We start from the raw sequence: 144,179 nt of genomic DNA, 5'->3' as shown, positions 1-144,179 counted from the left end.
CGGAGAATTGGTAATTTCATCAGACATAGACAGTTAACGTCGTCTTTTCTCGGAATAATTATAATGATCCGCGATGCGCACAGCTCCATAAGTTCCATGACCTGCCTAGATTGTTTTCGGTAACCATAATTTTAAGATAGAGGAGTTGGACAAAATAATGTGAACACTTTAGAAGCAAGGGATATGTCTTCATTAATAAGGCGTGAGACCACCATTTTCCTTTAATACAGCTGGCAAATGTCTTGGAATGTTGGCAAATATCTGCCAACTACTTGAGAGTTATTAGAGGAGAGAATCTGCATCTCGCTCTGCTCTCCAAAATTGCCCACAATGGTTTGATGATCTTCAAGTCACTTGAATGAGCTGGCTAAGGCGGATATTGAAGTTCTTTTCAGCTCTCCCCAAACCAAGACTGAGCTGTTCTGGCTGTGTGTGTGTATATGGAAGCATTATCATCTTCAGAAATGATATTGTTGTTGGTATTTACTGATACCAAGATATGGTTGCCGAAATCATCACAGATACACCCTGATGTTTGAAAAATGGAAACCGAACAGTCTGAATTGTATAGTTATTGGGGGGGGGGGGGTCTCCATACATAAACCCGACCTGCTATGAATAAAGTAAATACTGACTCATCGGACCATGTCGCTCGTTTCCAGTAATCTGCTATCCATGTTTTATCCGTGTTTTATGTTCCAGACATGATCGTGTTTGCAATTTTGCGTTACATTCTGTGATTCAAGGTTTAGCAATCGTATATCGTCATGGATGTTAGCTTTGTAAAGTTCTCTATTTTTGTGGAAATAGGTTCTTCAAGGTGGATATTGAGTTCAGTTGTCACTTTTTGCTGCAGCAGTTCTGTGTTGTTTGGAGATACAATCCTTGTTAGTTTTCTACAGTCCTTATTATTAAATTTCGGTTTTCGGCCACTATTCGTCTTAGCAGGTGAAGTCTTGCCATGTTTTGTGTACATATTAATAATCATGCAAAATGTTGTTCTTCACACAGCGACCATTTGGGCTGTTTTAGTTACAGGCACTTCTACTAAACGGGCTCCCGCAATTTGTCCTCTTTGAAAGTCTGACAAGTGACACATATCACCAACAGCTGATGAATACTACTTGTACTACACTAGCATACAACCTACAAAACACAAACAAAGAAAAAAACAGAAACGATTTTCTTATTGTTCATTTTTGTACAATGTATATTTCTGTGTATAAATTTCATGTATTCTCCTGAAAGGATAAAAACACTGAAACCTCCATATGGATAACTCACTTTTAGTTGAAAATCGCTGACAGAGATAAAGATTCTTCGCATTCTAGACGCGATTCGAATCTCGGTCTTTGAAGATAAAGGGTTTCTATTCTAAATATCAAAATCAGTCCATCTTATCACGTACTATGATGTCTTCTCTCTCTCTCGCAGCAAGCTCAATAAAAGATTTCCAATTTGTGCATCCAAGACTTTGTTGGTTACTATTATTTTTCATGAAGTCTGACATCTTAGTTCTGTTTGCTTAATATGAAAGGTGGCCGTCATGCAGAGAGAGCAATTGTCCACTCTGCAGGATATACATTCATCTGCAACCTGCACATTTCTCCCGATGCATTATGGACAAAAGCTGTTTCCATTTAGAACATCAGCGAGCTAAAGCAAGTACTTTTCTATATTTGTCCTACGCAAGTTTCATCCTGTTTGTCCAGAAAATATATTTCGAAGTCGTCTAAATAACGATATTATTCTCTGTGTGTCTTCATAAATTATACATAGGAAACCTTTTTAAAATGATTTTATAATTTAAATGTCGTTGACAGATATCTAATTCAGTTCGTCATTAAGAAATTGCCAAAGTACATAAATCTGGCTGTGATATAATATCTGACTCCTTTTGCATTCATTCATTTTAAAAGGCTTTTAATTTAAAATTAAAAATGTTTTTTTTTTAGTTAAGATAAAAAAATAAAACATTTTCTAAGGTTTTCACTTTCTGATTCCTGAAGTTTCTTTGATAAATTATATTTTTTATTTAAATTATTAATTTTTATTTATTTTTTATAATTTTTTGAACTTTAACAGTATTAATAAACAGTAAAGCCAGTTATGGTAAATCAATAGTATGTTACATTCAAAAGGATTTTTCAGGTGCTTAAATTTACATAGCAGACCACTTACAGATAAAGCTTAAGCCGTATGGGTAGTTAACGAGGAAAATAACTAATCGATATTTATCCAACCATGGAATTTATACAGCGAATTCGATCAAAAAACTAGATTCTGTCCAATTGAAAACAAGTGGTCACGTGTAGCACATTTTCGACGTATTTCTATTAAGGGAGTCTATACTGCGATGCAATCAAACTTTGTTTAGTGTTAAAGTAACAAAAATGATAATCGGTATCACCCCTTCCCCATACTTTTGCCATAAATAAAATCCCCCCCCCCTCTTTCCTGATTAACTTATAATTTAATTAAACTATTTAAGGTACTGACAAAGGTAAAAATTAAAATAATTTAAAGTAGTTAAGTTTATAATGTACTTAAAATATGAATTAGAGGTGTTGATAAAAGTAAGAAAGAAATTATACTAGATTTAAAATGTATAATATCAACTCTTCATTGCAGCATAACCAGAAAATTATTATTAGAATTTTCTCCACCCACTCAGTTCTCACTTATCCTTAGACTGATTACATTAGCCAGGGGCTATCAACCCTCGGGGGGGGGGGGGACTTTTGCCCTCAAGCACCACATGTCGCCACTGAGCACGGTCCTCTGAGAATGTCCGCCACGTTCTGGTCTCCAGCCCGACAGCCTGAAGGTCTTCCTTCTCCTGATCCGCCCATCTCCTTCTCGGTCTCCCTGGCGGTCTCCCTGATCGCGGTCGGGCCTCCTACACTTGTCTCAAGTCCTTTCGGGGGCCCATACGGTACAGGTGCCCCATCCACTGAAGACGACGGGCTCGCAGCTCCATCAAGACGTCTGCGGAGTTGTATAAAGAGTGTATGGCAGCATTGGACAGCCTCCTCCAGACTCCGTCTGCCATGACCCCTCCATAGATACGTCGTAGCATCTTGTTCTCGCATACTCTCAGGTGATCGGCTTGTCTTGCCATGAGAGTCCACGCTTCAGCACCGTAGAGGAGAACAGGCCTGATCAAAGTCTTGTATAGTTCCACCTTTGTAGTCCAAAACAGCAAGCGCGAGGCGAAAAGGTGACGCACCTGATAATAGGCCACATTCGCAGCATTAACCCGACTCTGGACATCAGCCTCAACTCTGTTGTCTTCAGTCACGAAAGAACCCAAGTACCTAAATACCTCCACCTTCTCAAACTGTGCATCTCCCTCTGGATCTTGAACAGCATGGCGACTCATAAAAAGGAATTTTGTCTTCTCGGCGTTTATCTTCAGGCCAACTTCTGCAGCTTCCTCAATAGCGGTAACCAATGCCACTGCGTCGTCCCATTGATACGCCGTGACGTTCAGGTCGTCCGCGTAGCCAAGAATCCTAACTTGCACCCCCATGTCAACTCCACCTGCCACTTGCTGTGTGTTTCTAATTACTTTTTCAACACTAGATTGAAGAGAATCGGAGAAAGACCATCACCCTGCTTCACACCGGTCTGTACTTGAAACGGATCCGACAGGTCACCTTCTGCTTTCACTCTTGCTCTAGAACCAGCTATGCTCACCTGCATCATTTTTCGGAGTTTTCGAGGAATTTCCAGCTCGTCTAACACCTGCCATTTTTTTGGGCGTATTATTGAGTCCTAGGATTTAGAAAAGTCTTTTTCAAAAACTTGGCGCAACGTGAAGAGTTGGACTATTGTAGAACGGTTCCTCCTGAACCCCGTCTGGTAGTCACCAAGGCACTCTTCTGCATATGGTGTGAGGCGCATTAGCATGATGTTAGACAGCACCTTGTAGCCAGTCGACAGCAGTGAGAAGCCCTTAGACTGATGGCGTCCCCAAATGTTAAGCAAATTACTTCAGCCAGCTTGACATTCCTCTGCTCTGTCTCCCTAAGAGCGAGTATTTTATGTCTGTAGATATCTGTGTTCATGGGGCCGGTGGGCATGTTTTGAGGGATGAAAAGCCAGAGTTTCTGAAAGAAAAAGCTTCCACTTCTTATGAGACTGGTTAATTCTCCTTTAAATGAAAACCCTTATTAAAGTTCTCTCGCATAACAGAGAAGATTCGAGCCCAGATCGTTCCAACCAAAAGGATTCCTCGAAACGGACTGATTGAGAATTTCCAAGGCAGTACATTTAGTGTCATCGACAACTAGAAGTATTGAGAGCTAATATGTCGCGAAAGTAACTTAAATATGCTTAATTCAAAATAATAATTTCATTAAAAAAGCTATTACAAATTTAAAAATATGTTTGATTTCCCAACATTGTCGAAATACATTTTAATTTTATATTGAAATAATTCTAACCAGCGTATTATTTAACACTTTCATTGCCAAGCTGAAAATTGGAATTTCGTGTGGTGGCAACTTTTTTTTATTTTTTTATTTAGTTAACGACGTCAACGCGATAACGCGTGATCGGTCGTTTGGTGAGAACTCGCATCGCGCGATATCGCGTGATTGGCAATGAACGTGTGAAAATTTGGATATTGCGTATCGTTCCATAATTACATCAATGAAAAGAAATGCATCAATATTTGAAATATATCAAAAAAAGAAACATATATATCAAAGAAAAATAAAAATAAAATAAACTTAGTGGTTGATCAGTATATGCTGATTTTTCAATTCGTTGTTGTTATTATGTTCCATCGAGTTGTTTTCGACTCCTGGTGATTCTATGAACATACATTCTCCATTCAGATCTGTCCCTGACCATATCTTTCAGAATTTCCAAGAGCATTCCAGTTGCTTCTTTAACTCCATCCACCCATCTAATTCTTAGTCTTCTTCTTCTCCTGCTTCTATCAACTTTAGCAAGCATCAAGATTTCGATTCATGGAAATATTTGAAATCAGCAGTTCGATTCTTAGAAAGAATCGAAATATTGATTTCTAGAAGTCCCTGCAAAGACTCTGTAGCTCAACAGGTATAAATGAAGCCCTTTGGTTGAAATAACTGGGTTCGAATCCCCCCTTGAACGCGAATAATCTTTATGATGACTTTTCAAGAGAAGGTTGAAATTGCCAAAAACTCCTAATAATGGGATCTATCCCGTTTTGAACCGATGAGCATTGGAGATATTCTGTGTAATTTTCTAAACAAATTAAAAATTGTGGATGCTGATACGTGTATTTTAACAAATTTAGATATTTATTTTTTATGTTTTACTCATTGATTTTAATGTTTTAGGCAATTGTATTTCTAAGTTCTCATACGAAAACATCTAACTTCTGTTAAGTAAATAGATTTAGTTAACAAGTCAATCTTAATTTACTTAACAAGTTAATTCAATCTTAATCTAACACTCTTTTTCTCTCTTTTCTACATTGTCTAGTGAATGTAGAAGGGTAGCAATGCTATCATTTAAAGCATACTATTTTTAGTATTCCAAACCAACAAATACATTCGACATTAGATTTAGATTGATTTGCACTTAACAGAAATGGATGGTTTTAACTTTTTTTTTCAAGTTACATTTATTTTGTGCATATTTATTTCAAGATCATAAAAGAATGAAGAAAATGTATCTTTACGTTTAGTAAATTAATCCTTTAGTAAATTAAATGAAAAATAGTAAATATAAGGTAAAGTAGCACAGGAAATTAAATTTCTTCACTTAACCTGTTTTCTAAAGCAGGTATGGAAAGATAAGTGAAATAGAGTGGCATTAATATAAGCTAGAAATATCATCTGCTGTCAAGTTTCATATTTCGTACCATTGTAAAACGTAGTCATACCTTTAGGAGTGCCATCCACTGAATGCAATGGCATGTGACAATGTGATCCAAACGTTATTCATCGAATTCTTTCTTTAGTCAGAGGCTTACGTAAAAGGATATGCTATTACTGTCAGGAATGTGCTAAACCGAGACTTACCTAAGGCCGTTATCCATTTTCACATTTAGGCAGACCATTCTCCGTACGCTTTAGCTATTAGGGATGGTAGTTTTTCAGCTTCTTTATATAAATCGGAGAGAAAAAAAGAGAGAGAGAGAGAGAGAGAGAGAGAGATTGTATATTCTAGAGCAAATCTACAGGTAACAGACCAGCAGAATGTTAGAATCTATTTAAGATCGGCAGCAAAAGTGATGAATCTTTGCAAAAGAGACTGTAATAATTGTACCGACGGAACATTTTAGAAGAATATTGCCGACACAGTCCTGTTAATATGAAAATAAACAAAACATTTTAATACGATAACATATACTAACAAACATTATTTTTATGACTAACATAGTCTACTTTCCTTTAAGAGTGCTCCTTTTTTTACAATGTCATTGGCTCTTTACTCAAAACTTAGGGCGTTACTGATGTGTTATAAAACTAATATATGAAGAATAATATAGGAGGAAAATTCGGACATACTTTTTTTGAATGTTGTTGGCTGTCTCCTTATCCAGGCGATATGCATTCATCTGCTGTTAAGCAGTTAAAGGAAGGGGTTTTTGGAAAAGTGGGGGTAAAGTAATGTAAATAATTATTTGAAAAAAAGCGGTTTTTTTATATGCATAATAATAATATTATTAAGGGGTAGAGAGCGTTTAGGGGGGGTGAGAGAGGAATCTGAAAATAGAAACTATTTTGGGGGAAGAGGAGGGATTGATGGGAAAAGGTCAAGGGTTGGAGTAACGGAGTGTGAGCCGTTTCGCCAGTACGTCGTCTTCAGAACTCGTGTGGGAAGTGGAGGTTATATCTGTATATACCCACTCTTAATAATAATAATATTATACATATAAAAAAACAGGTTTTTGTTTAATAATTTCCCCACATTGCTTTTTCCCCCAAACCCCCTTTCTTTAACAGCTTAACAGTAGATGAATGCATATCGCCTGGATAAGGTGACAGAAAACAACATCCAAAAAGAAGGTGTGTCCGAATTTTCCTCCTATATTATTCTTCATATATTAATTTGATAACACATCAGTAATGCCGTAAGATTTGAGTAAAAAGCCAACGACATTGTAAAAAAGGAGCACTCCTAAACGAAATAGGCTACATTAGCAATTAAAATAATAGTTTATTTTTGAGGAGTAACATAGGAATTTTCCCAGAAATAATGCCTAACAAACATGTTTTTGGAAAATAATGAACTTTATGCATATTAATTCTGAAAGCATCTAATTGATTACCTGGTGCAACTTGGATACAATAATGAGTTGTTTCTTTTTATCTTTTTTTTTTTTTTTGGTTTTCTTTATAGCTATAAAAGTCAAAGTACTTCCAACTTTATTTTCTCTTAAGATTTGAACACTGGAATATTTCCTCCCCCCCCCCCTCTCTCTCTCTCTCTCTCTCTCTCTCCATTTTGAATAAATGAAGAAACCGTGTAAGAATGGATCATATTTTCAGAAAAATATCGGAAACGAAATTATTCAAACTCTAAGGATGATTTCAAGTGAAAGGAAATAAAGGAAAAATTCTACCGTCTAAAACTATAACATAACTCTTTACAGAGATTTAGATATCATGTGGAATCACTGCCCCGAATATATGTAAAACAATAAGAGATAAACAATATAAACCAATAAATATTCTGATATTTTACTATCCGAATTGACTCATCCCTAATAAGCGATATTTCTACTCTAGGCTTGTTTTAACCTTAGTCACAATTGAGCATTGCAATTGAAAGCTATAGGAATGTCTAAAGAAAGCTAAATATAAAGCGAACGAGAAACTGCAATCTGGAATTTATCTAGGAACCCACCTAGGAGTTTCAGCAAAAGAAATTTCGTTCCTAGAATTATGAACAAAGTTCGGGTTCCAGTGTAAATTTCATCTTTCTTTAATTATATATTTCTTCCGATGTTCTCTAGGCGATATTGACTAGGATTTTCAATAAATTATTCTTATGATGATAGTGCTCTCTCTCTCTCTCCCCTCTCGCTCTGTGTGTGTGTGTGTGTGTGTGTGTGTGTGTGTGTGTGTGTGTGTGTGTGTGTGTGTGTGTGTGTGTGTGTGTGTGTGTGTGTGTGTGTGTGTGTGTGTGTGTGTGTGTGTGTGTGTGTGTATCTTGCAAAAAAAAAATTAAATAATGCATGCACTAGTTCATCCATCCTTTCTTTCCTCCCTTCCTACTCTCATCAAGTTCCGCATGTGAGTGAATATATTTTCCCTCAACCTGCTTAAGCTGCTGAGGAAACGGATAGCGTGTCGAACATATGCGGTTAGCCAAGAACGATGAATGTTTGTATTTCCTCTTACTTGAGGGACTTATGGGTCTCCCTTGAGATTGGTGTCTATACAGATAAGTAAGTCAGATGGAAAGCAGTTCCCTGACAAGGTCTGAAATAGTCTTAGATTCCTTGTGGGATTGTAGGAAGAGGGGGAGGGCGAGGATAGGAAAGGGAAGTGGGGGTGATAGATTAGGTAACGAGTTTAGGAGCCTGCTTTCACGTGTCGCTGATATTCATCTTATTAGGTGTGAAGGAAGTGGAAAATTTCTCCCGGAACTGCTTGAGATGATCCTAACGGAGTGTATTACAGGGATAGTTTGGTGTATCGATTAATTCTGTTAATGCGTTTTCATGTAGATATCTCGAGCAAGCAGACCAATTTCCGTAGATTTAATAGAACGAAATCTGGTCTCGTGTTATGACAGTATGAGTCAGATTGGATACTTGCTATCATCAAGCTCAAGTATTTGTTCGGTGCTTACTGAAAGCTAGATTTAATTTCCCAAGAGCAAAACAACTCTGCCAATTTTCTCAAAAGCTCTTTGCTTTTAAATGGGAAAAATACTTCACAGTTTTAATGGTATTTTAATATTTTTCTTTGAATCTTGCACTTTAAAATAAATTCTCAGAAACCTGGAAGCGCAAATAGTTCATTAAATAAACTGTGCTGTTCTTTTTAATATAGGAATGGTTCATTTCGTGAGAAATTAAATTACTCAGTCAACTGAGATTGCAACCGCTACGTAAGTATCATCACGAGATGCAAATACAGAAAGAGAACGCAATCATCCTTATTAGATCTGTCAAGTGCATAAAGTGTACTTCTTTTTTCTTTTCACATATCAAAGATATTTACTGCGCGATACCTACAATCTTGGTAAGAATAATAAGTATGGAAATGATCTGAGGCACTTATCAAAACCGTGTTTGATAATAGCATTCTTGTACAATGTACAAGAATGTCTAAGAATTCTTGTACAACAATCTTATACGACACGTATTGAACCTAAACCTATTGCTAGCTTACCCTTTATAAAGGTTAGTTATTGAATTTTCATAATTTTGATTTTCTACATTCAAATTAATAATTCAAAAAATTTGTACACAGATTTGAGCAAATTTTGCTTCAAAATTGTGATTAATATCCCATCCTAGAAAGTGGTCATTTTCAAGTATATGAATGATTACAACAGACTAAACACGCGGATTTTGTAATGACTAAATAATTAATCTCTATTTATTCTGCCGTTGGCAATCTTCACAAAGATTTCCAAGGAACATGCAAAGCATCTAAACGCTTCAAACATCCATTATTTTACAATTGGAAAGAAAGTGAACAATTAGTAAGTGAAATAATCACGCATATTATAAAGCAGATCATGCGCAGTCTGTGTATATTGCTGTTTAAAACTTGTAAATGATTGCTGACGTAACTGAAATCTTAAACGCTAAATACACAAATTAAAGAATTCCAAATGTAATCAAGTATAATTCACATTGCGAAAATGTTTTCATCTAAGGTGAGAGATGGCAAGTCTACAACGTACTCTTTACGGCAAGATCATGGAATCCTGTATATCTCAGGGTGTTTGTGCAATGGTTGTCTCCAGAAGGACATAAGAAGTTATATAAAGTATTAACTGGTCTGAAAACTGTTAACAATTCACCTATTTGTCTAAACATGTTTCCAGTGTATGGTAAGTATGAATGCTGCTTTTGTAATTGATTTCTGTACTTGCACGGAATGATTTGTCAGAATATAATATTTTTTTTAAATAACTATCCTGAGTGGTTGTTTGGGAGGAAAGTATATTTAAGACTCTGTGTTTAAAAATTATAAGGATATGTACTTTTTCTTTGGGTTGGGAAACGGCCTTGTATGCAAGTACCTTCCAGTGTGGGCTGGTTGGTTTTCTATAGACTTCTAACTTTAATTCTCTACTGGGGAGTTTTTGACAGCCACTTTTAACCACCTTACTAGCCATTATAGATCCAATACGCATCCTCATAAACTTCGTATCCATCATATATTTCAATGTAATATCAATGGTATTACAATTTTAATATGCACTTCGCATCCATGATAACCTGGACGTATATATACGTCTTGGCCGGTCTTCCTTTACAGGCGAAGAAAGAAGATTGAGGGCATTGATTTAAAACGAATGGAATGCCGGTGGAAATCTACAAGATCCACTGATTCTTCAACTGAAATGTTTGTAAATAACGAAACCACGTCTATACTAACCAATATATCTGATAGGGTGACTTGTATATCTGTAAGTTTCTCTCCTAAGTGAGATGAATTCTTCAAGAAATTTTGAATTTTCCATTTTGTTATGTATCTCCCACTCAAAAGATTGTAAATCTGTAGCATAATAGATTTACATTTGGCAAGGTACAGAATTTTTTATCGTCTTTGTCACAGTCCAACAATCTTGCTCTATATACCAAACGAACTTTTTACAAGCCACTTCAGGCCTCCAATAAGCGGAGTAGTAATCTCACACAGGACAGTGAAATTCATCTATCACTTAAAGACAATCATAAACATTCAACGACCATTACCGGATTTGAACCTACAGCCTGCTGGTTAGAGATCGAATACGCTGACCACTCGGCCATCCAGGACGCCACATTTTTTTTTAAATTTAAGTTCGTTTTCATTAGAAATATAAGATATTAAGAGTGTTAACAGCAGAAATTGGAAGTGATCATAATTTTTTAATATGTAAACTAGGACTTTACAAGAAATGGGTGAAAATAAAATCTAAAGAAAATCAGCACAATGCCGATATAAAATTTAAAATGGAATTATTAAAAGAAGAAAGCATAAAAACGTTATATTACAATAGATTAAAACAAAAGTTCCAAGATAACCCATTATGCAGCGAAAAACATTGGAAGAATTTTAAAACAAATCTAACTAAAATAACAACAGAAGTATTCGGGATAAAAAAAAAGAATAACAAAATCTAGGAGATGGACTCCATGGTTTAATGAAGAAATAAAAATATTAACTAAAGAAAAGAAAGAAAAATACCAAAAATATCTACAAATGAAAACAACAGATAATTGGAACGAATATAAAAAAATAATAAACAAAGTTAATTAAAATTAAATAGAAAGCAATAGAAAGCAAAAATCAGTTTTGAGAATCATGTACAAAAGAACTCGAAGATGATTTCTATACAGAAACAAATGTGGAGATTTATTAATACACAAAAGAAGGAAGAAGAAGAATATATATCCCAATATTAAAGGTAGTAATAGAAGAATTAGAAAATTACTTTAAAAACCTTTATAACCAAACAGTTGAAATAAAAGTAGAACTACATAAACTAACAAATCAAGAAGAAGAAGAAATAAATACAACAGAAACGAAAATTGAAATAACAGAAATTGAAAATGCAATTACAAAATTGAAAAATAGGAAATCGCCAGCTCTAGATAATATCTATAATTAATTATTAAAAAATGGTAAAGAAATTATAATTCAGAATTTAAATATACTATACACCAAATAATAAATACAAAAAAAGATTCCGGTAGAATGGGAAAAAAGTATAACAATACCAATAAAAAGGAGATAAAAATTATAGAGGGATAAAGGAAATTAATCGGATGAAATGACACGGTTTCGGAGAAGCTAGATCATGTATAGATGCAATATTCATAATAAGACAATTGATAGAGAAAACAATAGAATACAATAAGAAACTATTTGTATGTTTTATAGATCTGTAAAAAGCATTTGACAGAATATTAATTCAAGATGTAATAGAAATATTAGAGAAGAAAAGTATCAGGAAACATAATACAGATAATTAAAGAAATATATGATAATAATAGCTGTATAATAAAAACATAAGGAAAAATAAGTAAAGAGATACAAATTAGTAATGGCATTAGACAAGGAGACTCTTTAAGCCCAATATTCAATATAATAATGGATGAAATAATACAAAAAGTTAATAAAATACAAAATACAGGAGTGAAAATGAATAATCGAATAATAAGAATCATATGTTATGCAGATGATGTACTACTAATTGCAGAAAATGAAACTCAGCTACAAATTTACTACGTACATTTAATAAAGCAGCAAAATTATATAATATGAAGATATCAAATTAGAAAGATGAACGTAATATTATCGAAGGTAATATTATCAAATTAGAAGGTGATATTATCGAACAAATAACAACTATTTAGGTATACAACTGAACTGGGAAGGAAGGCCACATCTAGAAGTCAGAGAACAAGTTGCAAAAGCTGCATGAATATCAGGATGCTTGAATGAAACAATATGGAAAAATAAACATTTTAGAGTACAGACAAAAACCAGAATGTATAAAGCAGTAATCAGGTCTATTATGACATATAATGCCGAAACAAGACCAGACACTAGAAAAACAAGACAAATATTAAATACAGGTGAAATGAATATATTAAGAAAAATAATAAATAAAAATAGACTAGATAAAATAAAAAAATACAGATCTAAGAAAACAATGTGAAATACAAGCAATAAACAATAAATTAAACGAAGAATAAAATGGATTGAGCATGTAGAGAGAATAAGGGAAGATAGAATAATAAAACAAGTTCACAGTTTGAAACCAAAAAACAAGAGAAGAACAGGAAGACCTAGAAAAAGAATTAAGGATACTATTAAAGAAGATGAAATCTCGGTCGCAACAGATATTAAATCTAATGCGTGAAGAAGAAGGAGAAGAAGTTCGTTTTGATGATAAAAATATATACTACTGCTAAACAATTTGTTAACAACATGTCAGTTATTACATTTTCTAACCCTTCATATGATACTGGGGGAAAAAATTCAAAATTTAAAGGTACCTTTTAGTTTTATTTGGGGAAAATTATTTAATTTTATCCAGTTTGACAAGTAAACTGTAATACACTCTTTCCAAACCTACCAATACAAACTTACTTTATCAAAACTACCTGAAAAATCCCTGCCTTCCTATACATAAAAGTAGTGGGATGACCGTGCGCGCGCGCGCGTGTGTGTCGTAGGGACAAGAGCAGCTTGAACCAGTAGTTTGGAAATTTTAAGTATGTTTCACGATGACTTTGTAGAAGCGTTTCGATGCAGGGAATGTTTACATAACTAGCTTATGTTATGTTAAAATAATCTTGAAATAATTGTATCCGATATTTAATAAATGTATTTATTATAAACCTATACCAGTTGTCATTTCTTGCCTTCAATTCTCTATATAGTGAAAATAAGGCTAAGATTTTTGACGTAATACATGTGTGTGTTTGTGTGTACTCTACTGTATAGCGTTTCAACCTCGATGTCCGAATCATGCATTGTTGTCTTCATAATGCAAATGAACGTTTAGAGATGTTCATTTACATTATGGAATATATTATTGAAGACTAACTGCAAAGTTTTCGATCAGAAACTATGGTTTGCACAGTGAACACTTTCTCTTTCCATTTACAGATTGATTATATGATTCGTCTTGTATATCAAGTAGTGCCGTCTGTTGTTTCACGCCCACTCTATTTACTCTTACCAATCGCTTCTATAATATCAGTCGGTATTCCTAATGGTCTGTTTCCTTTATGTTCGCTATTACCTCTTCTGCTTCTGCTTCGCATTTCATGATAAATGCGAAGCAGAAGCAGAAGAGAATATTCCTATTCAGAAGCAGAATATTCCTATTTCTTTCTCACTCACATATTTTTGGTCGTGAAGACACTTTTCTGTCTTTCCAAAAAGCAATTCATTAATCCAATAGTTTCTTTTTCTGTTTATATTAAAATAATATTGCTTTATTATTCTGGTTTGCTATAAAGCCTGATTTCTTTAATTGACTTTTTAATTTTTAATTGTTATTGTCTTCTTCAAAGTCGCCGCTGACCACTTATTTTACCCTTCTACACATTTTCGATATTTCTTAGTTGTATTTTTCATTGACGTTTGAAAAATAGTTCACACAGAAAAAATAAAAAAAAAACGAAAATGCTATTATTATCTTTCCATTTTCTATTTATAGCTCTGTAATATAATCGATTGGAATTGTATTTATTTTTAGCAGTTATTCCTGGTTTTTTTTTCTATTTTTTTTATTTTTTCCTTTCAAATCTTTAGGTTCGTTACGTAAAATGCGCGAGTGGCTATTGCACTCTTAATAGGTGACATGCTATTCTTAGACTCTTTCCAGATGAATTTTATTAATTGAAATTAAGTACTTAGAATTAATTACAAGCATTTGTTGAGCCATCTCAATTTTTGATGCAGTCAGACCATTAGCAGAGAAACATTATGCAAAATATTTCGAAATTATTAAAAACAGTAATTCCACTCTCGCTGGATTCAATTCTTGGTTTCAGTCAGATCAAATTATCGGCAAAAAGATTCAAAATGATGGTAATACTTCCACTCTAGTTGGATGGAATTTAATTCAGTTTGTTATTAGGCTGTCTATTAAATATTTATCGAGTCTTCTGGTTTTAATTTCGATTGGAACGTTTCATTGCAATATGCATAAGCTGAAAACGACTTCAGGTTCACTTGTCATGATTATAAAAAACGACATTAAACAGGAATGCTATTAGTAAACATACGTCTTTTTATAACACCGCACTATGTTCTTACATATCTTCTTTGATATGTTTTCCTTAAAATAATTTTCTTATTTCAATTTCTTCGTTTTTCTTTGTAGTTGTTATATTCGTTGTATACCTCAATGAATCCCACATAACCTTATTACATTTATCTCATTTTCCGAGTCATCCACATTATATTATTCTCCACTCAGATTGTGTATGTTAGTATCGGTTGAATTGATTCGAACCCAAGTTGGAGAAACCGGTATGGCTCTGAAATTAGCTTATGGACTCCAGTATTTAATTGGATTTAATTCTTCTATCTTAAGACTCGTAAACTAACGATTTTAAAGAATGATAAATTAAAATCTGAAACTTTTATCTGTAAATCTACTGATTTATTCGGAGTTTTTATGTTCAAGCAGTTAAAGCCGCCACTAGGGCAGTGTGATAAGTTATTTGTAAATTCCATGAGTTCTCTGTTTTGGGGAAATAAAATTCATGATTCTGGGTCAAAATATGTTGAAATTTACTGAGAGGATTTTAGATATCTTGCTTCTTTATGTTTAATATGAAAAATATATTTATTTGAAAATACATCAATTCAGGTAGAGTGTCGATTAATGCATTCTCTGAACTGAAGAATACTGAAGTATTAAGTTGTCAATCCTTTAAACATTCTACGAAATGTCTTATTCTTAGATGATTTATCCGTAATCTCTGTCATAAACATATTTTCTGCTGTTGTAATCTCTCTTTTTACAGTATCAGACAGTATTACAGATAAACATTTTACATCTAAATGTAACAAAATAAGAACTTAAAAATAACCTATAAATTGCTATTTATACCTAACTATCTTCCTTATCTCACTACCTTATTTTCAAAATTGGAATGATTTCATTCAAAAATATAGTATTTTCTTGAGAAACAACCGTAAAATAAGAAATAATAGCCCCCTAATAGCATGGTTAGAGAAGTCTCTAACGATGATCCACTCTTTCTCAACGTCTTCCCTAGTATACTGTTCGGCGTATCTATCAAGACAGTTGCAGTGCTTAACAAACAAAAAAGTTGTGCTCAATAGATTTCCTCACGCAAAGGCAGCATAGAAAAAGTTATTAGGAATCCTTTCTATTTCTTGTGCGTGCTCGATCTAGGCAGTTATTTAATAATGGATGCTGTACGACACTTGGTGGAAGTCTAAATCATGTTTTCTCGTGTGTGTGTGTGTGTGTGTGTGTGTGTGTGTGTGTGTGTGTGTGTGTGTGTGTGTGTGTGTGTGTGTGTGTGTGTGTGTGTGTGTGTGTGTGTGTGTGTGTGTGTGTGTGTGTGTGTGTGTGTGTGTGTGTGTGTGTGTGTGTGAAGGAAAAGACAAAAATAGCATCTACTAACTCTCTAGAAAGTAAACGCATAAATTGTGATCATATGCTTATACCATGAACAGAAAGAGAAGGTAAAGTTGTTGTTTTTTTATGATTATTAAACTAGCAAGTTAATACGACTTCTGATTCTTATTCTCAGAGAATTGTTGGATTCTTGGTTAGGAATTTATCTGCATGTTGCTGAATCGTAATCACTAACTTCCTAATAAATTCATATTTGTCGCAATTGACACAACCAAATTTTAATTCCAAAAATGCTCTCTCTCTCTCTCTCTCTCTCTCTCTCTCTTTCAGCTCGTTAAAGGAAATAATTGCTTATAAGAGTTGATTAAAAAAGACCTTTTCTTATGGTAGTGGATTGCATTGCTCATATCATAAATAAATGTAAACTATTGACTAATAAAAGCTCTTTATTTTATTAATATTCAGGCGCAGATAATTTTAATGTTTTAAATATATTTTAAATATATTTAAAATATATTTATCATACCTCTAGGGCAGCGTTTGTTAAACTGTGGGTCGTGATCCATTACGTGATCGTGAAATCTATTTAGTGCTTCGCGACTATCATTTTTTACTAAAATTAAAAAGATAATATCAGAGTCGACTGAAGAAATTTCGTAATCTTAAAACACTTTGATTTTTGATTTTGTGCAGATATTGAGTTTGTAAATCAATTAAATAAAAAGTAAATTAAATTTCAAATGTCTCATTAAATAAAATATTTCCTAATTGCTATTTCTGTAGTTTATTTGGTAATTTATATGTTATATTTAAATATTAATATCATATTCGATATTAACTTTGTTACAGTTTTGTTTTTACTTTAATACTTAGTAAAGGGCATGTATTATTGTTTAGTGAAGCTTTTGTTTCAGTTTAGGGGTGTGTGTGTGTGTGCGGATCATGTGCGAAATATATTTCTTATTATGGGTCACCGTAAAAAAGTTTGAAAACGCTGCTTCAGGTCAATGTAAAGTCAACCTAAAGAACGAATGCTGACTCTGCCTATATAACTCAAGAAATGAATTTAATATGTTGTCTTAAGAGATTTTTTGAAAAAAATTCTATTTTGATCTCTTTTGATCTTAAACCGGTTTAGACGTTGCCGGCTTCTTTAATCAAATAACAAAAAAGATAAGTTAGATTACCCATTAGGATTTTTTCTATTCTTCGAATTTCGATCTGCTGAGTAGTGAGTTTACACAGAACAGTTGAATCGACATTAATTCTTCTTAAATCGTAGAAACATCTTCATATTCCGTTTATGTCGGTATTATAGTCTATGTGTATTAGAGGGCCGGTTTTGTTCTACTTTTGTTGAAAAAAGCACACCCAATTTCTGTGAAGGAAACCCCCCCCCCATCGATCCATTCTGTTTAAGACCAGGTAACATTCCTTATCCGGTACCAATCGAAGAAGACGACATTAGCTTAATAAAATGAAGAAAATATCTAAAAGTGTGAATGAGTAGAGATGCACACTCAAAAAGTGGAATGCAAAGGCATTAATTTTTCACCTATGAATAATTAACGATGTTTTGTATAATTTGTTTAGGTAACAACAAAATATCTAATTCACAAATATAATGAATAAATGGCAGCTTATCTTCCTTACAGTATCCTATAATATACATAAATGAATAAATAATCACCAATGATATTCATAATTAAGAGTTATTAAGTTAATTAGCTGAATTAAATCTTATGATACAAAAAAATAAATAAATTAAGATTTTAAAGAAAACAAAAAGCGAGGGGAGAGTCTTGGCACATCGACTGTGATTGATGCTATGTATACGGTATTTGAATATGCTTAATTGAGGCACCACGGCTGTTCAAGTAAGTGACGAGTGCAAAAAATTTTAAATATCTTTTCAGTAATTTGATCGTTCAGAAATGGACTGCGATAGGATTGGATGTAATAAGACCTGAATTTAAATAAAGTGTGATTGTTATTTCCCGATGATAATATATTGATTTCTATTTTCAATGGCGAAAACAGACTGTAGAGATAAATTAGTTAGTGGCTCTGAAGGATGAACAATAATGAAGAGAATGTCTACATAAAGTTTAGCGAGAACAGACATTAATCAAATGATGCGTAATCACAGCATTAAATCACAATCGAAAAAGGAGTGAAAACGAGCCGAACTGTGCAGAGTTCTGTGAGGATATTAATTACCTGTTAAATTATAAATACGTTCGAAGAGAATTCCACAAAAAAATTTAGGCTGTTTGAAATTAGTATCGAAGCAAGTAAGCCCACAAAAGGTACTAATGTACGAGGAGTTTATAAATTTTCGTAGATGGGATTCAGAAAAAAAAAAAAAAAAACTGAAGCCACTACTAAAGGCTAATGCGTTATATTTTTAAACTGTGTGTGTGTGTGTGTGTGTGTGTGTGTGTGTGTGTGTGTGTGTGTGTGTGTGTGTGTGTGTGTGTGTGTGTGTGTGTGTGTGTGTGTGTGTGTGTGTGTGTGTGTGTGTGTGTGTGTGTGTGTGTGTGTGTGTGTGTGTTCCATGGCCAGTCTATTTCGAAGTAGATAAACGAGAACAACAACAACAACAAAAATCCACCTCAACCTAAAAATAATTAATTCAATATAGGATGAAAAGCAACTGAATACAGCTTCGTGCATCCTTTAAATTCTCCATTAGTCTTTTCAAACAAGGGACATGTTTCAAAGGATGTGTCACGTATGCTGAGAGAAGGAGAAAATCATAGGATTTCTTTAGAGAAAATATTCATGTCTTTTCTCATCATATTTCTTTGCCTAGTACTCATAAATAATAGATTGTATAATAAAGAAATATCGTATGTTCTACACACATATCCGAATACATTATGATTTCATAAATGAATAAATAGTATGCAGCTATTGTCCAATGTGTATCACATCCCGATTGATTTTCCAGATAACGAAATGAATCTAGAGGTTGATCGTATAAATACTCTGAGTTCACACTTTATTATGAACATCTTCCTATTTAGGAAAATGAGGAGGTGTCCATAATACACTCAGCGTGTATCCTTATAGCCTATTTCGGAGGATTTATGAGAACATTCTGGAGAGCTTCCTACAACAGCCATTTTAACCTAAATGAAACTGATAAAAATAATGATGGAATATGAAATTAAACGGTGCTTTCTTAGACGAACTATTTCCGTTTCCTTTTATTATTTCTTTGCCATGTCCACCTTTTCAGTACTTGTAAATTAAACCGTTCTGAATTATTTTATTTTATACTTTACATTGTACGTCTATATGCAAAATATAGCATGAATAATCCTACATAATTTGGATAATATCACTGAATAAAGCATCATTTCTATTCAGCATTTTATTTTAGTTTCTGTTCTCTTTCATGTTTCATGTAAAAAAAAAAACGTTACTCATTCCCATTAACATTTGCTTCAAGTGTCTTACTTTGTTAAACTTTCTTTTAAAATTCGAGTCTGTTTATTATTTCTTTTGTCTCTTTCTTCATTTTTCTTAATTCTATCTTTATCAGTCTTGCGAATGTTTCCGATCAGTTTGTCAGTCACCAACTTAATTAACTGCGCGATCGATTCGTGTCTGTATCTTCGAAAAGGAACTTAACTGGCACATGATTCTCAGATACTCTTCAAAGAGAGCCATCCTCTAATCACCAATGAAAATCTTCCCTTAGTTAGGTTTAACGATGTCTTCGACTCTCCCAAATGGAAGTAAAATCATTACATTTCTATAAGATTTTGGATTCCATGCTAACGTTAACTACCAGATTTAGTGACGCATGCTAAAAGAGCAACATGCAAGATACAGTTAGTTGAGTACATTTATTAATGATCTTAGAAACGTAACTGAAGCATAGAAAGTATATGTGTGCATCGAAGGAAGTTTATTAGATATATTTAACAGAATGCTATAATTAAAAGTGGAATGTATTGGATGCAGGATATCACATGGAATTTTAAATGAATGAATTACGCGTGAACTAATAAGTAGTTCATTCAAATAAACTATCTAAAACATTTAGCAGAAAAAATTTTTGGAATTTTGGAATTTTGCTGAGAGAAAATATTAATTTAATTGTTGAATAAAACATTTTGGTTTCAATAAAAGCGAGAAAACTCGTCTCATTTTAACACTGCGAAGCTTTATTTGTATGATGATTATTTGATGGCTATTGAGGTTAATTTGGTGTTTAGTATCATAAGTAAACAAGTGCCTATTGCAGGAAATTTCTACATGATTTTCCACAAACTCCGTATTCACAGGTAAGCCTGTGTCCCAATACATAACTCAAACTAAAAGGAAAATACGCTCACAGTAAATACCGCAGAGTTCGTAGAAAACTCATGTAGAAATAGGCGAAGCATAAACTAAAAATAGTGAGAACATAACTCAATGGAGTAACTTTCTTTATTACACTAGACGTCTAGTTAGTATTCAAGAAGCTTATTCAAGATAAATAGTCCTACACAAATTCAAGCACACCTTTAGAATTTTGCAGCCAAATAGCTCAACACTTCTTGACCGTCTGATAGTTAATTACATCCACACAAGGCTATTGAGATGTTGCTGAGATGAACTGAAATGCTGACCTAACTCTTTGAATTGTTTCGAGTTAGTTTCAGACCGATTTCTACAACATATGTAGTTTCATTTAATAGATTTTAAGATTCTGAGCATGCAGTAGCTTCGAGATTTTCAAGATAATAAAATAATTCTCCATTATGTCATGCGAAGCGAATCCAACATCTTAATAGACGACGGTTCATCCATTGTGTCCTTTTCATCCAATGAAATACTAGTGCTTTCTGTTTCACTAATATAAGACTACCCTTGGAAATAATTATATTCAATAAGGAAGAGATAGCGAGTTCTGTGTCCATTTTAAGTGAGGTTAGACTTTCTAAAATTATTTTCGCTGACTTGCAGATAGTTTTAATTCCATGTTCTATTAGGACTTTAGTTAAATTTTCTTCTGTGCACTTAAATAAGATCAGTTAAAGAGAGTCCCGTTCTGTGGACGGATGTGAATGGATCGTTCGGGGTTTAACTAAGAGCAATTGTAAAAATGCTCTTAATCCTATTTTAACTTCAATATAAATTTAATGTTTTCATGGTATATTTATAAATATAAATATTTATGGTATAAATATCTTGGACTTCCATTTTTTTTTAAAGCAAAGAACGCATTTCATGTCTGATTAAACTTTTATATCAACGTTGCTCATTGTGCTGTGCAAATTTTGTGGGTTAGATTAAAAGTCAGTTATCTCGGTTATAAATGGATTTCTACCAAGTGTTTTAAAAATTGGAAAGGTGGTTCTTTATTCAAATTAAATGTATAGTAATTTCCCTGTCTCGCCTATTATTAAAGATTATTCCCCTCAATAAAACGTCATCACTCAAAAAAGTTGACATTAAACCGTATTCAGAAATTAACTGTTTCTGAATGTTGTAAATCCTAATTGTTGCAGTAATTAAACGCAACAATGGGGAAAAAAGTGAAGTAAATCCTTTTTCGTTTCAGATGGATTTTTTTTTCAAAATTGGAAAGTGAGTCATATTATTAGATTCCAGTTGCTGATTCCAAATTTTTAGTTTTTTTTTATTTTTCAAAGGCTTTTATTTTCTCAAACATTTTCTTTTAAATGTAGCCTAATTTATTGCCAGATTGCTTACTATACTGTCTTCATCATATATACGATTCGTAACATGAGTTCGGAGCTTGGAACGATTACAGCGATATTACTTTGCATTACACATTGTGTCAACCTTATTAGGACATTTACAAAGGAGGCAAGTCGAAATCCTTTCACTTTCTTATACTTATAAGAAAAGGATCTTCGTATTAAAATATCCCTGAAGTTTCTATAACATCTGCAACTTAATCTCTACTTCAGGAGACTATTTGCTAATTCTTTTGAAACGTATCGGTTTTTTTCTAACGGATAACTCGAAAACTTTTTCTGTAATTTCTCCTTAACAGCAAACGTTAAAGAAAATAAAAGGTAGCTTTCAAAGAACTAGAAGTGATTATTCATATTACGGTAACTTTATATCTTGCCATACGTGATGCGTTAGCATCGTCTTGCTATCGATTATCTCTCCTCCGAGCTACCAGAAATAGCAACACATATTTTTCCTCTTTTTTTTCTCTTTCTAACCATCAAAGGCTGAACTGTCTGTAAAGTCAGAGAACTGGAGACAAGACTGATGCTGATTTTCCTTACCATCCAAGCGTGCAAACTCCTTCTGTTCTTCTTTACTACCGAACTGATGACTTCTGTCTCGGTGAATAAAGAAAAACGCACCAAATCTTCGAGGTGGCCAGATGACCACGAATGTTTTATTGACTTTCTTCTTTATGTCTTCAGTAAACAACAGCATGGGTGCGCTGATATTGCAGTTTGTTTCAACAGCGATGTTGTATGGAGAATTGGAGAAATTTGGATTCATTCTATCCGTACTTTTTTTTTTTCTTATAATGTGTTTCAAGGTAAGTTTGGGTCTGCGTGACAAGTAATAATGAATATAAGGGAGTTATTTTCCATGTGCGCTTGTAAAGGATGGTGGATAGAAGATAGTATCATATTTATTTGGGATTGAGATCAAAACAGAAGGAAAACTATATCAGTTTTATGCCATACTTAATTTGGGTGAAACCTATGAAGATCTCCCATTTACGTCGTCACGTTTTGTAAATTTTGTTTGTTTATTTTCATTAATTTACCTTCCTTTCATTCATTTGGTAAATTCCTGGCAACATCATCCATTTTAACAGCATTTTTAATTCTTTCCATAAATCAACAATAACTGAAAGAATGTAAACATTAAAGAATAACATGATGAAAATATACACGCAAATTACAAAGAATTACGATAAAACAAAACGACCCATAAGTCGAAGTAAACATCGCAAATTACTCAGGAACTTCGATGCATATTAACTAGCATTACATAAACTGCCCTACCAACGTTATAGCATAACGGCAGTTTTTGTTAAGAAAAATGAACAGTAAATATTGTCCTGCCTTTGGTTGGCCAGTACTATTTGGTAGATTGTCGATAGTACTGATATTCACTCCTTTTAAATCATCAGTAAGTTCTACTAATTACTCTTGGCTATATCTCAATTGTCTGCGTTCCTGTTCATCACTCAGATATTATATCGAGTTTGAGACTATGGTGGCTACTGCTATGAGCTGTTCTATTCTAGTCTATTCCCTCAGCCATACGGCTGGTGGGGATAGCTATATGATACCATACTAGGTAAATTATTATGAGCACGGTGGTTTCCCGTTGCCTTGCCGTACTATATCCTATGACTGTAGCCTGTGTGTTCACGGAGCGGGTTTGCCTGCTTGTGGGATGAAAACCCCCAGATGAACTGGAGAAAAACCCTGCTGTCCACGCTCAAGACCGTCTAACTTGGCTATGACTGCTATGCGATTATGCCTATGTTATTCTCTTTAAACCCGGTTTTTACAACCACTATAAAATGTTTGGCTCTATAAACGCTAATGTATACCTATCATTTTTCCAAGTTACTACAATATTATCTCCTTTATTCTAGACACTAATGATTATTAAAAATATATCTACTCAGAACAGGTTTAAAATACAATTGTCGAAATAAGTATTGGAATAGTACTGTAAGTCAGAGAAACCTAAATTGCACATACCTCAATAGCGTTTGAGTCATCTTCTGTTCCTGATCATACTGTTCTAGACACAATCTCCACCAGTGGAAATTGGTTAGTCATAGTCAATCATTTATCTCGTCTCTACAGATGGAAAACTTTCCTCTCATCCCCAAAGTGTTCCATTTTGCTAACACGCGAAGTTCGGATTGGTAATGTAGAGAGGCAGGTCGAGATTTCCCCACATCATTTCTCAAACAATGTAACTGCATTATGGCATGACTCGCTGGCTGTTGAAAATGATGTTAAAACCGGCATAGTGTAGAGAACATTGCATTAGTGCCAGAATTGTTTCATATCCTTCGGCGTTTATCCTTCCAGGCACAATCAAATGTCCTAGTCTATTCCACAACTATTGCATCTCAGCCGTCAAACTTCAGTTTTGATGAAGCGCTTGCCATAAGGCATTCTCAAGGCAAACGCTACACTTAAACATGCCCATCTGATCAGAAGAAAGTGTATCAGATTCATCATTCCATGTAGCGGACTTCTTTTTTTCTACCGTTGTGAAGAAACCGCAGCTGTGCAACTCTTTCAGTAAGCTTACTTATTCTCAGATAATGTGAACTCCTTATTGATTGGTTCAACATGGACTGCTAAGATTTCCGTACCACTTTTCTTCTACACCAGTGTTATTTTCTTGAGTAGTTTCTTTGATTTCTTAGCAGAGGCTGAATCCTCATATTTTCATCAGCTGATCATATCGCCTGCAGTTTGATTTTGAGTGATGCAACATTTTGCCAATTGTTACGAACAAAAATCCACTGATAGGACATCTCTTCTTTCTAAATCTGCAAGATCTTTTCCATTTGTAATATAATGTGATTGACAATGTGAAAAGAAAAGAGTAGAACAAAACTATCGCTTTAAAATACGTACTAATTTCAAAGAGATAGTTTGTTCTCCTTTTTCATTCGTGTTTAGACACTCCTTTTAAATTCTGCGTGTGTCTGAATACTCCTTCTCCATTAGAACATAAACAATCCTTCTAATGGAAACTTTCGTTATAAAAAAGGGCACGTCGACAAACTTTTTTTCACAAAATACAACGAAACGCTTGTTACGCTAAGAAAAAGCAGGTGTCCTCTTCGCTTACCTAAGCACTAATCACATCACTGTTTTCTTGCACACACACACACACACACACCTTCTCTTCTACCTACTGGGAGGGAGAGAGATGTCTTCAATTACTGGAGCCTTTTATTTACTGTCTCTATATTTCGTTGGGGCTGTGTTTTGTTGTTCTTGTCTGTGATGATCAACGCTCTCAGAACTTAAACAACGTTGTCTTTGGCAATATTACGTCCTCATCCAGTACCTTTCTTCTGTTCATTACTGATAATTTTATTCCTTTCTCTTTATCCATTCCTTTGTTTTGTAATTCGTTTTCTCGTTAGCAATTGTAAGATAAAAAAGGGGGGATGTTTACAAACGATGGGTGATTAGCGAATCCGCTACATGCCTGAAATTAATCATCCTGGTTGATATTCAATATCAAACTGTTTGAGTCATTTTAATATAAGAAGCTTTTATTTGTGTAAGTAGGGTGGAGGCATCATTAACTAAACGATGATATCATAAATGCTGGTTATTTCTTATTATGCCAAGACAGCAGTTTATTTTTCTTCTCGTTAATAGCAGAACTATCTAGAAGGAAATAATCTGTCTTATTAACGATTCCATGGTTTCATCAGTCTTCGTTAGAAAGAAAAGAAAAAGAAAATGCCTTGTTTCGGATGAAAGGTACGAGGGATTTTCAGGATCCTTTTTAGGCTAGGCTAAGAGAATTACTATTAGATAGATAGGAGGAAGATTTTTTCCAGACATCGTGAAGATTTCTTCCATTAAAACAGATAAGTTGGTCAGTATAAGATTAGGTTTAATCATTTACTTCACCCTAATAGGCTACTAGACTTAATAAGGAAAGGAGAATTGCTCTATTATGATGATAGGTAAACTATTTTGTGTTTTCTCATTTCTTATGAAAATCAACCGCTTAAAACCATAGGAAAATAAATTAAATTCAAATACTGTTACCCTAATATTTTATGTGACTATGAGACTGTTGCAAAAATCAGCTCTTTTAATCCATGTTTGAATAGTGTAGAGAGGGTTTGTTTGCCTTGGTTTTCTCATATGACCACGAGATGGCATTGCATGAACGTTGTATAGTTCGCCATTCGTTTATGTATATCAGGCGAAAAAAAACAACAACAATGCATAGAGATGTATAAATTGATCTAATTTACCAAATTTAGGATTCTGCACTTATATATTCATTGCCAGTAGCAGTGTACAGACTGAGCACCATGTCACAGAAACAGTTTTTGTCTTTTCTATCATAAAGACATGTCCAAGGCAGGCAAAGCTTTAAGAAATGATTATTGTGCTCCATTTGGGAACTTCTAGAAGATTTTCTACAATCCTGATCTTGCACCCATCCTCATCCTGTATTCAGGTATTTCCATTCCGTTGAGTCACCGAAAAGATCACCGGATGGCAATTATTTGCAGTCAACGCCGACGTACACTAAGCTGTCGTTTCCTGGTTATATACATTTGACACCAATTTCTTCTATGCCATCACAATGTGACATATGCATAGACAGCTTTGGCAATAAGCTGCTAAACATGATAACTACGAAAGTCGATTAATCATGCATGCATATATGATTAATGCAGTTTTCATAATTCAGAATAGCCCTTTGCATAATGATATTTTTATCTTAAATTTTTGAAATACATTATCCAAATTTCCAGTCTCCAATGACTAGCTATTGCAAATTTTTATTGTTATTAGCGTATTTAATACTAGAGGTAGATTAAGGGTTAAATAATCTCAAACTGCTCTTGAAAGCATGAAAGATTTTAAGCTGCTTCATGTCTATAGTTATCATGAGAGGATTATAAAGAGAAGCCAGTGAAAGCTTTGAATTATTACAGTTCAAACTAATTTTTCCCTTTTCTTTTAAATAAGTGGGAAATCATTTTATTGAGATTAGGACAACAGAGCAACAACTTTCTTTGAATAAGCATTCATAACTGAAGCTGCAATAAATCCAACCTACCCTAATTTTTGTTCTACTGAACAAACATTTTATTATTAGAACAACAATTGGGGTGGGTTGCATGTATGGTCGAAGCCAGTAATGTTAGTATATTATGTTAATTAATTCAGTTCTTCTTGAAAGTCTTTCTATTTTGTGGGAATCAGTAGCCGTGTTTCTGTGATGTAAAATCCTCTCACACCGTATGACACTAACTCACCTCCCATAGAGTTTTATTAAAGGTTTCTGCCTAGTGTCGATATGATCCGAATTACAATTAAATATAATCAGTAAACAGTGATGAAGAGATCAGCTGAGGATTCTTTCAAAGGTATCTTACAAATAAGTGATTGAAATTCCATTAAAATTAGCTCATAGTATCGCTGATGCTATCATTAGTATTATGTTAATAATCATTAACATAATATCATGTTAATGATTTATATCAAGAATAGGGTGTTAATAGTAGTTGTGTGTAGTAGGAGAATTAAATAATAGGAAAGACAGTTAGATGTATATGACAGAGTAGAGTAGATTGCCTTCCCACAATAAGTACAATGATTCGTTGCTGGAGGGCATAATACTAATCTCCTCACGGTTAGCCTAGCGGCTATGCGCTTCGCACCTATTGGCTGGAGGAAGAAGTGTCCTGGGTTCGATCTTCATTCGATCTTCCAGTCGACGACGTGAAGATCTTAAGGATTTTCCTCAGCCATAGCCAAGTTAGCCGGTCTTGGGAGTGGACAGCTGGGTTTTTTTTCCCTAGTTTATCTGGGGTTTTTCATTCCACAAGCAGGCAAACCGGTCCCGTAAACACACACGGATTACAGTCATGAATCTCGCCCTTAGGGGATGCAGCAGAGGAGTGGCGAACCGGCTGCATTAATATTCCAGTAACCCCCCTCATTAGGAGGAGGACTCAACCCGTCTAGGACGGAGATAAGAAGGATAGGATATGATAGGATATAATAATAATAATAATAATAATAATAATAATAATAAAGCAAAAATGATCGATTATGCTAGAGAATTTTGGGTTAACTGTCAGTTTTCAAATGGTTAAAACTATTGCTGCTTTCAGAATGTCCTTTACCTTAAATGCAATATTGTTATCATTGCATTTAAGAAGAAAATAAACAATAGTAATAATAATTACCTAACGCCTTTCATTCCCTTAAGGAAGTAAGTGAGGCATTTCAACCCTATCTAGCTTTTGGAGACTGAGTGGGCATTTCAATCTTCACCGGTAGCCAATCAGAGATAGCTGACCCATGCTCTCACTAATTATAGACGGCCACCGATGAAAAGACAGGCAAACAAGTGCTGCTTTCTCTTGGTACCTAACCCTAAGAGGATATGTTACTGTCTGAAATAATGTGGGTTCTACGGTCAATTTTCTTGAGTTTACTGGACGAAAAACCTGAGTTTAGGGAAGACGTAATTAGCTTGCCCGTGCCCAGAGATCGACTAACTCGAGAACGGTAGAAGAAAGGCTTAGAAAAAGTTCCTTCAGTCGGCGACTAAACTCGAACTATAAGTCTAACTTCAGGAGGTCTAGTGCAGAAGATGCAAGCACCACTTCCACTGAGCTACACAGGTCTTACCAGTTTAAGTATTTATGCTTAAACGGTGTAATATTTTTATGAAAAGTTGTGATTTTTCTTTGCATCTGTTTAGTTTAATAATTTAACGTTGCTTTCCAATGCATTAAACCATGGGATTATCCTTAAGTAAATTTGGCTTTCATAAATTTAGAAAGTCCTTGCTTGATATAGTGAATAAGCCTACCTCTTAATATATTGTTTTTGTTAACTACGGCGTTCTCAAGCGGTTTATCCATTTTGCAAAGGAAAAGATACAACGATCTCTTGAAGATAATCAGATAATGAAACACTTGTCGAAATATTGAGTATTCAAAAACAAATTTTTTGCATCTCATCGCTGATTGGCTGGATGCAGCTTGTTATATATCGATATTAAAGCAGTATAAAGTTCGTGACTTCATATTTAGAATATCTTAGATGGAATGAACAGAGCAGGCGAGGAAGCCTGATAATATTTGTTGTACATAAAGAACATGGAAATTCAAATAACGACCAAATTCTTCAATAACAAAATTGTGGGGAAAACATGAGATGTGTAGAGGGCTAAAACATGACGTTCTCATTTGATATGCCATGGGAAAGGTAACAATTTTTGTTCAGGTACACAGAATAATTTGATTTACTGAAATAATATTCTCAGTAGCGTCCATTCATATGAGTATTCAATTGCAAATTTCGTCTTCAACGATAACTGAGTTGCGGACTATTGAATTATTGACAATAATGGGATCCTAAATTATATTTGAGACGTTTCACGAACCATATTCGCAGGTAGTATTCGTTGTTCGTTTACACACAGTACGGTACATAATACAAAGCATGGAAGCATTAAATAGCAATTGTTCCTATAGGATACTGTTACAGTTAGTGGCGATAATCCATCAAAATGTTCCGGACAGTTTGCTTTTTCACCATAAAGTATAACAGCTTTATGCACCAAAGAAATGCGAAAAAGTCTGAAAAAAATGGAAGCACAATTTAATAACGTGATGGATATTCTTTTTCACACTGTTATATAAATGCTAAATCTTCATATATTAAAGTATTTCATTATGTCAGTAACAAAAAGAGATGGGGGGGGGGGAGAAATCCAGCAGCTTTAGTAGCATAATAATAATAATAACGATTCAGCAGATGGTCATGGTAGTAATAAAAAAAATAGAAAATATTTTACAGTTATAAATGAAAACATGACGCTTTACGCATTCTTTTGTAACTAGAGCACATTCTTTGGCTATGGATAATGATGTAGCAAGTCACACTAAAGACACGTAACGGACAAAACAAAACAAAACGTCATTTAACAAATGAGAAATACTGCTGTCGTAAAAAAAAATGCTTGGCTGTCAAAAATATGACATCAGAGGCAGAATATATAGTGGACATAAGAGCTGCATTACCAGCGTAATCGGTCTTTTGTGGAACTCGGGGAATGTTTGGTTCTTCCAGAGTATCTGAAATAAGAGACTGCCATTACAAATATGAAGAGAGTAGCAAATGGTCCGAGTAATGGACGGAAAATGTAAGATCAGTCATGTGATCATAATCTTATAATATTTAGCAACACACACACACACACACACACACACACACACACACACACATTGTGCATTTCTTCTCTCAAATTTCCCAGACCATTGTTGAAATATTTTCTTGCAAGAAATACTCAAAAAAGTAAAGAAAAGAGCCTCGAGATGAAGAATGAATACGCGCAAATGAATAAACATTTGTAATCCTTCTTTTGTCAGGCAAACACGCATGCGCAGATATCTTTTGTTCATTCGTGAAATAAATAGAGTCTTCTTTCACTTCTTGTAAACCTATACTAGAAATACCTTCTTTTAAAAACTTGTTTGAAATCTTCTCAACTGTTAAAGGCGTCAAAACGTATCTTAGGAAATTTTTTTTGATGTTTTCGAACGAGACACTTCAGTAACTTGGTTGTCTGTTCTCAGCGAAGATCGAAATAGGTCGTGACATATAAAGTGTAGGCGATAAGTAATGGAACTCACTGGCAATCTCCACCTGTCACAAGTAAGTTATCGCAAGTGGTATCATTGAGTGCTTGCTCTTTCTTGTCTTATACATCTGCTTCTATAATTAACAACCTTACGGAGATAAAAAGAAACACATTAAAATGAAATAATTGATTGCTTGATTAATCATCTGAAGCTTGCACACACAAACAAACATGACGCTTATGTAACATTTCTTGATCATAAAAAAATAAGAAAAACTGTTATGTTTTTTTTCTCTTCGAATTAGATTTTTATTATTAAACATCAAAACGTGTTTTTTATGTGTATTTTACGTGCAGTCGAATGTGTGCTTTTTTTTATTGACTGAAATCTAATATTTGCATTTAAATGATTTCTTTATGGAATACTAATTTACTGCATGTAAAAATGGTCCAAGATTTTAACCCATTTGGATATCGCCAGATGATAACTAACGTCCTTGTGCTCTCCTTTCCAAACAGAAGCCCATAAAAATTAAGCAAACAATCATTTTAATTTGCATAAAACGCATCTTGGCTCTACACCTCTAACAGGTTAAACTGGAAATGTTTAACAATTGCACATATATTTCAGGACAAATTTAATTCACTTGAAGTCGCTTTGTGCATAAGGCAGTTCTCGATTCAGCATCGTTATCTGCGGATGAACTTTTGTTCTCCTCTTGTTACTAACGTTGTCAAACTGCTTCTACGTTCTAATCTTTCGCTCTCGAGTAGCGAATATCAGGGATAACTAGCAACGATTTTAACCCAATTTACTGTCATCCAGGCGTATGCACCATGGCGATGTCGACGTGAGCCCCTAGTGATGTAGTCCTGTAATCCGCAAGCTAAGTAGGATGTTCGTGAGGATTTCAGGAATGCACTATGCGTGCTCTTTGTACATCTTTCTTAGTGTTTAACTACCTATGTTAATTTTAGAGTGAAACGAAAATCTGGTCAACTAAAGCTTGCTTCGGAGGTAGGCGCATTCGAAATAATTCACTACGGATAAGTCTCACGGTTACGTTGTCTAACGAATGGATAATTTGACAGTAAACAGTCAGTAATATGTTATAAAGTTAGTCCTCGGTACATGGAAACCTCTGAGGGAATTTTAACATCTGTTCTTCAAATGAATTATTCTTGGGATTAGCCAAACTATGCTGCACGTGAGTACAGCAACATGCAATATTAAAATCATTGTCAACATGTTAATTCATTGATCTCTCTCTCTCTTTCTCTCTCTTTTCGGATACTTCCAAAAGTAATAATCTGTTCATTAGATAGAGAAAGTCGAAATAAATTAATTCTCTTAAACACTTCTCCTATTAAGAAATAGAGTTACGTGAATTTAGATTTTAATATGCATTTTAACTCATTTTTAATTAATTTCTAACTTAAATTATTCAATTTTAATAACTTTGCTAACTTAATTTAGTTAATTTTAACTTACTTAAATATTAACTAAGTTTTCAATAATTATTTCTTTCTTTCTTTCTTTAATTTTGGTTCCCGGATGACTTAAGTCCAGTTCAAGTTTCAAAATGTTTGGTCTGCTTTGAATTTTTGCAATAGGACTATGACGACATCTTATATATATTTGTTGCATGTGTTCCTTGGCTGGTTTGCCGGGGGAAAAACAACTTCAGTTTCTAGAGACTAACTCTTTCATTTCTGTAGACGCCAGCTAACACCACCGAACTGAAAGAAGTCCTTATAAAGGGCTTCTTTCAGTTTGGTAACCGAACCTAGATCTTTTCGACCAAAGGCCAAATGTCGCGATGTTATCACCGCACGCTAGTAGTGTAAACACATGTGTGATGAAGTCAAATTATATCATGATGCACGCCATGCTATAATTATCCTTGATACGTCATTCTCTCTCTCTCTCTCTCTCTCTCTCTGTATTGACTGTCTTTCGATCTTGACAGCTTCTGTGAATCGGGCACAACAGAATTTTTACAAATTTTTAGCCCAGTTGGTAATGGCAAGTCTCTTTTGTTTAGAAAGACTGAAGATTGATCCTCTCATTAAAACATTCCTAAGGGATTTTTCACTAAAGGTGATTTAAATCACCTCATACATATATGAAACGACTTTTTACCCCTTGGTAATGCTGACTATTACATTCTCATATAACTTGGAAACTGGCAAGAGACATAGGCAGTTTCTAAATGTAACATACTCGTTACCTTCATATATTTATTTTGAATAGTTTAAATACTGAGAAGTGAATATCAGGGCAACTTCACTGTTGCCGAAAACCAAAAGGATTTATATGGAAGTTTAAAAGGTTTTCTCCTGTGAATAATGTTGTTCTTAAATGTTTTACACATATCAAATATTAAGCAAACTGTTAAACTTATTATAATACGAAATTTACTGATGAAATATGTTTTGTATTTCATATTGAAAATAGCCAAAACGGAGTAATTTCTATTAGAAACGAATATTTTTAAAGTAAAAATGAAACTATTCAGTTTTTTTTACTTACATTTACTTAAACCTTGGAATTCTATCATTTTTCTAAAAAAAAAATAATAATCAGTATATTCCTATTCCTAATAAAACATTGTTTTATTATTTAATTATGAAAATGAATCGTATTAATCCCGAGTTTTCATTTAAAATGCTGAAGAATTTTTCATCATCAGTGTTCTTTATTGAGAAATATTTTGAATAATAAATTTTATTTACATTTTTACATACTAGTATAAAGTTTGGGTCCGCTCGGTTAGCCTAGTGGCTTTGCGCTTCGCAACCATATGCCTGGGGAAGGAGTGTCCTAGGTTCGATTCCCGTCGACGACATGAGGAGCTGAAGGATCTTCCTCAGCCATAGCCAAGTTAGCCGGTCTTGGGCGCGGGAAGTAGGGTTTTTTCCGCCAGTTTATCTGGTGTTTTTCATCCCGCAAACCGGCCCCGTGAACACACACAGGATACAGCCAGGAATACTTCGAGACATAGGGGTGACCATTCTATCCTCGTATTTCGGTTACGAAATCCAAGCATGCTTGGAGGGTTGTGGGCCTTAAAGGCCTGTTAAAGCCATTGAGATAGATAGTATAAAGTTTGAGTTACTGAGATTGGAAAAATGTGAAGAACATTCTGTGCAGTAGACAAGGATTTTTCTACACTTAACCGCTACCGTATCGAGGATAAGGTTGTTAGCCCTATGTTTGTAGATGAGTGTGTTCAAAGGGTTGGTTTGCTTGTTATGGAGGACGAAAAATCCGATTTTGCGGATGAAAAAAAAAAACTCTACGTCCGTATGAGACCGGCTAAGTCACCTTTAGGTCGAAAAAGACCAGATACAGGTTCCTCACGTCACTGACGGAATCGAACCAAGGTCTTTCCGATTAAAGGCCTTCATCTATACTAACTGAGATACAGAGTCTCTGATCTAACTCGCTATACATCATAATGTATATAATATACTGTAAATTGTAAAACCATAAGGTGTATTAAACATGCAATAAACTTATATACTGAATTTAAACGCACGGTAAAAATATAATAAATATTAGATGTAATTAGGTCATATGAGCTATTTGAAAGAGTCCGTGTCTCTTAAGTAATGCAATATTAGGAACTCAAACCAAAGGTTTGAACTGTTATCGTTAAGTTCTCCGTCCAGTTTCGAAACATTCTGTATTTTAATTCAAATAAAGTGCAAAAACTGGGACAAGGCTTGATGAATTAAGCTGTGTGTGTGTGTGTGTGTGTGTGTGTGTGTGTGTGTGTGTGTGTGTGTGTGTGTGTGTGTGTGTGTGTGTGTGTGTGTGTGTGTGTGTGTGTGTGTGTGTGTGTGTGTGTGTGTGTGTGTGTGTGTGTGAAAGGGGGTGAATTAAGGGGCATCACGTCGTCAATGTTCTGTTCGTCCCTTGCTATGCTGTAAATACGTATTTGTATCCAACTTATCTAAAATATATTTAGTTTCTTCGCAAAGTTTCCATCCGTGGAACACTAGAAGGTCTCACTCTTAGCAAGCATCGCACTTCATCGATCGTCAGCGTGTCCAATACTAAGCCGTAAGCCAGTGAAACTTTAGCAACCCGCCTCACTTCGCGAGTAACGAAGAAATTTCCGTTGCGTTCATCTCAAAGACACGAAAAAATGCTGCAGGAAAGGTGCATTTTATTCTGTGCAGGGGAATCAGCTAGCGAAGCATAATTTATATCGACGCCACTATCAAAGGTCAAGATGAGATGGGAACATTTTACAGAAGACTCACGTTTTTCCATCCATCTTTGCTGATATCTTGTTGAGGCAAGGAGACGGGTTAAAGAAAACGTGCTGAAGTAGCATAAGCGCTCATCATCTGTTGCTGAAGTTTCTTAGGAAGGACAACGCAGGTATCTTTCCTGAGTGCATCGTAGGAAGCCCATTTATCTGTCAGATTGCTAACGTAGTCTTGATATCAGACATGAAAGAGAGTTTTATTTGTTTTCACAAAGAAAAAAGAAATTTGGATTTCGCAGAATACGTAATGGTGGCAATACAAATTCCCCTGCAAGCCAACTTGCATATGTATTCGTGCTGATAGTGTAGACGTCAGACACAAAAAAAAAAAAAAAATATGAACGACAATTCGGTCTGTTATTCCTGCTCGATATGCATTGGAGAAGATACTTCACAATGGAGATATCTTCCTTTATAACTTATGTTTGAATTCTTCATGAACGTCGGTCTTATTTCCCATAAACTGACTGAATAAATAAGTTGAATAAAATAGGATAAATTAAGCTATTTTTTGATAGTTTGAAGCCTGAATAGTAAGGAGATCCCACAATACTGATTATGTTGTGTTTAACGATCTGTGTTTAACAATCTTTCTTATAACCCGCTCTTAAATAACCACTGAAATTCAAAATATGATAACAAACTCTTTATTTAAATCAGAGCCTTCTTATAAGAGAAAGCAAATAAAATCTATGAATCAATAGTGAAAAATTATAATTGGAATACCAAGTATTGAAGTGTTGTTAATGTGATTCATACGAGACAGTAATATGATGGATATTTTATAGAGACTCGAGAATATAAACTTCGGCATCGGAGTTGCCTTGACTTGAACTATTTAAAAGAGACAAACTCTACTCATCGTATATTCATTCATTATTAGTCCTTAGGTTAATCATGTATTAAATTTCCAAACTTTTATTTGAATAGAGCATATTCAAATACACTACCTTTTTTTTACTTCCCTTCCTACTATTTTAGAGTTATTCGAGTTAACGCTGTCGTAGTTTAGAACAATGAAGTGAGGGTATCATCTACTTCTACAAAAAGAAATAAGTTAAATCCTTATATTTGTGAAAAACTGTCTGCATATTATGCAATAAATACGAAACAATTCTCTTTAAATTCAAAGTTTCTTAAGTATTCTTTTTTTTTTTAATAGTAGTGAATCGAAGTCAAGCTTTTTCAATCAAGAGATGTCGTTCCTATCAACTACTCTGGAAAGACAATGTTGGTTTGAGAAAAAAGAAGAAGAATTCTAAACGTCAAATCATTAGTCTGTCTGTAAAATCATTATTATCTAAAATTTTACCTAAACATAAAAATGATTTAAATGAATATCATTTTCGTAGAATTAAATAATAGTAGCTACATATAATTATTTTGATTGTGTGTGTGTGTGTGTGTGTGTGTGTGTGTGTGTGTGTGTGTGTGTGTGTGTGTGTGTGTGTGTGTGTGTGTGTGTGTGTGTGTGTGTGTGTGTGTGTGTGTGTGTGTGTGTGTGTGTGTGTGTGTGTGTGTGTGTGTGTGTGTGTGTGTGTGTGTGTGTGTGTGTGTGTGTGTGTGTGAAAAACAATCCTTCAAAAATATATATTTATCATTAAACCAGTAGCGTTTGAATCACGAATTGTAATTAAGATAATTCTGCGCATGTGTGCTTCGAATACTGGAGTAATTTTATATCTTTGTTTCGGAAAAAGTTGCGTGAAATAACAAAAGTATTTAAAAAAAAACTACTTTCATTAGAGTACATCATGGTTTGCCCTTCATCTTTAATTATTATTTCAAAAAAGTAATCATATAATGGAGTTAATATTCTCCCTGCGTCGTATTGATTTTGTCTTCACTCTTCGTTTATTTAAATTCCGTTTCAGGATTTAAATACAAAATTATTCAAATTCTGTAACGGAAATTTTATTAACTGGAAAAAAAAATTGCTTGACTATATTCTTTCATCCTACTCTCTGCGCAAATGTATACAAAATGAAGGGGAAGATCACTCCTGGCAATGTAACCCCTGGTATTCTAACAAAATTATTAATCTGCACTTGTTTGCACGGAGAAAATCTTACGCCGAAACAAAATTAGCTTTGCGTCTCTGTTACGCAGAGACCGGCCCAATGCCGAAGATGTTAGCGGCTTTAGGAGGAAGGGGAAATCAAGAGATAATTAATTGCCATAGTTACTGCGCATGCATCAAGCAAAATGCTACAAGAAGTTAGTAAGTTACAACTTTGATTGAGTTCTCTGTTGGTACAGTATGGAGGAGAAGTGGACATAAATTACGTACGGTAATTTCCAATGGTGGGCGTAGAACAGCGAGCAAGTTATTTTGTCTGTTTACTGACAACTGAATCTCCCTCGCTTTTGAGTGAGTGCAGGAAATTGGCATAATTTGTGATAACTACTCAAGAAGCTGCTCACGTACAAAGAAAAGAAACTCGAAGTAACGTTATCCATGGCAACCTCAAGCTACACAGCGCTTTACACAAAACAGAAAACTCTTTCTATTGTCATACAACGTTAACAATTCAGCTGATACGTAACAATGTCAGTTTATTTCACATGTAGCTTGCTTTGAAGCCTCATAAAGAGATACGGAAACTTTAACAGTGCTTCATATTCTTTCTAAACGTGACTGTTTGTATATCGATTCAGAGAAAAGTAACATAAAAAACCCGAAAGGCTACAGAACTCAGTCAGAAGCAAGAGAAACTCAAAGAATACATATATAACCGACGCAATCATTTCACTCTTCCTTTCAGACTTAAAAACGATTGTTGTTCATTATTCATTTCCTATCCAACTTCGCGCTACTCTATTGGAAACAGTTACAGTAAGGAAAGTACTGCAGCACGTGAATTATAGTAGTGAAAAGAGAGCAATACTAGCATGGTAAAAGTATCTACAGCATCATACATCTCCGGAAACAAATTGTCGCACAAATCGTAAGAAGCTAGAAATAAGTATTTCTAGAAAGTAGAGTAGAAAAATTGTCGCACAAATCGTAAGAAGCTAGAAATAAGTATTTCTAGAAAGTAGAGTAGAAAAAGCTTCAGACAGAAATCTACAAATATGGTTATTTGTACTGAAATGAAATTGATCTGTAGACTTCAAACTAAGCAGGATAATTCTTTTTGTCATTCTAGGTAGTTTATATTAACTATGTGCATTGTACATTGCTCGAATTTCTACCTCAAAAGATAAATTGTTCATTTAAAATTTCATATAAAACAAATTTCTTCATCCAGGATCAGAAGATGAGATGCTTGTAATGTACGCTGTAACTCTAGACGAATTACAATGTAAATTATAGACATTGTAACTGCAGTCTGTTTAACGTAAACCTATTTTGGCTTATATATTGTGGATAATTTATTTTTTATCATTTATAACATATAAATGTGTATCGTTCTCTTAACTGTACCACTAAAAATAGTCCGATTTACCAAACTTGAAATGACTTGAATAACTTTAGCGTTGATTCCAAATACTAATTATGTTACTAATTATGTTAATTCATGTTTACAAATTTAATACTACCTCATATTAATAGAACATGATTGATATTAATGGAAAATGCATTATAAATATTTATTTACATAGGAACATGGATTAAGTTTGGCTGAGTTCAAGAATTGTTCATGATTACGCCTAGAAAACACGAGTTGTCAGTTTTTCTGTTTGTTAACTGACAATATTTTCCGATCAGCCTTTGTTTTATGCAATGAAAACAAACAGGCGAGAACGGATGATTTTTTGGCATTTAATAGACGCATTTTACTTTCGTTAGACGATGTTACAATTTTGTTTAAGCGCTAGAAAAATGTCAAAAACATTTTCCGCAAAAAAAAAAAAAAAAAAAAAAACATGAGAAAGGAGATGGTTATTATACTTTCTCATTTTGATATTTTTGCTATAGCTAGAAAGATAACAAAGTTTTAACTTTGCATTATGAAAATTATTATTTTTTCTCCAGTTAATAAAGTATTTTGAATTGCTATATACACAAATGGGAGAAAAAGATGCTTCAGATATGAAAAATATAATGTACATAAACTTCAGGGAATTGTAATTCTTTTATGTTTTTATATTTATATCACTCTATTTTTCAATATTTTACTCTCTTTGTTTCATGAAAATAGTCTCGAATGAAGTACGTGTAGAAAACTGCACTTTTTTATGCGGTGAAGTTGAAAAAAAACAAAAAAACTTTCACCTTTTACAAAGATGTTCAGAGAAGGTAGCACATCAGATTTGCATACAACATGTTAGAGATTGTACGGAATTACGTTGTTATTCTCGTAATCTTACATTTTTGAAGCGTCTCACATTTTTCAAGATGCAGCAAAAGACTTGCTTCGTGAAAAAGAAACGTTATCTTACACAGATTTTGCGTCCACGTTCCCTGCAGGTGTTTCTTTATTTTTATTTAATGTATACGTTTTTTTTTTTTAATATTTAGATAGACCCAAACTCTTTAGCGTCTTAGGCTTTCCACCATCATTCAGAACGTCATAAATCGAGAACTTGTTACAGATAGCCTAGCGTAGGTTATCGATATCGCACGATCTGTGTTTGTTGTCAAAGTAAGTTTTTTTCTTCCCCTTTTCGCAATTATTCTAGAAGGAAATAAATCAGAAAAGATGGCCTTTAGAGTTGTTTATAAAGCTGAGTTGATTTATTGTAAGAGTCTGTATGCGTGCGGATGTGACTAACGGTGATAGTGTTCAGTCATAACTTAGGAGACCGCTTTGTGAAAACTCCACGTTATGGTTAAAACGGTAAAGATCACATCTTTCGCTAGAGGCTCTTTTCTGAATAGATTCAGTAATATCAGAAACTATATGCAAAAGTGTTTGATTTTTAACATATTAATATTTTTTCTTTAAAAATTAAAAAAAATGTTAATATATTAATTAAAAAATGAATTAATATGTTAAATTTAAAAATTTCACATATTAATATTTTCTTTTCTTTTCCGTTTTTTCTCAATTAAACTCGTGGTTTTTCATCCACCATGGAAAAAAATAATATATATGATGGGTTGGTTATGATGATTACCAAGAAAAATATGTTTGTTATAAATTATTCCTTCTTATAGTTGCTTTTATGATGTGTGGTGCTTTTAAAGAAGCCCTAATAAAATGACCAGAATAATATTGATGTTATTGATGTAACCCTAATATTGATGTTCCGAATATCTATAATGCGATGCTTCTGTGAAAATGATTCTCGTTTAGTATCCACATATAATATAACACACTATATCATAGTGTAAAGTTTGTAGCAATATGCAATAAGGAAATCACAGTGCATAGATTATATACGCACAATGTCCTGTTGTTGTTGTTGTTGTTGTTGTAGTGTGGGATTCCCAGAGTTTTCTTCATTCGTCCCTCAGGACCAATTGAGCCCTCCCAATGAGGGATTTTAAATATGTATTTTTGACTGTAGATCCGTGTGTCTTCACGGGCCGGTTTGCCTGTTCTGAGGGACGACCTTTAGTCAAAAGAGACAGATAAAGATTCCTTACGTCATGGACGGGAATCGAACCCAGGTCAATGTCCTGTAATGAAACTTATATAGCGCCTTTGGGAAGAACTAGAAAGTCATTTGAGGAAAAAGATGGATCAACATATCTGACGTCACTATAGCAAGTGACTGCTATTTTGGGAGAAAAATTAGACGAATATATTGTCTCTTATTGTGTTTGTTTCTAGTCGGATTGCCTGCGTAGTAATTCTGAGTTTTCATAGCATATGAGACTTCCACCTTTCATTGTTATGTAATGACATGCATCATTGGCTATTAGGATATTCCAGGATTGTATTCCTTGAAGGACCGAGGGCGAACTATGTTCTGATCTTGACAAGTGACAGGTGTATCAAATGCCAATTTATTCTGATGTATTTGGAAATTTTCTAATTTTTGTGTATCAAACGATGAAAAAAAAGATGTAAATGGAACGTGTGTTGTCTGCCTTTGAGAAACAATCAATCTCAACCATTAAGAATATTATTAATCCATCTTTATGTGTTACATTTTCCTCTTTATTTTTTTTGTTGAGCAAAACAATATAATTATGTCGTTTTTTTTTCTTGTTGTTGTTCAACGTATTGCTAAGAAGTTTGTCGTGTATGGCTGAATTATTCTATTTCACTGAGCCTTCGCACCAGCGCTAATTGCAAGCTACGAACTTCCACACAAGCATTAAACAGAATTAAGGTGTATTTAAAAGCGAAATATTAATTAATTAATTCAGGCCTTTGCTATAATTAAGATAATAATTTTGTCTAATTAATACAGGGACGTAATTCAAGATGCTTTTCCATAAAGAATCAGACTTTACAACTGAGCAATCTTCTTATTTCATATTTACTCTTTTCTATTCATTATTAATGCAGGATACTTTTCTTTTACAGATTTAAAATGTCAATTCCCATTAATTGCTTAAAATTCTTTCGTAATGATAATAAATAATAAAAAGCAAATACTCCTGGTGAAAAAAGGAAGCTTAAAACATTCATTTCAGCAATTAATGTTTCTTGACTGAAGTGTCGTAATCTCTAGTCTTGCACCAAAGTTTCAGAAAACTTTCCTTGTGGGTTAGAAAGAAAAGGAAAACAAAAACAAAATGTTCACTCACTCCTTTACTTTGATAATTCAGAAGTAATCTTAATGAATCCAACGATCAAAAGCTTTGACGTTACTTCTTGTTTCGTATTTTTTTTCTCTAAGAAACAGTGTTCAGTTTAATTTGTTTTCGCTAAAAATCTGTAGGCTTCATGCAACTGATTACTTGACCTTCAAGACGAAACTGAGAAGTAAAAACATATAAATAAACCAACAAAATAACGTTTCGCAACGGCTGAAGTAAAAATGTTCCATATTCAGTTTCCTTCGTGCTAGAAGTCTGAAATTGTTTTCTGTGTGGCTCAACTCAATATTAATTAGCATGTTCTGATTGGTTCCTTAAGTAAATACAGTATGAGAGAATTACCACTCTGTACAGGGATGAAATTTCTACGTTATAACCTTGAAGAGTTATTAACAAATGTCAGTATTAACTAACCAAAGATGGCAAAGAAACTTTCACAAACTTACGTAAACAGAAGAATGAAAAGATTATCTGTCCTGCTTTCTTTTAGGATATACTGTCTTTTCTTCTCGGAAAATGGATTAAATTCTCCAAAAATTCTAAGAATATCGTTGGATTCATTTGTACACAAAAATTAAGTCACTCAGACGGTGATGGTGACAAGTATTTAAAAATGGAAGTTAATATTATCATTTTTTTCATTGAAAATTATATTATAATGACAGAAATTTATACTTTATATATAAGGCTGGCCTACATGTGATAGATGATTTGCCTTAATTCGATCAGCGTGTACCTTCTTGACAAACTACCCTTTAAAGTTATTTCATTACTTTAGCCACTGGAAAGAGAAGCTGACAACATTGTCAGCACTTTAGCTCAATGGAAGTCTTTTAATCAAGTTTAGGATATTCAGCGCACATTTCTTGGAAGGAATCTTTCATTTCTTAAATTTGATTTTTTAAAGATCATAGATTGATAATTTAACTTTGTTACAGCTGACACTATAAGCTGAATTTTTTTTCAGGGTATCTAAGGAATGTGCTACTCAAATCTTTATAATGTTGTGGAAGAAAAAAAAGAAAAAACTGTTGACTTTTTTGGTTTTTTTTCTTCAGGAAATCAGAACCTTGAGAATGAGGAATCTGTATATATTCTTAACGCGATGTGAACATAAAATATATTCGATGTACAAGTATATATACATCATCAGTATATTAGTATAGGTAAAGTGTGTGTACTCGTACGTCATATAACTGGAAAACTTTTATGATTGACCTTATTTTTATACATCTTCGGTTTCCACTACGAATCTCTGCTTGTTTATTTGCTTTTACAAATCAGGAAATCCAGTTTTCCAGAATGACAACTCTCTTCTTGTAAAGAGATGTGAACATATTTGGTTTACACTTACGAGTGCTGCATTTTAATACAGTCTCGTGGAAGATTGCACTAAGAATTTATATGGATTTTTTGATTTTTATCTTTTGCAAATGCAGGAATTCAATACTGCTGTTCAAAGTTTTGTCTTGTTTGACTTACACTGATTTCTAGATAGAAGTTCTTGAATATACAAAAGGAATTTGATTTTCATGAATCATCAGGTGCATTTTTTATCTTAAAAGTTCGTGTTAACTTATTTGCATTGAGATTAGAATTTTGAAAATATACACTTCTAAACTTTTTGTTGTTGCTATGCTCTTTGCTAATTTGGACACACCATCAAGTCAATTTTTGAAGATCGACTTGTTAATGTTAGGTTAGATATTTCAAACTCCAGTTAGAAGCAAAATAGTTATTAATAATAAAATAATAGAATAGATAAATACTTTCAGTTATCTCAGATGTGAAATATCATATGAAGGAGAAAGAGACATAAAATTAAAAACTTCAAAACTTTTACCGATTATGGGCCTGATAAATAGAACACTCAACCCAAATATAGTACAAAAAGAAACACGCTTGAAAATATGCAACACTTTAGCTGTGCGCACATTATTATATGGCAGTCAAATATGGGCAATAAACAAACAGAATAAACAAAGAATAAAAACAAGTGAAACAGGATTTACTGCAAAATACACATTATTAGATCAAACGAAGACATTTTAAAAGAACTAAGAAACAAAATCAATAGAAGAAAAACTAAACAATTATAAACAAAAATGGATAGAACCGAATGGCCAACACCCGATATCCTAAACAAATACTAAAATATAAGTCAATTGGAAAGAGAAGGCAGAGTAGACCTCAAAAAAGGATATTGGATGGATAATGAGAACGAAACAGACCAATATGGTCTATATCCGTAATTAGCGTTATGATGATGATGATATTTCAATCTTTTCGTCATACCATTTTAAATTCATATTGTTCTTATAGTAAACAACCTCTCTCTCTCTCTCTCTCTCTCTCTCTCTCTCTCTCTTGATCTTTTTGTTCGATTGATCCGCCCATGGAATTCATACGAGCAAATAGTATATCCTTCAGAAAACAAAATGTACTATTTATCTAGAACTTCAAATCATATAAAAACGAATAGGATATGATATAAAAGTCCAATTGTCTTCGCCTGAAACATGTCTCTATCTTTTATTTTCGTCCATTTCAAGTGCATTTATGCAATATAGAGATCAAATATAAAGAGCACCTTATATGTACCGTCATTCATGTTTATCTGTATCTCTGACCTAGCAATGTTTTCTAAATTGCAAGACAGTTTTAGCGGAATTTCGTAATACAAATTACAATAAAAGTAAATGAAGGTTATTTTTTTACTTTATCTGCGCTTTCAAGATTTAAACCAGTCAAAGGATTTTCATGAATTTGGTATTAAAATGTTATCAATCTCTCCATAAATCTCTTACAATTATAATATTTAATGTACTTAATTAATTACTTAAGTTATTAGTTAACTCCGATCAGATTTATTATGAAGGGAATGGTAATCAGCGCTTTTCCGGCATAAGTCTATAACGATATTATTCCATCTATCTTCCTCCCGATCACCTTTAATATTAATTTATTTTTCATCTCATGGATATGTGTGAACAGAATATTTCTTTAAGTAAAAATGACAAAAGTAAGTCTCCGTAGTTTGCATAGATGACTGCCTTGCATTGGAAAAAATATGGGTTCGAATCCTATCTAGAAAGAACACCCTTTACAAATAATTTTCTATTAAGGGCGAGTTAGCCGGTCTCATACAAACGTAAAGTGGCCCTCTAAAATATGGAATTTGTCTACTTATCTTGATCTGCAATTTTAAATGATAGCAATCATTATTATCTTCATATTCAGTTATAGGGCTTTCCTGAATTATTCAAATATGGTAAGATGGGCATTTTCTTAATGATGGTCATCTGTAAAAGTCTCAGAATCGGCCTTAGCGAGTTCGAATCAAAATCAGGGAATTTGATTCGAACGTGCAGTTTTCATTTACATGGAAACACTCCAATTTCCACTGGGAACTCAACAAAATAATTCCTAATGAAGCGATATAAAAATGTCTAGCAGGACGACTTACTAGCCACTCGAGCACTTTGGAGCCATTGAGGAAACTCGTGGTTCTAAATAGCGTCCTTCACTAGATAAACCTTAGTAATGATTACCCACTAGAGCACTCCTTTATGTCATTCCTGAGCTAGAAGTCGAGTAATGTGGTCTCTTCATATTACTCCTAATTCCGACAAGTTAGATATAATTTCTTATCCTCTTGAAAACGCTCATTCAGATACTTACTTGATTTGCTAGCAGCTAAGGTGAACACCTGAAGAGCAGGAATCGATTTTTATGTGCACAATGCATTGTCTTGTGATGATACGGAAGTTCATTTTCTTACTCATCAAAACACAACGCTTGTTCCTTTTACATCCTTATGCGACTAGATTGATCCTCTAAAATTTATCCAACGTTACAGATTACCACCGTTTGTTGATGCCTTAAAATTCGATGACAGAAATCTAAGTACAGAAATCCAAGGATGATTTGATGACTGAGAGGTCATGAAAGCGATCGTAATAATAATGTAGGATGCCTAAATAAGCACAACGTTTGGGTAAGCGCATGAGAAGCATCCAGCAGAACACACGCAACATAATACAGTGGCCTCAGAGTCTTTTGCTCCGGTCGTAATTCAAATCAACCAAATAAGAATGTGCTCGACGACGAACTCGATACTTGTGAATTGGCCTGCCTCATGTGACTTCCTTCTGCGTGATCCTCTCAAAACAAATCTATTAAACAATAGTTATCATGATAATCGTGTTACTTTGATGATCTGGCTATATTCTCTTGAACAAGAATTTTCATTGCAGCTTTTCACTAAAAAGGCTACAACGAGTGTACTCATGTGTAGTCATGGTTAGCCAAGTGATTAACATATCTTCTCTCCAACCAAATGGCTGAGGGTTCAAATTCCTCCGTGGATGTGGATGTTTGTTAACATCTTTCGGTGGGAGGTTTCTCGCATGGTGTGAGACCATGTCTCTGATCAGTGGAGAGTTGAAGCAGCTAGAAAAGTACTATGTTTCGTCCCAAGAGGAGTGTTTCTGAACTATGTTCAAAAATACAAAATAAAATATTTAAAAAAAATTATAAATGCCTCAAGCAGTCCATAGTACAGACGTACCATAAGTTAACAATCTTTCATGAACAGAGATTTTATGTAAAGCAGAAAATAGATACACTTGATGATACTTCATTTATAACTGTAGCACAACATTATAGTGTGTGTGTGTGTGTCTGTGTGTGTGTGTGTGTGTGTATATGTGGGTGACCATCATATAGAATTCTATATTAAAAATTTACCAGAAAAATTTGGCGAATCTTCCTAAGAAAAATTGTTAACTGTATTAACTATAGAAATAAATAAACAAATCCATAAACAAAACAGATTTGGGGAATTTTATGAAAAAAGTTCCATTTTGCAGAATTTTACAAACTTTGCTTCTACAGACAGTTTATGGAACTACAAAATCTAAATTTTCTCAGTGATTTTTTTTTCCTTCAATGACAGTATTCTGCCTTTGGTGCATCGATAAATAGATCCAAGTAACTTTGAAAAAAAAAGGACAAACACTGATTTTATATCAGAGAGCCTGCTTGGTAAATATATTCAAATAGAAAAGAAAAACAAAAGGAGAAAATGTTTGGTTGACTGAAGAATAAAACAATGTCTCGCTTTCATTCTAAACAATTGGAAAATCAAACAACGTACAGATCGAAGACTAAAGTTTTAGTTTGAATTGTTGAAGAATTGATGAATGGAAACACAGCACAATATTTTAACAATGCCGACAGCTAAAGTAATCTGGACAATACAAATAAAATTTTATTTTTCCATCAAATTTTAAGTTGACTTTTGTGAGTATTATAAGAGGAAATGAAGAGCATGAGTAGCTTAGTGAAAGAACGTAATGTGAAGACAATGCGCTGTTTCAGTCTAACAAATTTCTCACAAAACTGAGAACAGAGAAATGCATAAACTCCTTTCTGCACAAAGATAAAAGAACACTTAAGCGAAAAACTCTGTGAAAAAATTTTAAAAAGTTGTTTTCGATAGTCAACAATGCAAGTGTTTGTTGATATTTCATTGTTTTTTGCCATATTTATTTCTGCTCTAAGAATACTCAAAGTAGTGTTCAATCCAGATTTCGTTGTTCATTATAAGCAGATCTTTATTCAAAATATTATTTTCTTTCCTATGCAACTTTCAACTGATACTAATGATTAATTATATTATATAGAAATTATATAAATGTCTCTATAGTCCTGTGGAGATGACGTTTGCATCCATAGCAGTAGAACGCCAAAGAAAGCTGTTGTGAATTCAAGTGTAGTCACTGACTAAATGAATTTTTTCTAAAGTCAGTCTATCTCTAGCACGAACAAGCGAATTTTTTTCTGTGGAAACTCGGGTGTTTCGTCTCGTAAACTCATCAAAATAGACTATAGACTCCACACTGTTTTCAGACAATAATATGCTGCGCTATGGTTACAGACTATGAGATGGTGGCACTTGTCTGCTTCTCTTCACCGGATGCTGTTCATAATTATCGATAGTCTTTGGCCAACTCTTTCTGACTGGCTACCATTAGCGATTAAACTATCCTTCATTCTCTAAAAATTAGATGATGAGGCTAATAGCGGCTTCACCTACTCTCTATCGGGATAAAAGGCGTTAGTGGATTTATATTTATTTTATAGAAATTACATATACTGTTTCATATTTAGGAATGAATTATTTTTTTTTTTAATATTTAGAAGAATATAAAAATTCTAAACCCGAATCATTCCTAAACTTGAAATAAATGTCTTAGTGATATACTGTATATTTGAACGATGCAAATCTCCAGTCTTGGAAAATATAAATAAATAAAGAATAATTTTTATTTTCCAAGATATTAAAGTTCCATTATTAGTATTTCCCCCCCTTTTTAATAAACGTGTAATTTGTACACACAAATTTTATATATAAAAACAGCTTTAAAATCATCGAATCACATATTTTTATTTCCAATTGGAAACTATACACACAAGCACATGACAATGACGACTAAAATAGAACAGGAATACAAACACAATTTGTCATTCTCAAGGCACGATGGTGTCAGGTTGGTTATGTCATTGGCTACATTGAGATCTTGAGTGTTATCAGAAAACAAAAGTAAACTTCCTTTATTCTAAAAATAATGTAGAATTAAATTTTGAAGCAGCAGATACAAAAATCAACAATAATTCTGAATCAGAATCATTGTTGAAGTTTTCGTGTTGACTAATTTGGGAAAATAGTCAACAGGAAATCTGAAATATGCGAACTGTAAAATACTGAGGCTCTTTCAGTTTTAGGCTTAACGCAATGTTACCTTAATGATAAATAGTAGGGGCAAAACATTTCAGCATTATCAACATCCTTATTAAAGTTTACGCATCCAACTATTTAAGGTTATTTTAATGTTTATTGCTTATGTGTATTTAAATATCATAATCTTTTTCAACAAGAGCATTATTCTTCAAGACAGTTGCTAGTAACTATGAGTAAAAATCCATGAAATTGCAAGCCTTGGATAAGAATTTCAGTCATTTTGTAAAATAATGAATTTTTGCACAATATCCACCTAAATGAATGTAAACTATTATTTCACATTTCATTTAAGGTTATAAAATATATACAAAAATGTATATATTTTGTTACAAAATATATAGCAGAATTTTAAATATGAATTTAGAAAAGGACGATCATGCATAGACCAAGCTTTTTGCCTAAAACTAATCATAGAGAAAAGAAGAGAATCCGATTTGGAAACACATATTATATTTATTGACTTTGAAAAGCATTTGACAAAGTTAAAAGAAGCATTTTATTTAACATATTAAAAGAAAGACAAATACCAAATAATATCCTAAAAGCTATCATAAGTATATATGAAAATAATCAAATACAAATAAGATTAAATCATGAGCTATCATATACGAGAGACATAAACCAAGGAGTACGACAGGGATTTCCCCCCCCCACCAGAAACTCTTTTTAATATCTACTTAAATGAAATAATAATAAAATGGAATAAACATTTGCATCAAGGAATTAAACTTTCTCCTACAGTAAACTTAAACACTCTCCTTTTTTGCCGACGACCAAATAATAATTACAAATTCTGAAGATAACTTACAGAAAGCTATTTTAGATCTAAATGAGATAGCCAAAGATTATGGTATGAAAATATCAAAAGAAAAATCAAAAACTATGGTCTTTAAAGGACAAGATCCAGCAAGAACTAAAATAGTAATAGATAACAAGATTTTAGAACAGATGAATTGATTTAACTACCTAATACAAAATATTTAAAAAACACAGGTGTGATTAACTCTATATTTAAACCAAACCTAGTTTAAAAACAAACCAGACGAAAAGTATACAATACTTTTAGTCTGGTTTTTTAGCCCTACCAGTCTTAATGTATGGAAGTGAAATCTGGACAATAAAACAAAAAGACAAACAAAGATTAATAACAGCTGAGATGAAGTTTACGAGAAAAACTGCAAAGTATACCCTATTTTATCACAAAATAAATGAAGAAATTATGAAAGAATTAAACCAGGAATCAGTAATACAAAAAATTAAGAGTTATTGACATAAATGGATGGGACACGTTCAAAGAATGAAAACAGAAAGATTACCAAAACAAGCCTTAAAATACAAGCCATTAGGAAAAGGAAAATCAGGATGTCCTCTTAAAAGATTCAACAATGATTTCTAAGGCCGGAACAGGCCACTCTAGGCCTAAATCCTTGATAGGCATGATGATGATGATGATGATGAAGAGTAATATTATTTTGTAATTTTCAATGGCATGATAAGGATCTGTTCCCTCATTCTCGAGCCTATTCCTTAGTTTTCAAATAATGATACGTCATATGTATTAGAGTATTTCGTAATAGTCTAAAATCCAAATATGGATTGGTAGAAATTTAGATAGTTTCAATCCATCGAGAATCACATGTAAATGTCTTATGATCTTCCTACTTATTACATTATTATTTCAAGCTTCTAATAACGCTCGACCTCAATGCAGTGGCTGAAACAATTTCCCAACAAACCTAATTCAACTGTTGATAAATTTAACAAGTGATTTCTGTGTTCAACAGAAACTTAATCTGTTTAAGTACCACGTGCATGTAGGAAAATTTTAGTGAGTGTAATGAGAAGTGTTATGTAAAGCAGCAAACTACGAGATGGCTTAACTACTGCGATAGCTTTTATGAAATCCTTCGTTAAATGAACTCTTAACATCACAAACTGAAAACATAAATCGCATCTATTTTTTTAAGAACATATCCCTGCTCGTAAACTGAGATTATACTCGCGAATAATTCCCCGCCATGGATTGCCTTAGAGTCTCGCAAATTTTAATGCTAATTGCGAAACATATTTTCGTTGTTTCTCATATAGATTTCTTTCTTTTCTTTTAAATTATTTTAATACATTTCTTTCTTTTCTTTTCTTTTCTTTTTCTTAAAGGCCGAACTAAGTTTTTAAGTCTGAAATGAGATTAATAGATTTACTTAATTTCAAAAAATAAATAATTGCATCTTTTTTTAAGCCGCAGTACCGGCTACATAATTATATATTCTTGAACTTTATATACCAAACAGGCATTAAATCTCCATTTTGCAACGGTGCTCGACGTGTATTTCATTGATGGATTATTTATATACATAACATTTGAGGACATGGTTCTGTGTAAAATGCTACAAAAACTAATTATATATGGCCTTCTGCTGATACTAAAGTAGCACACACGATAAATATGAATAAATATGTATGCAATATATACATGAATGTGACCCATTGTGCGCCTGTTCACAATTAATATATTACATGCAGCTGGGTCAGCAGAGCCTCAGTAAGTAATACCAGATCATTGTATTTTTAGAGTAAGAAATTTAGTGTTCTTGGAATTATGTAGCCACTCCAGGATAGTAGTTAATAGTTATCCTTAAAACGAATTCAGCCCTCCTTTTTTAAAAATACTTGGTATTCTATGATATGAAATATGTTCGTTACATATCGCTCGTACCAACTGCCTTTACATACCCTAATTTACAATAGCCGTTTTCATACATATACCTATCTGTTCCACTATAAGTAACAAATGTACTTTTAACTTCATGTGTGTTTCATAGTTCCTGTCGTTGATATTTACATTTGTTCATTTGCATTTACAGTTATATTTGCTCCGTTGCTATGGAAGTTGATGAATAACTCCATGGAAACTGGAAGCTTTTCTTTCTGTAGGATATTCTTAAGGTTCCATTTGCTTTATAATTACTCTCTCATTCATACTTATAGCCTCCAAGGTGGTTCTGAAAAATAAATAAATAAACAACATTATGGAAAACTATATATATATATATATATATATATATATATTATTATTATTATTATTATTAAGGAGGAATCAAAATTCAGTTGTATATGTGCTAAATTTGGGAGAAAGCTAACTTGTACCTCGTGATCTAATACCTTTGACAGTAAAAGTGACTGACAGAATTAAACCCCACCTTATGTTATAACAAACTGCATTCAGTACTCCTGTGATGCAACAGGGTAAAAGTTTTATTGAGGAGATCACACATTACCTATTGACATCTTCTGCTTCCTACTTCTATTATTTCCTCCTTCATGCCTTATCCTGTCAAGGGAATCTCATGACGTGTGCCTGCCTGCTACATATTCTAGTGCATGGCGGATATGTTTGTATAAGAACAATAAATATCTTTTCTCTATGCAGTGAGCGTGTATTATTAGGTTTTTTTGATAACGTCATCGTGTTTCTGAAGATATAAAAAGATTTAAATTCTTATGACGTTCAGTTAAAGTAATTGTTTTTTGAGTCCCACTGATGGTAATATCATTTTATACTTGACTATGTCATTGAAATAAATACGAGTAGAAAATAAGAGAAGCATATATCTAAGGAAAGCTAACTGATGCATAAAACGATTTTTTGTAATAAAAATGGAGACCGTATTACACATCAACTGAAATGAGCAATTTATCCACACAGTTGGATCGATCTTTTAACTCTAAAAAAAACAAGGTTTTTCCTCAAAGAAATAAGTTCAGTCTTTAACCCTGCAATGACGCAAAATTGGCATCCACTACAAATGATTATTGACTTTAGCACATCGCTTTTTGTCTAATATGCTGCAGAAATTCACTCATCTGCAGCGACTAAGAAAGTGGATAGCTAGTTTCTAGCTATCTGACGATTTTCCAAACATTAATGCCAAAATGACTCATAAAATGTATTTATTTATTTTTAATTTTAGAAAACATAAACTTCATCATGTGTTTGAAGGGAAAAAAATCTAATAATAAGTGCTCACTATACTCGTATACTATATTTGAGTTGCATATACCTATACAATCTCTTTTTTTGTTTTTTTTTTCGAATATGATTCAGTATAAAGGTTTAATAGAATGAAAAGAGTAATGTTGATTGATTAATTAAGCTAATTTTTATTTAATTGAAAAATATATCTTTATCTTGGAAGATTCCAAATGGTGAAATCGGATCAGTTTTATCTTTCTAAAATTCCACCCACTGACCAGAAGGAGAAACAATCGTCTGTGATATTGGCGTATGAGAATGATACTTTCAACTAGTCACTCAATTTAATTCACTGGATAGCAGTCCGGAATGTTCTGTGCAGATTAAAACGACTGACGTACAGTACTCAGTGTTTTTACATCAGAATGATCGAAATAGAAAACAAGATTTCAAAGAAGAAAGAAGGGAGAACACGAATCAAGAATCCAATTATGGTGCAGACTTAACATCTCCCGACCAGAATAACTTGCTTGGATACTCTACTGTTCCACATAAAATAAAATATTGTATATAACATGGGTTACTGGGTCTTCCAATTAGGTTATTTATATAGAAATTACTTCCAACGCTTGTTATAATTGTTTACGATAGGTGGAAGGAAATATATTTTATTCTGTTGCTTGTGCGAATGTGGGACTTGACGTCATGCAACAACAAATATTACCAAGGGAAATAGCTGGAAATAGTTTATTATTTAACTTCTGCACATATAATTATGTGATTATTAATAATTCTCTCGCCTTTTGTGTATTTGCTTCTAGATGTATTTTAAGAACATACCATTCTCTGATAGTTTAGCTCTTTGTCGTGTTCGCGATGTGGCAAATATCTCTTATGTAGTTCTGTCAGCTCTGGTATAATACACGGAAGCGAATAAATATCAATAAAGAAAAAAAGTACGAGATTGTGAAGGAGAACTCTAAGACTTAATATGTCAACATTTGAGAAGTCCCTTGGGTGGAAATAAAAGGGAAAGGAAACACCTACATCAAGGAGAAAGTCCATAAATGCAAGCATTATTAGGCTGCTGCGATAGTTTCTGTTACCAAGTTACTTCCGTTATTATGTAAGTTAACTAAAGGAAGTGTTTTGCTACTTTAACAAATTATCTTGAAAAGTTTCTTTACTTTTCAAGAAATATGATAGCGCAAAAATAAAATTAATAATTTCAGCTTTATCGCAATACACGCACAGGAAAATTTTATCTTCTAAGGCCATAACCGCATCGACTCTACACAGTGTGTAAAAACAGAATATTAATATGATGGCTTCATTTCGTCACTTTATAAATAATGATTTTCAAGAAAGAGACCAATGAAGAAATCCTAATATAAGAATTTTTTTTTCTGAGATCTCTCTAGACTTTTGGATTTTTAACGTATGCAGTTTAAATGCGAACTGTGTTTTAAATATCTAAATTTTTAAAATTTATTTGCAGTATTAACGAACTCACTAGTAAACGGAACTTCTAGAATGAATCTATATTTTAATTATTAACCTCACGACGGACATTCTTGGAGAAAATATGTCATTAGTGGCAATGTAGCAATTACTTTAATGTCTAAATAAATAATGCATGAAACAACAATTCTGTGATTTAGTTGATTTTAATATACTTTAATAGTACCATACTTTGCAATACACTAAATGAAAGCCAATTGAAATGTACTACCTCAATGGAAAGCATGCTATCAGCTAAGTGCATTGTTGTGTTAGTCGACTAAGGCGACCTCATGTGGGAAATTTCCTTGTGTTAAATGAAGTTCGATAAGAGTAATGTAGTAAAATTTTATAGATTAATACATAGTCCTGCATTTAGAATAATTCTGGAGGATTTAGATATTTAGACGCTTGAGAATAATAAAACTTAATGAAATTCATGAGAATGGAATTCCAAACGACGGTCGAATATAAAAGAGAAAAACGCTATTCTCCGAAACATGTAACCTTTCAGATAGTTTATTTATTCTTTTATTGTTTATATTTTAAAAATTAATTTTAAACCGTTGATTACAAAGGAGGAGATATTTGCTATCAGGAGTCTCCATCATCGTAGATTAAATTTTTGATTTAATTTTTATATGTTAAGCAGAAGGATGCATTTTTTTGCATTCTGTGGCTCTATTGTCGAAAATATGACGTCACTCTCCAAGAATACTTTTTCAAAGTTTCGTATCCAGCTAACCACATCATTGTATTTCACTTGATTCGTTTTTATTATGGCTTTATGTTTTAATACCCAGTATTCCAGTACTTGAAGGACTCTGTCTTATATCTAATTTTCAAATATCTGCATCGATATATTTGAGATTTTTTACTGGATTGCCGACTTATCTGATTTTACTTCTAAGAGAAATTTCTTTTTTCGCTTCGGAAAGGAAATTCAATTTTCTGCGATTGCGATGCCCACTAAAGGTATTAGAATCTCTTGAGGAATGCAAAACAGTTAGTTAGTATGCAAGAAAGATACAAAGCAGTTTTTTCTTTCATTCTTTGCAATAATTTAGAATATCTTTCTATGTTCGACCATCGGTTTGGTAGATCATTCATTTCCATTCTCTACCAAATAGAAACTTTTTTTTTCCTTAGGCTGCTTTTCGATTATTTTTTTCCCTCAAACGTTAACATTTGCACATCCGTGAGTGAAATTCGATCCTTGATGTGCTTTGAAAAAAAGGGGAAAAAAGCTGATTTGAGAAAATCCATTTAGTTCGCTCGTCTTCAGTTTTAATTTAAATTTTCGATCTCATCCAGGGACACTCTCCAAAATCTTCCATATTATCATAATTGTTCCAAGGTTTTCAATTTTTTTTCAATAGAATAGTCACATTATTACGAAATGCTGTAAATACATTTGACTGTAAATACATATCAATACTAATAATAATGCAATTATATTGCTTTGTTTAAGACTACTGTGACGATCTAAGGTCCACAATCGTTTTTGCTCATGGATATCACTGGAGCTTCTACAGGAAGCTAAGATCTCAACCAGTGATAATATTATGAATTTAACATAAGCTTTGATACCTTATCGACGTTTTATAATTTCATGTTTTGCTTCCCTTACAAGGATATAAAGGAAGAAAAACAGATCACAGGAAGCAAAAAACTATCTTTAGCCAAACATCAAAAACAACATGTAAAATATTAAAATCATGAGTTATATTAAAGGACGTCAGGTTAATCTCCATCCTTATATACATAAGTTACGTTTAAATATATTTGTCATTCACCAGATGTATATGGGATACAGTCTGAATAGATGAAGGGTATATATTCCTATACCCGAAAACCTTGTGAGTCACTAACTTAGACTCACACTATTTTTTAAAACTGTTTGATACGTGCATATTTAAATGAATGCTCTGAATGTGCATTGATATATGTGGATTTTCTGTTGGTAGCAGGTATTACAGAGTAAATTTTACGGGGAGGCAGAAAGAATGAAGGAAATGGTCTTAATCTACTGGTGTATATGAGAATGTAGCTGGAAAAAAAATAAAAAAATAAAAAGATATGCATTAACGTAAAGTAAATTTGTAAAAGATCTGGTACAGCCGTTCATGTTTCTTAAATAGCATCTTCGTAACACATCTAGAACAAATGCCAGTGATTTTAGTTGCAAGCACCCAAATTTGAACCTGAAAGACATTTAAAATGCCTTTCAACCAAAGAAAAATTAGCCTGATTTAGCAGGTAACGGGAGCTTCCTCTCCTGAATCTCTCTTATTTTCTCCATTTTTCCCCTCCTGCTAGTTCGAAAGAATGGCGGAAAGCATACACAATTTACAAACATAATGTTTTGGTTTTCATGATCTCAGCTGCTTTAATGTAATACTATCAAAACAACCAGCTCATGATACTGCGGTATTTACTTAATTTCGAATGGCTACTTCAAGCAAAATAATGAACTGTGCAAAATGGTTCAAATCACGCATCATTGACTTCAAGAACTGAGAATAACTTCTCTCATAACTTCATAATTTGTGCAAACACGTAGAAGTAATGAGCTGAATTTTATATCCTTTCAGTTAATCCACGGTAGAGAGATGCTACCTTAATGGACTTCACTTCCTCAAAATGTTTGCTCCTGTAATTCTCTCATTTTGAGGAATAAGCGCCTAAATAAGTGGCAGTATACCAAAGGTCAAAGGTAGTGCTACTGAATTAAGCTGTGTTTCATAAAATACTCAACGAGGATGTATAATAATTGGAAAATAATAATTATTCTTACTATGGGAACAACTCCTAGAACAACTCCTAAAAGGTAATATAATGCTCTGGAGTACCCATTATTTAGTAAACAGCTGTAAAGAAAATAATTAAAGAAAATAGCATCCTGAATAGGTGACATGAAAATAGGAATAGGAAATAGGAAAATGGCATACTGAACAAAAACAGCTGTTGAAGCGACAGTCATGAAAAAATCCACCAAGAGATAAGTTGATCGTCGAAAACTGATCTATAGACTCTAGAAAGTAACTTGATTCATAGATTAATGATTCACTTTCCAGATTGCATGCATTTGATAGATACATTCAATCATGGGATAAGCTCGGGAAACCTAAGCTTATCCCATTCTGACTATAGTGAAATAGCGAAGTTTCATGGGGATGTCCACTGGTAAAGATTTTTTTCGTTTAATGTTAAGCCTATTTGCGTATGCAGAACTATAAGTGAAATTCTAGGCAACTACGATGCAGAATACCAGCCAATATTAGCACATTAATAGTGCTTTGATGTTGTATGATATGTCACATGATCAAGAGCATTAATGTGTTAAAACCTATCTTGAAGAGACTAGACTTTCGAAGACATCTTGAACGCCATAAGATATTTTTGAGATATACTTTGAAGACTGCCAGTTTTCTTCTGATCTAGGACAGTAAGTTCTAGTATTGAATGTCATGTTTTATTTTTTAAATCCCAATCTGTTTCTCTTTTAGATACATTAAATGCAACAAATGATAAGTAATTGCTTATTTGCTGACAAACATTCACAAGCTGACAAAAAAAAATAATTTTTACTGTTCGATTGGTAATTACAATTAACTAGTTTTGTAAAACTAATAGAGGTCTGATATTTTAAGGCTACATTTATTGCTACAAAACCAAACAAATGAAATTCGTTATTATTAAACTGAAGAAACCACGCACTTGAGAAATGTGAAGTGTTTCTCCACGAACGTGACAGTGACAAACAGTGAATTGACTTTGTTCATAAAATGTGTATTGAATAACTAAGGAACATTAAGTAGAAGTGCGAAGATTTTTCATCTTCAGAAAGTATCTGGAGTTTGCATTAAAATGAAATTTCAAATTTATATAACAAAACTGAAATGATCAAATTCAGTGACCGATGATAAAGAACAGAGAACGAATTAAACATTAAATCGGAAGCAAGAAAATATTCTGCAAATAAGTCGATGACTATCTAGAAAAAAAATCGTTTTTTTTTCTTTAAAAAAATCAATAGGGAATCGAAGGATGTGGAATTTGTATCTAACACTGTAAACTGCTTTAGGATTTCAAGATGTGGCTCCGTATATTGTTATTAAACAGTTTCATTCTATTGCATCATAAAAAACAACAAACGGATCATTCTAGCTCGAACTTCTAGGAAACTACAAGTAGGTCGTTTTCTTTAGAGGAAGGCAGCAACAAGTTTAATTTCGTTGAGAGATCGATTACGATCGATTTTTTTTCTTTCTTATTTTTTTTTTTTTTTTGAAAGTCTTTGTCGCTTTGTCCTGGAAACGACTTTGGCGAAGATTCTTGAACAAAAACCAACCAACTCCAACAAAACAAAATGATAAAGCTGGAATGTTTACAATAATATCAACAAAATTAAATTAAAATAAGTTTCAAAAACTATTGCTCATTAAGTGTAACGGGAATATTCTTTATCCATTTTTCCAGATTAATTTTCCAACTGTATTAAATAAATTTAAATAAAGAGAATAAATACATACATATGGCTCAAAAAGAATACGATACTAACTTGAGAAGTATTTCTCGATGTATTTATGATTTAACAAGATTTAATACGTACAGAGAGAGAGAGAGACGAACCAACTATCCTCAGCGTTTGAGGTGCGGTTGAACCAGTTACGCAAGATCATAATGTATCAGAAATTCAACTTCTTTTCATAATTGGACTGACACGAAAAAAAGGAAGAATCATTTAATTCAAGAGTTACTTACTGAAACATATTTTCCTATGAGCCATTTGATCATTTCTCACGCATTCATTACTGCAATAGGCCACTTGTCCACAATCAAGACACTTCATTCTTGCTCCAGAATCACAATCAGGGGCTGCACATATTCCCAAAGGTCCAACTAGAACGACAGTAACAAACAATTATCATTACTTCCCTTAAAAACCTCTAAAAATCCCTCATTTTATGGCTTTTATTTTCTTACTGAGGATATTAATTACGGTAAATATTCCATGTAAAAGATCATTTCATAATTAAAGTGCATTATAGAGTAAGTGCAGAAAATCATCTCGAACTTTTGAATTTCTAATCTTGTGGATAAGTAATACAGACGTGGAAATAGTCGTTCTAAAAGTAACGGCGAGAAAGAAGAAATCAATTCTTTAAATAATAGACATGCCTGGAAATTAAATGTTTATTATTTGTTACTCGAATACGCCACAAGACCATCAAATAATCGGGAAAGTAGAATGTTGTTGTTTAGAAAAGCAAAGAGCTGAATATATTGTGTCTGACAATCACGTGCATTCTCTCTGTTTTTGTGTGGGAAAAATCCAACAGTTTTGGAGTAAAAATCGCATAGCAGATGGTATTTGTCTACAACAGGAAGTGTTGCTCTTCAGTCTGAGGAAAATACTCGTGAACTTAACAACTGAGCGAAAAGTAGAAGGTGGTGGATGAAGCTGCTTTCACAGGAAAGCAAAAACTGCATACGTGCATTGCGTAAAGTTCTCTTTACGAAACTAGCTGAAAGGATGCTTCTACATCTGGATACATACACACAACAAGTTTATTGATAAACCCCACGACTCGCGTCACGAGTACTTCTTATAAGTGTTGTGGTGTAGAGTTGCAATAAAGAAATACGAACACGTCCTAGAAGTGTTTTGCTTCCACTCGACATTTCATCCAATATCTTCAAAGTGTTGCACGAGGTACATCCTCTAATACCAGATGAGTCGGAGATAATTCTCTACTCTTGTTCATCTGTATGTTGTAGTGATAACTGATCTTGGAATCTTGTTGATCGACCCACTTGTCTTGTTTACTATCGGCTACTTTCTATAATTGCTGACACGCTTCATCTTACATCCTCAAATTGCATGAAAACATTCACAAGATATGCTGATGAGAAAACATTAATTGAAAATAGTATTTGGTCATATCCAATATATTATAATGGATAAAAATATTCATCAACAGAGCAGCATTCAATGTGGGAGTATTCTTTTCAATGTCTTCGTTTTCAATGTCTCACTCTTAAAATAAGCAGGATATTTTGACTAAATGCAAAACCTAAATATTATTATATGAATATTTCCGACTATCATGTTGTGAGACTGGAATAGCTATCCCTTGCTGCGCTTTACACTGATGAAACAAGTCAACTTACACTTGCAGTTTCCTCAGCTAATTTACTGGAGTGGATCTTAGGATTACTCTTTCACTAGTTCACGACTAAATGGCCGTCAGTTATTCTCTGAAAGCCTACTCTAAAGCTAACTTTGACGTATGCTTTCAGAGACTGAGAGATTGATTAATTGATAGATCTTAATTGAAACTTCCTAGAGTTTAAGTTCTCAGAACTTAACGTCCAGAAGTTTCGCCGTAGATTTATCAACTAATCAAGCTACTTGGAACCTAGTCTAACCTTTAACCGAAGACAATGCACGGGGATAGGTGATGATTGTGTAGGACGCTTCGCTGCTTTGAACACGTTTCCGTTGTTCCAGATTCCTCCCTTCAGTAATCTCGCCTTTGGCGGACTTAAAATTTCTGCGAATCGCATCACCTTACAGCCAGATATCTTAATAATATAATAATTTTTTCTTCTTGATTTTATTCTAATTAATGAAACAGGAATGAGGAATGCAATGCTCTCTCTCTCTCTCTCTCTCCTATCATCATACGGACATTTTGGAAAACTATTCCTTAGATATGTTTTGCAAGTGCATTTGCTTTGGTTTCTTTTGTCCAGTCCCATTCGATTATTATCTGTAGATCCACATCTGTGTCGCGCGCGCGCGCGCGCGTGTGTGTGTGTGTGTGTGTGTGTGTGTGTGTGTGTGTGTGTGTGTGTGTGTGTGTGTGTGTGTGTGTGTGTGTGTGTGTGTGTGTGTGTGTGTGTGTGTGCGTGTGTTATTTTTAAGACCATGTCTTGTTACTGATTCTACTGTATTTTGTCTGGGTTATTGCTTGACATGTGTATAAATAAGCAAGTCCAGCAAAATTAATTAACTCGATGGCATACAGAACAATACAATATTACAAACGATCTGTTAATGATAGTAGGAAACATCATTTAAATCATTTGAGCATAACATTCGAATTAAACACATAGAGTGCATTGAGAACATATTACGCCAATAGACGGTAAATTTAAATGAAAATATACTGTTGAGAATATACTGGAAGTTTAAACGATAATAAAGGAAAATAGCTGGAATAATAAAAGTTTACCATAAGCCCGTTTCTTTCTTCTCATCACTTTTTCTGGAAAATAAATAAAATAAATAAGCGATAAGCATGTATAAAATATACATTCACTTAACAGCATTTTCAAATAAAGCTAAGTTTGTGATATCGTTTTGTGATATTCAATTTTTTAAAATAGACACGCAGAATAATGTTACTTTTTTATCTTCTTCCTAAGCTATTCAGCTCTTTATTGACGATTTCTACGTTTAAAGAAATTTTTAAACGATTTCTACGTTTAAAAATTTCCCTTTCAGGTAGTCATTGGAAATTACTCCCAACACTCAGTCCTAATAATAGTGAGAAGTAAAATCTTAACCAGTGAACAACACGTTTAAATGTTATCAGATATTTTTCATTAATTTATCCAGAATTACTGTGAGAAGTTGTTGCCACGCTCCTGTCTCCAGACTCATGGTGACATATTAACAAGCTGGTTAATGCCACACTAATAATCTTCAGAGAAAATCCCGTTCAATAATGTGATTTCATAGTTAATTTATAACCACAGTAATTCACTTTAGTTTCTTAACAAAAATTGAAAGATGAACGTCTCTTATAAAAATGTATGAAAATAAGATAATTTTGAATAAGATGAAGTCACTGATTTTCTTTTGTGAGTTATTGTTATGAGCATGTTAAAAAATTAGAAAACCAGTTATACAGTCTGAAGTTTCACAAGCCTTTAATCATTAGCTCTCTCTCTCTCTCTCTCTCTCTCTCTCTCTCTCTCTCTCTCTCTCTCTCTCTAAGGAAAAATGAAAATATTAACTTCTCGTCTTCAGTTTCTCTTGCAAACAAAAGATAAATTGAAATTACAATGTGCTAACAGCGAATCGTAACAGAGAACATCGAGACACACCAGTTGCTTCGAGTTGATGAAGTTAAGCCTAAGACAGTGCTGCTTACCGATTTTAAAAACGCACTTTAAATCAAATATAGTTATTATTTTTCAATAATTATATATCGCTGTTAAATATTTTCTCACTATTAGCTCATTAAATAGGCAAATTCAAATATGGTCAAATAGTAAGTAGAGAATGACTTTCCTAGTTATTTCTAGTTTTTCCTGCATACATTAATACACGCATATTACTGAATATACTTTGTAGATTCCTCAATAAACATAGCGAAAGAGTATCTTTTGATAGTCATGTAAATTAAACCTTTTTACATGTTAACATATTATCTTGGTTTAGACTTTTCTCATAACTTCCCCAATATTGTTGTTGCTTTGAGATAAACTATAGCGTCCACATTTCATGTAAGAAAAGATTCTTTGAGCTTGTTAAACAAATATAAATTTGAAAAATAATCCATTTGAGCAAACATAATTTAGATCATATATAAACACTAACTACTGTTTATTATTTTCTATTAAACGATACTCACCCGGACTTGTTTCGTTTGGATTCGGAGGTGAAGGAGGAGGTGGCGGGGGAGGAGGAGTTGGTGTTTTTTTCTTTTCTGTAATAATTGAAAAATAATTATGTCTGCAAGGATATTCAAATAAATACGTGTCTACAATGATCATTAAATAAACATTTATATGCATTTCTTTAAAACCTCCCTTTCGAGATAGTTATAACGCTTGGTCTTACCTTCGATGATCTGGATGTTGATGCCTCGAGATGGATAGAAGCGATTCACCAATATCGTACTCTCCTGGAAACCGACGTCTCTAAATCTTTCAGATAAGAAGCGGTATCGCTGGTCAAAGGTTACATGGGCGACAGGAGATTCTACGTCATCCAAATACTCTCGCAGCTCTCTTAGAGTGAGATAATTATCATCAGGCAACATTACTTCAGCGATAAGTTCGCGTGAACCCTCATCATCAGTGATCAGATAGACTAGGTATTTCGTGAAAACAGGCTCTGGTTCTTTTTCTTTTTTTCACGAAGGAAAAAAAATAAAAATAATTAGAAAGACAAAAAACTGAGGTTGGTTTCATTTCAGCAGACTATATTTCTAATTATATTATATTTAAAAAAAATATTAATTGCTGAAATGAAAAGGAGAAATAATCATCCTGGGTGTTGTTCTGCCTGTTGCACATTAAGAACTTGAAAAAGTATTTCTTTTGAACTCCGAAACTCCATCTCCAAGAATTAGAGAGAGAAAACGCGAGAGAGAGAGAGAGAGAAGAGATTAGTATGCATGGTTACAGTCTCTTCTTTAACGTTGTATTCTTTATTTCTACTGTTGCTGGAATTTCATCAAAGAAATTTCCTTTATAAATCGTTCTTTGAGGCATTTCTTTAACTATGCAAAAAAACCTAAGAACGTCGTTAAACCTTAACTAGAATATATGCGGGATAAAAACAAAGCGAACGCTAACTCATTGCGATGCCTCACTTCTCGTATCATAACTGCAATGTTTTTAATATCTTTATAATTAAAATCTGTATCCAGGCTTCATTGTTTCTGATGCTTGTAATGTATCGAAGGATCTTCTTTCTTCTATTAGCAGGGCAACTAATATAGTAAATCGATGAAATTAGAAACACAAATGTAATTATTGTTTGCTATAAAGCCATGACTCGCTGCTTTGTAACAGGAGGTTCATAGAATAAAGTCGAGTTAATGTTGCAGTGCTTTCCATTCCCGTAGATGATTGAGTAATCGAAAGCTCAACCCATTTAAGTAAAAGTGCGTTTTCAAGAATTAAGTAACACACTTTTCATTATAATCCTTCTAGGGATATTTGCATGGAAATCATATACAGGTATCTCTTGCTTAACGCGGGATTTGATTAACGCGGCGAAATTAATTGCGGCAATCCCTTGATATACGCGGCAAGAGTTTTGATTAACGCGCCTTTAACCCTGCAGAGCTCGCAGCTGATCTGACAGATACATGCAAAATGTTTAACCTAAATATTCTTACACAATTCAGTGTATAAGTTGAAGGTCATGAGTAGCTGTGCATTCATATGTTACGAGTGATACTCCCCACTGTTTTTTGCTGTCACTTTGGTTTAACACATGTTATGTAAAGGTTTGTGATATTTGACAGTAAATTGTATCTGAGAGATACCGCGACCTCCGATGTCAGTATAGTATGGTTTAGTTGTTCCTTTTTTTATTCTTTGTTCAATAATTTCTAGATTGTAACTGAAAATAAATAAACCATCATGTATTACTGAAATAGAGAGCCAAAGGCTTATTTATCATACGTGTCCTCTAGAAGATGTGCTTTACATTATGGAAAATACTAAGGGAAGTTATCTGGAGCATACTCCACCTTTACTACGAGTTGCCCATAAGGTTGCTTATGCTTGTATCCGCCGAAACTTTTAATTTCTGTATATTCGGAACTAAACTCTTGTAGTTTCTATATTCGGCTATGAAATAATGTTGGATTCAACATCCACTTAATTTGTACCATCATGTATTTATATTTGCAATGTTTTTTCCTTGTTTTATTGCTTGTTTGCCGATGTCTGGAGAGTCATTTTGCTTGTTTTCGTAGAATTTATGCCGATAAGAAAAAAATTTTAAATGTTCAAACGACTCTTGATAACTTCTTTTGATAAAAATATTGCAGTAAATAATGAAGGTACAAGTATTTATTAAACATTTACTTTGCATTCATTTTTTATCTTTCCTAAAGAGTACCATATAAAACGAATTATTAATACAGTAATCGATCATGGATAGATTGTAATTTTTACCAATGATTATTATATTTGATTAACGCTATTTTAATGTACGCGGGTAACATCGAGGGATTAATTAACCGTTAATCGAGGGATACCTGTAGTAGTTGATTGGTGTCATCTAAAGTGCCAACTAGCCATTCATCTGAACACTTCACCAGAGGATATATAATCAGTCAGTCATGAGAAGAATAATTGTGAAAATAAAACTGTAGCACTCAAATATCCGCAATGATAATTGTAAAATATGACTGATGCATTTCATTTCATGGCTATATCGAAACATTAATATTGGGAACCTGTTGCACGGAAGGACAAATGTGATAGACCGAAAACCTGCTCAATAGACCAAACATAGTCAAATTTTCAAAGTATTCTGGTCTCTATTAAGTTAGACAATGATAATGACCTACTACACATTAATGTTCAAGTGGGAATCAGTATCCTACGAGGACATTGATGTGTAAATTTGCTAATTTGCCTTTTCAACCTGGCTTAATTAGCCAGATTTTGATATATAGAAAGCACATTAAAAACAACAGCATTTAGTATTCTCCAAAGTCATATATAAGTATATATATACATACAGTAGAAGCCAATCAAAAAAAAGTCACATTATTCTAAGCAAATGACAACTCATTAATAGGATTTTGTTATATTTGAATATCAGAAAAATTTTTCTTGCACTAATCCTGTTTATTTTTAGAATTAAATATGATATGACATTTGTAATGATTAAGGATTAAAATTAGAGATCAAAAACCTATGAATCTACATAATCTTAGAGTGAAGCACATAAATGTTCCAATCTGGCTCAATTCTGTTTTGCTAAAATTGCATTTCCTGAACGTAAGCTTTTTCGCTCCTGAAAGTGGAAGGATAAATGCATTTATCTCTGCTGACTGCGCCATTTTTCTGCAGCAGATGGTCAGAATCTCACGACTCGCAGTATTTAACATGTCTTAACCGTGAAAGGGCTGCAAGTGTGCCGAAACAAAGATATGGCATTAAAGTACAAAAACACAGCTCCATGGTAAAGCTCTTTCTTTTCACACCTGTTTCCCTTTAATAAATCCTTATCAGTTACTAGTTTAAAAGCTGTCGTTAAGGAAAGTGCTTCTCATAAGACATTAAATCTTCGTGTTTCATGATTCTGTGTCTGTTAACTGTGCAATAAATTTCGCTTAGCAGTTAGTTATTTAGCATGAGCAGCTAATTTATTCGCAGGATTTACTTCAACTTTTTCTTTAACATTGTTACGTTATTTACAAAAGCCTTCCTTGCACAAAGTGAGAAGAGGTCAGATTAAAAAACAAACAAACTGATTTACAGACTCTGAACTGATTTTGAATTCCACAGATTAAGGAAACTTTCTAGGTTTTATTCTAAAACATTGAACCATTCGACCGTGGTTACGAATAAGGGAAGAAAACTTAATTCCTGTTCATTTCCTAAATTAAAAAGCTTTAAAGAATGAACACTTCCTAAGTCTGTGTGAATCTGTAGGGAATCAGTCTTTTTCATTTCATGAAAGCTGCAGATTAAGAAGTGAATTTCTGCATTCGGTAGACGAAAGATGCTCTTGATCTAATCTAGCATTTACCTGTATGTGTTTATGCATTCTACGGTACATTTGACTCGGATGTGGAATTATAAATCCGAGTTTCTTTAGTAGAGGGGAAATTTTTTTCTGCATGAGTCAAAAATAGGTAGACTAACTTGGAAACTAGCTCAAAAAAGGGAAAGGAAAATCTTTCTCTAATCCCTGAGAGAAAAGGAACTTATACTCCTTTTGCAGTTATCCTCATGTCAGTTAACGTGCGGCACTCGAGTATTATAATATAACCATAAATATAAATCAGGAAAAAAATAATTCCGTTCTAATTATAAATTATAAAAATTAGTCATTATAAATATCAAATAATTAATACTTCAGTTTCATATCGTTTCCCATTAAATACACAAGTTGCAAAATCTGTAGCACATCAGTGTCGTATAACTTCTCTTGAATATTACAAGAAGGAACTTATCGATGTTTTTCTTCAACAGCTGGAGAACAAAAGAAGATAACATGAAAACAAAAGAAGGATGTAAATCGGAAGATGAAATTTGTCTGAGGGTTGACTAGCAACTGTTTGCGTTTTACAAGTTTAATTGGTAGCCAGTTCAACAGAATATTACTCTTGAAATTGACTATGGCAATGAAATAAGGCCGAAACAGAATACTTATGACAAATTGAGTGCAGCAAGTTTATTCTGGAGGTTTAATTAGCTAGATTTGCTTCTTCTGAATAGGGTACCACAACGTAGATTGATTTGGAGGATTTCGGATTTATAAAAACATGAACAGTTATAAATATAATAAGTTGTGTCTTGCGTGGAGAAGAATGTCATGTTTTTATGACAATTGAAAAGGGTTGCAGATATATGTGATGCGTTTGAGCCAGTCAATCATAAAATTGAAATTCAGACAAAGAAAACTGCTTTGCTTTATTGTGGATATCTCAGTATCCCCTGTTAAAGATGCATATCGAAAGTTTTCTTTTTGCGTATGGTTTCCCATACATGGGAATCATAATCTTTCACTTGTGTGACTGATATGTAAAGGGAAAATGAAACTAGGGTGCAATCAGAGAGGAAACCGACAATTTTGATAAGAGATTGGAAGTCAGACCGTAAGATTGTAGTTTGTTAAGTAGATGGCTCTGGAAATGTTGAAGAGCAACCTAAAACTTTCTCCAAATTTTCAAGGACTTCAAACTGCGGTATATATATTTATATAAATAAGAGTTTATAAGGCAGAAACGCGGTAATAAGATATTACAGTTATGTTAATTAAAACACGTTTCTTCCTAATTATATAAGATTTCTTCAGGTGTAAACACAAAAACTAGTTGACAAACGATAAAACCTAACAAAAGTGACAAACACTACGTAGTTATACAAGAGTCTGATGATTTTTAAATATTTCTAACTGTGCATTGCATTGCTGATCACGTCGTGCGTGATTACACATTCGCGTACACGCGTTTGGCTAATTATGGCTGGGACATATTCCGACAAGTTGATACTTGGGTTTATATTTAAATATTTTTGGATCCAATGTCATTCTAAGTGAACATTCTCTGTAGCTTTCGAGAGTACTGAGATAGAGACAATGGATGATTTTTGTCTTCATTTTTTGGAATTCTGAATACTTGTTCCAGTGCTATTAGGCAGATGATATGACCTAGGAGTATTATATCCTGTTTAGATAACATAGGAAAAATATCATTTCTGAAGCAAAAATTATGATCACAAATGAGGATAAAATAATTTTTGAAGACTTCCTTTTTATCAAAGCTATTCGTGTTCTGCTGATGACTTTCTGACGAAAGACCAGATGAGAGAAATTATCTGTTTTTTGGTATAAATTTAAGGTAATTGCCTTCGTCACGTATACAAGAGTTGCAGGAAAGAATAATACCAGTAACAGTAATCTGCGGATGTGAAAGGACAAGAAGGCATGACTGCATTTGAATTAGTGTCAAGTTTTTCTGATTTGATACTTTTAAGAATCTGTATTTTTTATTTTATTTTTTTTATTTTATTTATTTATTTTGTAGGTGTTTCGAGTTGCATGTAAACTAAGTGCAAAATTGGATAACGTCAAGAATGTTTTTAAAATATTTTGCATTTGTTAAAAGTTCCTTATTTGTTATATAATGTAATGAAATAAATAAGGAGACCAGCACCTTATACTAAATAGTGTTCTCTATTATAACTGAAAATTTCGAATCTCACTGCCGCCGATGCTTGAAATGTCATTAAATGGAAAATAAGTTCATTTCACCGTATGAAGCTACATTAACCCCTTCTATAGGGACTCAATTGCTTGAAATATTTTCATGTTTAATTTTCTAAAACAAGATTTCGAATCACAAAACTTGTTCTACTCAGGTAACAACTTTTCGTATGATTCACATAAAATGAATAATACTTTTCAAATATCAGTTGATATTAAATATATTTTCCAAGAACGTCCTAAATGATTATTTATTATTATGAAAGTAAGGTGATTAATTGCCAAACGCTAATTGATAGTTTGATAAATCTAAATAAGCCACGGTAAGAATTTCTCTAATTAATTTCTTAAAGGTTTATTTTGTTTATAAATCTTAAACCTTTTCATATATTTTCATTTGTCAGTAACTTACCTACCACACAGTAAAGTTGTTTCTTTATTATGTCGTTTTTCAATAAAATTAATTTTATTCCTTAAAAAATAGGCGAATAATTGAATGAGGTGGTGACTATTAGTTAAGTGTATCCTCAGTTAACACAAGCAGAAACATCTCCAATTTCCATAAATATAAAACAAACCCATTTCCATCACTTTGATTTTCGGCTTTCAGCCAAGGATGCGATGCCTATTCTAGGTGAATAACGACCAGTAATTTGCGATACCGCAGACTTTTAAAAATGGCTTCTAAATCGACAATTTACTTTAAACACGCTGCAATTTATAAAGCTATATATCATCACGTTATTGTGGTAAATCATTTAAAGCTCCGAAAAGCGTTATAGCCGCTTATAAATAATCTTGAGGCCAATATCACCCAATCCATCATGCTCAGATTTTAACTCAAAAAAAAAAAAAAAACATCCAGTAAGCGTGCGCGCGCGCACTTAGAGAGGAGAGAGAGAGAGAAATATTAGAGATTGCTTCTGGAAGCATAACTTGGATGAAATATTTAGATTTAATGAGTACGAATTCATTTTAGTAAAATATGCAATATGCTATCTATTTTTTGATTTTTCGATTCTGTTATCAGATTTTTTAAATTCTTCTGCTAATAACTGTAATGTATTAGAGGATATTCTTACTCGCGTATAATGGTTATGAACTACATCCAGAATAACAGTTATAAAATCCACTATCATTTCTAAAGTCAATAGACTTTCGCCATGCAATTTGAACTACAGTAGCTATCCTTTCTCACCTCATTACGAAAGCTCTAGCAAAATGTATCTATATTCGTCTTCAAATATTCTTTGCATCGTACATTTAGCAAATAAGATGTGACATTAGATAATCCCAGATCAAACAGTATAGAACTCGTTCAAAGATGCTGAACGAAGCTGAACATAAATCAATCTAAAATAAACGACATGTTAATTTTTAATTCCTAAACTATCGCGAGCTTGTTTTATTCCATAATTCCACTCAATAGCGATGTCTATACACCAGAAAATTAATTATTTAAAAAGTGGTAAACACCACTTTCGCACCAGCTCTTCTGGTGCTGATTTTTAATTTTTATACTTTGTTGTATAGAAAACTAGCTCTTGGCTGCACGCGATTTTTATGTTCATGTCATGCTTTTCCATTCTCCTTGAGAAATGTGGGTTAGTCGTTACCTACTGGAAACAAACACGCAAGTTTTAAAATGATTACCGTCTGACAAGTGTTCAAGCTGTGGATAAAACAACTCTTGTGATGATCTGTTATTATCGTTAATTTTCTGAGTCAAATGGATAAAGTCTACTAATACATTCATTTATTAGTAGCTTAAACTTCACACTACCTAATTCAAAATCTGAAGTTGCGTGGCATTGCCTTCTACCTGCGCACAGATTTTCTATCTGTTAGAAAGAGATTTTACTTTTTATTACAGTGCTAACAGATTTCTACCGTCTTGTACCTTTTCTTGTATCTTTTCCCATCTATTTGGGGTCGTCCTTCTAGATGATGTGATTCCAACCGACTGATCGCAGAGCCTGACATTGGGGAAAAGGTATTTTTATGTCTATAGAAGTGTGTTCAGGGACCCAGTTTGCCTGTTCTGAGGGACAAAAAACCCGAGTTTCAGGAGGGGGAAACCCTCCACCACCATATAAGACCAGTAAACTCACCTTTATTCGAAAGAGACCAGATAAAGGTTCCTCACGTCTTGGACGGGAATCGAACCCAGGTCCTTCCGAACAAATGGCTTTATCTGTACCGACTGAGCTATGGAGACTCTTAAGAGATTTGTATATATTTTCGAAAATAAAGATATTGTCTCTCCACAGATAAACGATAACGGTTTTTAGGATGTAGCGAAATAATAGCTCGACAAAGTAGCTAATGAACTTAACCGGAGAAAATCTAAAACCAAAACTTTAAAATATATATAAATAAATCCAAAATATTCCTTATAGGAGTGGAACTTAAAATAATCCTTCTTAAAAAGTGAAGTATTCTTCAAATATAAACTTCGCGATGACTAAAATAAAAATTTTGACTGATCCATGATACATTGATGCCAGTAATTTTACCGCGGTGAGAGTGGAGAATGCATTTTCTTTTCTTTTTAATGGATAATTCATCCACGAGAGATAGATTAATCTACTTTTTTACACTAGTATACCGTGGATGGGCAATAAAGAACTTGTTCATATTTGACTTGAATAACTGTGGATTGTATTTCTTGGTAAACACATATCGTGGGAGACTATTCCAGGATGAACGAAGAGGAAGAGATTTTTGTTCTGTTTATTTGAAATTGAACTATGAGAAGGTATTGATTCGTTTTTGCACGCATTTAGATGGATTTGACAGAATGTGCGGGGAGGCTATTGATAAAAGTACTGATGAACAGCGGGAAGCCGAAGCTGATCGTCTGCGTGAAAGTGAGTGGAATGAATTAATGAAAATGGGTTCTGTATAGAATCTAATAGTTTAGAGAACTCTAAACCATTAGATCTCTTTTACACCACCCCAGATGTAAAAGCAGCATTCAGTGGTTGAGGAGATTTGTGTTTGTATAGGGTTACGTGCTGTTGGTAGTTGAAGTAACGCATCGAGTGAAAGAGAATTTTTTGGATGCACAGGAGGAAATATTTGTGATATGTTTGTGCCAATAAAGATTCGAAGTTAGCCCAAGAAGGTAAAACTCTTCTTGAATGGAGATTTTTGGCATTATCAAGGATAAAATGGGAATAAATCGTTCTGCTGTTTGATAAATAATGTAGAGTTGTGTTCTGCTAGCATTAAAGTTGACCAGGCTTTCCAAACCCCGTTGATGAATATTTTGAAGATTAGAATTTAAGGTGTAGTAGAGATGAAAGTTCTGCATATTGTGGTGATTTGTGCTTTGCAAGGTTTTTTAAACAAAAAGGAGGAGTCCAGTGTTCTGCATTGTCAATCAGTTGGGGTAGATGGTTTACGTATAGAAGGAAGGTGGACGAAAGAAGAACAGAGTCTTGTTGGACTTCAATATTACTTATATAATTAGAAGATTAGGAGCCATCTACCATCAATCGTAAGTTCACGACTCTGCTGTACTCTTTACTTGCTCTATGATAATCTGAACAACTATAAATTACAAATACTTTAAATGATTATCATTTATACTGATAACATAGTGAAGTCTATGTTATCAGTATAATATTTTGTTTTTGCCAACAATTTTTTCATTAAAACGTTTATTTCCATTCATGTCTATTTTTTGTTAGTCTCCATGTCTCTCCTACATAAGTCAAAATGAGCAAAAATTGACTTTTGTTAATCAAATGCTTGCATTTCAATGAGATCTAAGCTATTCCAAATGTGGATATCGGGAATAGTTTACGACTAAAACGTATAAAAGAAATGGTTATGAACTTGCGCTCGAAATAGCTTGAACATCGAATAAAAAATGAGTTGAGAAAGAAAACCAAACATATTTATGAAATAAAATTTGAACGGAAGAGATCAAGAGAAAAACCACGGAAAAGGTGAAGAGGAGATCTATTAAAAAAAAAAGAAAGAAAGAAGACTGAAATGGTACGTATCCATGAGAGAAGAATTTCGGAGGATAAAAACAATTGGAGAGATCTGATGTGCCTGACTTGATAGTTTCTGTTAAAACGATTGTTTCTAAAGAAGAAAAAGGAATATCTTGGAGGGAAGGAAACATTTTTGTATTACTGACCGGTCGTTATCTCTCCCTCAACATGAAATTGTGTGGATTCTTTTCTGGTTTTCATGTGCTAGTTCTCATGCTGATCGTGTGTTCGCTGCTCTTAACGATGCCTTGAGAAACGTTGCACTTTCTTCCTCCCGCTTTGTCAAATGATTCTGTCTGTTTTCCTCTTCCTTATGAAGCTATAACTCTTCCATTTGAGTTTCATCTTAAACGTTTAATCTGAAATTGTATTTATTTCTAGTAACTTAATCATCTTCATTTTTTATTTGAATTTTTCTTTCTTTCTTGTTATCTTTCTTATTATCGTAGAAACCTTGTTTTGTTTTTATTTTTATGCAATTTTGAATGTCTTCCCTTATATCTGCTCATACATATTGTACAGTTTCACCCAAATCCCTAACTTATGTCTGAAAAACAAAATAAGGAAGTGCTATTCTTTTATTTAATTAGTTAATTACAGTCAGTTATTTCATTCTGCTACTTTTATTCTTACGTGCAGTGTTCTTCTAGTTTTTCAATAGGTAAGTATTTTCAGATCACACTTTAACGACATTTTTCCCTAACAAACTAATAACAATTTGAATAATTTCTACTTAATGCAACTCAAATCCCAACAAAAAAAAAGAAAAAAGAAAAAAAAGTAAATCTGAATACAAACGCCAAATTTTGACTTCGTAGAAAATCTTGTGTCTCCATCTCGTGGAGTTTATATCAACTATCCTTGCAGTTTAGTACATCCTTCTTATATATACTCGTATAAGCTTGTTTGTTTGTATGAGAATAATAAAAACTATCGAAAATTTAAAAAGAAATTCATTATCAAAATCATCAACTAAAAACGCATGATGAAATCTTTATTAAGGCCAGATGGCAACTTCATTGGTTATGAGTTGATAATGTGATTTTTGAGAAGGCTGTATTCAAGATACGTCCGAGGAGCTAAAGCTATGAGAGAAGCATATTGTTTTTTTTGTTTTTTTTTCTGCAACTTAGGAGTTTTACTCTATTGCTTGTTGGTGTTTGTTTGACAGAGTTAAGGGAGATAAAAACTGAGTTTCCTGGAGAGAAAAAAAAATCTTTCCACTTCCCTTTGAAAGTAGCTAATTCCCATTCACTTGAAAATGTCCTTATAAGTGTTCCTCACAGCCAAGACGTGACAGGAATCTAAGACATTTCAACCGAAGAACGCGCGTATTTTTTTTCCTGGCTAAGCTATGGTGGCTCTTCAATTATTGAGAAGCCAGTGACTGATGATCAGCAGTTATAATTTCGTGAGCAGCAAGTTCTGGATTTTCTCAAGCTGATCATAGCGATTTAAAAGTACAAAAATTTATAAATTTTACAACTATATTAACGAAACAACTTGCTAAAGATAAGTAACTATCAAGCTAAAAAAAATTTACATATCGTGTATAGATCAGTTGTGTTAGCCCGAAACTACAATATATAATGCATATACAATGCTCCTTACGTGTATATTGCCGTTTCATTTAATATCCCCCCCCCCAGAGAGTGTTATTACTAATTTGTAACCCTCTAACTTGCTTTATAATTTTCAGAATTTAATTCAACTTCACAAATAGAAAATTAAATTCCGGTTTATAAAACTAATTATTTTATATTCCTATAAAGAGTTCATTTCAGGTATGAATATTTTTGACTTATACCGTAATTAAAGGCAAACGGACATTAACGTTAACATGACATTGCAATCCGGCCGTGATGTTATGAATTTCATGATCAGCCTGAATTGGCACGTACTCAAAACTATTGTAAAACATTCAGGAAACAATTTGAAGAATATTGAATGTTAATTATACTTATAATTAGTAAAATATAACAAAAATAAGTTCGAGCATTATATAAAGAAATTATATTTCGAATATGTAATGTCCACTAGAGAATAACAAAGAGATTCCGTATTGTTCTTTTCATATACATTTAAAAAAACGTATAAAAATATTAAAAATCCTTCATTTTCTTCTGCATTCATTTTTATATAAATTGCTCTGTTTTAGCATCATCAAGGACGTCATGAATATGTTCATTTTGACAAAATAGATAATATGGATAATGTAGTGAGTTTGAATACATTACAAGTTCTATTTAAGTAGAAATTGTAAATAACCTGGTGATGGTGGTAGAGGGGCCTCAACAGGAGTTACTGCGCCTGGAAGCAATGTATCCTCGGCGCTGAAATAAAAAAAAAAATCTTCAAAATACATTTAAATGAAAAAATAAAACTAAAACTCAGTGTATAAATTGAATTACTGTATTAAAATAAAGAGAATCAAGTACACAACTATAAAGAGGTTTAAATTACTAGAGAGAAGTTAACTATGAAAACTAATAATTCACACTGCACTGAAAGCAGATGAGCTTTCAGAAATATTAGATTGTACAACATAAGTCAAAACGAAACTAGAAAGTTAACAATTAATATTATCATTGATCTACTCGCATTTGCTATCACGAGAAATTTGCACGCTAACATCATGTTTGGATTCAATAATGAGAATCCAAAATAGATAAGAAATGTGTATGATATTTAATTAGGAACATATTTTACAACTGGACTCTAAACGTATGTTTAGAAGGACCGACATAAAGTAAACAAAATTAAACTGAACGATTAGTTCATAATAAGATGCCCTGACTGATATTTTAAACATGCGACCATATGCTTACGTATGCGATACTTTTTATATAAAAAACGAAAAAGGGATCATGTTTACAGTCAAATTTAAAATTCGAATTATTATCTCAACTTACGGAGCTGTATCTGGTCTCCAATGCTGAAACTCGTCTTCTTCTTCTTCTTCTTTCGGTAATGTTGGGGGAGTGGGTGGTGGGGGTGGAGGCTTGGGTGAAGGTTCTTCAATCCGGAGAGGAGAACTTGGCAGCGGGTCATTTTCTTTATAATGATCTCCCACGGAACAGTAGCATTCTGGTGTTGGGCACGTACATCGAGCACGCGACTCTGTTCTGCTGTACATGTCCACGTCATCGTAATCGCGTTTACGTTTTTCGTCTTCCACGGTGAACACGGACTCTTGCGAACCTATTAAAGCAGCCTTTTCACCCCCAATTCCACCCCTCATGTGGTTGGCTGCTTTCTCAGCGTACATCCGATCAGGTTCTCCATCGAAGCTCTTTTCGATTGTTTCCACGCTCGCTGCTTTTTCTGAAAATTCAACAGTTTTGAATTTAAATCATGTTATTGAACGATTATTAACAGCAATAAAATAACCGAAAGGGAAATTATTATTTACGAGAATTGAAACGGTGATTACTGGAAAGTTTTTGTATTCGGATAGCGAAGCTTACATTCTTTCAATGTAATCACCATCTGAATAATCTTTTCCTACACGCATGGAGATCAGTAAATTTTATCTGCAGACAACATTATAAACTCCGATCTATGGCTTCAGGCATTGGCATGGAATACGCTAGACAGATTTTCCAGCAAACATCACAATATATAAAATAATATAACTGCAGGGTTGCAGTTATATTATTTTAATAAGGCCGCAGGGTTGCCCAAAGAATAAGCAGTAAGAGTGCACATTGAAGAAGAAATCCTTCAGGTTCACTGATAAAACATCAGTATTGCTTTCATTGCTGAATTCTTTAAATAGTGCCATCGGTTTCCGAGTTCTAGGAGCCCGCTCAATGCTTTTAAAGTTTCATTTCGCTTTCTTAGGATCGCGTTTCGTTTAATACAAGTTAAGAGGACACTTCTGTGTCTCCTCGGCGTTGCACATTCAAAATAGTAGACTCAGAATTGCTTATAATTTCTTTCCGTTTGCTTACTCAATGGAAAATAATACAACTGTGAGACACGAAAAATTCAGTCGTAACCGTTTCGAAAGGTTTCCAGTTGTTGTTGTCGTTTGGAGAATCACTGCCAAAGTAACTTAGATAATGAGACCTAAGTATTATTAAGTTTATGTGTTATTTTGACTGTTTTAAGGAATGAGAAACTCGAGTTACTGGGAGGAAACTTCCTCTTAGAAACTCTCCAAATTAGATTGAGTAACTTATCTTTAGCTAAAAGTAATCCGATAACGATTTTTCGCATCTTAGACTGCAAAAGGCTCTTATAACAATTACACATTCTGCCAATTACACATGACTGTTTGAATTACGAGAATTAAAATTTTTTTTATCGCTTTCGCTTTCTTACACATCGTTTTCTAAACACTAGATTTGCGCTTATTTAATATCACAGTGAAATATGACTGATGAAGACCTCAAAACTACTATTTTTTCTTCAATTACGTTTATTTGGATGTATAATTAAATGTTTCGTTTGAAAGCCAAACTACTCAAAAGCGATATGTTCATTCAGCATAGAAACTTCCCAAACGGTATCATGTCAGATCATTTTAACATTGTCTTTATCGATTGATTGAAGAATCACTTTTTCTAATATGGCAATGATTTTAAAATAATGAACGTTAGTTATCGAAGTGGGAAGTGACATAAGTACAGCAGAATATTAGTAACGATATATAAAATAATACAACTAAATGTATTTAGTAGCAATGGTCGAGAAAATTGCAGGTAGACGAAGTTTGGCAAACTTGTTTCATCTTTTAAGGAAGAAATCAGATTGCCAATGATATAATGTCATCCTATAGTACTGTGATAGTCGACAAATACGCCACAAAAAATTAAAATGGAAATTGAAGATGAAGGGTGATCCATTTAATACGATCAGTCGATCATTCCCGCCCCCACCCCTTCGTTTGGAAAGCGATGTTCATATTTTTTCTTACACAATGTGGACATGGACTGTCCAGAATACAATATGTACAGGGATTAAGTCTACTTAAAAGATGCAGCAAATTCTCATTCAGATCAACATAAACTTAGTGATATCTCACCCGAAGTGAGATATCACCGAAGTAACTGACCACATGTAATGATTTCATCACCATCCATTTGTTTGTTTACATCTATAAATAAATAGTAAAAGATGTAAATATTTAAAATCTAAATAACTTGTTTTGACAATGATACCTCATTTGTGAAAAGCATCGTTTCATCTCATTTTGCAAACTCCTCGCGATGTATTGCACGCAATAGAAATGTCCACTGACACTAACTGTGTGATAAATCGGGGCTTCCCAGATTTATGGTCTGAATCGTCGCAACTGCAAGTTGCTGGAAAAGTATATCATCTAAATCAGAGAAGGATTAATATACATTAGTGGAATAATTGAATATTATTCCACTTATGGTGTGCGGCGATAAGCGTGTCATAAATTAAGTCGCACATTAAATATGATGGCAACATCATTTGATCAGGCAGTTTAGTTTATTTAATTAGCTGGAGCATAAGTGAAGTTTGAATAAAGGACTGGAAAGTTGCCGTAGATTAATAAATGAAACCAATAGACTGTCACCTTTGTAAATTGCAGATTGTGTGAATTAATAAAAACTCTCTACCCGTTTTGTCTTTTTTTTTTATTTTATATTTTTTTTACATCTTAGATGCTAGAACACATTACTTCTCTCTCTCTCTCTCTCTCTCTCTCTCTCTCTCTCTCTCTCTCTCTCTCTCTCTCTCTCTCTTTGTACTTACTTTTCTTGCTCCTGCAGTAGCAGTACACAACGAACATAATGAAAAGTACCAGCAGAATCACATTAATCACTATGGCAGCTATCCAAGCCACGGGGAGTGTTCCTGAACCTGCCCCTGCAACATTAACGTCGTCATTCTCTACTTTTTGAGATGGAGTTTCGTCTTTGTTTTGCTGCATCTGAAAAAGAAAAATCAACTTAAAATTGAACAAGTGGACAACATTTATTATGGCGACAACAGATCGCAAATGAGTTTTGCACGTACTTGGTTTTAACATCAAAAGACAATAAGGAAGATTTGGGGGGGGGGGAATGGTACGTTTATAAATAATAGTAATTTTGTAGGGTGATTTTTTCATCACAATGTAAGCTAAATTGTAGAAATTCTTTAACAAGTGGAGTGGATATTGATGAATCAGTGAGGAGATGGCTCAGATCACGAGACCTTTTATTTAATAGATTTGTTTGCTTTGGGGAGGGAGGAAAAAAGGCAAGATTTCTAAGAAAGAGAGAAATGTTACTTCCGACTTCGGCAGCTAATTCAGTTTGATTTGCAGAAACCGTGAGCAGTTTCTTACTTTTAACTGCAACACTAAAGACCTTAAGAACCTACTCTGTTTTTTTTGGGGGGGGGGTCAAGTTGTTTTCATATTTTGAGGGATGGAAAATCTTAATATTTTGTGAATAATAGCGCTGCATGAGAGATAAGATAAGAAGTTTGGTTGACAAATCCTTTTAATTTTAAATGTTCTCGTCTTAGATGAGATTTCGTACAAAGGTTGCTTGAAAACCGAAGAGCGGATGTCGTATTCCAAATGTGCTAAAGATGCCACCTTGTGACAAGAAACTGTACTTCATTTTTAAACAGTATATTTTACTGTTATTTTGGGGCATATTTCATTTATTTTGCATGCTCACAGCCAATAAAATAGCTATACATAAAAATATAACGGAAAAACTCACGTAGAAAAATTATTTAATGGTATAATTTTCGCCCGTGTGTCACAGGCATCTTCAGTACAATTAGGCACAAAAATTAAACATTAACTGACAATTCCAAAAAGCGCCACCTAAGTAGCTGGTGTAAGATAACTAAAAAGGTCAATAACTTTCCTAAAAAAAAAAAAAAAAAAAAAAAAAAAAAAAAAAAAAAAAAAAATTAATACAATAAAAAGTTAGGAAAGATTAGCTGATTTGTAAAGTACTATCTCCCATAGTACTTTACAAATCAGCTAATCTTTCCTAACTTTTTATTGTATTAATTTTTTTTTTTTTTTTTTTTTTTTTTTTTTTTTTTTTTTTAGGAAAGTTATTGACCTTTTTAGTTATCTTACACCAGCTACTTAGGTGGCGCTTTTTGGAATTGTCAGTTAATGTTTAATTTTTGTGCCTAATTGTACTGAAGATGCCTGTGACACACGGGCGAAAATTATACCATTAAATAATTTTTCTACGTGAGTTTTTCCGTTATATTTTTATGTATAGTTATGTCTACTCACGGTTTACCTCTTTTAAAACTTAATAAAATAGCTTACTCAATAAGATATAAAGTGCAAAAGAGATGTCATTGTAAACACGAAAAATATCCCATATTTTATATTAGTTGTAGCCAAATTCAGCAGGATGCATGCGATATTCTTTCTGATACGGAGTATAAAAATCACAACTGATTTTATACCTATCTAAATCCCTTATTACTTGAACTCTAATTTCAATTCAAAATTGTAAATATGTTCATATTCGTTACAATTATTGCGATTTCCTAACGAACCCATTTATTTACTAGAAAATATCATTGTGAATGGTTATATGTTCCACTTGTACATGCGTAAATAAAATTAAGTGTTGATTATAAAGTCCAAAGATGTGAATATGAGTATATTTTATTTATTTGTTTATTTATTATTTTTGATATGATTTGATTTTTGATATTACATTTTGATGTGATAAGGAAGCTTAATAATGGCAGAACCTACCTTGAAAGTTATAATTAATTTTCTCAAAGTTTTCTAATAATCCTAACCTACTGTTTATATGGAGAACCATAACTAACAAGGAAGAGCATTTGACCTACTTCCCCCATGTATTAAAAGCATTTTCCATCGCTAATTTTGTGTGTGTGTGTGTGTGTGTGTGTGTGTGTTTACCGGAAGGGAAATCTTGCCACGTCAGTGTGAAGTCAGCTAACTCATCTTCATATAAGAAAGCGCTTATAAATATTCTTTAAGCTATGACGAGCCATCATTTGTGTCATTCTTCTGTGTTAAGGAATTTCGTACATTACTATAAGAAGTCAGTTAATAATTTGAATCATACATGATTATAAATTATGTCAATTCTGTTGAGGTTGTTGGATGTGCTGCTGGTTGCCAGATAGAAGGGCTGTGTTTTTAACCACATGTGATAAAGCAGCTCAGTTCAATATCTGGTGTTGTTTATTATTCAACGTTTACTTTTTAGTTTAAGATAGGCATACCCATTATTGGAAATCAGTGCTGAATCGAGAACTAAAAAAAGTTGACATTTAAATTGATATGGAAATTAATTATTGCAGATATTTTACCAAACATACTTATGTTAATATTATAATACGCCCCACAGATACGATAACCTTCGACACTTCTGCGCATGTTAACAGAAGGAAAATCCATTCCGATAATAGGGTAATCAATCCGTATTGTGGGATGAGTGCTTATTATTCCACGTGGGATGAGAAGTAAAATTTTACTTCTCTATAAAAGAGAAATAAATTAACTTCTCTTTTATGATCATTGTAGTTTTTAAAGGGGTAACTATTTTGCTTGTATAACAGTTAAAATATTTTACCTATAAAGCACGTGATTTCGCGTGCTGTTGACCAATTCGTTCATCGCCTTATTTCTTTCTCCTCTTCAACATGAATTGATTCTTCTTGGCAGTCTGCCAACGACAGCTCTCGCTTCTGTGGTCGGACTATAATTATGTTTGTTTTTTTTTACCTTACAAAATAGCAAATTGCACATTTATTAATTATCTCAAGAACGACACATTTTCCCTTCATTTGGAAAGAACTAGGTTCGAATCACGTAACTGATAATTTTATTTTTTTCAACAGATGAGGAGTTTTCCAATCTCATATGAAGTTTACCTCTCGATTTTTTCCAGGAAAACAGAAAAACCAGCTGGAGAACACACACACACACAAATTATTAACAAAAGTGTTTAATAGCGACCTTATCACAGCTACTAATTCTAAACTTAATAATAAATATTTTCTTAAAGTGATCTGTACTTTATGAAAAACTGGTGGCGTATCTTACTTTGTCTTCCACAATAACGCTTTGCACTTTCCACGGAGATTTTTTATTAAAACGAAACTGCGTGTTATTTGTTGGTTCTTTCAACAGTTCGTCTGATGTAGACTCAAGTTTATCTTTAAATCCAGAAATTGATGACGTGGTCTCAACACTTCCTGAATGAAAAAAAATAAGCTTAAATAAATATATTCTCTAATGTGTTAACATTTTTATCTAACGTATAAATAGTGAAATAAATCTCGTAAATATCAACTACTAAACAGAGGATAATATGAAAAGAAAAATGTTATGAGTAAAAAAAAAAAAAAAGTTGTTAATTTAAGAACTCACCCCTTTTGGTTCCGATGAGTTTCCATCTGACATCGTTATACTTCATTCCATAATCATTAAGAAAGTAAATCTGAAATCGCTGCTTGTCTTTCTCAACTTCTGAGTAATCCCCATCAAATACTATTTTTACCGTTTGGTTGTTACCGGATTCAATAGATGGCATTTCTGGATCCACAGGTGGATTAACATCGAAAGGACCTGACGGTACAAAAAATACAAAACGTTATTATCCCGAGTACATTAAAATGTCGTGGTTCATATCGAAGAATCTTTATAATATATTCAAATTTGTCAAAGTCAAACACTGACTTCTAATTTAAAGGATATATTTTATTTAGCAGATCTTTGATTTCTCTCTCTCTCTCTCTCTCATCACAAAGCGATTATTAGGAATAGTAGCTGAGTTGACCTTTCTATTTACATCCTTCTTTCAAACTATATAGCTTTATTCTAGAAAAAAAAATAGTAAACATCATAGCGAAATATCCCTCATCTCCTTCGAAATGTTGACAACAAAGAATCAGACCACAGGATAACTTCAAACACCGGAATATGCAACGATAAATAAAGGAGGTTACCAAATTGATATTTAAATGATCTAACTAGATTTAGAATTTTTCATATTTGGTCTTTAGAATTGGCTAACCGATTATTTAATCCTTGCTCAGCCCACTATAGCGATGCACTAGTTTAGCATAAGAAAAAAATGGACTTCAAAATTACTGCGATGTCAGTGAAGCGCTAAATATAAAGCTAATGGAAAACAAAAATATAATGCAACAAAATACCAAAATAGCTCATGACATCTTTAACACAAATAACTATTAATTGCTTTGCATTTTTCTTCAAATTTTCTAAATTATGATGAATTCATATTGGTAGTATTTAAATTATATAACTCATGAATATCCGGAAAATTTGATGAGATTGATTTGATTAACCAAATCAATCTCATGCCTCATGACGTTAAATCAGATATTTAATAAAGAAAAATTCATTTCATACGCAGTTTATGAATATTATAACAATTAATTTAATCCAAGAAATAATTCCTATAAAAAAAAGAAAAAAAAATTCATTTCAGAAATCATAAGAATAATCATTATCAATGTGCAGTTAGTGTGTAGAAGAAAGACCTTTGCCTCTTTTTTTTATGAGCGGACAGCATTATATCTGAGTTTTAATATTGTTTAAACTAAGTCTGATTTCCATTTTCTTATTATTCTTTTTCTTCCCTAGGACAGTCGGAAAAATATACAGAATTCAATCAAGCATTTTTCCTACTATAGTTCTGCTTTTGTTGGAGAAGAATCCTGGGTTTGAATCCTTGAAATTATTGTTTTCGCTCCAAAAAAACAGGCAAAACAGGCCGCAAAACACACTGCTAAGTAACAAAAATCTACTGGTTCATTCATCTCCACGGATCTGGTTATAAATCTGGATTTATATGTCGATTGGTGAAGAGGGGTGTTTCTACGTTGCTCTTCAAGAAAGGCTAAGTTTTCAGGTTTTATTTGGAGACATGCATTATACCCACAGAAGCGTGGATTTCGTTTCCTCTGCAGAAGACGGGAAGATCTGTCAGATAATGCATTGAACTGGTATTGAAATGCGAACACGAATACCAAATGTCCAATGCAATTAGTGTTCTGATCTGATCTGATCCTGTGGCTTCCTCTCTTTGAGAGGATTGCAGCTAGTTACTAGGGAGATAGTAACGCAAGGTGGTTTCCCGTTGCCTTCCTTGCCGTATTTTTTTTTTTATGACTGTAACCTGTGTGTTCACTGGGCCGGTTTGCCTGCTTGCGGGATGAAAAAACCCAGATAAACTGTCGGGAAAAAACCCTGCTGTCCACTCCCAAGACCTGCTAACTTGGCTATGGCTGAGGAAGATCCTTAAGCTCCTCATGTCGTCGACGGGAATCGAACCTGGGACACTCCTTCCTCAGGCATATGGTTGCGAAGCGCAAAACCACTCGGCTAACCGCGCGGACCAATTAGTGTTCTAAGAAGTCATATTCTATGTAGAATAAGGTAGAAGCGGTTAGGGAAAAAAACATAACAAGTATTTTTCTGCTTTATGGTATAAAAATAGGAAACAAATTAGCCAAAATGTTAGAGACTGGACAAGAATACCATGACAACACATCTAAGTGCAATTATGGTATGAAACAATCTCCAAATAAAATTAGAAAACTAAACACCAAACAATTCTAATCATCCATCGTAAAAACACCCATTACACGCTAGAGAAGGGTATAGAAAGAGAGATTCACTGAATTATGTACATTACAGTTTGACATCTACACCACAATTACACCTTTCGATTATTATCTGATAGAAGCATTGTGATAGGGATCGTTAAGCCTCTTTTCGATCTGCAAAGAGTAACCTGTTTGATGAGTTCAAGCAAAGTGTTTAATGCATGTTTGTTTGAGGATGAATCATTCAAAAGGATGTCATTACAATCTCATTACTAGGGAACAAATAAGTAACTCACACCTGTCTTTATTAGATAAGAGCTACTTATTACGGTAAGGGAAAACTTAAGACTTAAGTCATTAGATTTAATTCCTATTAGATGTAGAAAGCAACGATAAAGGAAAACAATAATTAAAAAGAAAATTGATGTGATATATATTGTTAGAGAAACGGTTGATAGAAATGATGATGGATAGAGAGAGAGAGAGAGAGAGAGAGAAGGAAAGAGAACGCACCTTGCCCTGTGTAGTAGGATTTTCACAGCTTCTTCTAAATGACATATTGAGAAGGATTATGGAATTCGTGAAGATTGGAAGAAAGAAATATATTCAAGTATCATAAGTAGATCCTCTTAAAGTCTTAAATAAGTCAAACATTTTCTCCACTTTTTGTGAAAAATAAATAAATAAATAAATAAAATCCTGTCTAACATATGTTATTCCCAAAGGAAATACGCCGAGCTCTTTTAGCTCTAACTAACTTTTAAAAGATTGCGGGTTGCCTGTCTCACCTTTTAGCCGAATATCTTATTCCAAAGTCAATAATGTTACCCTAATCGGTGAATAGACTCGAACCTATAATGGTATTTTTTCTGACGGTCTAGTACTATTGGAACAGGCGTCGTTTCTACACACGCACATAAAAACTGCACACGCACACCACAGGAAAAAAATCAAGTATCCTTCTCAAGCATGCCGATTTCCCTGCATGGTCTACTTAATAAATATTAAGTGAGCCACAACAGTTCAAATCGAAAGCCCATAAAGCTAGAGAGAATTAATTAATGATGGAATTTGATACCATTTTATACACTTTTCTCCGCTAAGTAAATACACCAATGCCAATTGATCAGATATATTGACACCGGAAGCTTTCGTTTGAATTTTTTAAACGACAAACCTACTCTAAACATAAAGACAAGTGCGTATGTAGTCTATAGCATTAAGCTATGTTAAGAAGCTTTCTCAGACTTCCTAAGTAATCCATCCAAACCATCTTAAGAATGAAGACAGCACCCAAAAACAACAAGAAATCTGCTTTTTATTCATATTAATTTAATTTAAGCTATCAAATAATTAATTAAATAATGCGAAAGTTGAACGATTTTTCGTATTCTTATCTTCATTTAACTTTTGTAGGAACGTAGCACGAAGAAGCTGAATCTCAAGTAATTTCTAAAAATATGAATTAATTATTTAAAAGAAATCAAGAAGATTTTAATAAATGAATTCTTTAAAATAAACGAATAAGCAAATAAATGAAGTAATAAATAAACAAATAATAAAATAAAAATGAACTAATCGATAAATAATTAATAAATAAAACAATCTAATTAATAAAGTGATAAAAATAAACTAATTAGTAAAGAAAAATCGCAAAATATGGCTTACCGAAGGATAAAGACATATCCCATTTTCCGTCTTCCGTTTTAACTGAAATCTTCAAGATGTAGGAATATCCTTGTTTGGACAAGCTAAGATCTTGAAAGAGAATTTCATTGGATGTTGGATTAGCTGTCGTTGTTCCTTTCAGCTTCCCCGGATAGAAATCATACAGTAACTCAATGGTAGCAGTCCATTTAAACTTCTACAATACGCATGAAAACAATCAATGACAACTGATGTAAATTATCATGTAACTAATGAAATTGCAATAAAAAATATTTTATTACATTTCAAGTTGTCTTAAAACAACTTATCTTTTAATTCATTTACTGAAACTTACATCTAAATAGGACTTGTCAACCGGTGACATCGTAATATCGTCGTATATGTAAACTCCAGCATAGGGTGAAAATACTTCGTTCTCTATTGCATTATAAGGGACGTTCTCACTAGCCGGTTTTAAAGTCAAAGTCAACTCCTTCACATCGATTCCACTGGAAGTCCAAGGCTTTGTATCTTTTTCCTTTTCTTGATTTTTTGTTTCCACGGAAATCTGGATTCTGTAGCTGAAAATAATCGTGCACAAATAGGAATAGTGGTTTTTGAAATGGCAAAAGTTTTCATTGCATATTCATTGTTTAAAAAATAAAGAATGGTAAAACGTGCTCACGCATTCATTGTTACTTATTAATTGTTGTTCTCTGCATAAATAGAGAAGAGAAAAAGTATTGGCTGTTAATTAGATAATATTTCTAATTAAGTAATAATCCTTCTGAAATTAAAAAAAAAATTATATAATCATCTTAACGTGATAGATTAATCCCACATTTAATGCAATAATTAAAAGCCTCGGAAAAGAAATTAAAAATGTCATCGCTACCTAATGTTATACACCACGTGTCTTGTTTTGCTGGGAATAATTATCTCAGAAATTATATGTTGACAGCCTGTAAAGACCAAAGAAGTTTTTCGTAATATTTTAATAACTATTTAATTAGTAAAGAAATTATCTTTATGTGAATTAAATTAGGAAACACTTCCTGGCTACAGTTTACATGGAAATCTTAATTTAAAGAAAGACATTCTATTAATTTTGCACATCGATTTCACTGAATCGATGTGCATTCACTTACGTTGAAAGTTAGCAATTTCTTCTTCCCTCCCCCATCCGCCCGCAATAAACATTTGGTATTTTCCTGGACAGTTTCAGATTCTCTCTCTCTCTCTCTCTTTCTCTCTCTCTCACCTTGGACTATTTTCAAGGGCCAAACTTGTGATTCCATTCTCCATATAATTACGATATTAAATGGTAGCATTTTAGGAGACAAAAAACTATTCGTGCAAAACCAGTTTCATCTTGTCTCTTGCTTTTATTTATTTTTTAACAAGATCCATTAAAGCTAGAAGCACGACTGATCTACTTTTTTTTTTATCTTTATAACATTAGGCAGTGATGTCATTTTTAATTTCTTTCATAAATGAATCTGAAAATCGTTTTGTCGAGAATAATAAAATATTATTCTTTACTGAAATAAAGAGCCATGAGGCTTCACTTCGGCAATGCAAAAGTGACCCCTTCCCATAATGCATAGCGGAGATGTGGTTTGCATTATGGAGAATACTAAGGAAAGTGACCAGAACTTACTCCACCTTTGCCACGCGTTACCCCTGCCCTGAAAGGTTGCTTACGCTTGGATCCGCTGAAACTTTTATAGTTTGTATACTCGGCACGAAACTCTTGTAGTTTTCCTATTCGGCTTTGAAATAATGTTGGATTCAATATCCACTTAATTTGTAAATATTATTCTTTTCTCTAAAGACGTTGTAGGCTAAAATTAAACCAACCTAATTTAAAAGTTCTGCTGTCGTGAAGAGGACATTATTTCTTCTTTTCAGATAACGTAATCTAATGCCATTAGATAAACTACGTATCGAAAACTATGAATTCTCTTCACGAATAAATTTATTCACTAATAAAATGCATTCTGTCTGTTAGGTCACATTAGTAGAAATTCCCTCTGTATTTATAATCATTATTAATAATAATTTAATGTACTCTAATTTTAAAACCAGAATTATGATATTTATATTGTCAAAAGATGGCGCCACTATACACGACATCTTGAAGGTGTAATTACAAGATATTTGTGTTTGAAATAGAGGCAAAACACTTATTTCAAATACAAAGAAAGAGAAATGAAAAAATCTTCAAAATGCACAATATAAATATATTTTTCAAAAAAAATAAAAAAATGTTAAGGATGAAAAATCTTCTCATGTGCCACTTCAGATTCTTTTCAGAATTTTTCCGAAAATATACTTCATCGTAATTTCTGCAAATAATTCTTCATTTATAATGATATATGGCCATTTATTCTAATCCAAAAATAAAGAGAGATAGCAAAACGTATAACAAAGATGGGGCTTACTTAGTGCCCTCTTTCGTGAACTTCAAAGACTGGAACTCGGCTCTACCGTCAGTGAACGGCACTTTTGTTTCGCCTTCTATCGCACTTTTGTCGCCTTCCGTGATAGTCAGCACTGCATACCATCCTCCAGTAAGGAACTTGGCCACTTTTCGCTGCAATTGTAAACAAAAATATTAATTATAATTGTAAACAAAAATTATAAATAATAATTGGTTAGCAAGACACAAAGCTTTTTTATTTATTCATGGCAATTTATGCATTTATGTAGGTACTCAATAAGTAGGCTTCCTTAATAACGAATATGAATATGTCGAATGATAAAAAGGTAGCATTTTATCATTCCCAACAATGATAAAATGTGATGGCGTAACAATGTTTAGCCAACCTTTTGTGTTAAATTATATGTAAGTTTCTCATGTACGTCATATTGTATTTTCCTGCTGTGTGAGGCGAATGAGTATAAAATGAAAACATACAACACGAAGATTTTTCTAAGAGATTTTTCTAAGTTTTTATTTCGCCTTCAGAATTATCATTGGCACGGACGGATAGGGTATTTTTTTTATCGAGGAAGAAACTCTTGGTTTTAAATCTCACAACTCAGCGAAGCAAATGAATATTAGTTAAGATTAGCAGCATACTTTGCTACGCAAAGATATGCTGCTAATTAAATTTCTGCCAATTTCTGCAGAGTGCATTTCTGCACTCTGCAGAAATGCACTCCATCATAGACAATTGTGAAAAGTGGAGATCGGTTGCCTACTGATTCTAAAGAAAAGTTAGAACTAAAATTGCATTCCTTATTTTAGAAGCATTAGAGGATTTATTTGTTTATATAGAGAAATAACATTTGCAGACTTTTTTTGAAATGGTATTAAGTTATTAAGGAATTCATAATATATTTCAAACCACTTTGAGGAACTTATAATAGAGTTTTCGGATTGAAATGGTCAGAAACAACCTAAAATTCACCTGAAAACATAGTAAAATAATATTTTATATAAACACGTTTCTCACCTAATTAAGAGATATAATTGAATACTCACGTTTTTGTCATAAGCTGTTATGGAAAGTGAAAAACCTCTTTCCAGAGAGAGTGTTGTAGGTTCTCCAGTTACTTCCAGCTGATAAGGAGGTTGATAACCTCTTTAAAAAAAAAAATTACAATTAGATGAAATTTTTAAACTAGCATGGACTATTTTAATTCATGTGTGTGTATATATATATATATATATATATATATATATATATATTGACAAAGTTAAAAGAAACATATTATTTAACATATTAAAAGAAAGACAAATACCAAATAATATCCTAAAAGCTGTCACAAGTATATATGAAAATAATCAAATACAAATAAGATTAAATCACGAGCTATCATATACGAGAGAGATAAGCCAAGGGGTCCGACAGGGATGTCCCCTCTCAGCAACTCTTTTTAATATCTACTTAAATGAAATAATAATAAAATGGAATAAAAATTTACATCAAGGAATTAAACTTTCTCCTACAGTAAACTTAAACACTCTCCGCTTTGCCGACGAACCAAATAATAATTACAAATTCTGAAGATAAACTACAGAAAGCTATTTTAGATCTAAATGAGATATCCAAAGATTATGGTATGATAATATCAAAAGAAAAGTCAAAAGCTATGGCCTTTAAAGGACAAGATCCAGCAAGAACTAAAATAGTATTAGATAACAAGATCTTAGAACAGGTTAATTCATTTAACTACCTAGGATGTACGATCACATATGAAAATGAAAAAGATATAAACGTAAAAATCGCAAAATATTTAAAAATAACAGGTGTAATTAACTCTATATTTAAACCAAACCTAGTTCAAAGGCAAACCAGACTAAAAGTATACAATACATTAGTCCTAATAGTCTTAATGTATGGAAGCGAAATCTGGACAATAAAACAAAAAGAGAAACAAAGATTAACAACAGTAGAAATGAAGTTTATGAGAAAAACTGCAAAGTATACCCTATTTGATCACAAAAGAAATGAAGAAATTATGAAAGAATTAAACCAAGAACTGGTAATAGAAAAAATTAAAAAATATAAACATAAATGGATGGAACACGTTCAAAGAATGAAAACAGAAAGATTACCAAAACAAGCCTTAAAGTAGAAGCCATTAGGAAAAAGAAAACCAGGACGTCCTCTTAAACGATTCAACGATGACTTCTAAGGCCGGAACAGGCCATGCTAGGCCTAAATCCTTGATATGCATGATGATGATGATGATGATGATGATGATATATGTATGTATATGTGTGTGTGTGTGTATATATATATATATATATATATATATATTTCGAAGTTATTTCGATCCTTTCATTACTTAACTTAGAAATTTTATAACGACTTAGAAAAGTAGCCCAGTAAATAGCATGTTCATTCTTTAGTTAATAATTAGCTGAATGACGCTAAAGGTTTGTGAAATTATAATGAATTTAATCTCATTAATATTTGCTAACTCTGGGAATCCTGTTTGCAAGTAAGTTACTCCAGCGGTCTTAATATTATCAGGGTGATATGTTTAGGAGTTCCTAAAACCACTTAATGAAACTTATTAATATAAAACACTAGCGCTTATTAATCACTCTACTAGTGTGAGTAAAACACAACAACCGAATAGATAATATTGATACTTAATGAAATTATAAGAAATTTGTTGAAAATTAGTGGAAAAAGTTTTAAATAATTTTATAAATTCAACTTCGTATGATAAAGTTAAATTGCTCCTAGTATACGAATAACCCTTCGTGAGGATGCTTCATTCGAAAATCTTTTATTGCTGACTTCCTCTACAGTAACACGGATAAGATAATAAAAAATTTCCTACTGAAAACCAAAAAAAAAAAAAGAAAAAGAAAAGAAATCTTCATTCTGAATTTAAAAAAATCTAGATTAGAATAAAACGTTTTTGTCAGTTTAAATCCAGAAATAATTACAGTCATTACAGAAATCCTGTAATGACTTTTATTAGCAATGAATTTAGGGACTTACTCTTGCCTCTTCACTCGTTTCTTGCTAATAACTGTATTCTGTTTGATCCATTCGGTGCTCACATTATACATGCCTGTCTTCTGAAATGATAAAAATTATAATAAAGAACATTATAATATATAATAATAAAGTTTATCCCTTTTCACAATTTCAGGAAGGCTCGGTCGCCCTCATTACATTATTAAATCGATTTTTTTTTAGTTCTAACGTGAAGAGAAAAAAATTTTCATGCATAGAGTGATTGCATTAAAAAGTAATCGTTAAAAAAGGCTTGGCTCGGCGTCCTTGGCTAGCGTGAGGAAGGGAGGAGGAGTGAAATGAAGTGAATTTGTGCCTTCCAATCCAAAGACGCACAGTACAGCCGGATCAAGCACGCTAACCGTCCATTTAATACATATAAATAAATAAAAGCTAAATTCTTGAAAACTGTTTCAAAACTATGTCGATAGATGGCATGACTATTCTCTAAATTTGTGACATTAGTACATTACGTAAAACTATAACAGCATACGAAACATTGTATTATCCAGGACGGCTGATTTCTATTGGTATTCATCCTTCCAGGTATAGTGACAACCAAAAATATATCAATACTGGGATAGTCCATGGTTCGGTTGAAAAGATCCTAGTTCAAATATGACAACATTGTCACGCTGTGTGTAGCTGTTTTCTTTGATGTTGATGTCTGTTGATGCTAACGTGCAAGACTGTGTAGAATTATAGAAAAACAGTTATAAACAATAAAAATAACTATGGAAGTGAATTGAAAAAAAAAAAAAGATCAACGTTTGAGGAGCGGAAGTGGAATAATATTATTCCATAAATGATCTTAAATAATATTATTATGAGGAGTAGTGGGTTGGGTCACCATCCCCTATTTCCGGACAGATTACAAACTTGAGTTTACGTACACACAAGGATGTTTTCCGATTTCTAATAACTAATGAATTTTGAAAGTCCACGCGGTTAGCCGAATGGTCACGCACTCCGCATCGATGTGCCTGGGAAAGGAGTGTCCTGCGTTCGATTCTCTTCGCTGACGTGAGGAGCTAAGGATCTTTCTGGGGTTTTCCTCCCGCAAAGCAGGCAAACCTGTCTTAAGAACACAACGCTTCACAGACAATTACACATGGTTAAGCGTGGGGGTAACGACCCCACCTCGTGGTGAGTTACGAGACCCAAAAATGGGAGGCCAAGGCTGTAGTGCCAAAGAAGAAGAATAGAAGGGTTTTTCACTTGGCTGTGTTACCAATTATATACTTACCTTCATCCTTTATTCTCCCCGCGGTTAGCCAAGTGGCTTTGCGCTTCGCAACCATTGCCTGGGAAAGGAGTGTCCAGGGTTCGTCGCCAACGTGAGGAGCTTAAGGATCTTTCTCACTTGGGCGTGCACAGCAGGGTTTTTCTCCCCAGTTTATCTGGGGGTTTCCTCCCTCAAGCAGGCAAACTGGTCCCGTGAACACACACAGATTACAGTCACGAATAAGTCCCAGCCATAGGCCTGATTCATTAGCTATGCCGGTCCAGGTCCCGAATAAAATTTGGGGAGATTGAGATGGTGTCGTACATCCCTGTAAAAGAGGCCTCACTGCCGTTATATCATCATACGATATTAAAAGAAAATCCTTTATCCAAGTGTGAGCAAACAAGCAAACAAAGTTGGTGCCTGAAGTATTTTCAGGACTGGGGCAACTCGTGGCAAAGGTGGTATAAGTTCTCATCGCTTGCCTTAGTATCTCCCATAATACAAAGCATATATCCTTATGGGTACGGGAAGGATCACTACCTAGACCGGTTTCGACCTTTATTGTCTAGCTCCCACTGACGAGACCTCAATAAAGGTCGAAACCGGTCTGGGAAGTGACCCTTCTCATAATGCATAGCATTATACATACCCATAAGGATATGTGCTTTGTATTATGGGAGATACTAAGGCATGAGAACTTATACCACCTTTGCCACGAGTTGCCCCAGTCCTGAAAATACTTTAGGCGCAAACTTTGTTTGTTTATACTTGAATAAAGGATTAAGCCAAAAATAACTATGTAAAGATGGCGCATCTGAGTTGACGTCGTGTGCGAATTCTTCCTTACGTATGCTTTTCCACTATTATTGAAATAAACATTATTTAAAGCAAGAAACAGGTTTCCGATCTAGCGGATTGACACAATCCAATGGAACATTAACTAGAGTGTCTTGTACGAAAATCATAAAAGTATGATTAGTTTAGTTTTCCTAAACTCGAAATGACTTCAAGCAAAATATAAGGCACGAACGAATAACGACTCCCCGTAATATTGCTGTATTGATCTGGAAGCACATCGGCATCGGATATTAGCATCACGCTTGCAATATTAATAAAGTTGGGTAAATGGTCAGCATTCGTACTATCGGAAACCAATTTGGAAAAGAGAGTTAATTCCTTCCTTCCTATCATTTTAAGTGCATGCTGTGATGTGAAGATTACCCAACCCGTCTACAATTAACTGTCAGGCAACTTCACTACTTCCTGATCAGGATGAGTTAATTTCTTTTCAACATGCATAAGGTAGCTAAGATAATTAGACATAGGCGGGTTATCTCGGTTTTGTGCTTTCAAGTTAACTTGTTTATATTTCTTTTGAGGCGGGGGAGGATAAAGAGGGAGCTTGATCAGACTGATCACTTCTAATACACACATTTGTTAACATAAAAAGATTTCTGCTAGACGAGAATATTAAAACAGCAAAACGATTAATAAAACTAAACTAGGGAAGATAGTCAGGTGATGCCGAACACGAGACCAGGAGATTTGAAAATAATCTTCTTGTACATATCGTGTTAATGTAGCAGAATATATTGGATAGATCTACTAATAACATGTAGAATCAATTGTATTGAATCATGGGTCTTGCATGCACGCACGCACGCACACACACACATACAGAGAGAGAGAGAGAGAGAGACACGCACACACACTCATCATTTATTAGCTTTTCATTGAGTCCTTGAAACTGCACTGATAGTCTATTTATGCTAACCATATTACTCAGTTTATTGCGCAAGGAATAAAATCTGACGTGTAAAGTACTTTTAAATGTATTATTAGAAGAATTATATTCATCCCTTTCTAAATCGCTTGCAATAATACACGAGTATTTTCAAAAAAATTAGAATATTATTGCGTGCGTTTGCATTTATTATAATTTATTTATAGCTTTTTGGTCTATTTGCAAATAGCAACATTTGCAAATAGACCAAAGTAATCGATAAGGTAGACAATTCAGTACATTAAAAGAAACGTTTAGTGAAAAAGTACGTACTGTCAGCTGATGAATGTATTTTTGAAGTAAGTTGTTCATTTCTGTAAGAGATTCAGCAGAATTCAGAATATGCGCCACTTTATCGATATCCACTTGATTAGAGAGATGTTCCTCTCCAGGGGGCGTTCCAATTTCCAACTAAAAAAAAAAACAACAATTAAATATATGAAACTTTTATGAAGCATCAGTGAATCTTTATTATTAAAAGATTTAAAATCATAAACGAATATCAGTCAGTAAATAAACTTGAGTCTTGTTTTTACAAATATATCTCCATTCGGAATCCTTATTGCAATTATTTTAGATACAAATTCAATCTTCTTAAGTGGCAAATGACTTACCTCTATTAAACCACCTGGTGGATATTTGGTTGAACTTTTAGCGCAATCGACCAACGTCAATCTGATGCCTTCCTGAGGAACTTCAAGGTACGATGCCATAAACTTTGCAACTGCCGCATTCACTTCATACTGTTTGTCAATCCTTACTGTCCGTACAATATCTGGCAGTTCAAGAGTGAATTGGAGGACTCGGATGGATCGGATAATTACCTCGAGTGAGTTGCGTAGAAGAAGGTATAAAGTCCCAGTCTCTTTATCGAAGTAATTATCACCGTCCACCTGCAAAACAAATCATAGAGGGGTGTGTTAATTATCTCAAATGACGACAAATATAAGTCTACGTTACTTTTAATTAATCAGAATAATTTATTACAAGATCATTAGAAGAAGGAATTAATACCTATTTTATGCAGTAGTTTAAGTGATCAGGACAAAAACCTAACACGTTTTAGCTTTTAGTTTTAGAATTCTTAATTTGGAAACGCAATCCAGCAGTAAAGTCCTTTGAAGAACAAAATTGCCTCTTTCTTCAAAATAAATTCATCCTTTATAAAGTTGAACTACTTGACTTATCTTTGTGTCGTTCATGCATATTTGAACCCATGAAGCAGACTCCCTCGTACCTCTTTTTTCATCTCACTGGATCATTTGACGAAATCCTTTATCCTGCTCTTTGTTCAAATTAATAGCTATAATACACTGGCTATATTACCGTACTTGTTTCGGTAGTAATTCCATCCATCTCAATTTCCCTAGGTATCGCTATCTAAATTCGCATTTGATAGAAATACTCTAATACAAGTAATGAATCATCAGACAATATAAAAGTTATTTATTTATTTTTAATTTTAATTTTAATGTCATGAGCGTGTATTTAACTATAGCTTTGAAATTAGGATTGATTTCCCTTCGTGTGTTTCATGGTTCCTTCAAGCGCGTTCATCTAAAGCTAATTTAGATGAACGACTGTTTAGCCAGCAAAAGAAAAGAAAAGAAGAAAAAGAAAAAAAAAGAAAATCTTTGTTAAGCTTGTTCTAAAAGACTTAGAAATGAGTAACAAAGATTTTTCGAACATTCAAAAATTCACCATTTTTGTCCTAATAAATAACTTTCTTACGTTGAGTCACAAGTTATTGTTTTTAATCCGGATTAAAGAGCATTTTCGAATTATGAATTCATCTTCTTTACATATCAGTCGATCGCAAATTTCAAGTTTTACATGTCTCTTTTAAATAGACAGAATGAGTAATCGAGATAGTGTTTTTTTAAAAAAAATGACATTCTTAGCAAAATGCCTTTCAAACATCTTTTAGATAAGTTTAGGAATGACCTAAAACGGGTTAGGTCGTCTGTACATGGACTTCTGTTCAATCTATACTTGACCTAATTCTGTTAATCCGATTAGTGTTTACGTTTGAAGTTAATACCATGGATATCCGTCGAAATAAATATTCCGATTAAGGCGTGAACATTTTCCTAATCCTATATGCAATGCCACAAGATATGTCAAAAATAGTTAATAACTGACTCCATGTTTATCAATTACTATATGTACATTAAAAAGGCATTATTATTGTTATTATTAGTATTAGTATTATGTTGTTGTTGCTGCATTGCATCTGCACCGTCTTTTGTTATATTATTATAATGCAAAGAAATATCATATTGCTAATATTGGAAAAAAATTATCGAAATTTCAAATCCTATTTCCAAATATGAGCCACTTAACGAATATATTCAGGAACACATTTGAATGTCCAGTTATTATCATTATTCTTTTTCATTTTTCTTAATTTCAATAAAATATAAATAAAAAATAATAATATCAATACCTTCAGCGTATAACAATACGGTCCTATTTAATTGTTTAAACAATATAATTTACTCCACAGTAATCCAATGTAATTTACATTTAAATAATCTAAATAAATAGAAATCGTACAAACTCATAATGTAAGTATTCTGTGGTTTCCATAACAATGGGATTTATTGATACTTCGACTATAGAAAAATAATCAAACTGCAGTAAGCTGTTATTCGAAAGGGACATCTTTAATATCAGGTATTATAATAACTAACGATAACTAATTATGGTATATTATAAGATCTGGTGATGGTTTAAGAGTATACGATTAAACTTTTTTTTTTCTTAGTAATGAAATATATTTTCTCTTTTCTTAAGAATTTATGTTTTGCTTACTTTGTGACTGAATTTCGGCAAGAACCTTCTTCCATATGATCTGGGGTTTCTTTTTTCAAGACGATATATCCTTTCTGTGAATCTGCTTTTCTTTGGCGCCACGTAGTGTCCGTCATGGTAAACATCCAAGCGATGTGACTTGTCAGACCAAATTGCTAAAATCAAGAACTGAAAAAAATAAAAATAAAGTCTTCATTTGAGAAATCGGCTAGTTTTACTTTCTATTATTTCTTTTTTTATTATTATTTCTAAATAATAAAATATTTAGAAATATTTTGTTGTTACTCTCTAACAGAGAGTAACAACAAAATAGGTTTCTAATTTTTCATCGAAAATATGCAGAAACTGTTCCCGATCATATAAAACTCTCATCTTTATCTACCCTATTTGCAGTTTTAAAACATTTTTAGAATAATGTGCTATGATTTTGTTACTCTGGAGTTAATTATGGACGCTTATATTCAAAAACTCACCTTAACTTTTCTGGTTATTGAACCACCTTGTTGATAAAACTCTACACGTAGATATTTCCAGTTTTCTATGGGATTGGCCCTAGTCCATCTGTCAAGAGAAATTATGAAAGAAAAATCAAGAAAAACTCACAATGGAAATCGAGTCTATTTACATCGTTCACATTAAAAGAAATGATACACATAATTTTAAATTGAAATATGTCTTTTTTTTTTTTTATTATTAATTTTGTTTTCTTTCCGTTAAAGACTCTATTTAGATTTACATTTACAAAAATCTGAAGTAGGGGATGTAAGAAGTGATCAAAGTTAAGCATGTAATTTATTTCGGTACCATGAGTCATATATCTAGTAGATAAGATTTTTAAAAAAAATCAACAGTGACTCGTATTTTAGCGAAATAGATAACGTTATACTGCTGTATTGTAATTACATTGACTGACTAATTTGTAAATTTTATAACTAAGAGAAAGCCGGAAGTTGTTGTTTCTGCTGCTGCTGCTGCTTTTGCTTCAATGTCACGAAGAAAAAATAACATGAAAACCGAAAAGGACTTCCGCAATTAACAAAAATAATACACTGTCCTCACGGCCTCGACTACTTCTATATTAAATATTTAGCAACACAACATGTTGTCTATACTTCTTTGATTAATTTTGCACTTACGCAAGTACCCAAAAATACTTCAAATACTATTAAACGCCTTACTTTTCTCATAGTACAAATAAAGATTTATAGCTTCGGATAGAATATTCCTCATTACTTGTTTTCATATTTAAAAATATAGTAATGTGGGAACACGTGAATAATAAATTTAAGAAAGGAAAAAATAATAAAGTACTCTTTACAAAACCTACTTATTTAATAATTACATTGTAAGGGGGAATTTCACTAGGCGACACAAGTGATAGAACTCCAGCAATTGATGTACGTGAGAATTTGTTAGATCCTGGTCAACATTCTCATTTTGAATCATAGAACGCCCATAGAGTATATTGAGCATACAGTAGTTAACAACTTGATTTTGTTACTATTGTTGGGAATAGTTTTCGGTATTAACAGTTTGTTATGGTTAGCATTGTTGGCAGAGTCAATGATAAGTGTGATTACCGATAATTCTAATCTCCTTATTGTATATGCGAATTTAAAACTACCAATAACGTCTTATTTGCTACTTATTAGCCATCAGGAATCACCAATTTTTCTATTGTTATGCAGGAAATGAGAACTAAAACAATTTTAAAAAACTGAGGTAAACAATAAGCGGCGTTGAAAAGCATCAGCCACTGACATTCCCCAACTTACCAAATTAACCATAAGTTTATTTAAAATAGCTTATGAATATCAGCTAATTTTACAAAATTTTACAAGTTACTAAATTCTTAGTAACTTGTAAATTTTTTTAAATAATTTTTATAAGTGGAACCATCTTTTAGGAAAATAAAAAAAACTCAAGATAGATGAGAAAATAAGAAAAGAATTCAGAAATAATTAGAACATTTAATATAAGTATTCAAAAAAGAACATCTTTACAGAATAACAGAAAATAAATTAAATTACATAAATATACTTGAAATTTTTTTATTAAAATTTTAGTGAAATTTTTGATATTCATAAAATTAGAAATAATAGTCTTAACGTCTAATTCCGCACATATATCATTTTCAATAGCTATTAACGCCAAACTAACAAGCCTTTTTTGTGACATACTTGTTCTTAAGTAGGTCTTAATCAATTTCAACTTGGAAAAGGAACTTTCACTGCTCGCTACACTACCAGTTAAGGTTAATAGTATTCTTAAAGCAATTGAAAAGTTAGGGAAAGATAAATTATTGGGCACAATAAAATTAAGAATATTGAAAGTGTTTTGAATATTTAAATTATCCTTCCGAAAAATATCCCGGAAAGCACATATTGTTTTCTGTTGCATTTTCTGTTGCATTTATTGAGTTCTGTTGCATTTACGTCTTTATTGTCGTCGTTCTTCAAGAGAATCTCTAAATCGTCACAATTTTTTCGTAAATGTTCATTATTAATTTGTAGTAATCTATACAAGAAATTGAAATTATCATAATATGTTTTTAGTTGTTCAAAACGTTCTATTAACGAACACATCGCAACGTCTAGAAGTGTATAAAACACATTCACTCTAAATTTATCTTCTGGCGATTGTGGCGTTTTGTCATGATGCTCGTAGTCAAATTGTCGTGTCTTCTGTCGTCGTCGAACTTCAGTACCAGTTTTAAATTCTTGTTCTCCATCCACCCCTCCACTCAGTTCTTTTGCCATTTTTAGAATTTCTTTAAAATTTGTATCTGATCGATACTCTTGTAAGAATATATTTAAGTTTTCGATAAATTCTAAAGCAAATGTAATGTTGACATTTTTGTCTTGAAGCATTTTACTCACAGGGTTTATTCTGTTAAGTAAATCATGCCAAGTTATAAGAGAGCAAATAAATTTGTAGTCCTTTATTTTAGCACATAATGTTTGTGCTTCATGCTGAATTTCTTATTAAAATTTTCATTATTTATAATTTCAAAAAGTGCATCGTAAATTTCTCCTAACTGATATCGTAGAAAGCAGATTGCATTAATTTTACTTTCCTATCGCGTTTCTGATGGCTGTTTCAATGTTAAATTTTTTATGAACTTTAAAAGGATTGCCCAACTTTTGTAAGAGAATGAAAAGAAATTATATATTTCTTGAATAATTGCAAAGAAACTAATTGTATCTGCATTCACTTTGTCTGCATCGTTAATGATTAAATTTAGAGTATGAGCAGCACATGGCACGTAAAAAGCTCGAGGATTTTTGTTCGAAAGCAAATTTTGGAGCCCATATTTTTTCCTTTCATATTTGCCCCATTGTCATACCCTTGATTTCGCATGTCTTCAATGGGAATGTTCCATTTTTCCAGTTGTTTCATTATTGTTGCACATAAACCACGTCCTGTGGAATCTGATATATCTGCAAAACCTAAAAAGTTTTCCCTGATCTTGACAATTCCATTGTCACAGGAAACAGAGCGAATAATAATGGTCATTTGTTCTGTTTTATTTGCATCAGGTGTGCAGTCTAAAATTACGGAATAATATTTAGATTTTCGAATTGATAATAAAATTGTATCCCTGATTGCGTTACTTAAAGTTTCCAATATTTCATTTTGACTGTCTTTACTCAAATAGTGTATTCTATTGTTTCGTTGTAGGGCCCTTTCAACATGATTTTCCATAACGGGATCAAACTTCGCAAACAGTTCGACTAATTTTAAAAAATTGCCGTTATTCTTTTCATATAATTTATCAGATGATCCGCGAAAAGCTAAATATTGGCTACCAAGGAATTTTATAATTTCAATCAAGCATTTTAAAACACTCGTCCAATGTTTCCTTTCCATTTCATATATGCTTTGAGTCGGTCAATCAATAGTAGTTTTGTTTTTTAAATTTTTATCAAGTTCCTTTCATTTTAAGAAATTTTTCATGCGAGTTAAACTAGTCTCATGTCTATGCAAAGTTGTACTTACATTTCTCTAATCGTTTTAACCTTCTACAAGGCTACTTGATTCAGCAGGTGCGAAAAGTTTGCAACAAAAGCAAAAAACAGAATTTAAAGTTTCGGAATAAATGAGCCATGTTCTTGGCACGAGCTCCCAGTTTTCCATTTTTCTATTATAATACGTGTCGCCAAATTTACGACCAAATGTATCTCTGGGATATATTATACTTTTCTTTTGAACAGGCCCCATTACAATTAAAACAACTCGTAATTTTTTATCAATATTTCCCCATTCACCTGGATCTTCTAAATGTACAGAGACTAACAATGAGTTAGTTTCGTGGTCAACTACAACTAAATCTTCTCCTAACTGTTTTTCACTTAAATCATGCGTCTTGTTATCGTGTTCAATAGTTGCAATAGTACTTTCTTGCAAATTGTATGATGTGCACGGTTCTTCAACTCTGATTTCTGATGTATCGAGTTGGTTACAATCTGTATTAGAATATTTTAATATTTTAACAAATTTATTAAGAGCCCCAGTTTGTTTCTTAATATCTGCTTCTTTCTCAGCATGACACTTACGATTTTGTGCACCGGATAACTTATTTTTAATTTTTGATTCTATTTCTATTTTATATCCGCAAGAAATTATTACACAACACATCACAGAGACGAAATAATAGTCCGCACTGCGCTACTGTCAGTAACCTACTGAGATGCGTACCATATGACTGGTTAACTAGCAACAAATGTTTTGTATGAAAATTCGTTTCTGCGCAAAAAAAAAAAAAAAACGTTCACCGTTTCACTTTAGATAGACTGCAGTAAACACATCTGCAGGCAAGCATTTAGCCTGCTTTCGCTGCAAAATTGTAAACAGCCAGCTGATCAAAGAGGCTGCAATATACAATTGTTTTAATTTTTATTGTTTATTTTAATATTGATCATTGTAAGAATTTTTTGTTTTTATGATAAAAATTTTGTTTCTTAAAAATGAACTTATGTACCGTTCTCCGGAAGAGGAGCCTGCGTGCTCTGCATGCCCGCTTCCGTCGGCCCTGAATATCAGTAACAATTCCTTGACATTATTATTGTTCACACCTCATTGTTAAAGAAAGATATTATTGCCCATTTGATCTAATTAATTCTGTAAATATTTTTCCGGTGACCGATATTTTGTTGTTATTGAAAGGTCTTCTGATATTACCATATTCGTAAGCGATTGTTGAAGCTGATGTTGGCATGGAAACTGATAATAGAAAACTGAACTACCAGAGTTGGAATAGCTGCAACAATAAGAATACATTGTAAACGAATTGTTCGATTCTTAAGGCATAAAATTATCATCTTTTATAGCATACATGTGTTTATGTAATGCTCCATTCACTCGATTATCAATTCTAGTATGTCATTATTATAAACGTTTTATGCAGTTCCTAAAAAAAGCTTTAAGTGTTCGTGAGCAAAGATTCCAGTTGATTATACAAACAGGAAGCTTTTTATTATCGTACTTACGCTATATTTATTATTCAACTTTACAAGGACTGTTTATTTTCTGCTTGGAATGAGCTACATCTACTACCAGAAGTTCAATTGACCAATGTAACAGCTTCGTTTAATATATATATATATATATATATATATATTAATAGAGTTCTATCCTAAATTCCTTGCTTTCATGAATTTCCCTTGAGATTTTGTTGAAAGTAACAAAGAAAATCAATAGAATTAAAGGATAACTACGTTTTCTTAACAGCTGACTAATTAAAAATGTAGCTACTTTTTTAATTAATCTACTTCAAAGATTTGAGGAATTCACACAATAAAAGTAAATAATTTTTGACATAAATTTGAAGATTTTAATTTTATTGCAGGTCACTTAAAACTAATGATTCATGAATTGAGTGCTTCTGATAGGTTTTTTTTTTTTTTTTTTTTTTTTTTTTTTTTTTTTTTTTAGGGGTAGGTTTCTCAGGAAACCTGCGAATGAGATTGGAAAACTCATTTCTCACGATCACCTTTTATAGTGCTTTTTTTATTTTAGTAGAATTTCATTTCTTTGAGTTTTATACACTATGCTTTGAATATTTGAAAAGTCAATTCATAATTGACTTTTAGTCAATTCATAACTGAATTAATATCTGTAACCATCAAATCCGTTTATCAAATGTACATTGAAGTAACTGACTTTGAAAAGGTAACTGTATCGCGGAACTAGAAAAATGGCACAATCGTCAGGGCTCGAGAGTAGAGGAAACGTATCATCTCGGATATAGCACACCGTGGTTGCTCACGACTCTTAGGGAGTTAAAGTTTCCACAGAACAGTGAAAGGGAAAAAAATCAGCGAAATCATCTGCTGACCACGGAAAATGCTCTAGACGAGCAAAATTATGCACAGTAACGTAAATATGAGCCTCCGTAGCTCAGTCGGTATAGACGAAGCCCTTCAGTCGGAAAGACCTGGGTTCGATTCCCGTCAGTGACGTGAAGAACCTTTATCTAGTCTCTTTCGACGAAAGGTGAGTTAGCCGGTCTCATATGGAAGTAGGGGGGTTTTATCTTCCGGAAAAGCGAGTCCCCCCCCCCAAAAAAAAAAACAGGTAAACCGGCCCTGTGAACACATGAATTCGGGACTGGCATATGGCTGGGTGGTATCTGGGGGAAAGAAATGATGAACTACCCTGTAAAAATCTCACCAATAACACTTTGTGGGCAATGCCTACAAAGTCACCTACGGTTGAAAATGATGGAAAGGGAAAAACCCACCACCACCAAAAGTAAATATACTTAAGCCATAAATTACCGTTGCTGCTTTTGCAGCATTTAAAATAAGGAATTAAAATAAAATAAAAAAACAGAAATTTACAGAATTTTAAGATTATCTGAATTTCTCTTCTGATCTGCTGGAACATTTAATCAAAATCCTTACATTTTCATGCAACAAAAATTCTTAATATATATAGATAGATAGATAGATATTACTACCTTAACCTTAATACGATTTATGCTGTTAATTTATAAACTTTATATCTTAATGCTATTATCTAGAAGCTTAATCTGCTAAATCTTATCTCAGCTTTGATAAGCAATAGAAATCACTATAAATAAATAACTTTTCAGAATGCTAAGGAGAACTGATCTTATTTTAAAATTTAATATAGCTAAATTGTTTAAATAATAATTTAAATATAAATTGCATACTATGCTAATAAAAAAAAATGCGTATCTACAGTGAGATCCTGAACTTTTTAGTAAGCGTATCCAAGTCAAAAAAGGAAGTCCACTCGTGAAAAAAAAAAAAAAAAAAATTGAACATAATATTTTAATAATGTGGAAAATCACAAACAATGACACAGATGGAGAAACAATGCAAAAGAAAGGAATTATGGTTCGATCGTCTTAATATAATCGCCCATCCCACCATCACATTGATGGGCATCTTTAATCAACTCTAAGGTGACTCTCAATTTTAAATAAATAATTTAAATAACAAATATTTAGCATATTAATCTATGGGAGTCGCATGTGTTTGGCGTGTTTTGTTTTAGTATTATTTCTTATTCCAAGTGAATTAGTTGAACAGAATACAAAAGACTCTGTGTGTGTGTGTGTGTGTGTGTGTGTGTGTGTGTGTGTGTGTGTGTGTGTGTGTGTGTGTGTGTGTGTGTGTGTGTGTGTGTGTGTGTGTGTGTGTGTGTGTGTGTGTGTGTGTGTGTGTGTGTGTGTGTGTGTGTGTGTGTGTGTGTGTGTGTGTGTGTGTGTGTCACAACCACACGCAAGCGTGTTTTATTTCGCAAATTACCACAACACGTTCCTTGGATGTTTCGTCGAAATCTTCGTGAATTGCAAAAGTGCAAAAGTAATCATCGATCTGATTATCGGTGATTATTGCTGCAATTATATCCGAACCTGCAAGCATTGATCTGTGCTGATTTCCCGAGAGTGCATCTTTGTTGCCTTGCTGAGACCTTGTGCTAACAAAAGCAGGCATTCACCAGCAAGGATACTGTTGTTATTATGCTTGCCATAGCAACCTTTGAAAAAGCTGAACCTTAACGGATAAATTATGTTGGGAATAACATATTGAGGAATGCCCTGGTCGATACGAGTCTCTTTGGCTACAAATGCAAACACGACTACCTACAGTCAACAATAAGAACAAAGTCTATATGAGCATGGGTTGCGTGTGACAATCTCATCTAAAATGTTTTCGTTTTGTTTACATATTTATGTGTTGCTCTTTCGCTGCTTCTTGGGTGCTTATCCAACGTGTATACGAATGTCAAGGTTAACTCTTCTCCTGTAGAAATTGTTCTAATCTACCAGACAGCAATCCCTTATCATTTCAAAAAAGTTGACAGTATACAATTCATAGAATGTATCAATGGCAAAGCAAATGTCAAAAATGAACACGATAAGTTTATTCGATTCGGTGAAAATTTATTTATCTAAATCTGTTGCTCATGTCATTGACTTTAAGTGCTATAAAAGTTCGACTTTTTTCCTCCTACTCATTTAGTAGGATAAAAATAATGGAGAACAAAATCGAACTTTTATAGCACTTAAAATCAATGACATGAGCAACAGATTTATCAACAAACTGGTCAATATCCTCTTCAACAATGAACAATGAGCAGAGGGACTTGCTGCTGAGCAAATAGATAATTATTGTTGATATTTGTTGATATTATATTTTTATTGGCCTTAAATTACAAATAATCATGAAATCAAGATATGATTACATATCTTGGCCTCAACCGTTAAAAAATGTTTTTATTAAGATAAGTTAAAAAATGTTAATGAAAAAATTAAATCGACAACTTAAATACTATCGATTCGATCTTTCAATATTAATACCTGTTATTAAAACAGAACTGACTGTGATAATTAATTTTCTGCGGTTTGCGTCCTACAACTAATTAGAAATCTTATTTTCCCCTTTTTTCACAAATATTGGCCACATTATTCATTAACGAATAATTTAGTGGACTTGAAATTATTACTGCTTATTATAATAATGTATAATGAGAATTATTAAAAATGATATGTTGTATTAGATATACGATACTTCATTTCGGATAAAAATAAACCAAAAAACACTTTTTTGCGGATACAAATAATACTGCACGCAACAATGAAAATAGCTGGAAATATCACGCAGTCACGTGAAATTGACCTTAGTGACTTTCCATTTATATTGATCAGTAGTAAAAATTCTCCAAATACATACATACAGTACATGCAAATATGTATTAGCATTGTTAAGTGATATTGTCAAAAAGGAACAAATAGAAAATATTCCTCAATCCAATATAGGAATAACTCAGATGCTTATGCGCCCAATAAAGTTTTCTTTGATTAATTCCAGGTTTACTTACATGAAGTAAGGGGTTATATTGGCAATATTTACCTAAAAATCGGAGTGTTCGCTAACTTTTTTTCTTATTTATTTCTTAATGGACTCCTCCTACCCTACACTTGGACTTTTATCTCATTTTTTGTACGTTAGTACAAATACAATAAACGTAAATGAATACAACGATATGCAGAATTACTGAATACAAAAATAGGTTAACTTAATATGAAGTCGACACGAAATTTATGCAAAAAAGTTTTAACAAGAAAAAGTTTTAGTGTTAAATAATTAAAAGAAATTCTTTATTATTAAATTATAAGAAAATGACCAGAACGTTAATGAAATTATTTTATTTTTACAATATTATTTCCAAATATTGATGTTTTTTTTAATTAACGTTCATCTTTTCCATTGCTAACTGAAAACTTCTAACTACCTCTTCAGAATGTAAAGATTTGTCTAACCATTTCTTCTACAATCTCTCTCTTCTTCTGGTTTGACTGCTCTATGAAAGCAAAGATCCTACCGTTTCCATAATTGAAAAGCTGTTATAAATGTTATTCTAAAAGGGATTAGCATAGTTTTTTATAATCCAAAACTCTTTCCGACTGTGTACTTCGGAAGAGCTTATCTCTGTGATTCATATCATGTTTACTTTGCTCAGAATAGAGCAGATACCACGATTAAAATTTTATTTGGTCACATTCAATTAAATAATATTGCAGCACACCTTAATTTCTTCCTAAAACGGTTTCAGTTTTATTTATTTATTTATTTATTTTAGTTGCTAGTGAAGCAGTCAGAAACGAATGCATTACACTGATATTGGGAATGGCAATTCCCAATATCAGTGTAATCCGTACTAGTTGTAATCCGTACAACATAATCCGTAATATGTTGCTTTGTCTCCTAAGCAAGCATAATTTATGAAGTACTTACACTGTGGTACACGAAGTATTCCTGATAGCTCCGCGAGAGCTCGTGACTTCACACTGGATGCAATCCTGATCATTCTCTAGTCTCAGTGTCACCGCAGCCTCCTCTAATGCTTCGCTGCTGTTATAATAAACTACATATAAAAAAAAAAAATAACAGTTAACATTGCACGTCTTTCTTTATCTATTATGGAATAAAAATCAGCAAAATTTAAATATCTCACTGTTCTGAAATATATTAGGTTACAGAATAAAACTTCATGACGAAATGAGGATCTCTGAGATAGAAGATTGTTTGCTGGTTGGCCGAGTTAGTAGTAACCTATCCACTTGCCAACCAGTCTATGGTTTTGAAACCCTCTATTGGAGGCCTGACATGCTTTGATAACCTTCTGAAGTCTCCAGAGGAAAGTTTATTCATTCATTTTTAATATAATGTACTAAAATATGGCAAGTTTCCAGTTTTTCTTGAGTAAAAGTCGCATTTACAAAATCCCTATAAGAGCAAACATGGAACCCATTACTTTTTAATTACTGAAATAGTCAAGTTGATATATCTACAAACGTTGAATTACAACGTTTCATCTTTTTTTTTTTAATATTATTATTTATATCCTTGCATCACGATTAATATTCTACAGATGAAACTCAAATTATCCCTTCTTCTTCGGACCTGAATGTCGATAGAATTATTCCATTAAGAATTGCCGATCTTAGCGAATGAGTGGATGTCTTTCTTGTCCGTTGATTCGAAACTGAGTGTGGTATGGATCTTTATGAAAGTATTATTCGATTATTTCGTCAACACCTTCATAGGATAATTGGAAGTTCAGCCGAAGGACCTTCGGCAGAAAAGATTTGAATTCGAATGCTGTCTACGAGGCGAGGAATTTTACGACGGATCTTCAATGTCCAGTATAAATTAGCATTTTCAAAGAGCCATATCACTTAACTTTAACAAGCCATTGAGCCTAAGAAGTTAGCATATGAGGTGGTTTCCTCGAAAAGGGTGAAGTCTCTGTCAACCATCAAGTTAGTTTAAAAATCAAAACGTCACAAAATGTACTCGAAGTCCTTAACCTTAAGAGGCCGAGGACTGCCATAAAAATAATAACAATACATAAATAAATGCAAGTATATAATTCGTTTACATAGTTTACTAATAGGGACTTACTTGTATCGATAACACACAGCGCTGCTCCTCCTATTCCTATACGGAAGGGGATTACACGTTCCTGCCACCATGCCTGACTTATTGAGAAACCTGATAATAAAAAAAAAAAGAAAGAAAGAAAAAGAAAAATATTTGCGTAAAACTTCAACCTTGAAATCCATCGATAGCACGTTCTATCTATAACTTTAATTTTTACAAAACTTTAATCTGTATATATCTTCATTTAGTTTTGCTAAACAGGCACAACAGTAAAGATTGAAGCATCTGGTTGATATCAATTCAATAACTATTCGTTATTATAGCTTTCGTTATTCTATTCGATATTTTAATTTTCTAATCTAATATGACAGTTCACAAGGGGAGAAAATTCCGATTTTCCTCATTTTATTAAAATGTAATTTTTGAAATTAAATTTATTAATGAAATTATAATAATTATTTCATTAAAACTAAGTGTTATTACAGAAAAGGAAATGGAGTTTCAAAATTTAATTCTTTTTGAAGAAAAATTAAAATTAAATCAATACCGGCCTGTTTGGCCGAGTGAGTGACGTATCAGCTTTTCAACCAATAGGCTGCTGGTTCGAATCCAGCCGTGGACAATTTGGTTTATGTGATTATCTTTAGGCGGGATATGAATTTCATCTTCTGGTGTGAGACTCCCATTACGGAGTCTCACAATAACCGGAAATAACTGGAAATGCTTGAAAAAGTTCCATGTTTGGGTCTTTAAGAGCAGAGTATTAGGAACGGGTAAAAAGTGAATAAAAATATAAAAATTAAATAAATTGTAAAATAGAAAAAAATCTTTATCCCTCTCACTGTGTTAATTGACTGTAAGTTTACGACCTTTCTTTTCTGGGAACCATCTAAAATAAATAAATAAATAAACGCGTGAAAAAACTTTCAAAACTTCGAAGTATTAATGTATATTTTAGATGTTTTGGTGTTTGCCTTCGCCATCTTGTCATTTCTTCCCGATTATCTCAGAATACATTACAGTTCAGGGAGCTTAAGTTTCCATACGGTTCTTTTATGAGTAAAACTTAGTTAATATTTCATACTTATATCAATCTGTATACAGTTTTCATGTTTCGAACAGACTGTTTATAGTCAAATTGATATTGGGCAATACCGTTTCGTGCAACCAACATTTCTTATAATGGCGAATTTAAAACCATTATATACATTCATTTTTTATCATTAATTCTTTCAACTGACATTACACTTGTTGAATTATATTGCTTTAATTCTGCCTATGCTTACCGTCAGTAAATTAATAAAATCAATATAAGCTTGTGACTAGTTACTTTACTAATTGACTTTTGCATATAAATATATATATTTTTTAACTTTTTGTCATTATGCAAAAATTGTGTTTCTAGATATCATTCTCGCACGCGATTAGTAGAATGCCTTGCAGTCTAAGTTCAGTGTACAAGGTAAATCTTGATTGTAATCCTTAAAGAAAAATAGAGTACGGAGGCTGGAAGTAGTGGGGATTAAAAATGAGAAGATAACAACAGGTTCGGTTATTTTGAATTTATGCCATATTATAACGACGAATAGCAGCTCAACTTTTCTCTGAAACATTTTCAAGGATAAGATAGAGGAAGGATTAATGTCACTTAGGCTTAACAGTGCGTAAAGCTAAGTAGAGCAACTTTCAGAAGTGAAATGTAGAAAAAAAACTTGAAACCCAAGAATTTGAAAAAAATTGTCACGAAACCTGAATAAAACATTGATCGATACAGCCGAGAAGGAACGTGTTGAATTTGTCTACCGCTCTAAAAAAAATCAGAACCTCATGGTCTACTCAATACATTAAAGAGGCAGTCCAGGAAAACAGACAATATCGAAAGTTCCTGGCAAGGACAGAAGACTTTCTGAGAGAATATCAAGAAAATATGAGTTAAGTTATGTGTAAAAGTAGCTAAACCGAAATCATGGGATGATGACTTTTATAAGAATATAAAATAAATATGAGAAAGCTGGCTAAATGTTCTGGAGGCTATTTAAAAAGCTTAGAAACTAAGGAAGGATACTGCGATTGGGATGAGAGTTGATAAAGTGATTAAATATTGAATTTAATGATGTTCTAGGTGTCTGGAGCGTAAAGAACATACTCGGGAATACAAATACATTTCCGATTTCGATCAGAAATGTTCAAATATGGAGGTATAATTTTTTTTACAGTTGAAGCACTGCATATTCCAGAAATCCTAGTCAAAAGGTTGAATTCCGGATGACTGTGGTAGAGTTCTCATAATACATATCTATAAAAATGGAAATAAAACTGAATGTGACAATTACAGAGGAATTTCCCTCCTGAGTGTTACGAGTTATGCAAGCATACTTGAGGAAAGGCTAAGAAAAATTGTGGAAAGGTTCTCCCTTCCACAATTTTCGAAAATATAACAAAGATCTGCGCTTACGATTTGTAGATCTGGAAAAGGCATGTGACAAGATTTAAAAAGAAAAGCTGTTCAAAACGCTACAGTTGTATGGTGTGAATGGTAAATTATATCGAGCAATAAGTTGTCTATATCTGAGTCAGCAATTTCAATTAAAAAACCTCATATTCAAATTGGAAAATGTTCAATCTGGCAGTTTACTTTACGCAGATAATGAAATATACCTAAATAAATATCATACAATATTAGGTACCTCTTTATATGACTGCTAACTATTGTGAAACGTTTTACTATGAAAATCAGCAATAAAAAGGAGAAAATTAAGAAAATATGCAGCAACGGGGAAAAAAAATCCAATGCATTCTATGGCTGCTTAGGTACAGTTTTTAGTGAAGATGTCAAATAAAATTTTAAAGTAAAGAATAGAATGAGTAAAGCTATTACCAAGGGGGAGCCCAGTTGAATAAATGTATAGGGAATAAGAGAGAAATTAGCCAAAACACTAAACTAGCAACGTACAAATCAGTGTTTAAAGTAAGTTTATCTTATGGATCTAAGAGTTGGGTTAGAAATAAAACTGTTGATTCAAGACTAAACATGAGAGTTCTTATTAAAGTTAGTGTAGGAAGCAGATGCCAGACAATGACAGATTCACACTAAATATCAAAATGTTAGAAATAACTTCACATTTTATAATTAAAACTCAAAGAAGTATACAAATAGTCTATAGAATGCATTGAGAAATATTCATGACAATAAGTTGTGGTTAAGTGAGACTGAGAGCATAAGCACGTTCATGATCAATCCAGAGTTTTCTGCCCACTATTTTAATGGGATGCCAGTTACTCTGCAAAAGATAACTAATCAAAGAGAAAATGTACAGTTAAAAAAGAAAAAAAAATTTTGAAAATAAACATGCAGAGTTTAGGTCTGCTCAATTCCAATAAAATATGCATCCATTGCTGAATATCAAAATACTACGAATGTTTATACTTCATTTTTTATTTTTACTTTATTTAAAATACTCTAAATAAAAATAATAAATAATAATAAGTCAGCTATTCACTTTTAAGCTTTCTAATATCATGATATACGCTTTTTGAACCGATATTAAAATTTCTTATATATTTCCGTGTGCTTACAGAATGTATTTGAAAGAATTGTAGAACATGAGAAACAATAAAAATATCCGAATTATGCTTAAAAATTTCTTTCAACATCTTTCACATTGTATTTCATACAGTATTAGTTACGTATTGTAACTAACCAATTCAACCACTAGTGTCCAAAACCTTCACAAAATAAAGAAAAGTGCATGCATATTATTTCAATAGGAAGAAATATTTAGAAAACTTCTTTTAAACTAAAATTTTTCATTAATGATAAAGGCAACGTATTTCTTTAAATAAACTTCAAGATTTATTTAAATTTTCTCTTGTTCCTACACCTTTACAATATTGATATAACATAGATATATATGTTTACATAATTGACCTAACTTGCGAACCCTCCTGCCATGATCAGAGCTTTAATAGCTCAATAACACCTTATCCCTACACTGTCCCTCTACAGATAACGGGGAAGATTAAAAGCATTATTGCTTCGCCAGTCCTTATAAGGATTGGCGAGGCAATAATTATAAGGATTTATAAGGACCTTTAAGCCAGTCCTTATAAGGATTATATAACTTGCGAAGGAAGCAGAGGGAACGATGACACCGTACCCTTGGAGGGTAATGGATGGCAATGCTGTAGCCAATGAAGTTCTAACTGAGGCTCGGCTATTTCCCTCCTGTCATGATCAGAGCTTTAATAGCTCAATAACACCTTATCCCTACACTGTCCTCTACAGATAACGGGGAAGATGAAAAGCATTCTTGCTTTTCATCTTCCTTTCATCCCAGGAACTCGCCTGTTCCCTGCCCTGTGCCCGTCAGTAGTCTTCCGCCTCTAGTAGGAGATTTCGACTACCGGTCTACACTTGGTGGAAAGAAGGGACAAGGCAGGTCCTGAATCACACAGCCCCATTAAATCACGGGTTGATTTAATTTATTTTAAATAATTGCTGCTAGTTCGAGCGTTTTGTCAACGCTTGGTTTTGCTGGCAGTCCTTTGCGGCTGCGGGATTTTCTCTCTGCGGGAAGACCATTGATTGGGTCTACGGGACGTTTGCGCGGACTTAAACAGTGCTTTTACATCTCATTTTCTCAAAATGAGGTTGACGCTGATAAAGTCACTAAACAGGGCTAGCCATAAACATACTTAAAAAGATTCTAAAAAAAAAAACATTTTTAATCAATGTTTACACTATGTCGGGGGACGACGAAGAGGGTGACGACAATGCTCCAACAGAAGCGAAGCTGGACTTAGTCATCTCCGCCCTCTCAGACTTCACAGAGGTCCGAACGCGTAAGAAGCGAAAACCCACGGCCTCTGAACCACCAAAAGAGGATGGAATAGAAGAAGATGGCCCAGTTTCGGACCCCCTCTGCCTCCACTAGAGAGAAGGTACCTCCGATCATACTCCGCAAAAAACAAAGATGGATGTCTCTTAGGGCCACCATGTCCAATCTAAAGATCTCTTATATCATCGCCAAAAATATCACCGACTGCATCAAGATACAGCCCACCACAGTAATGGACTACCAAAAACTGACAGGAGAAATAAATGCCAGAGGCATTCAATATCACACGTTCTCGCTCGGCTCAGAGGAAAATCTGAAGGTGATGCTCCAAGGAGTGTCTGAAGACGTATCCACAGCAGAAGTGGCTGCGTAGATCAGCAGCCACTTCTGCTGTGGATACGCCATCAGGACCTGCCACCCATCAAAGTCAGCAGAATGACCAAAAAAGACAAGACTCCGATGCCACTAGTATTAGTTGAGATCCATCAAGCTTGCAAACAAATTTATGCCCTGACGTTAATCTGTGGACTTAAAATCATCCCAAAACCCTTAAGAAAAAGGTTTCAACAGGTCAGTGGCACAGATGTTAAAAATTTGGTCACGTCCAGAAAATGTGTAAGCCTGAGTTTAAATGTCTAAAATGTGGAGACAGCCATCCAACCAATATTTGTACAAAGCCGAAAACCACCTCGGCTAAATGTGCAAACTGCGGTGGCCCTCATCCAGCCAACTATAAAGGATTTATTCAACACCCGAAGAACAGACGGTTGGAGACAACTAAACAGTCTTCCTCCTCTAATACACGAATACCAGAGGCCCATGCACCACAGCAGGAGGCTCAGCGGCCACAATCAGAGGCCTTCAAAAATATAGAATACCAACGGCAAACAAGAAGTTATGCAGATATGGCCCGTTCAAACAAGCCAACACCAGAACTGAACCAGTCAACAGCACCTACAAACCTGACAGCTATTATTACTGCCTCCCTATTAAACATGCTACAAGACTTCAGCCTGTCAAATCCTTCAGCAACCTCCACTAAAAGATTCCTACGTGAAACACAAGCCATCCTCACAGCGCTTATAGATGAATAGAAACAAACTAATTCCAGCCTCTCTACAGATCGTTGCATGGAATACAAATGGCCTCAGAAACAAAATTTTAGATCTCCAAGACTTTACTCATAGATATCAGCCAGATGTTATTCTAATAAGCGAAACACAGCTAAGACCCTCGGACAGCCCTAAAATAAGGGGTTATCTCCTTTACAGAACCGACATGCTAAATTATAGAGGCGGCGGCACTGCCATTTTCATTAAAAACTATATCAAACACCATTCTGTAAACAACCCTCCAACCACTAACCTTGAGGTCACAGGCGTGGAAGTATTCACTAGCTCGGCTGGCAGACTGAAAATTTACTCAGCTTAAACCCACCCTTAAAAACTGTACTGCATTCTGGTCTAAATGCCATCTTAGGCATTAGAGAGTCCATCATTATTACCGGAGACTTAAACTCCAAGCACCCTGCCTAGAATTGTAGAACCACCAACAAGAATGGCTGCATCCTTTTCAACTACATAGAATCAAACTATGCTGCTGTTGTTGTAGGTCCCACCGAACCAACTCATCTTAGTACGTTTGGCACTGCTGACATCCTGGATATAGCTATCCTGCAAAATATTAAACTTCAGTACAGCCTAAAATCATTGAACGAGTTGTCATCTGATCATAAACCAATTCTACTACAGCTGGTAAAACAAGAATACCTGTCCCCTCCCTCTCACTCATTTATATCTTGGAAATATTTGTCAAAAGTACTCCGGGATTATATTGGACCTGTTCCTCATATAAGTTCAAAAGAAGATGTTGAAACCTCAGTCACAAGCCTCACCCAACAAGTTAACTCCGTTATAATGGCAGCCACCTCCTAGAAATCCTCCCCCTCGCCTGGTCGTCTGCCCGAAGACATTATGAGCTTGATCAGAGAAAAAAAACAGAGCAAAGAAAAGATTTCACTACACCTGCGCACTACAAGACAAAACAGTTCTTAACAGACTAAATGGTAGAGTTAGAAATGTTCTCAAAGATTACAGAGATCAATTATGGGAAGAAAAGTTAGCTTCTATCTCACCTACTGATCACTCTATCTGGGGACTACTGAGTAATATCAGAAACAAAGGCAGATCCTTCCCCCCCTACACTTTCTAACCAGGGCCTTTCTCACACAGACGTAGAAAAGGCAGAAGCCATAGCAAAAAATTTAGAAGAGCAGTGCAAACCTTGGTATGAAAACTTAGACTTCGATCACTTGTGTAAAATTCACAGATAGGTCAGACACTCATTAAAACTCCCTGACACCGGTGCTGACCATATTCACCCACATCACCTGCTGAAATATATGATATTGTAAAAAATTTAAAGAACAAAAAAAGCTCCTGGTCCAGATGGCGTCACAAATAAAGTGATCAAGCTGCTTCCCCGAAAAGCTGTAGTGCACCTGACCATAATCACAAATGCAATCTTGAGATTTAACTATTTTCCTATCATTTGGAAACTAGCTGGTGTAATCCCTATACTGTACATAAGCCAGGCAAGGCCCCACACCTGCCTCAAAATTATCGTCTAATCAGTCTCATCACCAACCTGGGTAAGGATGCAGAGAATATCAGCCTCTCACGACTTCAAGCTTCAGTAAATGAATTAAACATCCTTCCTAAAGAACAAATTGGTTTTCGGCAATAACACAGTACTACCCAGCAAATCCTCATAATATATTACCACCAGCTACAACTGGCACCAATACACTGGAGCTGTTTTTCTTGATCTATCCAAAGCATTTGACAAAATATGGCAGTTCGGATTGCTACATAAACTTATCTCAGCCAGTATCTCACTGAAAATGGTACACTTAGTTAGATCGCATCTACAGAATAGACGCATTCAAGTCAAGATAAATGGTACTACCTCATCCAGCAGCAAATCTTGGCCTGAGTACCCCAGAGATCCCTACTGGCTCCATTGCTTTTTCTCTATATACATATCAGACATTCAGGACAACCCAAATTCATCCATCATGGCCCTATATGCGGATGATACAGCATTATTAGACAGATCTCTTCGGCCACACCTCATTACTGAAAAGCTTCAAGAAAACCTTCTAAAGTTAGAGAAATGGTTCTCCAAATGGAGACTACAAGTAAATCCCGAAAGGAGTTCAGCCATTCTCTTTACAAAAAGATCGATATCTCCTGCAGGAGACGTCTTACTATTCAATACTAAAATTCCCTGGCAGACAGAAACAAAATACCTTGGCGTCGTGCTTGACAAAAAATTATCTTTTAACCAGCACATCAAGACTACGTGTGCGAAGGCATCTAAAGCCATCGCCCAGATCTACCTCCTAATTAACAGGAACAGCAAGCTAAACATCATAATCAAATTGCTTTTATACCAGCTCACGATTCGTCCCATAGACACATTTGGCTCCAGCCTGGAGCCATACCTCCAATACTAACATTCTCAAACTGCAACGTGTACAAAACAAGTGCTTGCGAAGGATTCTTAACGCCCTATGGTTCGTCAGAAACAATCAACTTCATTGAGATACAAATATTCCTTATATCTTCTCTTTCCTACAATCTTTAGCAACAAAGTTTTTCCTAAAAACCTCCATACACCCCAATGATCTGGTTCAGCAAGCTGTAGCCTACGAGACAACGGATATATTTAAACATAAAAGACCAAAAGCCATTTTAATTTCCTGTAGCGATACATAATCTCCATGCCCATTCAGGTCGAGCAAACTGCTCATAAAATTTTTCCCTCACTGTATCCCTAACAGATAGCGGGGAATATGAAAAGCATCTTGCTTCACCCCTAAAGCCATTAATATCAATTATCAATAACTTGCGAAATGATAGGAGGGCGATTTAAGTCCGCTGATTCGGAGAAAAAAAAACAAACATAAACCATTATTTTTCTCAACATTTCCTCAAATTATTAAGAATCCGTCGACAGATTACTGCGGCTTACAAAAGCAACGAATATTTATTTAGAAACAAATTGGGGCTCATTGATCAATAAATCAATGAAACGTATAAATACGATTCATCCCCTTTGTTAAAACATTCCTCAGCACAACACCTACCGATTTCTTCACTCTCTATTTATTAAATCCATTGCCTTCACACACACACACACACACGGATAAGTCAATATAAGTTATAAGTTATCATTTTTATATTTCTATAATAAAGTTTATACATATGAACAATGATCTTAGTCATACGAAACGGGATATTCTATTGAAAACTCAAGTTTTACATTCCATAAAAAAAAAAAAAAAAAGAAAAGAAATCCCAAACGGAGGTGGTGCACATAATGACTGACATAAATTAATAACGCTCACTAACTGAGCTTTCTTAACGATGCTAAATATCTCAGCCAAATAGCAATTCTTAGAGGCAATTCTTAGAGGGCAATTTTTCTTATTATTATGCAAAAATAAATCAAGTTTGTCAGGTTACTTTTATTTAATGAGGTAATCAATATTTCGATTGTTTGTGAAGTGTTTCATATATATGTAACGTGGAAATTAAAATATTAAAAAAAAAATCTACTTTTCAAGTGATGTCAGCCATTAAAAAAATCTGGATCGAATCATACTGAAAATTTACGCCCTTCAAGTCAGAAGAAGCAATTTAATCTACAACATTGACAAATTGCATAATATGTGTATGAAGCAATTTACTCTAATCGTACAGCAACAACCACGTGTCACGTAAATTAAGCATGCTTTACACAAACTGTTATCTTTATGCAATAAATATGAAAAAAATAGCAGCTTTACAGAGTTAGGAATCGATAATTCCACTTTTTTGAGAAAGGTGTTTAAGAAATTACAGGTGATCAACTGCGATGCTATTTTCATACACTCCAAAATTCCAAACGTATACACTCCTTTCACAACTAGTTAAAAAATCAGTCCTCACCTCTATCTTTATTTCACATTCAATCCTTCCATTTATCAAGAACATGAAAATTATATCGTAGAAGGGTGCTTGGTGGTACCATTAATGAACTAAATGTAACCGAACAAAACTGCTTATAGAGTTGAATCTTTTGCATCATTAATGGTTTGATAGGCTGATTAATGCCGTAATTAAAAAAGATCATTAGGACATGTTCTAGACTCGCAGTAACAATGATATGTTATTAGGATATTTGTATATGAAAAGTCAATTCAGTTTTAGGAATAAAAAATGCATGATATTTTTGCCTGAGAACTGTTAATTTAGCCTTAATTGGAAAATTATAATAAAAATCAAACATTTTGTAGCCTTGGAGATTACTGAAATTAGTAATTTGTTATGCTATGTAACTTTTATTTTGTTAATTTTGTTAATTTAGTTTTGTTAATTTATTTTGTTAATTTTGTTAATTTAGTTAATTTAGTTTTGTTAATTTATTTTTGTTAATTTTTAATTTATGAAATGCGATTTATTTTTGTTAATTTTTTTCATTTATGAAATGCAACTAATATTTTGTCAATGTTGTTAATTAAGCATCATGAATATTTTGATTTATATACCTCTCCTTTCTAAGACTGAACTGCATATACGTTGTTCTGCTACTTCGTGACATTAATATAAGCTTTTCAAAGCGTATTTGGATGAAGATATTGAATCATACTGATGTTCTACTGTATATTTAAACAAACAAATTATGAAAGCTGATGATTATATTCAATAAAAGCTTATAGAAGTTGATGAAATATTTCCGTAAGAAAAAAAAATTGAGATGCTTACAGCACCCTAAAAAGATATTCTTAGAAGAACAATTTCTATAAATTCGTACACAGATATCTTCCGGAGAATTCTGAAAATGCTTATTCTTGAGAAAGAACAAAGCATTATACTTTTAAAAGATTTAGTTTTAATTTTTCAGCTAATTCTATCGACCCTTCTTTTGTATTTCTACAAAATAAAATTTCAATCTACAGTATATAATACCATTCATCATGAATATGTAAAACATAATAATGCAAAACTTAACAATTATGAGCCCTAAGGCTATCGTTGTTTATCTTCTGTAATAGAGTATAGGTTATACATAACAGTGCTAAAATCATTATACGAAATTCTCTCTCTCTCTCTCTCTCTCTCTCTCTCTCACACACACACACACACACACACACACACACTTACTAAGAGCATATGATCTAAGAAATATTTTAAGAAGCTTCATTTTCAAAACTCCAAGGCGCTCCAAGAGTTCTAACTTAATCAGTTAAGACATGGAAGATTTGTCACCGTATGTGAAAATGTGTAAAGAACAAAGAAGCTAAAATTAGTGTGGAGCGTTATCGCCGGCAAAAATAATTACCCATTCAGTCCTGTTTATCAGACACTGCTGGACATTAACGGGGTGATATTAACCACATCAATAACCCATGCCTTTTCAAACTTCATTTATTAATAATAGTCATAAATCAAGAAACATAAGATCGAATTTCTATATTGTTACGTTGTTAATAGCGATAGTATCATTTGTCGTCACTAGTGAATCGAATATATTAGCAACGGTCAGCTGTTTCGAATTGGAAAAGGAGAAAAGATTAATTACTTAATGGTTCGCTGCATGAACTAGAAGAACAAACGATGAGCATTTATTCAGGAGACGACATCATTGTCGAAAGATGCAACTATCAATGAATGTGAATGCACAGACTCCGCTAACAAAGCTTTATTACTAGTTTGTGTGCAAATAACTATTTTCCAGTGAAAAGAAACTGGCTTCTCTTTAAATGTGGATAAATGTATCAATTTTGTTTTTATCTAAGGCGGTACATATTTTGCATTTAAATCTAAAAAATAAAAAAAAATCTGCGTTCATCTCGGTACTATTCAAAATGAATTACGATACGTATGCAAGTACACATCCGTGCTAGGTATCATCATTTAATAAGTATCTTTAATGAGCATTGTTTTGCAATCTTATTTGATAAAAGATATAATACAATACTTATGATACGATCATGCTCTGATGAAGGTCATGTTATGTTTTCTCTCTTATACACACACACACACACACACACACACACACATGCAATTAGAAATATCATAACGCGTTACTGAACTGAAAAGCCTGAACTAATACACTACTTCTCATTCAGTCTCTAAGGTGTGTAAAAAGCCAGTATCGCTCTTTGTTCTCAAAAGATCAGCTTTATCATTTTGTACTGTAAATGATATTAATCTATATGGTTTGTAGTGTGCCCAAAACGCGTACGTTTTTATAGCGTATCTTAGTATGTTTTCACATAGTGTTTTGTATAATAGTGATTTTATGCGTGTAGAAATTATGCCTTGTAATATGTAGAGTTCACTAGCTATTATCCAGTGTTTGTTTTGTAGATGACTTCTGTAGCTATTCTAGTTCAAATCTACATCAAGGTAAATTCCAAGGCATTGTATTGTTTCAACCTGAGTGATGGTGGTGGTTTTACTGTTCTGTAAGGATGTTGGATGGTTATATGTTTATTGTCGACTGGTTTACCTGCATATTGGAAAGATCTCATCTTTGAGAGATAGCTAATTAATGTCATACATATAGATGTTGAATAGAATTGAGGTGAACAGCTCCCTGTGGCACTCTACAAGTCATTGGTAACTCTCTACTACGAATTGAACCGATGCTTGTGATTTCTTTTTGTTTTGAAGGTAATTTGTTTTCTATTCCAACATGTCTCAGCTTTTCTAATAAGATATGATGTATGAGTGTGTCAAATGCTTTTAGTAAAATCGATAAAGACTACACCATGACAATTTTGTTTTTATCTAAGGCGTTATTAATTACGTCTGTGAAATCGTCAAGAGAGATGTTTTTCCCTTATTTTTCTGAAAACCGTACTGTGTTTCATATGATAACATGAAAGTTCTCTTACATTTACACTTTTCCTAAGCAAAATATGCTCCATAATTTGATTGATAATTGGTAGTGTTACTATTGGTCTGTAATTATTGATGAAATTTCTTTTTCCATGTTTGTATATAGGTGCGATATGGCAATCTTTAATATGCTGGGTATTTATCCAGTTTTAAAGAATTAATTTATTAACTTTAGAAAGATCCAGAAAGAGATTAAGCAACACGCAGCAAAGGCTAGCTGCGTGTTGCTTAATATCTTTATCTGATACCTTCGATTCTTTGGTGTTTGGTTTGGTTTGATGGATTACAGGGAATAGTTCTGCTTCGCTTCTGGTTTGGAACCTTGATGACTGTTTTGCTTCTGGTCTGAGTGGAGGATCGCATTTTGTGAGTTGAGGGATCTTTCTCTGTTGTTCATGTATGGAGGTTACAAAGTATTGGTTAAAGTAATTTCCTATTTGTTGGAACGATTGTATCTTTCGTGAAGCTATTTTTTATTTATGGTTTCAGAGTCAGTGGTATTGGGAGAACAGCTTAGCATCTCACTGATCAGATGCCAGGTTTGTTTCTCATCATTTTGTACGGAGGTTAATTTGTCTCTGTAGTAGTTTCTTTTTCATTTCTTATTTGCGTTGCAAGGCAATTCCTTGTGATTTGAATTATTTGTGTTATTTGAATTATTAGGTTTTTGAATTATTACCTGCGTTATTTGAATAACGCTTTAATTGTTTCCATAAAATATCCTTTCTGTGTATATCCAGAATTATGTTTTGTGTGCGCTAACACAAGGATTATGTTTTCTGTTATAGAAAGAATCTGGCTGTTTTTGAGAAAATTCGGAAGTTCTTTGTAGCTTTCTTATATATTTCTTGCAGTATATATATTATATATTTTGGTCGAATGGTAGAATTTTCTTTTTCTTTCTTCCTCAATAATAACTCAGATACTTTCTCTCTCTCTCTCTCTCTCTCTCTCTCTCTCTCTCTCTCTCTCTCTCTCTCTCTCTCTCTCAGATAAATTGACAGAATAGAAATATTTTTGCCTGATGGGTAGTTTATGCAATAAGAACTTATTATAATTGGATTCACTCACATGTAAAGACCATTACTTTTGGGATGTGTTTGGCATATTGTAGCAAAATATAAACTGTTAGGGAAACAAAAAACGCGATATCAGATACTGGAGAGAAAAAAATACTAATTTAAGAGTGAAAGATTACTGACAGCGTGACATTGATGCTGATTCAGTGTACTACTGACATCAGTTTTGCTTGTGTTGCTTTTATTTATTTATTTTTTATGTGTTTCCCATCCACGATAGATTGAAAAAGTATAGAAAATCAACACCATGACGTGCTAAAAAAACTCCTTAAATAATTTTTTAATTTACTTTTTATGCATTCATTCGATTTTTTTACATAATCTGGGATCACTGTTCTGGAGACCAGACATATTTTTTTCTCGCCACTTCAGTTCAGGCTTCCATTAATTGGAGCGATGGTCTCACACCAGCCGATGAAATTCGTCTCCGACCTAAAAATAATTACAAACATCTATGGTCGGAAAGGGATTCGGAACCGCAGCCTGGAGAGTGGATACGCTAAAGCATAAACAAATAAATCAGGCAACATAAACTGTAATTGATACTTTAAAATCACTACCATCGAAACTGTGTGTAAATCTGTTGTCTGTTAATCTACTTCTTTAAATCTCTGTTAATCTACTTCTTTATATCTCTGTTAATCTACTTCTTTATATCTCTGTTAATCCATTCCAATGTAAAATACTAGACGAAGCATGCATTTGTTTGTTCCAGTTTTATAGATTAATTCATCATTGTTTCTTGTGTCCCGATTCGCAGCTGATATTTAGGACATTGCTTGCATTAACGATGACTTCGCCCGTTGAAACAAATAAATCGACTTTCTGTCACTTAATTTTGACAATTTGGAGGTCAGCAAATGGAAAAAAAAACGGGGAAAATTAAAGTCCACGACAAACTACTATTTCTATGGTAAACTTAAACGACAGTCAAAATAAAAGCATCGTAAACTTGCTATGTATTTCAGATAAATGAAGACATCTGAAAATTACGGGAATATATTTATTTTCTTTCATTTAACGATAATATGGGTGGCGTGTGCGCTGTTACTGAACGTACTCTGACTTGCTAATCTACAACATTTTTATATTAGTCTTTGCTGTTCAGGATTGTACTATGATTTATTTTTACAAGTTTTTTATTGAATGCTAACTGGAGATAGCTGTGAATTCCGATGTGAACAGTATAATGACAGGAAAAAGACGTTGCATTTGGGAAAAGTGTTACAACAACACTATTTTTGATAACTGAGATGAAGTGGAGTTAAGTAATTTATATTCTGCTTACTGCTAAATGTTTTTTTTTTTTTAATATTTCCCAAATTAACAGATTTGATTTTAACTAAAGATTAAAATTCCATCATTAGATAAGTGCATTTACAAATTATATTCTCTAAACGTCATCAGGGAAAACTGGAGGTTTGAAGGTCATTGAAAACGTTCATGTTCATTATCGGTAATAAATGTGCGAAATTTGCTTCATGTTGTCGTTATATTTTATGAATATTTGGAGTAGTAGTGTGTTTTTGCCCTACAAATTTTTGCTGACATCAATTAGTTGATGTCTTATGTTTTTGTATAATGTTTGTAAACGTGTGTTGCTGGGTGGCTTTTTTAGTTTTTTCCATAGATTTTCTTTTACAGTAATAATATTTAGTATATTGCCATGTATCCTTTGATTATTGTCTGTTTGTCGCCTCATTTGTGTAGGCTTTGTTGCTTTTTTGTATATTTCCGTGAAGTTTAGTTCGAAATTCTCATATATTGTTACAGGATCTTTTATTTTAAGTAGGCAATTCCAGTCTGTGTTTTTTACAAGCTTGTCGACAATGTTCTTTAATATGATCGAGTTTTGTTGACTTTTGTGGTGGTGAGAGGGGAGTAGGTAACGTAATAAAACGAAGTTGAGACTAAGTAGTGATTGGCAATTTTGACATTAATTACTGATGATGTATATGTATGAATGGCAGCCCGTATGTTGATATGATCAATGCATGATTGTGTTAGTGAAATGTTGAGTATTTCTTCTCTTGTTGGAGAGTTAATGGTAGGGTTTATGCTGTAATGACTTAGTATATCAAGGTATGAGTTGGTGATTGAAGAAGAGTGGTCAAGAGTATTTATATTAATGGCTCCTATTAGGATGAGCCTATAGTATGTGTTGTACGGGGTTCGATGTCGCTTGGCCATGCTTCTAACTCATGAGAAAGCTGAGTGGATTATTATCTGGCGGTCTATATATTATGTTTATTGTGTATTTGATACTATGTTTGTCACTGTTTGTGATTTCCAAAATTAGTGTTTCCGCATGTTTGAAATGAGTTTGTTTTTCAGACACATTTTATTTTTCTTTATTAAATGCCACGATGCCACTTCCTCTTTTGTTTGGTCTACATAAGTTGTAGGTTTGGTAATTATTCATGTTGTATGAGTAACTTTCTGTGTAGTTTATTGCAACTTCAGTCAGTATTAGTGCATCTATGTTTCCCAAGGTGTAGTTGAACAGTGTTATCAATGTAAGCCAGTGTTTGTTATACTTCTTATGTTTGTGTGTATGATAGGGAAGTCGGTTTTGGTGGAAATATTGTCTGACCATTTCTTCAAAGAGTCAAAGATCTTGAAGTTTATATTGCCTGACTGGATATGTTCACCTATATTTGAGATCATTATATAGTTTTTAAGTGATTTCTAATCTTGTTCTTAAGGATGTGAAGAGTTAGTGTTTAATATTGGTAGGCTGTGTAGGTTGGATGCAATTATATAAGCTCGAGTGTTTTCATTCTTTCTCATAAATATCTGTGAATTATTAGTCCACAGGAACTTGTAGTTTTTCTCTGTTTTTGTCTTCCTTGCTAGGTATAAAATATGTTTGAAGCATGGAGTCCAGTTTTCAGATATATAGATTGGTATTGGGAGTTTCTTGTCAGTTAGGATCGATGTTGTCGGCCTTGTTTTCTTGCTTACTGCAAGAATGGGGTCTCTCAGACTTTTTTTGGTAAAACTAAAATAATAATAATAATAATAATTCTGGAAGGGGATAGTAAATAAACTGTGTAGTGTTATTTTTCAATATTTCATAGTCATTTCCCAACGATTTTTGATATATAAAATATAATATCTCTGGATATTGTGTTTTACACCCCTTTGAATGCATGATGTCATTAGTCCCGCTCAAGAATAACTTTTCAGATGTGTGTGTGTACGCTCTAGGCACAAGCTAGATTTCTTATGTAATTCTTTTTTTAACTTTCCATGTGCTACACGCACGCGACATGAGAAGAAATATAAATATATTGTACTCCTGCTGATGCATGGTAAGCATCAGAAGCAGCAAAATTTTTTTAAAGTCTAGTAAAATAATTCGTTTCCATAAGGGTTACATGTTGAAGACAATTGAAACAAAATTTTGAAATATTGTTGACTTAAAATAAGTAGTCCTTCTACAACTGCAAAAGGCAGGAGTGTGGAGAAATACTGTCGATAGGGTTTCTCTTCTCAGTGAAATAATACAGGCAGATATGGAATCATGCGATTTTAGACGACCTGTCAACACATAGAATCATCGGATACTAGAAGAACTATCAACATGCAGTTTTCACACATCTGTACACTATTTCGTTCTCTGTAGTTGTTGGTAATCCTTATCATTCCCTCTATTATGATATTTAATCTCTTCCTTAATAATATTTCAAATAGATATTTGCGTGCGTGTGTGTGTGTGTGTGTGTGTGTGTGTGTGTGTGTGTGTGTGTGTTACAATGCACACACGGTACATGGATTTTTCTATTTTTATTTCTTTTCTTTTTTTTTTTCTTTTCGTATTCTTGGTCTTGCTGTTCGATGCAACAATATCCAAGCAAGACTTTAAAAACATTTTAATTGGTAAATAGTTTTGTTTATTACTCTGAGAAGTAAGCTCTCAGAATGTTTCATAGCAACTATGAAAACAGTAAGTAGACTCAAAAGATGTTTTTCTGACAACAGAATCTAATATCGGGTTAAAACGAATAAGTTTAAATCAGCAGAAGTCTTTCAAGTGTCCCAAATAATCACTGGGGAATGCTTCATTTTATCTATCCTAAACAAAACAGATTTCGAATCCTTTAACATCGTATTTGATCATCGAAAAGGGCTACACATTTTTCATGGTGTTATTCGCAAATGATCTTTCTAATTTAAAAGATTTTTATATATATAAAAAATATTCTGATTTCTCAAGTCTGATGCATTCTTATAGAACAGTTCTTAAGGCTTCTAATGCATCCTCAAGGATTAGTTCTCAAAAATAATAAAGAAATAACAATAACGTAATGAATCACGCACCGGTTAAATAACTTTATGTATTTGAACTACAAGGTCCTTATTGAACAACGTCTTTTTTTTATTTATAAATGGTTATTATACCTATGATTAAATATATTGTCGTAAGAATCTCTAAAACCTGATACTACAAAAAATTGTGAAAAGGAGTATGACAAATAGGGATCGAAAGCCCATACAATTTCATACACCATTGAAAGTCCTTAACACATGTCACACTTAACACATTTCAGGCCTTCAATGTAAATATTCGAAAGTCACTACAAACTCATTACAAAAATCACTAGTAAACCCGTTTTAGCTTTTTACCCCCCCCCCAAGTCGTGAGTAATAACAATAATTTGAAATTAAATGACTATGCCTTTATGCTAAGTTAACCCCTTAACATACAAAGACGTCTATGACACGTCTTTTGTTTATTGCATCAAAATTGATTTTGAATTTTGGTTTCACATATAAATACAACCGAATATATACGCTAGACAATCTTGTGCCTATTTCCTTTCAGCCGAGAAAAGTTGCCAACGGCGTGTATCGGCTATTTCGTTTGCACAAATTCATCATTATTTTTCAAATAATGATGAATTTGATCCAGCAAATTACCCTCGCCCAAAAAATTGGCAGAAAAACGACCGCTTTCTGATTTTTAATCGGTACGTTAAAGGGTTAATATTATACTAAATTAGTCATATTTAGTGAGAACACAAAGCTGATATAACCTCACCTTTCTAAACTTAAAACTCAGCATCACGATATCTAGTTACGTGAAAAAAACGTTTTATACTAATGAATATTCTGTATCAGTTTCCATGAATTTCTATGTTGTAGGAATCCTCCCAATTTTCCTCATCTCTTAGGACCGATTGAGCCCTCCAGTGAGGGATTTGAAGTATGTTTTTGACTCTAAATCCATGTGCGTGTGTGTTCACGGGGGGCGGGGGTTGCATGTTCTGCAGGACGAAAAACCCGAGTTTTGGGGTAAAAAAACCTACAACCTTATGAGACTGGCTAACTCACTTTTAGTCGAAAGAAAACAGATAGAAGTTCCTCATCATGGACGGGAATCGAACCCAGGTCTTTCCGATGAAAGCGCTTCGTCCATATCAACTGAGCTACTGGATTTTTGAATTTTGAATTTTCTAATTCAAAAGTCATAGAAAGTTCATGGATTTTTCTAATTAAGGCTTTGAAGTTTTGAGCTTTTGATTGTTGTTAGTTGTGAATTACGATCCAAGCATGAAGGCTATGAGGCCAGTATGTCTCTCAATTGAGTATGTTGTCCTTCTTGGCCTACTTACCTATTTCTTTACCTATTTTTACGATGAGAAGCCAAATTTTTCTGGAAGAAAATTCCAGTCAGCTCCGTATAAGACCAGCTAACTCACATTGTGGTTTGAAGACAGGCATTTGATTTGGGGAAAGCACAGTTATCTTTAATTAATGACTAATTTCAAAATATCAAAATCCTCTCATATCTTCTAGGAACACTTCTTGTTAATACACCGTTAATTTTATAAATAACTTTAGTAATTAGATTGGAGTTTATTAAAGATAATTAATAAATCTCTAAAATATATTTGTTTGTAGAACTCGTGATATTCCCTTAAAAGCAAACACATACAAGATAAATATAACCATAGTATTCGCTTTACTTGTTGACTAATGAAAAGCATTTTAGAAGTAAGGTGATGTATAAAATAAAATAGCATTAAACTAATAATAATGAAAGACGATTTGATTCACTAATGACAGTTTTGCAGTGCTGGTTTACTTGTTTATTTGTTTGTTTCTATGCTCGTATTTTTGTTTATATGTTTGTTTCTAAAAACGCTCGGGCACTCATATATATCGTGCAACATTCACAGTAGTTCAAATTATTAACACTAAATAAATCTTAATAGATAAGAAATAAAAATTTCAGTATAATCTTTCTTCCGTTACTCTGATATTACAACCTAGCCCAGCATTGAACTGCCATTAATATTGAACATATCGTTATCATTATGCTAACAGGATAGTTATTCACAGTTTTAATGCAATCTTTGTGGCTTGTGTTACATGCAGTTAACAACAACGGCACATTTCTATTTACAGCGGCTTTGTCCGCCCTGTACATATGATGGTCCCGCACATCTACCAACTATTTACAAACAAAACGGGAGGGTTCATCTGCGCAGTTTTCAATCCAGTATTTAATTCTCTTTCTATTTTTGTTCGAAATTAATTAATCTTATATTAATACTTACTGATATTTATAGAGGGAGGAGTATTAATGATTATGTAACTGCAGTGGCTCTTAAGTATTAAAAATAAAACACGAATCCTCTAACGCCTTTTATTCTTCAAAGGGAGTAGGAGGAGCTGATTCATCCATTTCCACAGAGCTACACAAAGCACCCAAGCTATCATATAATGGTCAAAAAAGTAAAATTTTATTTCCGAAATATTCCAAATTTATCAAATAATAATTCTTAAAATCATAATTTGTATCGCAAATTAGAATTAATTCATATTTTTATTATTATCTTCAGAAAAGCTAACTCTAGCTTCGATGTCAGTGGAATTATTCTGCCTCATCATTCTTTCACTGCTACAATTAGTACCGTCCTCATTTTAATGAATATATCATTTCTGTACATTATCCCATGCATAAGTTACACACACACACACACACACACACACACACACACACACACACACACACACACACACACACACACACACGAATTTGAGTATGCGCGACATACTCAAAAGTGCTTAGTTATTTAAATAAAATTCTTAGTCTTTTATACATTTTATTTAAAATTAACAAAAAATTAAATATTTATTGTATCAAGCGTAATTAATTAATATTAAAATAAAATTACTAAATGTAATTGAATAATATTATTATGTAATATATGAATATTATTATGTAAAATGTAATAATGCAACAATATTACTATGTAATATATGAATATTTGAGAGGTCGCATTTCAACTGCCAGCAAGAAGGCAGAGCCAACAATGTCAGTCCTCAGTAATAGGCAATCTTAACTACAATCTAAGGCGGAAATTTCTGCTAAGTAAATTTCCGCCGAACATAATCAGTAGGAAATGTTACCTGTATTGTTTTCGAATCTTTACATAATTGGATGGACAATTTGTATACAAATTCTGAACTCAGCATACCACATACCGACATAAATAACCATAAAGAAATACTGGCTAACACTGTTAACACTGCTCAGTAACGTCATGACAAGATTAGATCGATGTTCTAATCTTGGCTGAAGTTTCTATATATGAGACAGAAGTGTCTGAGTATAATGTTAACAATTACCAGTTTTATGCCTCGTGTAGACCAGGAAAAGAAGATGGGGCATTATTGCATTTGTAAATTCACAGTGTGACCAAAACCATAATCCCTTTCGAACAAGCAGAAACATTACTATTGAAAATCACGACAAACGATAGGCACAGCCACAAATACAGAATAAACACAATATACAGGTCCCCAGATACATTTTACCATGCTTTCTCAACCACTAACACATATCTTGACGTATTAATCCAGTACAACATAAATGCGACCATAAACACCCCAACAAGAGAAGAAATACTCAACCATTTGCTAGTACCATCATGCATAGACCACAACATATGGGCTCCAATCAACACTTACAAGTTCGCTGACCACTACGTTATCACAACTTCATTCTTCAGTATCACCTTTACATCCCCCATACACTGCAAAACCCCACCAGATAAACTGCACTCTACTATCATAGTAAAAATATCGCTGATAACCTTATAAAAAACGCAAACTGGAACAGACTATTTAATATAAATGATACAGTAACTTTATATGCCAACCTCAAATTCCAGTTTACATAAATATACAGAAAGGCATCAAAATATTCAAGAAACAGAAAACAACAGTATTGCAATAAATGGCATTCTATGGAAGAGAGTAAAAAATCGAGTAAACATTCACCTACAAACATCATAAAAAAAAACACAAGAACTCAACTGAAAACTAAAATTAGGAGTGCAAAAAAAAAGACACTACTACTTTCAGAAATGCGTGCAATCTAGTGCCAATATTTTTTCGGGTTAATGAACTATTAACCCGAAAAATGAAAACCTCTCTACAAGATTTTATCCTCAAAAACTTCGGTTCAGGAGTAGAACCAGAAGGAACTCGCAGAATCATTTAACTACGTCTTCACAAAGAACATCATACAACTCAAAAAATATACTTTCTTCATTAGGCCCAACACAAAACTATTAATCCAAAGTCAACAACAAACCATGTGCTTTCCTCCCGTATCCAAATTGGAACTGAAAGATGGATGCTATCACAACTAAAACGAAACAGCAGTCCAGGAACTGACAAAATCAGGCGCACAGCCCTCTTAACACATTTCGAACAACTAAATCATGTACTTCTGAAACTTGTGAACATGATATTCGACACCGGCATTATTCCAAACAGTTCAAAACTTCGATAGTTACACCTATTTACAAACAGGAAAAAATAAATAATGTTTAGAATTACAGACGTATAGCTAATTTGCCTGCCATACCTAAATTTCTTGAAAAAATAATACACATAACACTAAAAAACTACTTAGAGAAATATAACACCATCTCGCAAAAGCAGTGTGGTTTCCAGAAAAAAAAGCACAACCATGTTATTTGAGGACATTACAAAGGATCAAAATAAAGCTCTAGATATGCGAATGATAATACAGCACTACCAATAGTCCATACAGACATTAACACTGCACTGCAAAACACATGACCGGGAAAAAAATAACCGCCTACTTGTACCACTTTTACTATAATTGATAGTAAACAACACTAAAACGCAAATGCTAATCATAAAAAATCCAAGAATCATGTAACTACACCACTAACGATATATAGTCACACATACCATTACATTAAGCATGGAAGCTGCCACTGTTCGGAAATGACAGCTGTATCATATATCATACGCTAAATATCGCGGTTTATACTATATGCTCTCTATATTGTAAATATTATGAATGAATAATAAAGTTTGATTGATTGCAGAAAATTATTTTTAAAATTGTATGGGACTTCTTTTGTTATACGGGTAACTCACCAAATAAAGGTTCTTCATAGACGAGAATCGAACCTTCGCTTTCGCTACCACATGGCTTCGTCTGTACCGACTGAGCTATGGAGACTCCTCATGTGCATGTAAAGTTGATTTAAAGCTGAAATATTCAACTTCAAATCGTCCCTTACTTAACAAGCGCACGAAATTTCACCAAGCAGATAACAGGAGAGTAAAACATAAAATTAAATTAATGGTAACGAGAAGATGTTACAGTCTTCTGGTTTTCTATCCTTTCAGGAAATGCGACCAACAATAGAGAAATAAAGCAATAATACAATAAATGAATATACAAATACAAATTGAATAAAACTTCGAGTTGTGTTGATTCGAATTAAGCATCTAAGGATCTGAATCGTGTTTTCCAATTGTATGCGTTCTCCGGCCGGTTTTTCCTGTTTTCTCGGCAGGAAAATTCTTCTAGCTCCGTACGAGAAGAGCTGACACACTTTCTGGTTACAGTTCTGTAACGCGAGGAATCTTTTAGACAGAATTCTAACTCGGTTTTTTTTTCCAAAGGGCAAATGTCCATATGAGTGTTATTATGAATGCAGTTATGTATTCGGTTTTTATATTCAGATTCGCGGTGAGGAAGAATAAATAATATCTTCCTTTTTTTCAGCAAGAAATAAATTTAGTACATTTACTGTATTACCGATAATGAACGTGAACTTTTTCAATGACTTTCAAACCTCCAGTTCTCCCTGACGAAGTTTAGAGAATATAATTTGTAAATGCATTTATGTAATGCGGAATTTTAATCATTAGTTAAAATCAAATCTGTTAATTTTGGAAATATTTTTAAAAAAGTTCATTTAGCACTAAACACAATATAAATTACTTAACGACGCCGCTTCATCTCAGTTATCAAAATTCGTGTTGCTGTAACACTTTTCCCAAATGCAGTCTTTTTCCTGTTATTATACTGTTCACATCGGAATTCCCAGCTATGTCTAGTTAGCATTCAATAAAAGATTTGTAAAAATAAAACATGGTAGAATCCTGAACAGCAAGGACTAGTATAAAAATGTTGTAGATTAGCAAGTCAGAGTACGTTCAGCAACAGCGCACACGCCTCCGATATTATCGTTAAATGAAAGAAAATAAATATATTCCCGTAATTTTCAGATGTCTTCATTTATCTGGAATACATAGCAAGTTTACGATGCTTTTATTTTGACTGTCGTTTAAGTTCACCATAGAAATAGTAGTTTGTCGTGGACTTAATGTTTCTCTTTTTTTTCCATTTGCTGACCTCCAAATCGTCAAAATTAAGTGACAGTAAAGTCGATTTATTTATTTCAACGGGCAAAGTCTCATTAATGCACGCAATGTCCTAAATATCAGCTTCGAAACGGAACGCAAGAATCAATGATGAATTAATCTATAAAACTGGAATAAACAAATGCATGCTTCATAATTATCGTAAGTAAAACTGGTGGAGTATTTTACATTGGAATGGATTAACAGAGATATAAAGAAGTAGATTAACAGATAACAGATTAACACACAATTTCGATGGTAGTGATTTTAAAGTATCAATTAGAGTTTGTGTTTTATGCTTTATTGTGCTTTATTTTTTATGCTTTAGCGTTTCCGCTCTCCAGGCTGCGGTTTCGAATCCCTTTCCGACCCTAGACGTTTGTAATTATCTTTAGGTCGGAGATGAATTTCATCGGCTGGTGTGAGACCATCGCTCCAATTAATGGAAGCCTGAACTGAAGTGGAGAAAAACGTTTGTCTGATCTCCAGAACAGTGACCCCAGATTGTGTAAAAAAATCAAATAAATGCATAAAAAATAAATTAGAAAATTATTTAAAGAGTTTTCTTAGCGTCACGGGTGTTGATTTTCTATACTTTTACAACCTATCGTGGGTGGGAAACACATAAAAAAAATAAATAATAAAACAAAAAACCTGATGTCAGTGGTTCACTGAGTCATCATCATCAGTGAGAAGTTGTCACTAATCTTTCACTCTTAAATTAGTATTTCTTTCTCTCTAGTATCTGATATCGAGTTTATGTTTCCCTAATTGTTTATATTTTGTTACAATATGCCAAACACATTCCAAAAGAAATGGTCTTTACATGTGAGCGAATCCAATTATAATAAGTGCTTATTGCATAAACTACCCATCAGACAAATGTCAGGCAAATATATTTCTATCTGTCAGTGATGTGCTCTACAGTCAATTTATCAGAGAGAGAAAGAAAGCAAGTATCTGAGTTATTGAGGAAGAAGGAAAAATAAAATTCCGCTATTTCCGATTCTTGGACACCTATAAAAATCAGTAAGTGTGAAAGAAAACATTTCTAATTCAAAGAACTAATGTTCGTTTCGTTGATTTTTCAAGTTTCAGTTTCATGCATTCATCTCGAATTGCAGAAACTTAAAATAGATGATTCAGTTAAACAAATCTTTTATGTATTCACGTGATGCATTGCTTTCTGCTGCAGAACTACGTGACACGTATTACAAGAACTACTACAAAATATTAATACAAATAGTATAATCCATCAAGGTTTATGCGTTTTATAGATTTTATGTGTTTACCTTTGCATGCTTAAGAGGTACTTTGTGCTGCTTTAACGGCTGGATTACAGAGACTTGAAAGGTTCAAAGGGTTCACTACCTTTAATTTAGACTCGCTGACCACCGGTCAATGGCCTGCGTCACTCGTGAATTATATTCAGTCATGATCCGAGAAGATTTCAAAAATAACGTAATATCACCCTGCATATGTGAAAATGCATCAGTGACAGGGTGCTTAAATATGAGAAGCGAATCGTTTCATCATTTGTTTCTTTATACGGCCATGAGATGGCATCACGAAATCGCATCAATTATCAGAAAGTAAGAAAACTAGAAACATGCTCAAAGATGTGACTAGCGTTAATCTGATTTCTACATGAAATTCGTCGCTATTTGGCAGAACTGTATGAAACAAACGTATGTCGCATCAAGATGCTTGCTCTGGTTCAATGCCTTTGTAGGGGAGTGGTTATAGAGCTACAATTGGGAAGTTCCGAACTGGCTACCCCACTGTCTCCATCTTGTCCATCTGTTTCAACCAACGAAGGAGCATCCAGTCTGACAAAAGATTTATAACTGATACCGATGAGAACTGAGAATGTTTTGATGCCACCAAGAAAAAAAAGTGTATCATTCTCGTCGAAATATCAGTCGACTTATGCGTTATACCCACAGACACACACTTCCATGTCAAAACAAATTCTTTCATACAAGACTTAGTTTAACTCATTTTTAAAAGTATCCCGTCCCTCAACATGAACATTACTGAGCAATCAACACATGGTCATCATTGCATTAATGGAAAAAAATTAGAGAAAAATATCTTTCTAAGAAATTTTTTTAAAAAAAATAAATTTTCCTATTTCTAAGATCCCTGTTATAATTTTTTTGCAGTCATCTACTTTCATTTGTTCTATAAGTTATATTTTGATATAGTCTGAACGTACTCATTTAATATGCGCCTTCTCTTCCTTATCATTGTATCAATTAAAGGGAGTACCGGTATCGGTATTCCCGTTCATTAGAAAGCATTGGTGATTCTAATCCTGTTATCGCTGATGGGCAAAGTACCTTTATAAGGGCTTATATCCGAAGGTGAATGAGGTTTGATATGGAGATAACTCACTTTTTATCACAAACTAATTGATTTAACATAGACTTAACCTTCACAAATACAGTTGTCTCATTGCTTTAGTTGCCTATTCGATAATTTCAATCAACCCAACCCTTGTCATTCTTTCTAAGACTTCGTATCTGCTTTTAAATAAGAATTCTAACCCATTAACATAACCATTAGTTTGCCTATACTACACTAGTACTGTGAATGAACAAGAAGGAACTTGTTCACATTTGATTATATTCCTTGGGAACACTGTCGGTGCCAGGTTATTTTGCACCCTGGGCAAAGTTTACAATTGCGTCCCTTATTTCATAAACTAAAATTTTTCTAATTGACATTAAACAAAATAAAATTGTCTTTCAGGTTAAATTAATAGGGCTTTTTATTTTATTTTTTAATTAAAAAAAGTTATAAAATACCGAAATTGAATATTTTCAAATGTTAACGTTTTAAAATATTTATCTTAACTGAATTTTAAATAGCGGTAAGTTCAAATCATTTAGGTAGGGAACAAAAAGGAACCAAGAGTTAAATAGTAAAATAGTGTGATGTGTGAGGGATAAGGAAAAAGAATCGATACCTAAATCATATATCACTATTTAATCTTGATATTTTAGTAAAGTATGAATAAATCATAGCTTGAATTTTTGCGCCCCTTCATGGCTTGCGCCCTAGGCGGTTGCCTAGTTTGCCTAAATGGTAGTGCCGGCTCTGCTTAGGAAACACACAAGATAGAAGACTGTTCCAAAGGGCAGCAGTGGAATGAATGAAGAAAGAGGAGAAATTTTTCTGAGAAATTGAAGACGCACTGTTATGGAGTGTTAATTAATTCTAGCATGCGTTTGAATGATTTGACATAGAGTACGGATATTATTGATGTTAACAGCAGCCGTAGAAGTATTTGTAGATTTAAGCAGCGGAAACTAAGAGCCTCCGTGAAAGTGACTGAAGTGCATTAGTGAGTGAGGGATCAGTGTGACTACACTTTTTCTGCTTGTGATGCTTTCGAAGGAATTCTCAATGTAAATCAAACAATTCTAATCATCATTTAATTTCCGTTATTGACACCATATGTTTCTAAAAATAAAACAGGCTTATTAAATAATCAATAGAATCCGACAAGCTTCTTGTCGGGTTGTATTGTTTATTTTAATAAACATGACGTGATATCACGTTTAGAAAAATGTGATCTCAGTATTTGGAATTAGGAAAAATATTGATTCGTTTCTGAAATCATGGAAAACAACTTCAATAGTGAAAAATGAACGATTCGGAGATATCAGCATTAAACGTGGAATTTTCCAAGGTGACTCCTTGTCACCATTGCTCTTCAACATTTCTTCGATACCTTTATCTATGATTCTGAACAAAACAAAACTTGGATATGAAATTCCTAAATATAATATTAAAATTTCCCATCTGTTGTATATGGGTGACTTGAAGTTATATGAAAAATCGGCACAGCAAATAGACTTTTTACTGAATCCGGCTCGTATTTTCATTAAGGATATCAAAATGGAATTTGGTTTAGATAAATGCGCAATTTCATCTATTAAACGAGGAAAAATTAATGACGCTAACACTGTTAATTTTGACCAGGAGAAATATATAAAAGCCATTTCAGCTAACGAACGCTATAAATATCTTGGAATATTAGAAACCAGTGATATTCTCCATTCGAAGGTTAAACAACAGGCAGCAGTGGAATACACCAAAAGATTTCAGAAATATTCTGAAAACAGAACTTAATGGATTTGCATCATGCATTACATCCGCGAAGTGATGTTGACCGGCTGTATCTATCAAGAAGAATAGGTGGACGATATTTGCTACAAGTGAGACAGCCTTTGAAGAAGAATAAATTTAAAAACTTACATCGACAAAGTGCTAAGCCAGCGCTTCAAGCCACTTCACAATAATGGCTTCTAAAAGCAATAGAAAATAAACCCGATTACAAAAAGGAACAGCAAAATAACCGCGACATGTGCGCTGTAAAAATAAACCCTTGCATGGCCAATTTCTTCGAGACACTCAGGAGGACTACAATGTTTTCTTTGTTTGTTTGTTATGTGCTATCCAGTTGTTTTCGACTCTTGGTGATCTTGTGAACAATGGCTCTCTATCCCACTAGGCCGCTTGTCTTTTCTTCCAGTAACTGTAAGTTCAAGTTGGTAAGTTCCATTCTGTTGTCCATCCAACTCTTTTATGGACTTCTTCTTATGCCCTCAATCTTCCCCAGTATATGACTGCGTTTTTTGATGATTCATCTACTCGCATAATATGTCCAAGTACATTAACTTCAGTTCAGCGATCATTGCCTCAGAAGCATTCTACCTTTATACTCTCTAAAACCTTATTAATCATTCTGGCAATGCAAATCAATAAACTCTCTTTCTTCTTAACAATCCAGCTTTCACATCCATACATCACTACTGGAAATACCATTGCTTTGACAACTCTAACTTTCGTGGCCTTACACCTCTGTATATTCTATCCTTCACCTATATCCTTCATTTTTATGTCAGGTTTAGCGTAGCTTGTTTCTCGTGATTTTCCTTCTATTCATTTCATCTTCACATTGACCATCATTTTTTTTTTATTCTGGATCCCAGTAAATCATAACTTTCAGTTATCTCTGTTTCATCTTCCTCTATCTTAAATTAATCTAAACTGCCAGAAGAAATCACTTTCGGTGTGGTAAAATATTTAAATTAAGCCCGGCTTTGTTGCTTTCCCTCTTAACCAATAAAATCAAACGCTGCAGACCCTCCTTAGTTTCTACTATGAGAATTGTATCATCTGCATATGATAAATTATTTATTTTTCTGCCACCAATCTTAATTCTAGCTGGATCTTTGTCTAAGTTAACCATTCGCATAATGACTACAATATGGATATATTAAAAAAGAAACAGAAGGATTTATTCTAGCCGCTCAAGAACAGGCGTTACAAACTAATGTGATCTAAGAAAAAATGAAGAACACCAGTAATAACAGTCAATGCAGATTAGGCGATCAGAAAGATGAGACTGTAGAAGATCTAATCAGTGCCCGCAGTAAGATAGCTCAAACTGACTATAAATACCACCACGATCAAGTGGCTAATATAATTCATTGGCATGTATGCCAAAAAAAAAAAAAAAAGGGTTTTCCTATTTATGACAACATGATGTAGAGACAGTACTGGAAAACGAAACAGCACCTGACATTACAATTATTTAACATCGACAAGTTTGGATTATTGACATCGCAGTAACCATTAATAATAACGTCAACAATAAAGAACCGGGAGAAAAAAAATATTAGATATCGAGATCTAGCAATCGAAGTTGGCCCAGTGTTGCCCCAATCATTATCGGTGCGATTTCAGAGGCTATCCAACTATTTATAATAATTAAACATCAATGAATTGACCACGTATGATCTAAAAAAAACAGAATTGCTTGGAACAGTCCATATTTTAAAACGCTACCTGACAGACTATTCTTAGATTCTTGGGTGGAATCTGAATTGCTCTGTATCACAAGTCAAATTGTTGTCCTCATGCATCCTTTTGACAGTATCTGTCTGATCCAAAGTATTTTATTATTATATTCTATTTTTTTTCTTTTTCGATAATCTCGACTGAATTATTGCTCTGCTTTAACAAAACACGATTCATTTAATCTCGTAATAAAGAGGTAAGACTTTAATACAGTAATACTCCGACTTACAACACTTCGCTTTACGACAATCCACTCATACAATGCTTTTCATTAACATTAACATTAACATTTCTGGCTAGATGGGTGAAGCAAAATTGCTTTTCATATTCCCCTTTGTCTTTTAATGGTAGGACTTTAAATGGAATGTTTGTGAGCTTTATGCTCGCCCATTGAGGGCAGTGAAGTTAGTTGTGTTCAGCTGAACTTAAGATAGACTTTGGTCTTTTATATTTGTTGGTTTCTTCTTCATTATATTCCGAGGCTTCCTTGATTAAAGGGTTTGGGTGGTTACTTGTCTTGGTAAAGAACTTCTCAGCTAGATTTTTGAGAAGGGAAGAGATATAAGGGATATTAACTTCTCTATGGATCTGGGTGTTTCTTATGTACCAGGGGGCATCCAGAATCATCCTCAGGCTCTTATTCTGTAATCTCTGAAGTTTTAGAATGTTTGAATTTGCGGTGTGGCTCCAAGCTGGGGATGCGTAAGTGATAACCGGTCTAATTGCCATCTTGTAGATTGTTAATTTTGTTTGCATATCCAGTTTACTTTTTCTGTTGATCATAGGGAAGAGCTGTGCTAAGACGTTGGATGTCTTAGAGGTAATGTAACTAATATGTTTGCTGAATAGGAGTTTACTATCAAGAATCACTCCAAGATATTTAACTTCAGTCTGCCATGGAATCTTTACTCCCAATAAATAAATATCCTCCATAGTGTGAATTTTCTTTCTAGTGAACAGTATGGCTGAGCTTTTCTGGGGGTTAACTTAGATCCTCCAGTCTGCCATCCATTTTTCTAAGGTGTGTATGCTATTTTGTAATCTTTTAGTTACCAGTTTTGGGCTCAGTGATCTTGCCATCAGTGCAGTATCATCTGCATATAATGCAGTGAATGTTGTTCTTGGGTTCAGAGGGATGTCTGCTACATATATTGAAAACAGTAGAGGTGCCAGAAGAGATCCTTGAGGTACGCCTGCCGAGATCCTGCGTCTGGTCGAAACCGTTTCGCCTACCCTGACCTGCATGTATCTGTCTTTCAGGTAAGAATGTATTACCTTTATTAGCCTGACTGGAAAATTAAATTTTATCAGTTTGTAGAGAAGACCGTGATGGCATACTTTATCAAACGCCTTCTCTGCGTCGATGAAGATGGCAACTGTATTGAGTTTCCAGTTGAAACCTTTAGTAATAATTTCTACCAGCCGGTGCACTTGTTGGGATGTACTATGGGCCCTACGGAAGCCGAACTGTTCATTAGGCAAAATTCCTAACTTATCTGTTTCTGCTTGGAATCTTGAGAGGATCACTTTCTCTGTTATCTTTCCGAGGCAGGATAATAGGCTTATGGGTCTGTAGCTTTCAGGTAGGTGAGCATTTTTTCCTGGCTTCTTCAGTGGCATGATTGTGGCTGTTTTCCATGTAGAAGGGAAATGCTGGAATCTAAAGATGGCATTTGTAATGTTGACGAGATGGACTATGGCCTTTCTTGGAAGTAGTTTTATTATTCTATTAGTTATGCCATCCGGTCCTGGGGCTTTTTTATTGTTTAGATGGGAGATGATATTTATCATTTCTGTTGGATTAGTAGGAGTGATAAGTTCTGAGTTGACATTGTTCTGTCTTAAGGTTGACCTAACATGACGATGAATCTTGTATATAAGGTTGATATTTAAATTAGTATACGATGGGTTGCACTGAGATTCTAGATTATCTACTATTGCCTCGGCTTTCTCTTCATCTTTGTGAACTGTTCCTTTCTTGGTTTGGATAGGGGGTATGAGTTGTTTTTTGGTGCGGATTGCTTTTAAGAATTTCCATACAGAATGATCATCAATGTTAATGTTGGTCAATTTGGTTTCCCATTGTTGGTTTCTGTGTTTTTGAAGAGCTTCTCGGACCTGCCTGTTTAGATTGTTCAATACTTTTTTATCTTGTGGGGCTCTGGTATTGTGGTATCTCTTCCTGGCTCTATTTTTTGCTCTGATTAGATCCATGATTTCTTCAGGGATTCGGTTAGTTGGGTTGAAGGCAGTGGATTGTCTGAGTGATTCAATTGCTTTCTGAATTTGTATAGTTAAGTTATTTATTGCTGTGTCAATCTCTTCCTTTTTACTGATATTGGGTACCGGACCAATATGATCAGGAAGAACCTTGGCTAACTTGTACCATGGTATGAATGTGTGCAGAGGAGAGAATTGATCTGATGAACCTAGATTAAGCACTATTGGACTGTGGTCAGAAGATAATTCGTTGACTGATTCCAATTTGTATTGGTATCTTAAATTTTTAAAGATGACAATGTCCAGCACATCCGAGCCACCCGAAGGGCTGAAATGGGTGGGCTCAGTAGGGCCGGTCACTACAATAGAGTTGAGCATTGCATAGTTGAAAAGTGTGTGACCTTTGGTATTAGTAGATGAGCTATACCAAGATGTGTGTTTTGAGTTGAAATCTCCTGCTATTATTATGGAGTCATTTGGACTAAGTATGGAATCCAGATCTGTTGTCAGCAGAGGAATGCTTGGAGGGTTATATGCAGCATAGATCTTGAGACTCCCGGCATTGAAGGTATGCACCTCCACACCAGTCACCTCCAGGTTTACTGTTTTGGGCTTGTCTATTGTGTTATGATTTAAATAACTCTTAATATATATGGCTGTGCCTCCGCCTCTTGTGCCAATTCTGTCGTTTCTGTACATAGTATATCCACGGATTTTTGGGTTATTAGCTGGTCTTAGGTGTGTTTCACCAATCAAATGATATCTGCACTGAGACGAGTTGAAAATTCTTTTAGTTCCAATATCTTGTTCATTAGTCCATTAGCGTTCCATGCTATTATCTTAAGAGCTTTTGGTTTGAATTTATTATTCATGACAGATGGCTGTTATAATGTTTTGAGTGCTTTGCAGGAATCTTTTTCTGGAAGATGTTGATGGGCATGTCTTGCTGAATTCTTGCAGCATAGTGGCAAGTGAGGCTGTTAAGACAGATGTTATGTTGGAGCATTCTAGCTCGGGAGATGTAGGAGGCTTAGTTCTTGCAGCTTCAGCATATGTTTTGTCCCTGGTTGTTCCTTCTTGTGAGGTAGAAGGCAAGGTGTTTCGGACTGGAAGACCATTTGTTTGGATGCTTGAAACATTGTTACGTGGCGGAGAAAGATTGACTTTTATTGTTCCTCGGTTTTTTGGATTGGAAAGGCATCCCTTATAGTTGGCGGGGTGAGGTCCTCTGCAGTTTGCACAGCATGCTGGAGTTGTGCGAGGTTTGGTGCAAGAGATGGTCTGGTGTCCCTCGCCGCACTTCAAGCACCTGTAGGCTGCCTTACATAATTTTTGAGCATGTCCAAATCTTTGGCATCTATGACACTGACCTGCAGATGCTCTTTTCCTTAGAGGCTCAGTTGTAATTTTGAGACCGCATACTACAGTCAGTTCATAGATCTGCTTTTGTGTGTTGTTTATTTCTACCAGCACCAAAGGCATTGGTCTTTTGTCTGCTCTGAGCATTCTGCTCACTTTAACTGGGGACAGGCCCTGTCTGGAGAGATAAGTGGACACTTCTTCAGGAGTGATACCTTCAGCTATCCTCCCACGTAGAACAACTTTCAGGTTCTTTTCGCTAGGTAAAGTGAAGGTGTGGTATGGGACGCTAGCATTGTCCATAAATCTGGTCATCTGTCTGTAATCCGAGACAGTAGAGGGTTGTATTTTAACTCCTTCATCTGTATTTTTAGCCCATGAGAATGAGATATTTTGTTCTCTTAGGGCTGATGTGAAAGGGATCCATTTTTCTTTATCCCTTAATATGACTGGTGGTATCTTTTCTTTAGGACCATTGAGTACTTCTATCCCTGTTGTTTTGGGTTCTTCCACACTGGTAGAGATTTTCCTCTTCTTTTTCACCAGTTGGAACTCTGTATCAGTTTCCAAGGAATGATAATTACTGTCTTGGGATGTAGCATCTTCCACACTTGGGGAGTGTGCTAAATCTGATTGCGTCTGAGTTGTGGGCTCTTCAATCATGTCAACCATATTATCCTCTGTGACAGCTGTGGGGGGGAATGTGTCAAAGAGCTTGACTTTTCCTGGCCAATTTTCACTCAGCAGCTTTCCCAGTCTGAGGAATTCAAAATAAACTTCTTCGAATTTGGCCTCATTCAGAAGTTTTGCCATGACAATATTTGGAAATGTGTTAAGTCAAGGATGGAGAAAGAGTAGAGATTGCTCTGGTGTTCCGAGCAGGTAAAAGTAATCCTGTGGACTTTTGAGGGTCCACTAGCAAATCCCGTAGACACCCTAAGGTGTCTACCAGCAATAAGATGTCGCGATATAAAATACAGCAATGGCGATACTAACGGCAGTAGGCCTAGCGTATCGCCCTTATAACTTCAATTGACTTACCTGGATGGAAAATAAATAAAGTGCCTGTTTATGGCAGTAAGCAATTAACTGAAATTCCTGATGAATACGCATAAATCACTAAATCATAACCGTCAAATTCACAATTCACCATCAATAATACACGACACTAAACACTACCACGCGAGCCGCCATCTTGAAGTCCCAATGCTTTTCAATAATGACCGGGATCCATTTATACGATACCACATCGTACGTCGGTTGTTGTGATATGACGTCGTCGTTATTAACCAATGCACAGCATTCGTGAAAGTAATTTATTTACGACGTCGTTGCTCACTTCTTCTCTCTGGTTTTGTGTTCCTCTGTGGATTATAAACTGTTTACAACTATTTTTTATTATTAATATTGTTAATAATGGCAAATAAAATTCAAAATGAGGGTGCTGCTGGTTCCAGTGAAAGCAGAAGAAGCGTAAAGTTACATTAGATACTAAAATTAAAATTATTAAATTTAGTGATGATACTGTATCAAATGCTGAGATAGGCCGCAGGCTGAACTTGCGTCGCATTATTATTGTTATACTTGTTAACAAGAAAATAAAATTCTCAATGAAGCGAAATTGCCATACTAGTTAATACTACAGTTATTCGTTAATGTGATAATCTTATTGCTGAAATGGAA

At 33.6% G+C, this 144,179-nt stretch overlaps 1 protein-coding gene across 1 annotated transcript; it reads right to left on the bottom strand.

The window, feature by feature from the left end:
- Positions 1 to 50,772: 50,772 nt before the first annotated feature.
- LOC150110541 (uncharacterized) lies at positions 50,773 to 129,891 on the bottom strand. The gene is made up of 22 exons (XM_090400714.1): positions 129,831 to 129,891; positions 108,486 to 108,575; positions 107,316 to 107,445; positions 97,518 to 97,605; positions 97,045 to 97,212; positions 94,845 to 95,123; positions 94,504 to 94,641; positions 91,202 to 91,281; positions 89,224 to 89,323; positions 88,178 to 88,329; positions 86,089 to 86,314; positions 85,755 to 85,950; positions 81,883 to 82,080; positions 81,556 to 81,707; positions 78,258 to 78,435; positions 75,440 to 75,851; positions 74,796 to 74,860; positions 62,677 to 62,964; positions 62,468 to 62,542; positions 61,061 to 61,093; positions 58,584 to 58,721; positions 50,773 to 51,345 (listed from the first exon to the last, which is right to left on the bottom strand). Exons 1-22 carry the CDS (start codon positions 129,889 to 129,891, stop codon positions 51,326 to 51,328), a joined length of 3,267 nt encoding a protein of 1,088 aa, XP_090256840.1. The 3' UTR covers positions 50,773 to 51,325.
- Between the last annotated feature and the right edge of the window lie 14,288 nt (positions 129,892 to 144,179).

The sequence above is a fragment of the Typopeltis vanoorti genome, chromosome 1 (assembly GCF_054136105.1).
Source record: "Typopeltis vanoorti isolate ZY-2024b chromosome 1, IOZ_Tvanoo_1.0, whole genome shotgun sequence".
Lineage (NCBI taxonomy): Eukaryota > Metazoa > Arthropoda > Arachnida > Uropygi > Thelyphonidae > Typopeltis > Typopeltis vanoorti.
Note: the sequence above shows the minus strand (reverse complement) of the source record. Positions and strands in the feature narration are given on the sequence as shown.

What these genes read in the sequence shown, in the direction of transcription:
- LOC150110541 (XM_090400714.1), bottom strand. Translation starts at nt 129,891, where the DNA reads ATGACGTTACTGAGCAGTGTTAACAGTGTTAGCCAGTATTTCTTTATG. An exon ending in CAATAACCAGAAAAGTTAAG is followed by an intron (nt 97,213 to 97,517) that starts GTGAGTTTTTGA and finishes TATTTTTTTCAG; the next exon opens with TTCTTGATTTTAGCAATTTG. An exon ending in TAACAGCTTATGACAAAAAC is followed by an intron (nt 88,330 to 89,223) that starts GTGAGTATTCAA and finishes TTACAATTGCAG; the next exon opens with CGAAAAGTGGCCAAGTTCCT.